At 45.2% G+C, this 144,179-nt stretch overlaps 1 protein-coding gene across 1 annotated transcript; it reads left to right on the plus strand.

The window, feature by feature from the left end:
- Positions 1-23,279: 23,279 nt before the first annotated feature.
- On the plus strand, positions 23,280-96,173 carry SLC39A8 (solute carrier family 39 member 8). Its single transcript, XM_063934954.1, has 9 exons — positions 23,280-23,364; positions 23,532-24,092; positions 49,788-49,938; positions 69,958-70,127; positions 70,511-70,633; positions 70,734-70,904; positions 78,677-78,884; positions 92,243-92,427; positions 94,669-96,173. Exons 2-9 carry the CDS (start codon positions 23,859-23,861, stop codon positions 94,813-94,815), a joined length of 1,389 nt encoding a protein of 462 aa, XP_063791024.1. The 5' UTR covers positions 23,280-23,364; positions 23,532-23,858; the 3' UTR covers positions 94,816-96,173.
- Positions 96,174-144,179: the final 48,006 nt, after the last annotated feature.

Raw genomic sequence — 144,179 nt, forward strand, 5'->3', positions numbered from 1 at the left:
TCCCTACGTTTTGCTGTCACCCGACTCCCTGTTGCCGGACGTCATCCTAGGCCTGGGAGCACTCCTGTTGTCAGCAGGCGTGAGAGCACGCCGCGTTCCCGCCGGGCCGCGGCATGGGCGCCGCCATGACAGTCTCCATCAGTCTGAGTACGGCGGCCAATCCGGAGCTTGGCCGCACCTCCTTGTTCCACTCCAGCCAATGTCTGCACACCAGGGGGTATATCAGGAGCTGCAGGATGAGCCTGTGGTTGTCCTGAACTTTGTGTCACTCCTGCGACCCATGTGCCTGGATCCTCCGTGTTCCTGGTTACCTTCCTGGATCCTCCGTGTTCCTGGTTACCTTCCTGTTCCTCCGTGTTCCTGGTTACCTTCCTGCATCTCCGTGGAACTACAAGCATCAGCAATCCCTGTGTTTACTATCTGGCTCCACACCTATCTACAGCTACAGTGTGCTTCAGCCTCAGCAGTAGAGACTCTCTCGCTCCAGGTGCATTCCATCACCTCACCTGTGAAGCAGCTTGCTAGCTGCCTGTGCTTCATCAACTGCACTGTGAACTGTTACCAAGTCTCCTGCATCTGCTACCAGGTTTGCTACCCATATATTACCATCTTTGCTGGCTCCACGTTTTAAACAACTCTGGTTCCCATACCAGTGAACTCATTCATCATATTGTCATATTGCATTTGCCATAGACTCTCAGCTTTTACGCTGAACCATTATCACTGCATTCCTTACTGTTTATTTCTGCTGCCTTATTGTGTGAACTTTTCAGTTAATAAAACATCATTTGCGCCCATGCGCAGAAACCCAATCCAGCCTCCTCACTTCTTCCCTCCAACCTCCACTGACCCACTAGCGCCCCCTCCGGGGACACAAACAAAACCGAACCTGACACCAGTCGGACAATGTAACAGCAGTCGCGTACATAAACCGTCAGGGTGGAACGAAAAGCAGAGCGGCGATGGCAGGGGTAACAAAGATCCTCCTCTGGGCAGAAAGACATGCAAGAGTTCTGTCGGCAATTTTCATTCCAGGAGTGGACAACTGGGAAGCAGACTTCCTCAGCAGACACAATCTCCATCCAGGAGAATGGGGCATCCACCAAGAAGTCTTCGCAGAGGTGACAGGTCTTTGGGGAGTTCCTCAAGTAGACATGATGGCATCTCGTCTCAATAAGAAGCTTCAGAGATATTGTTCCAGGTCGAGAGACCCTCAAGCAATAGCAGTGGATGCACTAGTGACCCAGTGGGTGTTTCGGTCGGTGTATCTCTTCCCTCCACTTCCACTAATACCAAAAGTTATCAAGATCATGAGAAGAACAAGGGTTCGAGCGATCCTCGTTGTCCCGGACTGGCCAAGGAGGTCTTGGTATCCAGATCTTCAGGAGTTACTCATAGAAGATCCTCGGCCTCTTCCTCTTCACGAGAACCTGCTGCAGCAGGGGCCATGCGTGTATCAAGACTTACCATGGCTGCATTTGACGGCATGGCTGTTGAGCGCCGGATCCTAGCCCGGAAGGGTATTCCCAAAGAAGTCATTCCCACTCTGATTCAGGCCAGGAAAGGGGTAACGTCTAAACATTACCACCGTATTTGGAGAAAATATGTGACTTGGTGTGAATCCAAGAGGGCTCCAACGGAAGAGTTTCAGTTAGGACGTTTTCTCCATTTTCTTCAGGCGGGTGTGGATGCGGGCCTACGATTGGGTTCAATCAAAGTCCAGATTTTGGCCTTGTCCGTTTTCTTTCAAAAACAATTGGCCTCCCTTCCAGAAGTTCAGACCTTCGTGAAAGGGGTTCTGCACATCCAACCTCCATTTGTGCCTCCTATGGCACCATGGGATCTTAACGTGGTTTTGCAGTTCCTTCAATTGGATTGGTTTGAACCTCTCCAGGAGATAGAATTGAAGTTTCTTGCTTGGAAAGAGGTCATGCTGTTGGCCTTGGCATCCGCAAGAAGGGTGTCTGAGTTAGGGGCCTTGTCTCACAAGAGCCCGTACTTGATTTTCCATGAAGATAGGGCTGAGTTAAGAACTTGTCAGCAATTTCTTCCTAAGGTGGTTTCTTCTTTCCATATAAACCAACCTATTGTGGTGCCAGTGGCTGCTGACACCTTAGCTGGTTCAAAGTCTCTGGATGTGGTCAGAGCTTTGAAAATTTATGTTGCAAGAACAGCTCGAATAAGGAAATCAGAGGCTCTGTTTGTCCTGTATGCTCCCAACAAGATTGGGTGTCCTGCTTCTAAGCAGACTATTGCGCGCTGGATCAGAGGTACGATTCAGCACGCTCATTCTACGGCTGGATTGCCGGTACCGAATTCGGTGACTGCCCATTCTACTAGGAAGGTGGGCTCATCCTGGGTGGCTGCCCGGGGAGTCTCGTGTTACAGCTTTGCCGAGCAGCTACTTGGTCAGGGGCAAGCATGTTTGCTAAGTTTTACAAGTTTGACACCTTGGCCGATGAGGACCTACAGTTTGGTCAATCGGTGCTGCAGGGTCATCCGCACTCTCCCGCCCGTACTGGAGCTTTGGTATAACCCCATGGTACTGAAGTGGACCACAGCATCATGAGAAAACAGGATTTTAATACCTACCGGTAAATCCTTTTCTCCTAGTCCGTAGAGGATGCTGGGCACCCAGCCCAGTGCGTACTTTACCTGCAGTTTGTTATTTTGTTGAAAATGTTTTCAGCACGGTTGCTGAAATGTTCATGCCCCGTTGGCATGTATTTTGTTGAATGCCATGTGTGCGGCATGGTTGAAGTGTGAGCTGGTATGAATCTCACCGTTAAATTAAAAGTAAATCCTTTCTTCGAAATGTCCGTCTCCCTGGGCACAGTTCCTATACTGAGGTCTGGAGGAGGGGCATAGAAGGAGGAGCCAGTTCACACTCTAGAAAAGTCTTAAAGTGCACATGGCTCCTGCGGAACCGTCTATACCCCATGGTACTGAAGTGGACCCCAGCATCCTCTACGGACTAGGAGAAAAGGATTTACCGGTAGGTATTAAAATCCTGTTTTTGTTCTTGTACGACAAATGCATTCGCTATTAGGCGTCAATTAAACTACAAAAACCTCTCTATAACAGCAGAAAAAACTCACTCTGGCATATTCAATCAGCCGTGGGGTTAATCAGTGGGGATTACCACACATGTTAATCGCCGATAGTGAACTGAACCTCGCAATTTCATGAGCTGCAAGGAATCCAAATCGGGGGTTAATGTGCGGGAAAAACCCATTCATTTTGCGTGGAATCAGTGGGTTTCCTCACTGTAATCCCTGATTTTAGTCACGGGAAAATGGCTATTCAAATGAATAGCCTTTCCCTGTGTCATGGGTATTTTAGCTGCCAACAGCGGCGCCAACAGTTGTGCCAAGCCCATGTAATGGTAGGGGCGTGGCCAATGCAGGGAGGATGTGAAAAATATGTGGGCGCATGGTGTACAGTGGGGGGAGGCGGCACCGGTGGGCGGACCTATGGGCACCGACAGGTGGCGATTGAGTACAATCGCTCACCCCCCACCCCTGCACACATCGAACAGGGAGAGAAAGCAGTGAACACTTCTGCAGGTGCCTCTCTCCCCAGCGCAACACACAGCAGCGTGTGTGCTGGATTGGGGAGAGAGCCTGCTGCAGCAGGTCCCAAGTGCCAGCTGTGTCTACAAAGTGGGAAGGGGGAGCAGCAGGACCCGGCCCCATCCAATAGACCCGGTCCCAGGTAAAGAGTACCCGCTCCCCCCGCCTCAGCGCCATAATTATCCGATTGCTTTTAGGGCTGCTAGATCAAATTTAGAAAAAGGGGAATTTGTGATGCAAAGAGAGCATTTTCTGTTAAATTTGAAACAAAATTTAAAAATGATAGAGATGCGAGAAGCATGTGGAAGGGAATCCAGGATATTACTGGCCGTAAGGCTAACAGGGGTCATTTGAAACAACCCACAGATCCCACGTTTGGTGAAACGTTGAATATTTTTTACTCACATTTTGATAAGGTGATTGATTTCCTCTCATGTGGGGAGCAAATGAGGGTGATGGTGAGCCCTTGGTGTTGGACAAGTTGTCCGTCAGGTAGTGCTTCACTACCACTAAATCTACTAAGGCCACGGTCCAGACAGAATTCCAGGGAGCTTAATTAAGGACTGCTCTGAACAGGTAACGGGATTTTTTACTATAATTTTTAATCTTTCCTTAGTGCAATGCGGCGTTCCCAAGAGTTTTAAATCAACGGTGTGGCCGGAGAAACCCACCAGCCACACGTGTAATGGCGGCCGCGGCACTGAAGGGGTTAATCCTCAGCTGCCAGGCACCATTTGGACAATAGGCGCTTGGCATCACTGTTAAACGTACTTACGGCGCTGGGCGCGGACTGTTTAAAAATATGTTTAATGATGTGTTTTAACATGTCATATGTAGTGCTGTGTGCACAGTTGTAGGATTGCATGTTTAAATGTATTTATATTTAAGATGTGCTCACCTGTATTTTAAAGGGAAAAATGCACTTACTATATCTGTCTGAATAAGCATCGCCAATCTTCTGTGACTAGGAAATGGGATGCTAATTGCCGTCTGCTAGCAGATGTGTGAATTACAAAACCTTTTGATGTTGGGCAGTGCCCAGCAGGTAAAGTCTAGGTGTGAGTTCCTTAGAGAAAGATGTTAATCACAGGGAATTTCCTTATCCCATATGTAAAGTGGTATGGGGATGGAAACCTGTATTTATTTATGTAGCTGGTTTAATTGATATACGAATCCTGAATGGTAGATTCAGGAAGGAAGAACATTTGTTTGGGAAATCAAATACAAACCGTATTTTGAAGCTATGTGATAAATAGGGACTGTTAAACTGCCAGGTGGTAAGGATGGAGTTTAAGATGACACCAAACGTTGTGTGTGACAGGAAGGAGGAAATTGCTTCATGCACTTATATCCTTTTAAAATGTAATTTATTTATACTTTGTAAGATATCCTGATTGGATGGAAAGGACTGGGGTTTGTGATTTTACTGTATGAAAAGAGGAGGCCTGTGAGCTTAAGAGTGTATTATAACAGTTTCATTCTGCTGTAACATCTGCTGTATTGTGGAGTTCTTTTCAGAACTATTTGTTGGCATTAAACATCATCTGCCTCAAGAAGACTGCTTCATCTTGTGACCTGCAGGGCTAGGCGAAACCTAGCTCCGTTCACCGGCTGTCCAGGGTGAACCAGCGTCTCCAAGCTCCTTCGGCCAGCAACCGTGCTGTGCTTAGGCAAGTATCGTTTGGGGATTCGTCAACACCACACAGGTGTGGTAAGGTGGCGTGTGGACGCATACAGAGTAGAACCGTGGTTCCAAACGCCACGTCCAAACCCGCCCACTGCAAAGTGGGTGGAGTCAGTAACAGGCGGTTACTGACGGTAAGCGGGAATCCACTATGTGGCCAGGTCCCGTGTGACCTAAACATTCATTCTGTGTACAGTGGACGGGACGCGAAAGCGGTGAGGGCTTTTGTACGGCACCGTCCGGTCACAGACGGTAATACCACTTTCAGACAGAAAAGTCTGAAAGTCCCGGCAATTACCCGGCATTTCAGTGCAGGGTAGTTTTGCTGGGATCTGCCTGACCCCCCCTGTCACACAGACATGCAAATTACCGGGTCGAAAATTTCGACCCGTTAATTTGCAGATCAACACGGTTATTTTGTCAGTGTGAAAGGGTCAACCCGTGTCATAATTCCCATGTCTCCGACCCTGGTAAATTCCTGGGTTGAAGTTCCAGGAATTGCAACAGGGGTTGACCCTTTCACACAGAAAAAGGACCCGCGTGTTTCATGAAATTACCAGGTGGAACTGCTTCACCCGGTAACTTCATTTTCTGTCTGAAAGGGGTATCATTATTCCCATTCCAAAAAATGATAAAATTAATGCTAGTGAGCCAAATGGCTTTAGGCCAATTGCTCTTACCTCACTTATTATGAAGTCATGTGAGAAATTATTTATGAGACATACAGTATAAAGGGCTTTATACCGGCCACTTTTGATCCTTTTTCTATTTGCATACAGGGCAAAAGATCAACTGACGATGCTGCCCTTACTTTAAGCCATCATGTGCTCACTAATTTGGAAAATAGAAATCCCTCTGTAAGAATTTTATTTGTAGATTATAGTTCGGCTTTTAACACTGTTATTTACACTTCCCTAGTTAATAAATTGATTCAGTTAGGTTTGGACAGCTTCGCCTGCAGATGGATCTTTGATTTTTTAATAGTGATGTGCACCGGAAATTTTTCGGGTTTTGTGTTTTGGTTTTGGATTCGGTTCCGCGGACGTGTTTTGGATTCGGACGCGTTTTGGCAAAACCTCGCTGAAAATTTTTTGTCGGATTCGGGTGTGTTTTGGATTCGGGTGGTTTTTTTACAAAAACCCCTCAAAAACAGCTTAAATCATAGAATTTGGGGGTAATTTTGATCCCATAGTATTATTAACCTCGATAACCATAATTTCCACTAATTTTCAGTCTATTCTGAACACCTCACAATATTATTTTTAGTCCTAAAATTTGCACCGAGGTCGCTGGATGACTAAGCTAAGCGACCCAAGAGGTCGACACAAACACCTGACCCATCTAGGAGTGGCACTGCAGTGTCAGACAGGATGGCACTTCAAAAAAATAGTCCCCAAACAGCAAATGATGCAAAGAAAAAAAGAGGCGCAATGAGGTAGCTGTGTGACTAAGCTAAGCGACCCAAGTGGCTGACACAAACACCTGGCCCATCTAGGAGTGGCACTGCAGTGTCAGACAGGATGGCACTTCAAAAAAATAGTCCCCAAACAGCACATGATGCAAAGAAAAAAAGAGGTGCACCAAGGTCACTGGATGGCTAAGCTAAGCGACACAAGTGGCCGACAAAAACACCTGGCCCATCTAGGAGTGGCACTGCAGTGTCAGACAGGATGGCACTTCAAAAAAATAGTCCCCAAACAGCACATGATGCAAAGAGAAAAAGAGGTGCAATGAGGTAGCTGTGTGACTAAGCTAAGCGACCCAAGTGGCCGACACAAACACCTGGCCCATCTAGGAGTGGCACTGCAGTGTCGGACAGGATGGCACTTCAAAAAAATAGTCCCCAAACAGCACATGATGCAAAGAAAAAAAGAGGTGCACCAAGGTCGCTGGATGGCTAATCTAAGCGACACAAGTGGCCGACACAAACACCTGGCCCATCTAGGAGTGGCACTGCAGTGTCAGACAGGATGGCACTTGATAAAACTAAATATTTATCTTATAACATTCACTATAAAATGGGTAAGAGACTCAGTACGCAATTGGCGTATGGGGTACCGTAAGGGTATGCACTTAGCGTAGCAGATGCTTATCCGTGGTCGAGACGCACATGCGACACGCTCGCTCACGGCTTAACGCTTGGTGACGAGCACGCTATAGGCGGCCGACTACCGTAATGCTACGCTACTAGCGTAGCGTATGCTCGTGACCATGAGGGGAACACGAGCGGCGCAGACGCTCACAGGATGACACTCAGTAAACCTTGTATGCAACACAGTGAAAGATTGAGTTTGTACTGTAAACCTTACTACTGAAATACTGTAGCGATATAACGCTGCTTAACCTTGTTAATACTAAAGCTGCTTGAGCGATTGAGACGCTCCGATTACCCTTTGCAATGTAATAAACACGCAATACCTTGCTAAGGTTCCAACACCTTTACTAACATATCTAGCTATGTAAAAAAGGAATAAACAGTTAACAGTTCATACACTACAGGCTAACATCAATATCTAAGCAGAATAACTACACATAAATATACAATAGCGGCACAATCGCAAACAATAACATACAATGAGAGAGAGAGAGATCGTGGCAGAATACAGTCAGAGATTTAGAATGGTCACAGAGAATAACTTACACACACTGGGGAATGATCGCTGCGCAGTCCTGGTACCAGCTCCGAGTTAGTCAAGATGAAAACCGTTTGTGGAGAGAAGACTGAGCTGGCCAGGCTGGCTGTCCTTTTATACATTGCGTACAGTATACTACAAAGGGACCTACAATCTCATTGTTCATTAGACACAGGAATGTCTCCTCGCATCATAACAAAAGGTCATAGGTTAGTTTGAACAGGTGGGCTGTGACTATATCAAACTGCTCAGGTGGGAGGGAATCTGAGAATTCCCGCCGCATGGATAATGAACCGCAAATATAGTAAATGTCCAGAAACTACTAATAGACATAACTATACGCAGGAGCGATTAATCTTTACCTAACCAGCACCGGATTGTTTCTAATAAAATGTTCTTTAGTTAGGTACCAGACACCACTGCTCAAACCCTGTCTGACCCTTCGTATCATGCAAAGGGGAATTTCTCTGTCCAGCGACCAGTTACATTAAACAAACTTACAGTCATTATTAAGGGGAACATTATCTATAAAACATACTATTTGGTTTTATTATTTAACGTTTGAGTCGCCCGCTAGACGCACACAAACTCTACCGTAAATGCACATACCACGCGCTCGAGCGCATGGCCGAGGAGGCGCCATCACGCAGCTGCGAGTATCCGCACGCACGGGAGGGAATGTGCACGTGCAGCAGGCACGCGCATGGGGTGGATATATGGCAACGTGTAGCATGATATTTTTCCGACTTTGACAGTCCACCCTTTGGCAGTCATCAATAACTGCCACTTCCTAAAACAGTTCAAAAAAGAAAAATATGTCATAATGTAAATACAATTTTATGATTGGGTAAAGGGAGGAGAGGAGCAGGTGGGAAAAAGGTATGACCTAGTGAGATAGTAGAAGCATGTGTGTATGAATCCATGTTTGAGGGGTCATGTATCATCGTGCCGTACGTGTTTTAAATCAAGCTTCGAGGTATTGCGAAGTATACATTTGAATCCTTCTTATCCCGTATTACGGGTCTGTGGATGGGCTGTCAAACTTTACCGAGCTCTTTTCGGCTTTTGGTTGCAACAAATGGGGGAGCACATTTAGTTGATGATACATGAATGGGGGGATATGTAAGTGCTGATATCTGTATCTATATTCCCTATCGACTATGTGTGTCATTACCTGGAGGTTGTAGAGGTGAAGATAAGAAGCAATTATTATACATGCAGTCGTAAACTATGTGAGTTTAATATGCATTTGATGATTGAGGTCTTGTCTGAAGTCTTGTCTTGATGTACATGTTGTCTGATGTCTCTCGGTGCTTTTGCTATAAATAACGAGCAAAAGTTGTTCCATTGTCCATAAAGTTACAGTCTCTAAAGTGTTGGGCTATCGTAAAAGTTAAAGTCACTAGGGAAATTGGGGGCTTGTAGCATAGTTCATCAATGGTCTGTATAAAAGAGGTTGTCAAATTCTTCTTCCAAGCGGATGTCTTTGTACCTTGGAGGAAAACAAAGGAGAAACGGGTGAAAGAAACGGACCGTGGAATCACATTTTCATCACAACATTGTCTCTATCGTTGGGTCATAAATCAAATTAGTTGTTGTTAGTACAGTGTCCTCGCTCCCTAGACTCATCACCCTGGTATTACTTTTACTCTTCGTTAAAACCCGAACGCATCTAAATATCAGGCCAACCAATATGACGACTCCCAGAATACACAAAAGAAATTTCCCTACATCCATAATAATACTTTGGGCCCATTCTCCTAAGCCCGAGAACCAATTTCGTGGGTTCAACCATGACACCCAACTGGTCAGCTCATTACCCACAGCAGCGAGTGTGAGATTGTGTTTCCTTCGAAACTCCCACTTTAATTGTAGAATGTCATCCATCTTTTGATCTATGACCTCGGCTGGGTCCTCCGTGCTGTTTGTAATGTACGTGCAGCATTTTATTCCATATTGAGTTGCTAGGGTAACACAATACCCGCCTGTCACAGCTGTGAGGTAATTGAGAATCATCCTATGCTGAACCAGTTCTGTTTTGTAGGCTTGTAACTCTTTCCCAGTGTACCTGAATGTGTCGTCATACATTTCAGTGATATTGTCTAATAAATTTGCAAGCGCAGATATATATTTATAATTTATCACTCCTCTGGCGGTACGAGTGATATCTAACGCGAGTAGGAATTGAATCCCGGTGGATTCATGGATCAGATCAGAGGCTGAATGCTCTGTCCTCTCTATCAGGTGCCGTTTAACGACGTGCTCGTAATGAGTGTGAGTATAAGGAGCTTGGGCACTGCGGTGAATATCTTTCATTTTGTTATGGATTACAGTCATTACTTCAGGCAGTACTTTTCCAATATAACACAGTCCCTCTGAGTTTGGGGCAAGCCACTTATACGCCTTCCTCCCGCATATGAAATATGCATCATCGGGGAGAACATATGGGACGGAGTATGACATTATCATGTTACAAATTTTCCATGTGAAATCTCCTAACCCTAATTCTGCCATCTGTTTAGTACACGTATCAGGTTGTATGATATGTGCACAGTATCCTGGTGATACTTCTCCAACTCGCATGGTCTTACTTCCTAGAGTGTACCTATACCGGAAAAATCTTCCATGGTCGGCTATCTGGCGTATAAGTTCTGTGTCTATGGGCATTCTGTCGGGTCTGTATGAAAAGGTCATGGTTTGATTACTCCATGACACTTCCCAATTTCCCGGCTTTCGGGGATTGGAAATGTTAAAGCACACTAAGGACCTATCCACATGATATTGGTGGAGCTTCAAACTAGGAGGACTAGAGATATTAAACCTCTTGTCCACCGGCCTCCCACCACTTAGCTCAAGTACCTCTCCTACAGTTAAAGGGAATTGTACTAGTCCTGATTTGCTATGACCTTGAGGTACTTGAGAGCATACCCAACAGTCTGTCTAATTTAACACTTTACCCACTAAGGAGTGATAGTCACTCAATGGATGCCGGTCCATGTGGACATTAAAACTGGACTGACATTTCTTTATGCACCCATCCTCAACTATATTGTCACAATGCCTACAGATGCAGTTCTCTTCAGCTAACAATCCTTCACAATTCCTTCTATTGTCAATGCTACCAGATTGTTTTATGATACTCGCCTTTACTCAGAGATTATGTTGCTCTTGGAAAACTACGCCTCCATCCTGGTCATCAGAACCCATTCCCGATCCTTTCTCGACCTCCATGGTACTCTCACCGAAACAGACTGCTCTGGTCAACAACAGGGTCAACAGGAAAATCCGGATCACAGTCTCTTGGGGCAAGTCCATCTTAGAGGAGTAAAAAGGAGAAAAATAAGAAAGGGGAAAGGAAATAGGAGGGAGGTGGGAACTGGAGAAAATAACAAATGGGAAAAAGAAATCTGGCTCGACAAGCTTCCGGTCTTATTATTCTCAGCGCTCAGGTGTCGTCTCAATCCTCCCTGAACAGACACTCTAGTGATACAACCTCTACCGTCTGTTCTTTATCACGGGACCTCTCTGGGTCAGAGACCTTTTTACAATGAGACGAATGGACCCAAGTCTCTCTCTCGGCAACCTTCAATGCTGTTGTGCTGGTCAATAAGACTTGATATGGTCCTTCCCATCTGTCAATAAGGCAACCTGAGCGTAGAAAATTCCGTATCATTACATAATCCCCAGGTTCAATGTCATGACAATTACTGTCTGGCAGATCAGGAATCACCAACTTTAGATTATCATTCTGATTCCTCAATTGCTTACTCATCTTAACCAAGTACTTTACGGTTACTTCATTGTTACATTTCAAATCATCCTGGGGGTTAATCATAACATGAGGTTGTCGACCAAACAGAATTTCAAAAGGAGACAGATTAAGAGGGGACCTGGGAGTGGTTCTGATGCTGTATAATACAATTGGCAAAGCTTCAGGCCATAACAGTCCTGTTTCAGTCATTACCTTGCTCAATTTATTTTGAATAGTGCTGTTTACTCTTTCCACCTTCGCACTCGCCTGGTGGCGGTACGGAGTGTGCAGCTTACTATTAATTCCCATCAACTTACACATTGTTTGAAAGACTTCACCTGTAAAATGGGTACCCCTATCACTTTCAATGATTCTAGGGATACCATACCTACACACAAATTCCTGCACAATTTTCTTTGCAGTAAATACAGCGGTATTTGTGGCCGCGGGAAATGCTTCAACCCAATTTGAGAACACATCAATACAGACCAATACATATTTTAAATTTCTACAAGGTGGCAATTGTATGAAATCAATTTGTATTACCTGAAAAGGGCCATCTGTCGGAGGGATATGGGATGGCTCTGTCGGTATTGCCTTTCCGATATTCTTCCTCAAGCAGGTGAGACATGTCATCGCTCTTTTACCCGCATGGGAAGAAAATCCTGGGGCGCACCAATAAGCTCTTACCAACTTACACATTCCTTCTTTGCCTACATGAGTCAGCCCATGTGCCGCTTCCGCTAGACTTGGAAGATATGCTCTGGGTGCCACTGGCTTACCCTGTCCGTCTGTCCAGAGTCCTGAGGACTCCTGGCCATATCCTTTTGACCTCCAAACTGCCTTTTCTTGTGGTGAACACAAATTTTGCATTTCATATAATTTCTGTGTATTTACAGTATTAAATACCATCAGTCGTGTACTATCTGTTTGTATGGGGTTACCTGCTGCTGATTTAGCAGCTTCGTCTGCTCGGCTTTTACCAAGTGATACCGGGTCTTGGCTATACGTATGAGCTTTACACTTGATAACAGCCACTCTGTCGGGTTCCTGTATCGCTGTTAGAAGTCTTTTGATGTGGGCTGCATGCGCTACGGGTGTGCCAGCTGCCGTCATGAAATTTCTGAGGCGCCATAGGGCCCCGAAATCATGGACTACTCCGAAGGCGTACCTAGAATCTGTGTAGATATTGGCTGACTTGCCCTTAGCCAATTCGCATGCTCTGGTTAGGGCAACCAGTTCAGCAACTTGTGCTGAGTGTGGTGGGCCTAGCGGTTCCGCTTCTATGGTACCTTGGTCATCTACGACTGCGTATCCAGTACACAAGTCTCCCGAGTCCGTCTGTCTGTGACAACTACCGTCAGTGTAGAAAGTAAAATCTACATCTTCCAGTGGGTTGTCACTGATGTCAGGCCTTGACGTGAAATTTTGGGTCAAATATTCCATACAATCATGCGTGTCATCCCCTGTATTAAATCCTCCTTCACCATCACTCTCATCCTCCACCCTTTGTGCCTGTCCAGGCACACCTGGGAGATACGTTGCAGGATTTAATGCGCTGCATCTCCTTATGGTGATGTTTACGGGGGCCATCAATGCCAATTCCCATCTTGTAAACCGTGCTGATGAGACGAGTCTGGTTTGGGCCGAATTCAGTAAGGCTGACACTGCATGTGGTGTATGAATTGTGAGGTTGTGTCCTAGCACTACATCTTCGCTTTTTGTGACTAGCAATGCTATTGCTGCAACACTTCGCAAGCATGTGGGGAGGGATCGCGCTACCGTATCTAGCTGAGCACTATAGTAGGCTACCGGCCTGCTGGCATCACCATGTTTCTGGGTTAAGACACCTGCTGCGCACCCAGCACTCTCTGTTCCGTACAGCTCAAAGGGTTTCCCATAGTCAGGCATACCTAATGCCGGTGCCTGTGTTAGGCACTGTTTAAGTCTCTCAAATGCCATCTCAGACTCGTCTGTGTGCGAAATCCGATCAGGTTTGTTTGAGGAGACCACCTCCTGCAAAGGTAGGGCTAGTATGGAAAAACCTGGGATCCAGTTACGGCAATACCCACACATTCCTAAAAATGTTCTTATCTGTTGCTGGGTTTGTGGCAGGGTCATGTCACGAATTGCTTGAATTCTATCAGCGGTAAGGTGTCTCAGTCCTTGTGTTAGACAGTGTCCCAAATACTTCACACGGGTTTGGCATAATTGTAACTTGTCCTTGGAAACCTTGTGTCCTGTGTCTGAAAGATGAAACAGGAGTTGTTTCGTATCTCTCAGGGACGCTTCCAGTGAATCTGAACACAGCAGTAAATCATCCACATACTGTATCAATATTGATCCACTCTCTGGTTGGAAAGACTGTAAACAATCATGCAGGGCCTGTGAGAAAATACTTGGACTGTCTATGAAACCTTGTGGTAATCGAGTCCAAGTGTACTGAACTCCTCTGTATGTAAATGCGAATAAGTATTGACTGTCAGGGTGCAGAGGTACCGAGAAGAAAGCGGAGCAGAGGTCAATCACAGTGAAAAATTTGGCAGTGGGAGGGATTTGCATAAGGATGACAGCTGGATTTTGCACTACGGGGAATTGACTCTCAACTATTTTGTTGATCCCTCTTAGATCCTGCACTAATCTGTAACCCCTCCCCCCACTCTTTTTAACAGGGAAGATGGGACTATTGGCAGTGCTGGACGTTCTTACCAGAATGCCCTGTTGTAGCAAGCGCTCTATTACAGGGTAAACTCCTAACTCCACCTCTGGCTTCAGAGGGTATTGTGGGATTTTTGGAGCTATCCTACCATCTTTTACTTGTACAACTACTGGGGCTACGTTTGCCATCAATCCAGTGTCTTGTCCATCCTTGGTCCAAAGTGATTCCGGTATCTGAGAAATCATTTCCTCTACCTTGGACGGACACCTATTTACAATAACAGTGTGTGACATTAATCTTGTTGGGGAGTCTAGCATATCCTGCGCTTCCTGAGCGTGGTTTTCGGGTATGTCCAAGAACACACCTTCAGGAGTACAGTATATGACGCATCCCATTTTGCACAGTAAATCTCTCCCTAGGAGATTAGTCGGAGCCGATGCAGCCAGCAGAAAAGAATGCTTGGTATGCAAAGGCCCTATCGTAATCTCTGCAGGTTTGCTTAAAGGGTAGTGCTGTACTACTCCTGTTACTCCCATGGCTGGAATTGTTTTACCAGTGGTTCTCATGCCCACGGTCGAATTTATCACTGACTTGGCCACCCCCATATCTACAAGGAAATTTAGAGATTTACCAGCTACATCAATTGTGACCTCGGGTTCACTTCCAAGGCTCGCAATTAATTTCACTGGCTGCAGACTACAGGTGTGGCCCCACCCCTATGGTGCGTGGTGACCTCCCTGCATTGCGCTGGCAGCTATTACCTGTGAATGGGGTAAATGGGAACTATCAGTGACTTGCCAGTCTCTTTTTGGGGGATACCTTTTTGTTTCCCCTGCGTGTGGCTCATAACTCCGTCTCTGCGGTCCTTGATCCCAATTTCGTGTGTCATGTCGTTGTCTAGGGGGTTGATATGATTTTTGTGCATTTTTCGATCTACAGTTGCGTGCAAAATGTCCCTCTTTATGACAGTAATAACAAGTTACCACATTTGACTTACCCACAGGGGTCGGAGATTTATACTGAGGTGGCCTTGTGGTCAGGGCCTGTATACTTACGGCCATTAACTTATCACTTTGTGACTCCCTGTGTCTGGTGATATTCCGATCATGATCAATAGCGGCCTCTCTCAAAGTAGCCACCGACAGACCTCGCCAACATGGTTGGGTGGTCTGTACCCTCGTCCTCAATACTTCCTTTAAATCATCCATTAACACAGATACTGCTACTTCTCTATGATTCACATTTGTCTTAATGTCTTCTATGCCTGTATACTTAGCCATTTCCTGTAGTGCCCGATGAAAATAATCAGCAGCTGTTTCTCCCTCTTTTTGTTTGATGGAGAAAATTTTGTTCCATTTGGCAACAGCTGGAAAATACTCTTTTAACTGTAAATTTATTCTCTTTACATTATCTTGGTTGTACACATCTGTAAGGGGTACCTCTTCATCTAATTTACAGTCAGCTATAAATCTCGCTGAGTCGACATTGGAGGGTAAACATGCCCTCAGCAATATCTGCCAGTCTTTGTTATTGGGCTCCACAGTATTTCCTAGCTCTCTAATGTATTTCTGGCTTGCAACTAGATCTTTCCTAGGATCAGGGAATTCAGACACCATTGATCTTAATTCCATTCGGGAAAAGGGGCAGTGCATGGCGATGTGTCTGACAGGAGTGAGTCCTGAAGTGTCAGTTTTCCCATTTGGCACTGCAATTACCCTAACGGGATTAAGTTCAATAACATCATTCTGAGTAGATTCTACAACATGTGGTGTAATGGTTTCAGCATAGTGTATGGTGCCGTACTTACCGGTTGATACGACCTCACCTGTCCCTCCACTAGGGGCCTTTGATACTGCTCTTACTGGTTGGGACGTGCCCACTGTTGTTTCTGCTATGGTGGCTGCTAGAGAGAGTGCCGATATTGTTGTTGGCTCATCCTCTTGGTCACAATCCTGGGGAAAGTTTAAAACAGGGTACAGCTTGCACGGGTTAATATTAGCATCAACAATCTTGGTTACATTATTCTTAACATTTATACAGTTACTAAGTGCATGTTTATCATACACCAGTGTGCCATTCTCTGTAACCACCTTCTCTCCCGTTATGTATGGTGGTGGGGGAGCGGTGGCTATCAGTTTTCTGATAGGGTTAGATCCAGCCGCTTGAGCCAATCCTCTCTGTATTTCACCTTCCTGTTGCCATAACTGTAAATAATCATAATGTTTGATCCGTCTCTTTGCAGATTTAATGAGACATATCCTTCTCCTTAGATTTTGTAACACCTCGGGACTAAAACTGCCTACCCGTGGGAACTTTTCCCCATCATGCACAGTCATTCTTTCCCATTCATCGCACAAAACCTCTGTGTGTGAACCGTATTTCTCACACATGACATACCTTGCCGACCCGATTGGTCGGTTTACTAAGTCAACCCGAACTGAGGTTGATCGCCCCCTACCTGAACAACTGGACCCCATCTTTGCAGGTGTTGCTTTCACTACCTCTGACCTTCAAATCAGGGTCTTCAGCGAACCCTTACAAAAACCAAGATGTCCGGGGTAGGCCGGCGGCGGAAGTTTACCGAGTACCTCCACTCACTCGCCCACGTCGACCAATATGCCCACACACTGCCTAAGCGCTGGCATACTCAACCTAGGGCCCCTGCGACCTGAACCTCTATTTACTGGAACATGTGGGTGTGATCCGAAGAGCACTTAACCCTTCCCAGTAACTATTGATTGTTAGAGAATTCCCGAGTGACCAGCGAATCTCCCTTAAAATAAAAAAAAATTACACAAATCACGTTAGAATGTACAAATAGCGTTTATGACCCCTCTAGCGTACGCAAATGGTACTGGGTCAAGTTACTAACTAATGCACACAATTACGTGCGGTACAATAGTTCTGCACATAAGCAACTAATCTTATGTGCGGAGCGACCAGTGGAATCGAAATAAGTGGCTGCGAATTCCTTCAGCCAGCGCTTAATGGCCTATATGGGTACCGCACCAACCCTTTCTGGTGTTGTGCTCCTTTATCTCTTTATCTATAGCGGACTTCCTAGTCTGCTGTACCTAGACCTCCTGGTCTGTCTGGACCTCCTGGTCTGTGCTACAGTAGACCTCCTGGTCTGCTATACTCTAATGCTCTTATTTTAAATGTTTAACAAGGGATGCCTCCCAAGCCACCGTGCCGTCACTTACACGTATGTACCTCACGAGAACTCGATGATTTCCTGTGGTTCCACCCCAAAATTTAGAAACTTATATATATATACACACTCTTTCACCTCATATACTCTTTACTTTCGTTTCTGCGCAGAAATCCCTTTCATTCAGTATCGCAGGCTAATCCCGAGGAGTTGCAACTAGAGAAGGATCTATTAGCTTAAAATTTTGGACACTGAGATTGATTTGCGCTATTATCGCGTTGCCTCCTTATTGCCTAACTAAAACAATACTATCGTGTGATTTGTATTATGTGGGCGTACCCAGACGCTCCGTTGCGTAATATACGCTCCGTGCGTCGGCCCTTGCGTTGCGTACGCTAGTCCCGCCCTTTGTTAGAGACACATGTACGCAAGCCAGGTATATCCACAGAAATACAATTAACACGTTTATATCAATGTAGATGATCTTTAACTGTAATCATTTACTGAACACCACACAGAACTTCCTTGTATCTTAGGCAAGCCGTGCGTGTATTTTACAAATTACTCCTTAACGTATTAATTTTACTTTTAACTACCAATAGCAACAAATCTTTCTCAGCACGTTATCAATTGTGAAATGGCAAACAGGAAAGTGAAGTGTGAAAATACACAAATGAAAAAAGAAATACAGGTGTGTGCGTGCGTGCGTGTGTGCGTACGCAAAACAGAAATAAACAGTTTTAAAAGACAATAGCGTACTGTTCTTACCTTCCGGTTCCGGATTCCACCAGCACTCCTACAACGTAGCGAAACAGACGCTTATCTAGCCAGCACTACTGTATCCCGATACGAAGGGATACTGCCTTCCCGCCCTTGCTGACAGATAAAGTCTGTGTTCGCTAGTGCGGATATGTGGAGGACGGACGAGCGGCCAATTGATAAAACTAAATATTTATCTTATAACATTCACTATAAAATGGGTAAGAGACTCAGTACGCAATTGGCGTATGGGGTACTGTAAGGGTACGCACTTAGCGTAGCAAACGCTTATCTGTGGTCGAGACGCACATGCGACACGCTCGCTCACGGCTTAACGCTTGGTGACGAGCACGCTATAGGCGGCCAACTACCGTAATGCTACGCTACTAGCGGAGCGTACGCTCGTGACCACGAGGGGAACACGAGCGGTGCAGACGCTCACGGGATGACACTCAGTAAACCTTGTATGCAACACAGTGAAAGATTGAGTTTGTACTGTAAACCTTACTACTGAAATACTGTAGCGATATAACGCTGCTTAACCTTGTTAATACTAAAGCTGCTTGAGCGATTGAGACGCTCCGATTACCCTCTGCAATGTAATAAACACGCAATACCTTGCTAAGGTTCCAACACCTTTACTAACATATCTAGCTATGTAAAAAAGGAATAAACAGTTAACAGTTCATACACTACAGGCTAACATCAATATCTAAGCAGAATAACTACACATAAATATACAATAGCGGCACAATCGCAAACAATAACATACAATGAGAGAGAGAGAGATCGTGGCAGAATACAGTCAGAGATTTAGAATGGTCACAGAGAATAACTTACACACACTGGGGAATGATCGCTGCGCAGTCCTGGTACCAGCTCCGAGTTAGTCAAGATGAAAACCGTTTGTGGAGAGAAGACTGAGCTGGCCAGGCTGGCTGTCCTTTTATACATTGCGTACAGTATACTACAAAGGGACCTACAATCTCATTGTTCATTGGACACAGGAATGTCTCCTCTCATCATAACAAAAGGTCATAGGTTAGTTTGAACAGGTGGGCTGTGACTATATCAAATTGCTCAGGTGGGAGGGAATCTGAGAATTCCCGCCGCATGGATAATGAACCGCAAATATAGTAAATGTCCAGAAACTACTAATAGACATAACTATACGCAGGAGCGATTAATCTTTACCTAACCAGCACCGGATTGTTTCTAATAAAATGTTCTTTAGTTAGGTACCAGACACCACTGCTCAAACCCTGTCTGACCCTTCGTATCATGCAAAGGGGAATTTCTCTGTCCAGCGACCAGTTACATTAAACAAACTTACAGTCATTATTAAGGGGAACATTATCTATAAAACATACTATTTGGTTTTATTATTTAACGTTTGAGTCGCCCGCTAGACGCACACAAACTCTACCGTAAATGCACATACCACGCGCTCGAGCGCATGGCCGAGGAGGCGCCATCACGCAGCTGCGAGTATCCGCACGCACGGGAGGGAATGTGCACGTGCAGCAGGCACGCGCATGGGGTGGATATATGGCAACGTGTAGCATGATATTTTTCCGACTTTGACACACTTCAAAACAATAGTCCCCAAACAGCACATGATGCAAAGAAAAAAAGAGGCGCAATGAGGTAGCTGTGTGACTAAGCTAAGCGACCCAAGTGGCCGACACAAACACCTGGCCCATCTAGGAGTGGCACTGCAGTGTCAGGCAGGATGGCACTTCAAAAAAATAGTCCCCAAACAGCACATGATGCAAAGAAAAATGAAAGAAAAAAGAGGTGCAAGATGGAATTGTCCTTCCCACCCACCCTTATGTTGTATAAACAGGACATGCACACTTTAACAAACCCATCATTTCAGCGACAGGGTCTGCCACACAACTGTGACTGAAATGACTGGTTGGTTTGGGCCCCCACCAAAAAAGAAGCAATCAATCTCTCCTTGCACAAACTGGCTCTACAGAGGCAAGATGTCCACCTCCTCCTCATCATTATAACTCAACTATATATTGTTTAGATTTACTGTAATTCTTCAATAATACACTATACTAATGGGCAGATGTACTAAATGTACTACGTATTATCCCCTTCCAGTTTTAATTGTTAGAAATGATTGATGGTAGATTATACAAGGAAATAAGAAGATAAATATAGCCCAGGAAATAAAAAACTGGACTTCTTGTTAACACCTGTCCTGATTGCATGGAATGAGGTCTGTGGTTATAATTTAACTAAAAGACAAAGGCAGAGTAATTCTGCTCAAGAATTTGCTGATACAAAGATACTGTGCGTATTCTAGCAGGTCTTAGACTAGTAATCTTTATACAATGAAAAAATAGGTGGAGTTGTTTAAAATATATGACATGTACTGTACAATGTCAGCGGTAATTTACATATCCTTGCAGTTTTGTTTTTACAAGACTCATTGTGTTAACTAAGGAAAACAAAGGCTAAACCATGTGACCTCTCCTACCTTTATTAACTAAGCACAACCACAGACAGGTCAGCACAGACAAAGGAGGAGGTAAGACAGCACACACACATATACAGACACTATGCAGCATGGGAACATCTAGCCATTACTAACAGCTTCCACATAGTAATACAGGAACTGGTAGCATACAGTAGTTATAGATTCACAATGTCACAACTGTGAGGAGAAGACAATAATTCATACCTCCCAACATGACCCTCTCCAGGAGACACACAATGCTCTGCTTCTGGACTTTTCTCATAATGTATGATTGCCAGCACCTGTTTTGAACAGGTTAATGGATAAGAAAGGTGTCTGACCACAGATGCCGCCAATCATAAATTAAGAGGGAAGTCCAGGAGCAGAGCATGCTGTCTCTCCTGGAGAGGGTCATGTTGGGAGGTACCTGATTTTATGTAACATTTGTGCTAAATTTAGGCTTTTTAAATAAGTCTAAAGCTGGACATACAGTACACTAGACAATTATCTGTCAGATAATCTGCCAGATCTGGTTGGTTGGAATGAAAATCTGGTAATGGATGCGAGCAAATGACAATCGACCATTTGCTCCCAAATATTGGAAGATGAACAAAACCTGTCATTTGGTTAAATCCGTGAAATAACAAATTTGTCTGAATGACTGTCTTTGTCCATTTTTCAGTGTTTGGCAGCGAATGGTCGATTTGTCATTTGCTTTCATCTGTTACCAGATTTTCATTCCAACCAGCCAGGTCTGGCAGATAATCTGCCAGATAATTGTATGGTGTATGCCCATCTTAAGGACCATATACAATAGTTTTTGGATTCCTGAAAGAATCAGTCTATTAACTGCAAAATTTAACGCAGCCTTTTTTAAAAAAAAATCAGCTTGAGGGAAATGACATTTGGCCCTATGAATGTATATGGGCTGACAGAGCGTTGCATGCAAGTTTATTTTCAGAGCATATTTTGTGTGTGTTCACTCTGTGCATTCTCCAGAGCTGAGCGTAAGCAACTATGGGTCATTCACAGTCATACACAAATCAAATGCATCTCCACATGCAAGGGCTTATCTAGACTGCAATATTGTGCTCTCTCATGTAGGGGAATCCGATCGGGATCCCGGCAGTCTGAATACCGACACAGGATTCCTGACACTGCTTTGAATGGGAGGTGGGAGGGGTGATAGGTTTAGGCTGCAGGGATAGGGTTAAGCTGCAGGGTGGGAGGGTTAGGTTTAGGCTGTGGGGAGGAGGGCAGGTTTAGGGTCAGGCTGTGGGGAGGAGGGGAGGTTTAGGTTTAGGCTGTGTGGTGGAGGGGAGGTTTAGGGTCAGGCTGTGGGTAAAGAGTGTAATGGGCCCTACACATTGGCCGATCCGACGCGGAGCTGCCTGACGGCGGATACGGCCGACGGGCGACCCGGCGGCGGGGGGGGGCAGTGACGGGGGGAGTGAAGTTACTTCACTCCCCCTGTCACACGGCTCCATAGAACTGCAGGCAAATATGGACAAGATCGTCCATATTGGCCTGCATGCACAGCAGACGGGGCACCAGCGATGAACGAGCGTGGGGCCGCGCATCGTTCATCGCTGGTGCTTCCACACTGCACGATATGAACGTTACCTCGTTCATTAATGAACGAGATCGTTCATATCGTGCAGTGATGTTGGCCAGTGTGTAGGGCCTATTAGGGTTAGGGTTTAGGTTTAGCATACTTGCCTGCTAGGTGTCAGGATCCTGAGTGCCGGGATGCAGCTGTCGATATTTTGACTGTCGCCATCCCAAGCGCCGGGATCCTGATACGATCCATGTAGGTGATATTGCAGGCTATGCAGAGTGTGCACACATTTGGCTGTTTTCTGAAGCGTATTTTGCATCTAGTATAGCTATAGGGCTGGTGCAAGTGCCCACTGACAATGATAGCGAAGAAACCCAGCTAACAGATAGGGGCAGGCCAGCCATAGAGGTGCATACAGTAGTACATATGGGCATATGTATATGCATTTAGCTCCATGAACACAATGTAGAACAATTACAGAAGACTTGCGTTCAAGTCTGAATCAGACCCATATTGTGGATGACTGAATATTGACTCAATGTACAGTAGATGTCGGAAATAAATACATTAAAATAAATACACCGTAGATTGGGCAAGAGTAAACAATATAGATCAATTTACAGTCTTAAAACTTGCTTTTGTTTAGTCGTTTTAGCAGTGTGCTAGTATTTCACAGTGAATGCTTCTGTCTATTACACTGTACTGTACATACTGTAGTTATAGAGCTTCCAATATTTCCTTTCACACCTGCAAACCTTATACCAGATGCTACAGACCTGTTGTAATACATTAAGCCTTCACTATTATTCCAAAGAAATGAGAATATGTATACTAGAAAACAACAACCAGCCAAACCTATTATTCACTACAGTTTTAAAAAAGATAAAAAGGAAACATTGTACTTCCAGTGCTGGGTTCTACAATAACACATTTAAAGAGTTCAGGTCTGGCAGAACTTGGCGTTCTTCTATTTACCGGTTACATGATGCCAGGCAATATCTAAAGTAGTCAAAGGAAAGAAAATCCTCATTGGACATGGAGGAATAGAACAAACAGTACACAGAGTTCTTTGAAGGAAAAAAGCCTGTTGCTCTGAGTTCAGATGAACTGCTATGTTGTCTGCAATTGTAGGTAGTAGTCTATTTGGACTTGTGCTGCTATATCATTATTATGCTATTCAACTCTGAAATATTATTATATAGTCTTGAAAATGCTGTTTTATTTTTAATATGCAGATTAGGTAGGTTTAAAAAGACATGGCGAAACCACCCCACAAGTTTCTTATCTCTTGCAGGCTCAGAAGAGAACTTGTATCACTGACAGGAGTGAACCTCAGACCTAAGAAACTAGCTGAGCTAGTTAAAGAAAGTACTGACAGACACCACGTGGAGGAAGACAGATACTAACAGGCACTGAGTTGTCATCAGGGAGCCAAAGATCTGTGTGCAGGGAGAGTGGAGCACAGATCCCAATGCTAGCAGCTATTACACTGTATTGGTGTATATATCCTTTGTTTATGTTCAGTAGACAGTCCAGCCTGCTTTGTCTTTTTAGGCACCAACTTATCTGTGACTACTGTTCTTTCAGCTTCGTTTGAGTAATTCGGCACACGTTAGTAAATATGAGTAACTGGGGAAACTCTGGAGGTCTGTGGGTTTCCTTAGTCCTGGCTGCAGGTGTGTGGCTAGGGATGGCTCATTCCCAGGGAGCACAGAACATTTCAGCCATGAAGCAGGAATTCATCCAGGCTGTACTGCACACCTATGGAGTGAATGGACACCTCAGTGCCAGCAATGTCACCATGATGCGGGACAGATGTGAAAATCCTCTGGAGTTGCAGACAAATTTAAACAAGGTAAGAACTTAATTATGATGGTTTGGCTGTAGTTGTGGAACTACAACTTCAGGAATGCTGTCAGCCGGTAGATTCTTAGGGGTTTATTTACTAAAGGTAAATTTTCAGCAAATTTTTTTTTTTTTATTGATTTCATGGCCAGAGATAAAGTACTAGCCAGTCAGCTTCTGAAGGCCCCTACACACATGCCGACATGACTGCACGATATGAATGATCTCATTCATTAATGAACGAGATAACGTTCATATCATGCAGTGTGGAGGCTCCAGCGATGAACGATGCGCAGCCCCGCGCTCGTTCATCGCTGGTCCCCCGTCGGCTGTACATGCAGGCCAATATGGACGATCTCGTCCATATTTGCCTGCACTTCAATGCAGCCGGGGAGAGTGAAGAAACTTCACTCCCCCCGTCACTGCCCCCCCCCCCCCCCCCCGCCGCGGGTCGCCCGTCGGCCGTATCCGCCGACGGGCAGCTTGGCGGCGGATCGGCCAGTGTGTAGGGCCTATAACTCTCATTTTACAGACTGTGTTTGAAAAATTACCGCTAGGAGTTGATTGGTTAGTGCTTTACCTCTCTTCACTTTATCGCGCCGTGCTTTGATAAATACCCTCTTTAGTAACAGATAATTTTTATAATAATTTTTAAATGCTGGTAAATGTGTGTTTTAGCCCCGGAAGGACAACATTGATTTAGATTGAATTCTGTCGATGTTAAATATATATTGAAATTGACCTTTAGTAAATATCAGGGCCGGTTCGAGCCCTTTTTGCGCCCCGGGCAGGACATAGGGGTGTGGCTTCATACAGGGGGCGTGGTAAGTTACGCCCCCTGTACAGTAGTAGCGCCGCTGAAATGCTGAGCGGTGCATGATGACGTCATCGCGCACAGCAGAGGTCCTCTCCACAAAGGGAAACTAGACGCGTAGCGTCTAGTTCCCTTCGTGGAGAGGACCTTTGCTGTGCGGTGCGCGATGACGTCATCGCGCACCGCACAGCAAAGGTCCTCTCCACGAAGGGAAACTAGAAGCATAGCATCTAGTTCCCTTCACAGGGGGACACAGCCGGGGGACACAGCGGGCAGCGGAGGGCACAGCAGTAGCGGATATTGCCCCGGCGGCGCCCCTGGCAAAAGTCCTGCTTGCCCGTGGCAAGATCCGCTACTGGTAAATATAACCCCTACAGTATAGTCCAACAATAGCTGTAGATAGTGTCAGGTTGCTTGTTGTCTTAATAGTCCAAATATCAGTTATTATATTTATACTTTAGTTATTTTACAAATACGTACTAATCATTATTTAGATACAGACTAACTCTTTATTAGTAGTTATTTGGCATTAATGGCTAATTGTAATAACACTGACATTTGCCTTACATTTTATGGTCTAATTTGGCTAAACTGTCATTTTTTTCATATCTGTATATGACTATTCTCCTATGTTCTAATACTTCCATGAGGTTATAATTTAAGGAACAGTAAACCTAAACCTGAAGTTGCTATGCTCAAAAATCACGCCTATATAAGGAGAAATTTATAGAGGTTCGGTCAAATGGAGGGAGACTTCCCTACTATGCAGGGCCGTCTTAACAGCACTGTAGGCCCCTACCCACTCATTTATGGGAACCAATCAAATGATCTTCCTGCAGTCCTGCGCCATCTCTCTACATGCTTCCATACAGTAAATGGCTGTCAGCAATCTGATTGAGGAATAGCTCCAGCCATCCACCAATCAGCACGATGACAGCCTTTCACTGTCTGTGTGCAGGCTGGAAGGCAGGCACAGAATGCTGCCTGGCTGCTCTGATTGTGTGCCCACTCAACCCCTGCTCAAAGTCCCCTAGAAATGTGGGTCCCTGGGCAGGTGCCATGGTGCTGATACTTTAAGATGGCATTGCTACTATGCACAGCAGGAGTTAGGATAATGCAGGTTCCATTTTTTTTAAAATCTGATATTGCTTAAAAAAGAGCTTAAACTCAGTGCCAAACATCTCATATTCTGTGCTAGTCTCTGAGCTTTCTAATAGTGATTAGTGGGCCTAATTCAGATCTGATCGCAGCAGCAAATTTGTTAGCTAATGGCCAAAACCATGTGCAGTGCAGGTGGGGCAGATATAACATGTGCAGAGAGAGTTAGATTTGGGTGTGGTGTGTTCAATCTGCAATCTAATTTGCAGTGTAAAAATAAAGCAGCCAGTATTTACCCTGTACAGAAATAATATAACCCACCCAAATCTAACTCTTTCTTCACATGTTATATCTGCCCCCCCCTGCAGTGCACATGGTTTTGCCCAACTGCTAACAAAAAGGAGTTTTATGGTAAGCACTTACCCTTGTTAAAACTCTTTCTGCGAGGTACACTGGGCTCCACAAGTCTGGACAATGGGGTGTAGAGTAGGATCTTGATCCGAGGCACCAACAGGCTCAAAGCTTTGACTGTTCCCGGAATGCACAGCGTCGCCTCCTCTATAACCCCGCCTCCCAGCACAGGAGCTCAGTTTAGTTAACCAGCCCAATGCAGTAGCAGGAAAAGAGACGACAACGGTTAGTAGCCACATACACCACACTCTCACGACAAGAGAAGTGTCAGCGGCTAATGCCATATCAACCCAAAGAAGCTTAGTGCGTCAGGGTGGGCGCCTTGTGGAGCCCAGTGTTCCTTGCAGAAAGAGTTTTAACAAGGGTAAGTTCTTACCATAAAACTCGTTTTCTGCTGCGGGGTACACTGGGCTCCACAAGTCTGGACAATGGGGATGTCCTAAAGCAGTTCCTTATGGGAGGGGACGCACTGTAGCGGGCACAAGAACCCGGCGTCCAAAGGAAGCATCCTGGGAAGCGGCAGTATCGGACGCATAGAACCTTATGAACGTGTTCCCGGAGGACCACGTAGCCGCCTTGCACAATTGGTCAAGGGTCGCACCACGTTGTGCCGCCCAAGGAGGTCCAACAGACAGAGTAGAATGGGCTGTAATGTGAACAGGAGCTGACAGACCAGCCTTCACATAAGCATGCACAATCACCATTCTAATCCACCTGGCCAGGGTCTGCTTGTGAGCAGGCCAGCCACGTTTGTGAAATCCAAACAAAACAAAGAGAGAATCAGACTTTCGAATAGAAGCAGTTCTCTTCACATAGATACTCTCCGTATCTATGTGAAGAGAACTGCTTCTGTATACCACATCCAAAGACCGCTCTTTGGGAGACAAATCAGGAGAAACAAAAGCTGGAACCACAATCTCCTGATTAAGGTGGAACGAAGAAATCACCTTAAATAAATATCCGGGACGAGTCCTAAGAACCGCCCGGTCGCTGTGAAAAATCAGATATGGGGAACTACAAGACAAGGCACCCAAATCCGACACTCTTCTAGCAGAGGCAATAGCCAGCAAGAACCAAGAGGTTAAAATGGAGGCTCCTGCCACGCCTCCAAAACCACCGACGAGTCCCAAGGAGCCACAGGCGGGACATAGGGAGGTTGGATACGCAACACACCCTGAGTGAAAGTATGAACATCAGGTAAAGTCGCAATTTTTCTCTGAAACCACACTGACAAGGCAGAAATATGAACCTTGAGGGAGGCCAGACGCAGGCCTAAATCTAGGCCCTGCTGTAGAAAAGCCAAAAGTTTGGCTGTACTAAACTTGGAAGCGTCATAATGGTTAGATGCGCACCAAACAAAGTAGGAATGCCAGACCCGATGGTAAATCAGAGCAGAGGCCGGTTTCCGGGCCCGCAACATAGTTTTAATGACCTCTTCAGAAAAACCCTAAGCTCTTAAGACAGAAGCTTCAAGAGTCACGCCGTCAAAGACAGCCGGGTTAGGTCCTGGTAGACACAGGGGCCCTGAAGGAGGAGGTCTGGGCATTGTGGAAGTAGAAGTGGACGTTCTGACGATAGGCCTTGCAGGTCTGAGAACCAGTGCCGTCTGGGCCACGCCGGAGCTATGAGAAGCAGATTTCCTTTTTCTTGCTTGAACTTCCGAATTACCCTGGGCAGGAGTGACACCGGAGGGAACACGTACGGCAGCCGAAACCTTCACGGCACTGCCAGCGCATCCATGAATGCTGCTTGAGGATCCCTTGTCCTTGCTCCGAAGACCGGAACCTTGTGATTGTGTCGAGACGCCATCAAATCCACATCTGGAAGACCCCACCTTTCCACGAGGAGTTGAAACACTTCTGGATGGAGGCCCCACTCGCCGGCATGCACGTCCTGACGACTGAGAAAATCTGCTTCCCAATTCAGGACTCCCGGAATGAATATTGCTGATATTGCCAGTAGATGGCATTCTGCCCAACGTAGAATCCGTGAGGCTTCCTTCATTGCCAAACGGTTTCGAGTGCCGCCTTGATGATTTATGTAAGCCACTGTGGTGGCGTTGTCCAACTGTACTTGAACAGGACGGTACTGAATCAAATGCTGGGCAAGGTTCAATGCATTGAAGACCGCCCGCAATTCCAGAATGTTGATCGAGAGGAGAGATTCCTCCTTGGTCCACCGACCCTGCAAGGAGTGCTGCTCCAGCACCACGCCCCAGCCTCTTAGACTGGCATCTGTCGTCAACAGGACCCAGTTGGATATCCAGAAGGGACGGCCTCTGCACAATTGTCGGTCCAGGAGCCACCAGAGCAGCGACAGACGGACCTCCGGAGTCAAAGAGATCATGTGAGACCTGATCCGGTGAGGCAGGCCGTCCCACTTGGCTAGAATCAGCTTCTGGAGGGGGCGAGAATGGAATTGAGCATACTCCACCATGTCGAATGCTGACACCATGAGGCCCAGCACCTGCATCGCCGAATGTATCGACACTTGCGGACGAGAAAGGAAGCAACGAATCCTGTCCTGAAGTTTCAGGACTTTCTCCTGAGACAAGAACAACCTCTGGTTGTGAGTGTCCAACAGCGCTCCCAGATGCACCATGCTCTGAGCAGGGACCATGGAGGATTTCTTCCAGTTGATGAGCCACCCGTGGGCTTGTAGAAACCGGACCGTCATATCCAGATGATGCAGGAGAAGATCTGGGGAATTTGCCAGGATTAACAAGTCATCCAGATACAACAGTATCCTGACCCCGTGACGGCGGAGTACCACCGTCATCACCGCCATAACTTTGGTGAAGACTCGCGGAGCCGTTGTTAAACCAAAAGGTAACGCCCGAAACTGGTAATGGAGGTTGCCAATAGCGAACTTCAGGTATTGTTGATGTGACACTGCTATAGGAATATGCAGGTAAGCATCCTGTATGTCCAGGGAGACCATGTAGTCCCCAGGTTCCAAGGCCAGAACTATAGAGCGAAGGGTTTCCATACGGAACTTGGAAACCTTCACAAATTTGTTCAGTGCCTTGAGGTTGAGAATGGGCCGGGAGGACCCATTCGGTTTCGTGACTAGAAACAGCGGAGAATAGTACCCCCGGCCCCTCTGAGCAAGAGGCACCTGTACTATGACTCCTGTATCCAAGAGGGTCTGTACCACCGAATGCAGAGTGTTTGCCTTTGTCTGGTCCGACGGGACGTCTGTCTGGCAAAATCGATGAGGGGGTCGGTTTTTGAAGGCTATGGTGTAACCTCGAGTGTCGACTTCCCGTACCCAGGCATCTGAAGTGGTCTTCAACCATTCCTGGGTATACCCTAGAAGCCGGCCCCCCACCCTGGGATCCCCCCACCCTGGGATCCCCCAGGGGGAGGCCCGCCCTGTCATGCGGTAGGCTTATCGGTCTTAGCTGCTGGCTGACAGGCAGCCCAGGCTCTTTTGGGCTTCGGCTTACCAGGTTTGGAAGTGCGGGCCTGCTTATGGTACGCCTGACCTTTTGCTTTACCTGAAGGACGAAAGGGGCGAAAGGACGTGCCTTTGACTTTCGACACAGAAGGAGCTGTATTAGGCAGACAGGCAGTTTTGGCAGCAGCCAAGTCAGTCACTGTCTTATTTAAGTCCTCCCCAAACAGAATATCCCCCTTGAAAGGGAGTACCTCCAGGGTTTTTCTAGAGTCCAGATCCACAGACCAGGATCTCAGCCACAATATCCTGCGAGCCAGGACTGACGTAGTAGAGCCCTTGGCTGCTAGGATACCGGCATCAGAAGCCGCCTCTTTAATATAGCAAGAAGCTGTGACAATATATGACAAGCATTGTCTAGCATGGTCAGAGGAGATTTCAGCCTCTAACTCCAAGGCCCATGCTTCAGTAGCCTCTGCTTCGCCCATGAAGCTGCAATAGTGGGCCTTTGTGCAGCACCCGTGAGGGTGTAAATCGCTTTTAGACAACCCTCGACACGTTTATCCTTAGACTCTTTTAGAGACGTGACGGTAGTGACAGGTAGAGCTGAGGAAACCACCATCCTAGCCACATGTGAGTCTACTGAAGGAGGTGTTTCACAATTCTTAGACAGCTCTGGCGCGAGGGGATAGCGAGCCAGCATCTTCTTTTGAGGCACAAACTTCGTACCCGGGCTTTGCGTGACAGGTAGAGCTGAGGAAACCACCATCCTAGCCACATGTGAGTCTACTGAAGGAGGCGTTTCACAATTCTTAGACAGCTCTGGCGCGAGGGGATAGCGAGCCAGCATCTTCTTTTGAGGCACAAACTTCGTACCCGGGCTTTGCCAGGGTTCCTGACGTATATCCACTAGGTGGTCAGAGTGAGGTAAAACTTGTTTAATCGCCTTCTGACGCTTGAACCTATCTGGTTTTTTAGGAGGAACGGATGGCTCGGGATCATCCGTAATCTGCAGAATTAACTTAATAGCCTCCAAAAGATCAGGAACATCCACATGTGAACTACCCTCCCCATCAGCCGTATCTGAGTCAGAACCTGTGGGGTCAGTGTAAGTGCCGTCTTTATCCGACGAGGTGTCAATGACAGCAGTGGATTGTGAGGAGACGAGCGCTCGCTTAGAGGACCTCTTGGACTTAGGCGAGCGTTGGTCAGACTTTTTAGTAGTCAGGGACTGGTTCAACTTCTTTAATTGAGCAGATAAATCGTCCACCCATGGCGGGTTAGCTGCAGGGATCACATACGGTTGTACCGGCATTGGGGGTTCCATAGGGGGTGTTAGTTTATGAACTAGCGTATGCAGAAGCGTGGAAAAAGCAGCCCACGGAGGGTCAGTATGTGCCTACGTTGCCACAGTCCTACTGGGGGGCAAGGAGCCCCCAGAACCAGAGCCCACAGCTGCTATATTCTCCCCATATGTGCCTGTGGCTTCAGAAACACCAGCAGTGTGTTCCGCCCCAGAACCGTTACCCTCAGAAGCAGACATGATATAACTTGCAGTATGAGGTAACACAGTACAATTATTAGCAGCACTATATCCCTAAACCCAAACCCCTGCGCAGTGTAGTCAGCACCAGCAGAGATAAAGGAGAGATATGGTGACTAAATCACAGAGAAAAATACGTAATACAGTATATCTTTGTGAAAATCCTATATTAGATAAAACCTGACGCACCAAGCCCCCTCAGGTTATAGAATATAGGGATAGCAAGTTGAGTGAAAGACACGAAATGGACACCACTCAGCTATCAAATGCACACACAAATAGTCACAGTTTGTACAATGCAGAGGTTATTACAGACAATAATACTGCACTGGACTAGCTTACACAGATATATAACAATAGATATAACAGTACACAGTAAGAACTGGATGTATATCACAGGGTAATTGTAATAGGAAACCCTGACTAAGTGCACTCTTTCTTACTAACACTGACTAAAAAAGCAGGTAGAATACTTAAGTGTCATGTAAAGGCACAGCGCTGACAACCAGGCGGCTTTACATAGGAGGATTTGCCCAAGCAGTCCCAGAAACAGTGAGCTGAGGTATAATGGCGCCACAGACACTGACAGGGAGTGAGGAAAAGACAGAGATGCAGCTCCAGGGCGGGAACACTTGCTGGAAATGGCGCTCTGGGGCTGGGGCTTCAGGTCTAAGCCTTATCCCCCTTGCTGGCAAAACCACCGGGTACTGTGGGCGATATTAAAATCGGTTTTAAGAGAAAACCTGACCTGCGCCCATGCCCTGGTGATCTAGTGGGATCGCCTGTATCCAAGGTGTCCACCGCCAGCGCGCGCGGCCCGCCTCCCACTGACTGCGCCGGATCGCGATAAAGACCGGATCCCGCGAGCGGGACCCACTTACCACCTCCCGAAGCGCGGCCACGCGATCCTGGAGAGCCCCAGCCGTGTGTGTCTAACATGAAGAAAACCGGAGCATCCTCTGTAGGTACCCGGCAACCAGGGCTCGGGAGTGTACAGCGCCGCTGGGGAGAGCTGGAGCTGCAGCAGAGAATGTCAGAAGACATTTACCCCTGCTGCTGTCCTTGAAGTCTTCACTTTTTACCTCATAAAAAGCTTTTCTAAGGGCTGCTTGGAGCAGCCCCTCTGTTAAGTGCCTGCTTACTGCAGCACAAACTGACAAACTGAGCTCCTGTGCTGGGAGGCGGGGTGATATAGGAGGTGGCGCTGTGCATTCCGGGAACAGTCAAAGCTTTGAGTCTGTTGGTGCCTCGGATGAAGATCCTACTCTACACCCCATTGTCCAGACTTGTGGAGCCCAGTGTACCCCGCAGCAGAAATTCCTGCTGCGATCAACTTGGAATTACCCCCCCATGTGCAGTGCAGGTGGGGCAGATATAACATGTGCAGAGAGAGTTAGATTTGGGTGGGGTGTATTCAAACTGAAATCTAAATTGCAATGTAAAAATAAAACAGCCAGTATTTACCCTGCACAGAAAGACTATAACCCACCCAAATCTAACTCTCTCTGCACATGTTATATCTGCCCCCCCTGCAGTGCACATGGGCTTGCCCATTAGCTAACAAATTTGCTGCTGCGATCAGATCTGCATTAGGCCCATTGATTAATTAGTTATCTTCCAATAATCTTTTATTCCTCTTGCATTCCATTAAATGAATGCAATTGGAAACAGGACCAGTATGCTTAATGTATTGGACTCCCGTATTCCTTCCTGGTAGATGTATGGGGTTGGGTTCGCAATGCCGGCGGTCAGGATGCTGGCTGTCAGAATACCGACTGTGGCATCACGATAGTGTGAATCCCGACAGATGGAAGGTAAGTATACTTACCTTCCCCTAACACTAACCCTCCTTTCCCGCAGCCTAAACCTAAACTCCCCCTATAGCCTAACTCTCTAACTATCCCCAGAGATGCCTAACCCCAACCCCCCTACCCGCTGCCCAAAACTAACTCTTGCCGGGGGTGCCTAAACCAAACTCTCCCCTTCCCGCAGCCTAACCATAACCCTTCCCCCTCAGCCTAAGCCTTACCCCCCCCCCCTCCCCACGGCTTACCTCTCGTGCGGTCCAGAAGTGGGACGTTCGGTGCTGGGATTGTGATCCCTTACAGGATTCCGGCACCGGCATTCTCAGATGTTTTGAGATTCCGGCATCGGTATTTTGACAGCCAGGATCCCAATTGTCGGAATCCAGACCGGATCCCGCTGTATAACACCAATTCTGTATCATCAAGTATAAGACACTGTAATACTGTAGGTTAAAAATTGATATGACCTCTCCTCTCTCTATTTCCTCTGTGTCCCCTCTCTCTGTCATCCGTGTCTCCTTTCTCCAGGGGTGCGGGATTTTAGAAGTGGAGATGTTGCCCATTGCAACCAGTTAGATTCTACTTATCATTTATCAAGCACCTTTTAGAAGATAATTGCTGGAAACTGATTGGTTGCCTCAGCGGTGTAGAGAACCACTCAGGGCATCGGTAATAATAATACTATAATGTAAAAAATGAATGCTTGCTCTGCACGCTCTCCACAGGGCGCACCATTCTAATGCAGAGGGGGCACTGGGGAGGTCATCCGCTTCCTACGTTGCTTGCAGGAAGCGGGTCCCTCCTCCTTGGCTGGGCGCCATCTTCCCAGTGATAATTTGGAAGATGGCGCATTTGCACTAGAGAGCAAAGACTCTGACACAGTGCCAGATTCTTTGCTTTTAATGTGCGGATGCCATCTTCCCAAATATATCACTGGTAAGATGGCCCCAGCCTTAAGTGTATGTATACTCTGGAGGAAGGAAGGGGGGCAGCAGACCCAGGCCCCTCCCAGGCCGCTTCCAGCAGCCCAGGCCTGGGTAATTAGTACCTGCTCCCCCGCCTCTCAACGCCACAACCTCTCTCATTACCTCTCACAGTCCTACCTGTCTCCTCTCATATCACCTCTTCCTATTCTCTGTGTCCCCTCTCACATAACCTCTCATTGTCTTATGTGTCCCCTATCACTGTCCTTCATGAACCATCTCCTTGTCCTCCGTGTCCACTTCTCACTTATTAGTTTCCCTTCGATAGTGGAATATATGTACTGCTCTGTGCAGCAGCTGGACAATTTTGATGATGCCGGGCTACACCCACATATCTGCTGTAGCAAACTGCTTGCGCATAGGTGGGAATGCCTGAGGGATTCATTGGGGAAGCATGGTATTGCTGCATTGATAAAGCAAAAATACCAGCGCTATGAGTCGTTTAACCAAAGTATTGATAAGAAACAATTGGTTCAGTTAATTAGTATCTTTATTCTTATTTTTTAATATACAGTAAAGTATATATGTATTAAAACAATTCTAGAACCATAATAAAGACTGAATAGTCGGTAATAGCATAAAAATAAAATTATAAAATACGGAAAACATTAGTTAATCCTGAATGGCTCTGAAATAGTCAGAATAATAGATTTTGCTGATAGGAACTATACCATTAATTTAAAAGATCCCGGACTTAAATGGAATTCCGCTCCTCCTTGAATAGCAGTATAAAGCACAGTCAGCTGGTAATACCCTAAATATACCTCATTCACAGTTCCACGAAAAGATGACTCTTAGTATTCGTCTGTGTAGGTGATTGAAGGGGTTTCCATGAATTGCTGGAAGTATTCAACACAGGAGGTATCTGGCTATCTGCGGTTTAATTTGTATTCCAATAGGGAAACAAAAGTCCTTATCCAGATCAGTCTTAAATGGTAAAAAGTGCAAAAGTTCCTCAGCATAGGCCTTAACGCGTTTCCCTTCGTGGAACTGTGAATGAGGTATATTTAGGATATTACCAGCGGACTGTGCTTTATACTGCTATTCAAGGAGGAGCGTATTTCCATTTAAGTCCGGGATCTTTTAAATTAATGGTATAGGGGGTCATTCCGAGTTGTTCGCTCGTTATTTTTTTCTCGCCACGGAGCGATTAGTCGCTAATGCGCATGTGCAATGTCCGCAGTGCGACTGCGCCAAGTAAATTTGCTATGCAGTTAGGTATTTTACTCACGGCATTACGAGGTTTTTTCTTCGTTCTGGTGATCGTAATGTGATTGACAGGAAGAGGGTGTTTCTGGGCGGAAACTGGCCGTTTTATGGGTGTGTGTGAAAAAACGCTACCGTTTCTGGGAAAAACGCGGGAATGGCTGGAGAAACGGAGGAGTGTCTGGCCGAACGCTGGGTGTGTTTGTGACGTCAAACCAGGAACGACGAGCACTGAACTGATCGCACTGGCAGAGTTAGTCTCGAGCTACTCAGAAACTGCACAGAGAAGTCTTTTCGCAATATTGCGAATCTTTCGTTCGCAATTTTGATAAGCTAAGATTCACTCCCAGTAGGCGGCGGCTTAGCGTGTGCAATGCTGCTAAAAGCAGCTTGCGAGCGAACAACTCTGAATGACCCCCATAGTTCAAAATCTATTATTCTGACTATTTCAGAGCCATTCAGGATTAACTAATGTTTTCCGTATTTTATAATTTTATTTTTATGCTATTACCGACTATTCAGTCTTTATTATGGTTCTAGAATTGTTTTAATATATATACTTTACTGTATATTAAAAAATAAGAATAAAGATACTAATTAACTGATCCAATTGTTTCTTATCAATACTTTGGTTAAACGACTCATAGCGATGGTACTTTTGCTTTATTTATACTTAATCCCCTGGGTTCTGACAAACCCCTTCCAGCAGCTGTGACTATCCAGTGGGTCTATATATTTTACCTATTGCTGCATTGAGCCTTGTGCATGTGCGTACTGATGATTCCCCCCCGACTACTACACTATGGAGGTAACTGTGGGCTGGGGGTTAGTGAAGTTCATTCTAATTGCTGCGCCAGGCTGGCACATATTTCATGTCCCGGTCTCTATCGACAGGTAAGGCCCCCCTCAATGGTTGGAGCCCCTCAGCACACAGGGCCTGGTACAGCTGTCCCCCTTGTACACCCCTCTCGCTAGTCCTGATTGGAATCTAATCGAATGTTCAGGGCCCTATGTATACCATGTTGGCACAATGGATACCTGTGCTGCCACACCGTCTTGGGGTCATGGGTTTGATCCTGACAGATATAGGGGGTGAATCTGAGTTGGACACTGCGATTTGCCTGAGATGCCCTGCACATACGTCCTGATGTTTACCGCAGGGAGACGCAGGTGGGCATTTGTAGATGGTAACTGGGGGGGGGGGGGGTGTTTAACAGACTGAGCATGATGCGGACATATATACGTGTCAGTCCCTGCATCTAAAGACACAGTTTTGCTTACAGAGGCGGCCATAGTCACTTGGTCTTTCTGTGCCTGCCATTGAAAGGTGAAATGTCCAATGATGCAGCCAATGGCCCTCTGATAGTGTGCCTTTGTAAGCACATAGGCGGTCTTGCACCGCAGCTGGTGGGCATCTCATTAGGATGCCCAACATCTGTGGGATTAACAGAAAGATGCAGTAGTGGCTGCAACAAAAGAAGCAAGCACTGCCAGAGCCAGATTAAGAGCCACATGGACCTGGGCCTGAAAATAATCAGGGGCCTATTATGAGAAGAAGAGCAGAGCAGACGTGGTCAGTGCTGTGTGATTTTGGTCTATTTATAATTAAATATTTGTAGTATATTTCCTGAAAACAGTGGTTTTATGGGGGTACCAGTAAATCTATAATATCCCCCAGATGTGCTATGAGAGAATAACAGCAGATACCTTCGAAATCTGCTGTGCTCCCTCCATCTCCAACTGCTTTCACAGCCTCCAGTTTGCAAAGCTGCCGGATCTACCAAGCTCCGGAATGCGAAATAGGGACCCGTATGGTGTCAAGGTTGTGTTGATGTAAGAATAGTCGATGTAGAGTTGTACATGAAGATATGCCTGTTTTTAGCCAGGGGTAGGGCTGGTGCAAGTGCAAAGTAATAATGAGGATAGCTATTAACCAAAGTGTATGGATAAAGTCATCGTGGTTGAATAGATGAGTACAACACCATGCATGCGCACAATGGGGCTAATTCAGACCTGATCGTAGCCGTGCAGCTACGATCAGTCACCCTGACATGGGGGGATGCCCAGCACAAGGCTAGTTCGCCCCACATGTCTAGCCCTCCCCCCGCCGCATGGGTGTGAGAGCATCACACGGCTGCATGCTATTGCACCTGGCGAGTAAGTATCTACCTGCGCAGCATTGCTACGCGTTTTTTTGCCGCGTCCTGGGTCGCAGCGGCTACATGTGATGTTGCCCGGACCACGCCCCCAAAACGGCGGCCAAACGCCGCTGGCCCGCCCTCTCCCGCTCAGCAAACGCCTCTGTCTGTCAATCAGGCAGAGGCGATCGCTGGTCTGAGATGAAGATCGCATCTCTGGGTGCATGCACAGTTCAGACCTGATCGCCCGCTCTGCTAAAATGCACAGCAGCGATCAGGTCTGAATTAGCCCCAATGTGTGTAATTCCATCCATCTAGTGCCGGATTATGTTTCAGCTCCATTATATGGAAACAAAGTATTCCCGGAAAAATGTACAAAATGTTGCACTCAAATGTGGAATTAGATGATTAGTCCATAGAATTTTGCCATTTATGTTAGTACATATAATATAGAGTTGATCGCAGTAGCAAATTTATTAGCAGTTGGGCAAAACCATGGGGGTCATTCCGAGTTGAGCGCTCGCTAGCAACTTTTTGCAGCGCTGCGGGCAGGTTAAAGTTCGGCAAAACAGTGCATGCGTATGCACCGCAATGCGCAGGCACGTCTTACGGGTACAAAGAGGATCGGTGCTGGGCGATGGATTTAACGAAGGATCCATTCGCATAGCCGATCGCAAGGTGATTGACAGAAAGAGGGCGTTTGTGGGTGTCAACTGTCCGTTTTCTGGGAGTGTTTGGAAAAACGCAGGCGTGTCCAAGCGTTTGCGGGGCGGGTGTCTGACGTCAATTCCAGGACCAAAAAGACTGAAGCGATCGCAGTGGCTGAATAAGTCCAGAGCTACTCAGAAACTGCAAAAAACCTTTTTGTGCCGTTGGCTGCAAAAGCGTTCGCACACTTGCAAAGCTAAAATACACTCCCCCATAAACTATCTGATCGCAGCGCTGCAAAAAGTTGCACTGCAGGTGTGGCAGATATAACATTTTCAGAGAGAGTTAGATTTGGGTGGGTTATTTTGTTTCTGTGCAGGGTAACTAACTACTGGCTGCTCTATTTTTACACTGCAATTTAGATTTCAGTTTGAACACACCCCACCCAAATCTAACTCTCTCTGCACATGTTATATCTGCCTCCCCTCCTGGAGTGCACATGGGGGGTCATTCCGAGTTGATTGCTCGCTAGCTATTTTCAGCAGCCGTGCAAACGCACAGTCGCTGCCCACGGTGGAGGGTATTTTCACTTTGCAAGTGTGCGAAAGCTTTTGCAGCCGAGCGCAGTAAAAACATTTTGTGCTGTTTCTGAGTAGATCTGGACTTACTCAGCCCTTGCGATCATTTCAGTCTTTTTGGTGCCGGAATTGACGTCAGACACCCGCCCTGCAAACGCCTGGACACGCTTGCGTTTTCCCAAACACTCCCAGAAAACGGTCAGTTGACACCCACAAACCCCTCTTTCTGTCAATCACCTTGCGTTCGGCTGTGCGAATGGAATCTTCGCTCAAACCATCGCCTAGCACCGATCTTCTTTGTACCCGTACAACGTGCCTGCGCATTGCAGTGCATGCACAGTTTTGCCATTTTTTTTACCAGATCGCTGCTCTGCGAAAATCAGCAGCGAGCGATCAACTCCGAATGACCCCCATGGTTTTGCCCAACTGCTAACAAATTTGCTACTGCAATCAACTCTGATTTAGGCCCATAGGGCCTAATTCAGACCTGATCGCAGCAGCAAATTTGTTAGCAAATGGGCAAAACCATGGGGGTCATTCCGAGTTGTTCACTCGTTATTTTTTTTCCGCAACGGCATGCGCAATGTCCGCAGTGCGACTGCGCCAAGTAAATTTGCTATGCAGTTAGGTATTTTACTCATGGCATTACGAGGTTTTTTTCTTCGTTCTGGTGATCGTAATGTGATTGACAGGAAGTGGGTGTTTCTGGGCGGAAACTGGCCGTTTTATGGGTGTGTGTGAAAAAACGCTACCGTTTCTGGGAAAAACGCGGGAGTGGCTGGAGAAACGGAGGAGTGTCTGGGCGAACGCTGGGTGTGTTTGTGACGTCAAACGAGGAACGAAACTGACTGAACTGATCGCAGATGCCGAGTAAGTGTGGAGCTACTCAGAAACTGCTAAGAAGTGTCTATTCGCAATTCTGCTAATCTTTCGTTCGCAATTTTGATAAGCTAAGATTCACTCCCAGTAGGCGGTGGCTTAGCGTGTGCAAAGCTGCTAAAAGCAGCTTGCGAGCGAACAACTCGGAATGACCCCCCATGTGCACTCCAGGAGGGAGGCAGCTATAACATGTGCAGAGAGAGTTAGATTTGAGTGGGATATTTTGCTTCTGTGAAGGGTAATTACTGGCTGCTTTATTTTTACAGTGCAATTTAGATTTTAGTTAGGACACACCCCACCCAAATCTAATCTCTCTGCACATGTTATCATGTTATATCTGCCCCCCCCCCCCCCCTGCAGTGCACATGGGGGTTCAGTCCGAGTTGATCACACGTAGCAGCTTTTTGCTGCAAGTGCGATCAACTAGACATCGCCTATGGGGGAGTGTATATCTGCATAACAGGGCTGCGAACGCTTGTGCCACCCTGCTATGCAAAAAAAGATTCCTGTAAAAGAAGACCAGGGTAACAATTACTTACCCTGTGTGACCGATCCAGCGATGCAGGTCCCGGAATTGACGTCGGACATCCTCCCCAAAAAAAACGCCTGGACACGCCTGCGTTGGACTCGCCACTCCCCGAAAATGGTGATTTGCCGGCCGGATCAGTCTTCCCCCTGTCAATCTTCTTGTGGTCGCCGCTGCGACGGCTTTCTTTGCTAGTGACATTGCTGCCTGGCGACGACGTTCACCGGGCAACGATGCGCCTGCACAATGCCGCCGCGCATGTGCAGTACCTTCCCGATCGCACGGCTGCGAAGCGCAGCGTGCGATCGGGTCAGAATGACCCCCATGGTTTTGCCTATTTGCTAACAAATTTTTCTGCTGTGATCAAGTCTGAATTAGGCCCATAGAGTCTGAAAATGTTGGTAATTCTGGAGACCTTTCGGGGTTTTATGTATCTGTTTGGTTCCACCTAGTTCAAAAAATACAAAAAGGAGAAAAAAATGTAATAATACGTGAAGAAAAGAATCATATTCCGGCACTATTATTGTGTAATTGCCTATGAAAGGTATTATGGGGGTAATTCAGACCTGTTCGCTAGCAAGCGATTTTTGCACTGCTGCGATCAGATAGTCGCCGCCCACAGGGGAGTGTATTTGAGCTGTGCAAGTGTGCGAACGCATGTGTAGCAGAGCTGTGCAAACAGATTTTGTGCAGGCTCTGCACAGCCCAGGGCTTACTCAGCCACTGCGATCACATCAGCCTGTCCGGAACCCTCTCTGCAAACGCTTGAACACGCTTGCGTTTTTCCAAACACTCCCAAAAAACGGTCAGTTGACACCCACAAACGCCTTCATCCTGTCAATCTCCTTGTGAACGCCTGTACGAATGGATCCTTCGCACAAACCCATCACTGAGCGGTGATCCGCTTTGTACCAGTGCGATGCTCCCGCGCATTGCGGTGTATGAGCAGTTTAGACCTGATCGTCCACTGTACGAAAACGCAGCCTAGCGATCAGGTCTGAATTACCCCCTATGTACTAACTCCAAGTCATAACTAGACTTTTTGGTGACCTGTGCCAGAGAGAGAATTGGTGCCAGTACCCCCCCGTTTTTCCAGTAGGGACACAGGAGGCATGAAAAGATTGCTCCGAGAAAAGGCCCATGCTATGATACTCTTCCCACATTATATATACAGTATATACATAGCTCATTGTTATTCAGTTACAATACCCTTTATTAAATAACACACTTCAATATACTTCCATACCCATAATTCAAACCTATAACCTGTTGAATTCTAATCAAACACTCTACTCATTGAACTATTTGATCCTGCACAAAAACTATGAACACTATTATTATTTTTTTTTAGTACCAGTAGCTTCATATAATCAGCATTGTAAGTGAGCAGATCTATGTAGTGTGCAGCGACACACCCAATCCCTTGTAGCCACACACTACATAGATCTGCTTAGCCACAATGCTGATCATTTTTTTTCCACAAAGTACAAGGTAAGCTTCAAATAGTTAGAATTCTCTAGCTTAGAATTATCTACCTTTCTATGCAAGGGCAGATAGCTCAATGAATAGATTGTCTGACTGCAATGCCACAGGCAATGGGTTAGAATCCTGGATATGCAAGTACAAGGAAAATGATTCCGCACCAATCAAAAAAATATCAGGAAAATATCAACAATAAATATCTGGTGGTGCACCCGAAGTCAAACAGTAGAACTATTGAGCAAAATTGGAGAAGAAGAAAGACTTCTTTGTGGGTGCACTCTTATGGTAGTATAAACAATCTAAATATTATAAGGATTTAAAACATACATTTTATTAATTATCGTCTAAAATGCACAGTGTATCCAATCATAGGGGACAAACAACATATAAGAATAAAAGAAGCATACTGTACATCCAAAGATTTGTGGTCATGTGAAGTCACCTTTAATACGTTCATATATTGAATTATAGACCACACCGCTCCACCTGCTAACACTTATAACTAATAATAAAAACCACCTGGTCGATAGAGGGGGTTCACAGAAAGGATGCTTATGTTGTAACTTGTAACCAAACAAAGTACCTTTTACTTTATGCAAACTTTAAGCAAATATTATGCAAGATTGAAGGAAGAATTGAGTTTAGTAGATTATGAATCTGGTTTCACTCCCTGCCTAACACTGACAGCAGAATCACTTTTCAATTCTTCCTTGCATAATATTTGCTTAATGTTTGCATAAAGTTTGCATAATATCCTTATAATATTTAGATTGTCTTTCTTCTTCTCCAATTTTGCTCAATAGAATCCTGGATATGTCGGCATCTTTAAATGTAATAAAGGACAGTGTGACTGAATAACAAAGAAATCTCAAGTTGAGTTCATGAATGTTGTATAGGTATTAGTGACAGAAGGGGTGAGGGTAGGAGACAGGGGCGGTCAGGAGATGCTGGCCTTCAAAAAGGGGTGAAGCTGCAAGTGAAAGTAATTAAAACATATAATTGAGAAGTGCCATCAACAGTGCCCCCTACCCTGCAGCGCTAGGTGTGGAGCCCCCTCCGCACACCTAGTTACTGCCCTGTACTAACTCAAGGGACTTATGGGGTAGATTAATGCTTGCTTATTGTATTGAATGTACATAGTGGAAATAATTAAACTTTCCCTTTTCAGAACTGTCTGTAGCTTGATCTAACAACCAGAATGTCACTAAATCTGACAGGGAGACTACTTACAGTGCATTGGGTATTTATTTATTAACAGTTTCTTATATATTCCGTTGCGCTTTACAACAACTGTAAGAGAACAAAACTGGGCAAAAACAGACAGACTTAAGGGTAGGAAGGCCCTGCTGGCAATCTTACAATCTATGCGTGACCATCCACCAGAATGCTGGCAGGGTGGTGCAACAAAACGCCTTGCGGGCTCTCAGCACTCGCCACGCTGTGGGCTCAGTGGCTCACAGCACTCAACACAGGTTTTAGTCTCCACTCTACGGGTGGGAATAGTCCTGGGCCCCCTGCCAGCATTCTGGCAGCTGGGATCCCGGCATCGGTATGCTGATCGCCGGGATCACGACCGCCAGGATGGTGACTAAGTCCCCCTCAGGAATGTATCTAGGGTGTGGGCCCCCTCCTCTCCCATCCTGTAGCTGGCAGCAGCGCTGTAAGTGCTCTGTCTAAGCGCTGGAGACTTTGGCACAGTGCCAGAATCTACAGCGCATACGCAAGTCTCCGAAAAAATGGCGCAGCAAATTTTTTTCGGAGACCTGCGCATGTGCTGTAGACTCTGGCACTGTGCCAGAGTCTCTAGTGCTCAGACAGAGCACTAACAGCGCTGCTACGGCTGCCGGCAATGGGACTCCGGAGAAGAAGGGACCCACACACGGACACCAGAAAGGTAAGTATATAGAAGAAATGGGTGCAGTGTGCGCGGTGTGGGCCCCCTATGGACCCAGGGGCCTGTGTGCACCGCACCCACTGTAGATACGCCAGTGGTCCCCCTACAGTAGTTTATGGGACACTGTTCTATAGGAAAAAACAAAAAATTTGCAAAATGTTGTGACAGGAAGTATAAGGCAATGCACAATGTGTAAACAGTGTATAAATGGACAGACCAATGAATAACAAGACTAAACTGTAATGAACAATTAACTATTTTGTGTTTATAGTAGTGATAACACAGCAATAAAATATTTAGGGCCCCATTAAACAATGAGACATAGGGGGTCATTCCGAGTTGATCGCTCGCTGCCGTTTTTCGCAGCGCAGAGAACAGGTTACTACTGTGCATGCGTATGTACTGCAATGCGCAGGAGCATTGTACGGCTACAAAGTGGATCGCTGCTGGCCGATGGATTTAACAAAGAATCCATTCGCACAGCCGATCGCAAGGAGATTGACAGGAAGAGGGTGTTTGTGGGTGTCAACTGCCGTTTTCTGGGAGTGGTGCGGCCAACGCAGGCGTGTCCAGGCGTTTGGAGGGTGGATGTCTGGCGTAATTCCGGGACCTGCAACGCTGGATTCATCGCACAGGGTAAGTAACTCTTACCCTGGTCTTGTTCTACACAACTTTTTTTGCATAGCAGTGCAGCACAAGCGGCTGCAGCCTTGCTATGCAAAAATACACTCCCCCATAGGCAGCGTCTAGTTGATCGCACGGGCTGCAAAAAGTTTCAGCGTGCGATCAACTTAGAATGACCCCCATAACCCCTTTAGCCATATGCAGATGTCCTCATACAGTTAACCTCAATACGCCATGCAGCGGGAGATCCCTGGAGTGAGTGAGCTGCCAGGTCCAGCGAAGCTCTGCTAGCATTGGGCGTCTTTCTTGCCAAAAATGCATCTTACTCACAACGTGATGCGACTAGGACGCACCAGGAGACTGTGCTAATTAATTCAATATATGCCACTTCTACGGCTGCTACATTGTAGCACTTTGTATACAGATGCAGAGACTCAGTCGCACACAGATATACTGTACAAGTGTCGCAAATCAAAGTAATCAGCACAGTCTCCTGGTGTGTCTTACTCATACTGCAACTATGATGCATCTTGGCAAAAAAAGACTCATAAAATACACGCAAGACTTTCAGAGTCTCAAGCGACCTGGCCTGCCAAGAAGCGCTGATTGGCGCAACTACGGCAAAGATGTATGAGGACACATCTGTAGATGGAAAAAGTGATACAGTCCCCGCCGAGTGAAAGACCAGGTCCTTTCATTATTACCATAACAGCATAAATTCGTCTGGTATATCAGTAATTGTATTCAAACCAGGAAGGTAACTCTCATACCGGGATATTGATGGGAGGAGGCCTTTGCTCATTGGCCCTCATTCCGAGTTGTTCGCTCGCTAGCTGCTTTTAGCAGCATTGCACACGCTAAGCCGCCGCCCTCTGGGAGTGTATCTTAGCATAGCAGAATTGCGAACGAAAGATTAGCAGAATTGCGAATAGAAATTTCTTAGCAGTTTCTGAGTAGCTCCAGACTTACTCAGCCATTGCGATCAGTTCAGTCAGTTTCGTTCCAGGTTTGACGTCACAAACACACCCAGCGTTCGCCCAGACACTCCCCCGTTTCTTCAGACACTCACGCGTTTTCCCAGAAACGCCAGCGTTTTTTCGCACATGCCCAGAAAACGGCCAGTGTCCACCCAGAAACACCCACTTCCTGTCAATCACAGTACGATCACCAGAACGATGAAAAATCCTGGTTATGCCGTGAGTAAAATACCTAACTTTTGTGTAAAATAACTAAGCGCATGCGCTCTGCGAACCTTGCGCATGCGCAGTAAGCGACTAATCGCAATATAGTGAAAATAGGCAACGAGCGTACAACTCGGAATGACCACCATTGTACAGTATTCAGTCCAACTGCATTTTTGATATGTGAGTAATAGTTGCACAAGTACATAAGCCCAGCAGCAAGTGTTTCTTCTAGGTGTACGTTTAATAGTTGTCAAAGCTTTATAGAGGACAGGTGGAGGCGTTGCCCTAGCAACCAATTTTGTAGAATGTACTTTTACTATAAAGCGTTAGCACCATGGGCAAAAAAAATCTCACCTCATTTAAAATAAAACAAATAAATCTTAATTCAAAAGTAATCACTGCTAACTCATTTATTGATGTTATTTCCCACAGTTTTCCTTATTGGCATCATCATTCTGAACTTTTTGTGTTTGGAGACAAGATGTCTATAAGGTAACAAAACATTCCTTTATATGAGGATGTCTCTCATCTGGAACTGTTATTGTTCAGTTACAGATTTGGTGTATTTGCACAATGCCTGTTTGTTTTGTCCATGTTGAAACAGGATCAAGAAGCATGATCCAAAATAAACATGGTCACGCTAAAGTTATCTATAAGAGACATCCAAGCAATGTGATTCATATAAGAAGAATCTGCTCAAAGTGCTTTCAAATGGCATAAGACCAATGAATAATAAGGCGGAAGTTTACTATCTAAACAAAATATAGGCATCAGACTTTACACATATTCAGTTTATTTTTAGCAACAATTGGGAATTATAATGAATACATAAACATGCAGTATGCACATAACAGTGATTTAGATGTGTGTTGGTTTTGGTTTGCTATCCTATTTTATATTATACTTGATATTTACTAACACTGGGGGTCATTCCGAGTTGTTCGCTCGGTATAAATCTTCGCATCGCAGCGATTTTCCGCTTAATGCGCATGCGCAATGTCCGCACTGCGACTGCGCCAAGTAAATTTGCTATGCAGTTAGGATTTTTACTCGCGGCTTTTTCTTCGTTCTGGCGATCGTAATGTGATTGACAGGAAATGGGTGTTACTGGGCGGAAACAGGCCGTTTTATGGGCGTGTGGGAAAAAACGCTACCGTTTCCGGAAAAAACGCAGGAGTGGCCGGAGAAACGGGGGAGTGTCTGGGCGAACGCTGGGTGTGTTTGTGACGTCAAACCAGGAACGACAAGCACTGAAATGATCGCAGATGCCGAGTAAGTCTGGAGCTACTCAGAAACTGCTACGAGGTGTGTAATCGCAATATTGCGAATACATCGTTCGCAATTTTAAGATGCTAAGATTCACTCCCTGTAGGCGGCGGCTTAGCATGAGCAAATCTGCTAAAATCCGCTTGCGAGCGAACAACTCGGAATGACCCCCACTGGACAAACCTAGGCAGTCACCTGTATACAAATGTATTTCTTGTCATCTTTCTAGTGTATTCTTTCTAGTGTACACGCAGATGTTGTCTCTCGCAGAGCTGGGGGGATGACGAGGCTCTGTTTTGTGATTGGTAATTAGTAATTACAGGATTCAGATGCAACGAGCAAAGTGATCTTCTATTCTTCTGTAACCTAGTATGCTGAAAGCAGAAAATCCTTTCCCACTGCGAGATCCAGCTCCTGTCATGTGACAGTCAGCTAAAAGCATATATACAGCTGTAAATACAGGATCTATAGCCTCTTACTGCAAGCTTGAGAATGCAGAATTACATTGGTCTGAAGAGTTTGAGCTTTGCTATTATTATTCAGAACTGTAGTCATATGAACGCATATCGTATGAACAGCAGTGATTATCAAATGCCTACTAATATGCTCAGTAATACCATAGTGAATATGCAATATTCCCAACAGAGCCAGTAATATACCGCCATTAGTAATATGGCCAGAAGTAGTAATGTGGGCAGACACATGCCCAGCTATAGTAGTGCTATCGCCAGTAACACGTCCTGCAGCAGAAATACCAACAATATAAACCGGAGATATGAAGCTTCCACCAGTGTGTCATTGCTAACCTTCATTGTGTCCCTGTATAATTTTCAGAGCAATCATTTTCTGTGTTAGTGTACTGTACTTTAGTAGCGTACTGTAGCACAATTACCTACAGTATCCCCTGTATCCCTATTGCAATCACTATTACCTGTTTTATTATCACTATTAACATTATTACTATGAATGTTACTACTAATGTGTATTATTACCACTATTTCCTGTATGATGTGTGAAACTACAGTACACATACAAGGATGCATATTGCTTTGAAAGCAAAAAGCTTGCAAAGAGAGAACATGCCCTCAGTGGGATGCTTTCCTTATCTATATAACATTCTGTCAGACAGTGAAAAAACTACTATCGGCAAAAGTATATCAGTCATCACTTTATGCAATTTCTAAAGTCACTCCCTTTGTACTGTATCTAATGTGACTGGTCTGTTATCTCATCCCAAACACAATTCAACTATGTGTAAGCTGGTCTACATGAGAGTTCAACTGACAGATGTTACTTCCTAAGTTCCTATATGTGTATATATATATATATATATATATATATATATATATATATAATTTATTATACTGTAGCATGGTCCAGCTCTCCCAGTATAATTAGCAATGGCGCCGGGTATCCGCAAAAAATATTCAATATACAGTCCACTTGTGCGGCATACCTGGCGACTAAATAAACCTCTTTAACAAGGCACAAGTGCAGCAATGTTTCAGTGTCCTTTATTGTGTGGCACTTTCATCAGGTCAAATTCATAAATGAAACCTCTTACCTTTATATCAGTGTCATTCCGGAAGCGGAACAGGAAACCCGGCCGGACAGCGCATACAGATGACGTCATCCATAGTAGACGCATCTCTGTGCTCCTCGTTACCATAGTAACGTTGCATTATCGTATGACTGATCAGGCGCCCCATGTAATTTCGGGGTGGGGGGTGGGGAGTGTTCAAAGTGAAATCTAAATTGCAGTGTAAAAATAAAGCAGCCAGTATTTACACTGCACAGAAACAATATAACCCACCCAAATCTAACTCTCTCTGCACATGTTATATCTGCCCCACCTGCAGTGCACATGGGGGGTCATTCCGACCCGTTCGCACACAGCGGTTCTTCGCTGCGGTGCGAACATGTCTGGCGTGCACATTGCGCAGGCGCGACGTTGCCCGGTGACAGATGTCGCCGGGCAACAATGCTTACAGAGAAGAAAGCGGTCGCATTGGCGACCGCAAAGAAGATGGACAGCAAGAGGGCGTTCTGGGGCGTCAACCTACCGTTTGCTGCCGTTTTCGGGAAGTGGTAAGCAAAACGCAGGCGTGTCCAGGCAAATGGAGGGCGGTGGAGTGACGTCAAAGCCGGGCCCATCATCGCTGGATCCATCGCACAGGGTAAGTATGTCCAGGGCTACTCTTGTTTTGTGTGAAACTTTTTTAGCATAGCAGGGCCGCACAAGCGATCGCAGCTCTGCTATGCTAAAATACACTCCCCCCCCATAGGCGGAGATTAGTTGATCGCACCAGCAGCAAAAAGTTGCTTGCTGTGATCAACTCGGAATGAGGGCCATGGTTTTGTCCATTAGAGAAAGATTTTGTTTTTGCATCCAACCCTGAATTAGGCCCTAAATTACTTAAAACAGCAGCTTTTGGAGTTCAGTTGTTAGTTGTTGTTCCTATGCCATAGCCATATATCATACCTGCCAACTGTCCCAAATCTAGCGAGACAGTCCCACTATTTGGACACTGTCCCACCGTGTCCCGTGGGTGGATGTGTAGGTTGGGTTTGCATTTGATTACCCTGAATAGACACCTTGTGCATGCGCACAGCATGTAAACAGTGCAGCAAGGTGAGCCGGGGGCAGCCCTGCTGCTTGGGGAGCACAGGGCACACATGGTTGCCACACCCTCCCATCTGAGGCCACTCCCACTTTTCCGGAGTGCACACCATAGGCGTTCATTGAGGCAAATTTGGGAGGTTTGATTTATCCATAATACTAAGGGCCCAGTTAATAATGAGTGATATTCTTGTTATCACTCGTTTCTCATCTTAAATGATGCTCCAGCTAATTGGCTCCTAACTGTTATTTTTCAAACACAGCATGTAACATGGCAGTTAGGAGCCTATTGTCTAGTATTTTATTCCTCTCCACTCTCACTCTCCAAGTAAATATACCCCACAGAGTTAGGAGCTGATTAGTTGGAGTACAAGCAATTATTAGCAATTATGAATTAGTTGGATAACAAGCATTTTACGCATTATTAAATTGGACCCTTTATACTATATAAATACATCTTCACTACGTCTCCTGTATTGTCCACTACATTCTATATATTATCAATAAAATCAATGAAGTGTATCTAGCTCTATAAATATGGCAGTATATTTTGTTTGTGTTTGTAAGCTTTATATCACAAAAATAATATTTTACCCCCTCTTTCATTTAGTGCCTTTCCAGTGAAGAAATCTTGGCTAATTATGAAAACGAAATTACAGATACAAACTTTGGTGACGCTTGCCCTGCTCTCTTATATGTAACTGTTGGTCACCCATGTACACATGAAGCTGAATCTATCATGAAGCCCAGTCCATCACAAGGTACAAACAGGTTTTGTTTTCATCTTTTCTTACACATTTGACTAAGGGCAGATATAGGGGTCAGACACCATATTATCTGGCGTATGCTCCCCTCCCCCCAAGGATTCTGGTGACACTCCACCCCTCCAGCTACCTGTTTTTAAATGCTCATTATTTGGGCATCTATTATGGGCTTTCCTCTTCTGCACATGCGTATGCTCCGGATAAAACCTTGGGTCTAATTCAGACCAGATCGTATCAGCAAATTTGTTCTCTACCATGGCCCTCATTCCGAGTTGTTCGCTCGCTAGCTGCTTTTAGCAGCATTGCACATGCTAAGCCGCCGCCCTCTGGGAGTGTATCTTAGCATAGCAGAATTGCGAACGAAAGATTAGCAGAATTGCGAATAGAAATTTCTTAGCAGTTTCTGAGTAGCTCCAGACTTACTCCTACATTGCGATCAGTTCAGTCAGTTTCGTTCCTGGTTTGACGTCACAAACACACCCAGCATTCGCCCAGACACTCCCCCGTTTCTTCAGACACTCCCGCGTTTTTCCCCACAAATGCCAGCGTTTTTTCGCACACTCCCAGAAAACGGCCAGTTTCCGCCCAGAAACACCCACTTCCTGTCAATCACACTACGATCACCAGAACGATGAAAAAGCTTTGTTATACCGTGAGTAAAATACCTAACTTTTGTGTAAAATAACTAAGCGCATGCGCTCTGCGAACCTTGCGCATGCGCAGTAAGCGACTAATCGCAGTATAGCGAAAATCGGCAACGAGCGAACAACTCGGAATGACCCCCCATGTGCACTGCAGGGGAGGCAGATATAACATGTGCAGAGAGAATTAGATTTGGGTGGGTTATTTTGTTTCTGTGCAGGGTAAATACTGGCTGCTTTATTTTTACACTGCAATTTAGATTTCAGTTTGAACACACCCCACCCAAAACGAACTCTCTCTGCACATATTATATCTGACCCCTCCATGCAGTGTACATGGTTTTGCCCATTAGAGAACAAATTTGCTCCTGCAATCAGGTCTGAATTGGGCTTCTAATCTTCCCAATGTCCTGGACTGCACATATGCCTGCTCCTGACACTCCCCGGATAAAACTGGGGCACTGGAAAGCTCTCCTCTTATACAGAGGAATTGCTATGCCGTCCCCATCAATTGGCACCCCTAGGCACCTGCCTCCAGTGCCTAGTGGGGAATCCAACACTGCATTTGACATAATATATAAAACACTCACACAAGATCAAACACTGAAAGCAAATAAAACAAAAATCTGTAAAGTCCACCCCCTCACCCCTGGAGAGGATCTGGTGAGGGGGACCTGCTCAAAATATACTTTCTAATGAATAGTCCACCTACAGTAGGTACATAAATGTAATCCTAAAGCATAAAAACGGTCACGGCTATGCCATTCAGGAGGCATTAGTATTTATAATTATGAACCTTTCTGTGACCATGAACAAACTGATTGTAGCTACGCTGAGCAGCGATTGTGCATTGGTTAAGTTTAAGAGCTGGGCAAGGTGTTAAATTCGCATTGATGAACATTTAAAACATTTCCATTGATGGCGTAACAATGAGTTATGTAAAAGAATTGTGTGAATCCTATCTCCCCATATTACTCCACCTGTTGCAGGGTAGCCTAATCTGTCATCTCTGCTTGCTTAATGTATGTAATACAGTATATAGCCCATTTGCTGTTACCTTGTCTGGTTATCTGACCCCAAGAAAGCTAGGATAAAAATTAAGTGAAAATGTGTCGAACGGAAATGTGTTTGATATAAATATTTACTACCATTTCTACTTGCATTAAGAAATTAATCTGAAAAGCCATTCGCCATAGGGTATGCAGCCTTAGTGTGACCAATAATCCATATGATCACCTTTGAGATCGGTAACTATAATAATTCCGAAAGAATAGTATTGACATCCAAAGACCCAGGGCCATCTTAACAGCAGTGTAGAGCCCTTTGGCAAAGTAATACACTGAGGCTCCTACCCACTATCAGAGGTAGTGGTGGGGGTGCTATCAGCGGCAGCTGTGATATCCTGCGGATGGTAGGGGTGTTCTATCTTCCGCTCGGCATGTAGGACCTGGAGCAGTAATTTCTGCACAGATATTTGGAGATGGGATGCTAAACTGTAGAAGGGGGCATTGGGCTGAATGAAGGGGCCCCTCAGAGTACAGGAACCAGAGCAATCCACCAACAAAAATATAAAACTGCATACCAGACGTGTGGAGTTGGAGCAGGGACCAGTTGCTGGAATCCTGATATCTATGGTTCTAGATATAGTAGAGACAAGTAGCCAGTGTTAACCAAAAGAGGAGAGTCCCAGTTTTTAGAGTATACCCTCAGAAAAACTCTAAGTCAGACAGAACCCAAGATATCTGGCTGGGAAGAGCAGTTAACAGGCTTGGATGGGGTCCACTGCCTTGAAATCAGATTTCTCTGGTTCCCCGGGGACGATTTTCAAAAATCTGATACCCCTGGAAAAAGTAGAGATGAGCGGGCTCGGTTCCTCGGAATCCGAACCCCCCCGAACTTCAGCCTTTTTACACGGGTCCGAGGCAGACTCGGATCTTCCCGCCTTGCTCGGTTAACCCGAGCGCGCCCGAACGTCATCATCCCGCTGTCGGATTCTCGCGAGGCTCGGATTCTATCGCGAGACTCGGATTCTATATAAGGAGCCGCGCGTCGCCGCCATTTTCACACGTGCATTGAGATTGATAGGGAGAGGACGTGGCTGGCGTCCTCTCCGTTAGAATAGATAGAGACACTTGAGTTGATTTACTACTAACTTAGTAATTTTGGGGAGCATTAGGAGTACTCAGAGTGCAGAGTTTTGCTGATAGTTACTAGTGACCACCACCAGTTTTATTTATTATTTAATATAATCCGTTCTCTGCCTGAAAAAAAACGATACACAGTCACATACCATATCTGTGCTCAGCCTCAGTGTGCTGCATGATAATATCATCTATGTATATCTGACTGTGCTGAGTGCTCACTGCTCACACAGCTGAATTGTGGGGGAGACTGGGGTGCAGTTATAGCAGGAGTACAGTGCACACTTTTGCTGCCAGTGTGACTGACCAGTGACCACCAGTATATTGTCTGCCTGAAAAAGTTAAACACTCCTGTGGTGTTTTTTTTTTTTATTCTATAAACGCATTCTGCTGACAGTGTCCAGCAGGTCCGTCATTCATTATATTATATAAATATTTGTGATTGCAAGAGAATGCCGCGCCACTTGTGATAACACAAACTCTCAATTAGAAAAACTCCCAGTTATTTGGGCGTCAGCTGCCCCCTAAGGAAACGGCAATGGTGTGTTGCCGCAAAACAAAGGATAGGGATACCGGATAGGGGTATGAGCGACCTAAGGTGTTTATATGTTGCCAAATATAGTAAATATAATAAAAAGATGTATGAGATTTATAAAAATATATTATTCATTTATTTCACAACATTAGGAATGAATTTAAAGTGCAATGTAAATAAAAGACAAAAAATTATTAATTAAAAGTTAAAAAAAGGAGAGAGAGTCTCTTACATAAAATATGGTTCTAAAAAGACAGTTCTTTTAAAAAAGAGAATGGACATATGTTAGATCCTCAATTAAAGTGCAAATTGTCTGTGCAAATAAGCTCATTTAAAAAGTGGAGTAATAGCATATATAATCTTAACTGATATGGCAGGAGGTCTCTGGGTGAAGGCCCAACGCGTTTCGTCTCCAAGACTTCTTCATTGGGTAAGTGAAGAAGTCTTGGAGACGAAACGCGTTGGTCCTTCACCCAGAGACCTCCTGCCATATCAGTTAAGATTATATATGCTATTACTCCACTTTTTAAATGAGCTTATTTGCACAGACAATTTGCACTTTAATTGAGGATCTAACATATGTCCATTCTCTTTTTTAAAAGAACTGTCTTTTTAGAACCATATTTTATGTAAGAGACTCTCTCTCCTTTTTTTAACTTTTAATTAATAATTTTTTGTCTCTTTTATTTACATTGCACTTTAAATTCATTCCTAATGTTGTGAAATAAATGAATAATATATTTTTATAAATCTCATACATCTTTTTATTATATTTACTATATTTGGCAACATATAAACACCTTAGGTCGCTCATACCCCTATCCGGTATCCCTATCCTTATATAAATATTTACCTGCAGTAGTGTTATATTTTTTTTGTTCATCTCTATCATCTTTATCATCTCTATATTAGCAGACGCAGTACGGTAGTCCACGGCTGTGGCTACCTCTGTGTCGTCAGTGCTCGTCCATAATTGTATACCTACCTGTGGTGGGGTTTTTTTTTCTATCTTCTTCATACTAGTAGTTTAGGAGTCTGCTGACAGTGTCCAGCAGGTCCGTCATTATATTATATATACCTGCAGTAGTGATATATATATATTTTTTATATCATTATCATCTCTAAACTAGCAGACGCAGTACGGTAGTCCACGGCTGTAGCTACCTTTGTGTCGTCAGTGCTCGTCCATAATTGTATACCTACCTGTGGTGGGTTTTTTTTTTCTATCTTCTTCATACTAGTAGTAGGAGTCTGCTGACAGTGTCCAGCAGGTCCGTCATTATATTATATATACCTGCAGTAGTGATATATATATATTTTTTATATCATTATCATCTCTATACTAGCAGACGCAGTACGGTAGTCCACGGCTGTAGCTACCTCTGTGTCGTCAGTCACTCGTCATCCATAAGTATACTAGTATCCATCCATCTCCATTGTTTACCTGAGGTGCCTTTTAGTTGTGCCTATTAAAATATGGAGAACAAAAATGTTGAGGTTCCAAAAATAGGGAAAGATCAAGATCCACTTCCACCTCGTGCTGAAGCTGCTGCCACTAGTCATGGCCGAGACGATGAAATTCCATCAACGTCGTCTGCCAAGGCCGATGCCCAATGTCATAGTACAGAGCATGTAAAATCCAAAACACAAAATATCAGTAAAAAAAGGACTCAAAAATCTAAAATAAAATCGTCGGAGGAGAAGCGTAAACTTGCCAATATGCCATTTACCACACGGAGTGGCAAGGAACGGCTGAGGCCCTGGCCTATGTTCATGGCTAGTGGTTCAGCTTCACATGAGGATGGAAGCACTCAGCCTCTCGCTAGAAAAATGAAAAGACTTAAGCTGGCAAAAGCACAGCAAAGAACTGTGCGTTCTTCGAAATCACAAATCCACAAGGAGAGTCCAATTGTGTCGGTTGCGATGCCTGACCTTCCCAACACTGGACGTGAAGAGCATGCGCCTTCCACCATTTGCACGCCCCCTGCAAGTGCTGGAAGGAGCACCCGCAGTCCAGTTCCTGATAGTCAGATTGAAGATGTCAGTGTTGAAGTACACCAGGATGAGGAGGATATGGGTGTTGCTGGCGCTGGGGAGGAAATTGACAAGGAGGATTCTGATGGTGAGGTGGTTTGTTTAAGTCAGGCACCCGGGGAGACACCTGTTGTCCGTGGGAGGAATATGGCCATTGACATGCCTGGTGAAAATACCAAAAAAATCAGCTCTTCGGTGTGGAAGTATTTCAACAGAAATGCGGACAACAGGTGTCAAGCCGTGTGTTGCCTTTGTCAAGCTGTAATAAGTAGGGGTAAGGACGTTAACCACCTCGGAACATCCTCCCTTATACGTCACCTGCAGCGCATTCATCATAAGTCAGTGACAAGTTCAAAAACTTTGGGCGACAGCGGAAGCAGTCCACTGACCAGTAAATCCCTTCCTCTTGTAACCAAGCTCACGCAAACCACCCCACCAACTCCCTCAGTGTCAATTTCCTCCTTCCCCAGGAATGCCAATAGTCCTGAAGGCCATGTCACTGGCAAATCTGACGAGTCCTCTCCTGCCTGGGATTCCTCCGATGCATCCTTGAGTGTAACGCCTACTGCTGCTGGCGCTGCTGTTGTTGCTGCTGGGAGTCGATGGTCATCCCAGAGGGGAAGTCGTAAGACCACTTTTACTACTTCCACCAAGCAATTGACTGTCCAACAGTCCTTTGCGAGGAAGATGAAATATCACAGCAGTCATCCTGCTGCAAAGCGGATAACTGAGGCCTTGGCATCCTGGGCGGTGAGAAACGTGGTTCCGGTATCCATCATTACTGCAGAGCCAACTATAGACTTGTTTGAGGTACTGTGTCCCCGGTACCAAATACCATCTAGGTTCCATTTCTCTAGGCAGGCGATACCGAAAATGTACACAGACCTCAGAAAAAGACTCACCAGTGTCCTAAAAAATGCAGTTGTACCCAATGTCCACTTAACCACGGACATGTGGACAAGTGGAGCAGGGGAGACTCAGGACTATATGACTGTGACAGCCCACTGGGTAGATGTATTGACTCCCGCCGCAAGAACAGCAGCGGCGGCACCAGTAGCAGCATCTCGCAAACGCCAACTCTTTCCTAGGCAGGCTACGCTTTGTATCACCGCTTTCCAGAATACGCACACAGCTGAACCTCTTACGGCAACTGAGGAAGATCATCGCAGAATGGCTTACCCCAATTGGACTCTCCTGTGGATTTGTGGCATCGGACAACGCCAGCAATATTGTGTGTGCATTAAATCTGGGCAAATTCCAGCACGTCCCATGTTTTGCACATACCTTGAATTTGGTGGTGCAGAATTATTTAAAAAACGACAGGGGCGTGCAAGAGATGCTGTCGGTGGCCAGAAGAATTGCGGGACACTTTCGGCGTACAGGCACCACGTACAGAAGACTGGAGCAACACCAAAAACGCCTGAACCTGCCCTGCCATCATCTGAAGCAAGAAGTGGTAACGAGGTGGAATTCAACCCTCTATATGCTTCAGAGGTTGGAGGAGCAGCAAAAGGCCATTCAAGCCTATACAACTGACCACGATATAGGAGGTGGAATGCACCTGTCTCAAGCGCAGTGGAGAATGATTTCAACGTTGTGCAAGGTTCTGCAACCTTTTGAATTTGCCACACGTGAAGTCAGTTCAGACACTGCCAGCCTGAGTCAGGTCATTCCCCTCATCAGGCTTTTGCAGAAGAAGCTGGAGACATTGAAGGAGGAGCTAACACAGAGCGATTCCGCTAGGCATGTGGGACTTGTGGATGGAGCCCTTAATTCGCTTAACAAGGATTCACGGGTGGTCAATCTGTTGAAATCAGAGCACTACATTATGGCCACCGTGCTCGATCCTAGATTTAAAACCTACGTTGTATCTCTCTTTCCGGCAGACACAAGTCTGCAGGGGTTCAAAGAACTGCTGGTGAGAAAATTGTCAAGTCAAGCGGAACGCGACCTGTCAACATCTCCTCCTTCACATTCTCCCGCAACTGGGGGTGCGAGGAAAAGGCTCAGAATTCCGAGCCCACCCGCTGGCGGTGATGCAGGGCAGTCTGGAACGACTGCTGATGCTGACATCTGGTCCGGACCAAAGGACCTGCCAACGTTTACTGACATGTCGTCTACTGTCACTGCATATGATTCTCTCACCATTGAAAGAATGGTGGAGGATTATATGAGTGACCGCATCCGAGTAGGCACGTCAGACAGTCCGTACGTATACTGGCAGGAAAAAGAGGCAATTTGGAGGCCCTTGAACAAACTGGCTTTATTCTACCTAAGTTGCCCTCCCACAAGTGTGTACTCCGAAAGAGTGTTTAGTGCCGCCGCTCACCTTGTCAGCAATCGGCGTACGAGGTTGCTTCCAGAAAATGTGGAGAAGATGATGTTCATTAAAATGAATTATAATCAATTCCTCCGTGGAGACATTTACCAGCAGCAATTGCCTCCACAAAGTACACAGGGAGCTGTGATGGTGGATTCCAGTGGGGACGAATTGATAATCTGTGAGGAGGGGGATGTACACGGTGATGAATCGGAGGATGATGATGAGGTGGACATCTTGCCTCTGTAGAGCCAGTTTGTGCAAGGAGAGATTAATTGCTTCTTTTTTGGTGGGGGTCCAAACCAACCCGTCATTTCAGTCACAGTCGTGTGGCAGACCCTGTCACTGAAATGATGGGTTGGTTAAAGTGTGCATGTCCTGTTTATACAACATAAGGGTGGGTGGGAGGGCCCAAGGACAATTCCATCTTGCACCTCTTTTTTCTTTCATTTTTCTTTGCGTCATGTGCTGTTTGGGGAGTGTTTTTTGGAAGGGCCATCCTGCGTGACACTGCAGTGCCACTCCTAGATGGGCCAGGTGTTTGTGTCGGCCACTAGGGTCGCTTATCTTAGTCACACAGCTACCTCATTGCGCCTCTTTTTTTTCTTCTTTGCGTCATGTGCTGTTTGGGGAGTATTTTTTGGAAGGGCCATCCGGCCTGACACTGCAGTGCCACTCCTAGATGGGCCAGGTGTTTGTGTCGGCCACTAGGGTCGCTTAGCTTACTCACACAGCTACCTCATTGCGCCTCTTTTTTTCTTTGCGTCATGTGCTGTTTGGGGGGTGTTTTTTGGAAGGGCCATCCTGCGTGACACTGCAGTGCCACTCCTAGATGGGCCAGGTGTTTGTGTCGGCCACTTGGGTCGCTGAGCTTAGTCATCCAGCGACCTCGGTGCAAATTTTAGGACTAAAAATAATATTGTGAGGTGTGAGGTGTTCAGAATAGACTGAAAATGAGTGGAAATTATGGTTATTGAGGTTAATAATACTTTGGGATCAAAATGACCCCCAAATTCTATGATTTAAGCTGTTTTTTAGGGTTTTTTTAAAAAAACACTCGAATCCAAAACACACCCGAATCCGACAAAAAAAATTCGGTGAGGTTTTGCCAAAACGCGCTCGAACCCAAAATACGGCCATGGAACCGAACCCAAAACCAAAACACAAAACCCGAAAAATTTCCGGTGCACATCTCTAGGAAAAAAGGGACCCTCAGCTATCAACTTAGAACCCTTATACTCCTGGGGCCCTTGGACAACTGCCCATTGAGTCCATATGAAAAGATGGACATGCAAAGAGCGTCATGGTAGACCGCTGGCCCCATTACTTTACTGGGTACAGTCATAATGGTTCAGCAACTGTTTCTTTCTGCAGTATGTAACTACAGTATAACCAATCCTGAAACAACCCTCTTTTGACTCTGCTAAATAAAAAGCGATGCTCTGATAAACTGATTTCATGAGAAATAAATACACACGTGAAAACAGCCTAATGGCTCCCAGACTCTTTTACAAGTGTTTGGAAGAATAACAACCCACAATGGAATACATATGTATTCCTGGTGGACGGGATGCCGGCTGTCAGTATCCTGTCAGCGGCATCCCATCAGACAGAATGCTGGCAGTGGGGCGAGTACTACGATGTATTCCCACTCTGTGGGTGTCATGGACACCCACGAGTGGGAATAGCCCCTTGAGCTGTCTGGATTCCGACATCTGTATCCTGACCGCCGGGATCCCAACAGCCGGAAATTGATTGCCTCCCCCCACAACACAAACTGCTCTTAGTTCCCCCTCCTTAGTTGGGATGTAGTTATGATCCCGGTGGTCAGCATACCGACGCCGGGATCCCGGCCTCCAAGATGCCGGCAGGGGGCCTGAACTATTCCCACTCGTGGGTGTTCACGACACCCATAGAGTGGGAATAGAACCTGTGGCAAGTGCAGCGAGCCAGGGAGCCCGCAAGGGGCTTCGTTGGACCTGCCCTCCCGCCTGCATTCTGGCAGCCGGGATCCCCTTAGTTTCCCCTCCCTGTCTATGGCTTTAAAATGTCAAATATTTAGAGGGAGCAAATAGGAAATCTAGTAGATGTGCGAAGGAACGTGTACACACGGAGCAGTGTTTCCGTATAAAAGATAATTTTATCTCTAAAGAAAAAAAGTATTTAAAGCCAACCTTTGTATCTATAAAAACATGCTGACAATGATGAACTGTTTCCATTATATGTTATAAATGTGCTACAGTATATTGAACATAGCTGTGACATGACAATTTCATGTTTACAGGGAAAAGCATTCTGGAAGCTTAATTACTGTAATTACATGTAACCATCATATAAAATACCAGTGCTAAGCCAGCTACCTTTTATTGTGTAATAAACTGACACAAACACAGATAAACCTGGTTAAACACATTGCTATTATCTAAAGAATCACATTGTATTTAAGACCTAGCCTAGGACATCATTGTTTTCCTGAGCTAGAAGAATATTAATGTAAATAAATAAATTACCAGTACCCATTGTCACACAATGTTAAACATTAACATATCTCTCTAAAGGGGAGATGTATTATAGTACCACGGATCGTGCCGCTATAGCACTTCCTGCTTTGCCTCATTACGGAGGTGGAGCAGGAAGGAACATTGACATGATGTATTAGCATCTTGTGTGCCGGAGTGGGGAAGGGAAAAACCCCGCCTGACCACACAGTGCCTCAGCCTAGTGCTGATGCGCTGTGTTTCTCCCCCGGGTTGGCTCCTCTGGGCATGCACTGAATCTCGCTATTATCGCAAGATTTCACAGGCAGCCCGGAGCCAGCACATGCCACAGCCAGGGACAACGCTGTTATAATCGATAGCTGCAGGTGCAGTAATCGGTGCCACTGACCGTTCATACATTGCCCTGCATATCGGCCAGTTATTGTTTCGATAGCAGCACCGATAAAGACTGGGGTGCATAGTGCCCCTGTCATTCAGCATGAACCTCCGCTGTAATACATGGGGAGCAGTGGTATCAATGCATATAATGGTGGTCATTCCGAGTTGATCGCTAGCTGCTTTCGGTTGCTGCGCAGCGATCAGGCAAAAAATCGGCACTTCTGCGCATGCGTATGCGGCGCAATGCGCACACGCAAAGTACTTTTACAACGGCTGATGTAGTTTCACACAGGGTCTAGCGAAGCATTTCAGTCGCACTGCTGGCCGCAGAGTGATTGACATGATGTGGGCGTTTCTGGGTGGCAGCTGACCGTTTTCAGGGAGTGATCGAAAAAACGCAGGTGTGCCAGGAAAAACGCAGGCGTGGCTGTCCGAAAGCAGAGCGTGTTCGTGACGTCAAAACAGGAACTGAATGGTCTGAAGTGATCGCAAGCGCTGAGTAGGTCCGAAGCTACTCTGAAACTGCACAAAATGATTTTGTAGCCGCTCTGCGATCCTTTTGTTCACACTTCTGCTAAGCTAAAATACACTCCCAGATGGCGGCGGCATAGCGTTTGCACGGCTGCTACAAACTGCTAGCGAGCGAGCAACTTGGAATGACCACCCATGTGCGCTGACATCTCCCCCCCCCCCCCCCATATCGATCTTTCATATATCTACCCCTAAAGTATCCCTGTGATGAAGAAACATGACATGGGGTCAGTCAGTCAGCATACCGACACTGGGATCCCGATAGCAGAATGCCACGCAGCAGGCTCGGTGGCTCAGGTTCCACAGGTTCTATTCCCACTCTATGGATGTCGGGGACACTCACAAGTGGAAACTGACCCTGTGTATCAGTATTCCGACTGCCAGCATTTTTAGCGTTTGGGATCCCGGTGTCTGCATGCTGACCGCCGGGATTCCGAGAGCCGGTAACATAACCACATCCCATTACTAGCTATTCCATCCTTCCTTGTGTATAACATGCATATACAGGGTGAGATTATGTTCCAAAATGTTGAATAGCATTTACCATGCCTTTTTCGTTAACCTTTAAATCTGGGAGTTTTTTTTGCCTCACACTGTATACTCCCATTACTACTTCCTTCACACAATGCTGTTCCCATAATCCCCTACTGTACATGTTATGTGCATCTTACCCAACGTGATTTCTTTTATAGTTCTGCATGTAATATTTGCATTATGATCTTCTGAAATCTCATGCATCCTTGTATACAATTGCTGTCTTGTGTATGTTTTTGTTGACCTTTTCAATATAATTTTTACTATTCATTATAATGCAAAAGCTTTATCTAAGGCCACCTGGGGATACAACAACTTTATACAGCCATATTGAAATTGCAAGTTTATGGCAGGTAAAGCCTGAAATCACAATAAGTCATCTCAGACCTGATTCTGAGTCCGACACAGTCACGTCCATGTCTGCATTTATTACCGGTCACATATGTGCAAAGCCCTTCCCTGGTGTACATCCGTGCATCCGAATGTGCAAGGGCTGAAATGCCCACTGTCAGCTGACATTCCAGTTGGTGCATCCTTAGCCGCAGCATTGGTCTTACCATGGAAATTTGCACCAGGTCTATCTGGTCTCCATCTGCGTATGGCGTCCAATGTGAGCAATTAAAGGTCTGTTGGCCTAATTCAGCATGGTTCGCTTTTCAGAGAATTCACAAATTGAGTGATTATCGAACGTCTGTGCATGCGCGAAGGGTAATAGCGACAGAAAATGTGTACAGATCTTAATCGCAATGTAGCCGCAGTTTGACTGACAGATAGCCGGCATTTCTGGGCAGAAACCTGCCATTTTCTGGGTGTGTCAGAAAAAAGCAGGCATGCCCAGGCGTTTTTGGGGAGGGTGTCTGACGTCCGCACAGACCACTTCCAGGCCGTTTCAGCTGCAGACAGCAAAAAATCTTCAGTGTTCCAGGATTTGCGTATGCATCTGCAAATGTATAGCCATCTGCGATGCATTCACAAACTTGCAAGGGGCATTTTTTCTTCCTGTCGGGCGGAGCCATTCTACTCGCAGATAACTGCAATTTCTCAGATTAACGATACATGCTGAATTAGGCCCTGTGTACGCAAACACTCCGCAACATGCCTGAGACACTCCCAATAAACACCCATGACACAGACTATCTCTGTACATCTGAGCAGCCCCTTCCCACTCACTGACCAGGAATGCCCAATACATCTTCAATATATATCTGTATGCAAGCATCTGAAATCACAACTATCAATCTGTATGAACACAACTGGGACACATGCACAGTAAAAAAAAAAATAGATGCACATATACATTCCACATTGACATAGCGTGCAACTCACAATCAGGCTCTTACTGTGTCCTTGCAAGTAATAAAATGAAATTGAAAAACAAGTACAACACAGCTACAGCCAGGGCCAGATTATGATAACAATGGGGCGGATGGCGCTACACAGAGCCGGCCCTTACCAATATGATGCCCTAGGCAAGATTTTGTCTGGTGCCCCCTAGCACCGCTGCTAGTTCCACCTCTGACCCTGCGCCCCTTTCCCAGCACCATCACCCCTCACATATAGCAGTCCTCATTTTGGTGCTCCTATATTTTAAATAGGAACAGTGCAAACATTTAGCGCACAGCCCAAATAGTGGTGTGTACATGCTGGGAAGGGGCATGGCCACACAATAGTACCCCCAATTCAAATTACACCACACATTAGTGCAACTGTACTCACATTTTATCATGCTATAGTGTCCCTTATTCACATTACATCACACAGTAGTACCACTTTACCTTATATACGTTACTCCTCACATTAATGCCCCTTATTCACATTACATAACACTGAATTGCTCCTTATTCACATTAAAGCACAACATATTTCTCTTTATTCATATTAGACCACACAGTAGTGCCCTTTCTATACATTACGCTACACAGTAGAGCTCCTTATACACATAATGCCACACATTAGTAATGCATTTATACACATCCTCCAACACAGTAATGCCCCTTACTCTTATGACACACATTATTAATGTCCTTATAAAATATAAACATAATGCACCTTACATATTATGCCAACCTTTTTTAATGCCGTAGTACTACAGGTACCAGCGGGCCCGTTTTTCTCCCGCATGCTGGTACTTGTTGTTCTCCAAGTACCAGCTTGCGGGGGAGGCTTGCTGGGACTTGTAGTACTACTGGAAAAAAACAATATTCTTTCAATTTTGACAAGGCTATCAGCCCCCCATCCGCAGCCCTTGGATGGGGGGGACAGCCTCGGGCTTCACCCCTGGCCCTTGGGTGGCTGGGGGGGACCCCTTGATTGAAGGGGTCCCCACTCCCCCAGGGTACCCCGGCCAGGGGTGACTAGTTGTATATTTAATGCCACGGCCGCAGGGCACTGTATAAAAGTGACCCCCGGCTGTGGCATTATCTGTCCAGCTAGCGGAGCCCGATGCTGGTGTAAAAAATACGGGGGACCCCTACTCTTTTTGTCCCCTGTATTTTTTGCACCAGCACCAGGCGCAGAGCCCGGTGCTGGTTTTAAAAATACGGGGGATCCCCTGTCCATTTTCCCCCCGGATTTTTAGAACCAGGACCGGCTCGAAGAGCCCGAGGCTGGTTATGCTTTGGAGGGGGGACCCCACGTCATTTTTTTCTGGGATTTTACCATTCCATCTAAAAAAAATAAAAAAAATAAAAAATATTATTTTTAAAAATATATAAAAAATACTTGTGCCTCCAAAAAAGACAAACCAAGTACCTAATCCCTTCTAATATAAATAGAAATGCTATTACCAAGAAAAAAAAAACACAAAAAAAACTTGTTTTAATTTTTTTTTATTAGTTTCACCCATCAAAGTGTGGCGGATTGAAAATGACGAATTTACTGTCTAAAAGCACTGTTGTCGAATTTCCAAACTTCAATTGAATATACTTTTGTCGAATTGCAGCACTTGTATCATTGCAGAAAAGTCGAATTTGACAAAAGTCGAATTTCAAAAAGTCGAATTTTGAAAGTCCGTTTTTTTGACGGAAAATACTGAATTGCATTGTCGATAAAAAATTTTTGGCGAAATTTTTTTGGGCGAATTCGACCGCAATTGCATATACCCCATAATGTCCCTTACACATATGCCGCACATTATTAATGCCCTTATACACATAATGACACACATAATGTCCCTTTCATATATGCCGCACATTATTAGTGCACTTATACACATAGTGACACACAGTGCCCCTTACACATTTGCCGCACATTATTAATGCATTTATTCACATGACACACATAATGCCCCTTACACATGTGCCGAACACTACTGTACAACCAACCCACTCACATGGCCACTAACACTGTGACCTCTGCCTCTGCTTGGATACACGTGTCCACATACATCTTGCCTCAATACGGCATGCAGCAGGAGATGCCTGGTGTGTGTCAGCTGGCAGCTCTGCTAACGTCAGGCACATTTTTTGATGAAAATGCATCTTATTTGCATTACTATGTGGCTAGGGTGCACAAGCAGCTTCTGCTGATTAAAATGATAATTAGCATACCTATATTCTGTGTGTGGCTGTGACTGTATCTGCATACGAAATGTTACATTACAGTGATTTCCAGAAAAAACCTGTAATGTAGCATTTCGTATGCAGATACAGCCGTAGTCACAGACAGAATATAGGCATGCCACATATCATTTTAATCAGCAAAAGCTGCTTGTGCCCCTAGGTATACCAAATGCCCTAGGCATTTGCCTAGTTTGCCTATAACTAGGGCCGGCTCTGGAGCTCCAGCTCCAGGCCTCCAGATAAAAATAGGCCCATTGTCATGACAGCATGATGATCACCAGCCACCAGCTGGCCACACGGTCGGCCATAAATCGTAGGCATTAAGTTGTATTTCTATTTTCCACACAAAATGATGCAATTTTTATACTTTAACATATTTAGGGAGACATTGGGGCTCACAGTGTACATAGCACTGGCCACACCCACACAACATTGGTCACACCCCCTCTACTTCTCATAATAGGCCCTTGAACATTGTTAGACCCAGGACCATGAGACCCTTAATCCAGCCCTGGCTGCAGTCCCATTAGGAAAGGGTGCACACATATCTGGAACCAGTGTATAGTAGGGTTTGTGATTTTGCCATATTTTTTACAAAAAATTGTTTTGTTTCATTTGCATTTTGTTGGGTGTAACGTCAGATTAAATGTGGAAGAAGGTCCGACATGATTCACCTGATTTCAGACATTACATAACATTAACCTGCAAACTCAGGGTGTGTAGACTCCTTATGTCAACTTCAGATTGCCAAACTAAATAGATAACATTTAAATTAACATGTTGCATATACTTTCACTAAATTCACCTGTTTAAATATCTGCAAAACATTAATCATCTTCTATGCAAGTATGGAACACTCTTTGGTATGGGTATTGAACGTGTGCACAACTTGTGCCCAGATGGTGCAGGTGTCTTTTGTATTGGTAATGAGACTCAGTGCCCCGTCCTGCAGAGGATGTGTTGATAGTGTTATATTAACCAAGCCCAGTATTGCTACACGTTTAGTGATGGGTGGCGGAATAAATGTGTTACTACTTGTCTAAAACAAAGGAGCTGTATCTGTATTGATGAGAAGGATCACAGTGCTTCTTAAACACTTTTTGTAACATTCGCAACTGTACAAATTGCCTCTGATTTATCACAAGTTATTAGTCACAATGGACAGTCTACACATAGTATACAGCTAACTTAATGGGATGCAGTTAATATACTGGCTCTCAGGATTCTTGTGTTCAGGATAACGACGCTGGAATCCCGGCAGCCGGTAATATGCAGGCTGCCGGAATACTGACCGCAGCCTGGTATTCCCACTCAGGTAGTGGGTCTACGCCCGCCATTCCAACGCACCGCCAAAAAATAGCTGTGGGGTAAACCCAGCGGTTATTAGAATATGCCCATGGGATTGCCATTTTCCATATTTTACGCTGCATCTATCTCTTACCATGGTGCACTGTTAAGGCCCATACACACTAGCCGATTTTGAGCTCAAAGTATCTCACTTTTGGCGTATTGAGCTACTTTGAGCTCAAACTCGGCCAGTGCGTATGGCTGAGCGGTGAGTGCTGATGCGCGCTCCCGTATCATCCCCAGCCACCGCCGTCCGTCGGGCTGTTTGAACAGCCGAGTGAACCACTTTCCACAGACTCCTACTGTGGGAAGTGGTTCACGCCCCTGTGAAGATCGCTGGGACAGGTAAAAATTGTTCAGTGTGTATGTACTGAGCGTTTTTCCTGCCAGCGATGTTCACATAATCGCTGTGCATACACGCTGGGCAAAAACGCCCCGTGTGCTGTGTATGCACCTTAACTGTCACAGCCCTTTTTTTTGAAGCAGTCAAATACCCAAGAAACCATCTGTAATGCGCTAAAACATTTTGTTATTAATGTCCTATGTAATAGCTTACAGTATAAATTAAAATGTTAAAGGGACATATTTATCCCTCTTCATAAAAATGTGCTAATTAGTAGCCCATAGCACACCGGCATATTTATAATGGGTGCAGTGTCTGCAGTACACACAGGTCCCCGGTGTCCAGGGGGGCCCACAACGCACACCCTGCTCCCATTTTATTCAATACTTACCTTCCGGAGTCTGGCGTCGGGAGCAGCATCCCTTCAAAAATCACCAGGGAGGCCCGTGTGCAGTGGCCATTTTCCTGGTGTTTCGCGCATGCACAGCAAGGAAGCCACTGGCCACCATGCCATTTTTCCAGAGACCTGCGCATGGGTTCTAGACTCTAGGACAGTGCTAGGGTCCACTAGTGACAAGAGTCTACAACGCTGCCGGCTAGAGAGTAGGGAGCCCTTTTGTACTCTGCACACGGGCCTCCCCCTCGATAGATGCACCCCTGCAATAGTGTACTATAGCATAACGGCATCTAGAGATGGCAAGCCCCAGAATGCATAGTATTTGTGAAGCTTGGTAAATCTGACAGCATCGCAGCCACCATGCTAACTTTTTTAAACAAATCAAAATTACTGTTAATCATATAAATGGAACATATGTCCGACTCCACTCTAATCCACAAAGCAGTAGTTTTATTTTTGTGATTTCCATTGATTTAAAAAATGTGAGTTTATTGCCCATATTTAAACATCTGGCAGCTTGTTCCATTTGTTTTCAGTGTTCCCATTTATGTTTATGATAATAGCATTTCATGTCAGTGAGTATCATTACCACAATAGCAGTGTGAGGTTTGGAAACACTACTAGAGCTGTAGGTGAATTCAAAAAGTGCTAACAAATAAATTTACTCCTTACAGACATCAAGGGGCAGATTTACTGAAGCTTCTAAAAAAGACAAGTGGTGTTGCCCATAGCAACCAGATTCAATCTATAATTTTGTAGAATGCAATAGAGAACTGATAGCTACAATCTGATTGGTTTCTATAGCCAACCACAACTTTTCTGGTTTAAAAGCTTTATTAAATGTACCCCCAAATCTCAATTGATATCAAAAATAAAACAGGAGTGCCAGGATCCTGGCGGTCGAAATACAGACGCTGGAATCCCGACACCCTATTGAAATGCCGGTGGTCGGAATCCTGACCGTCGCCCGGAGTCCCCACATGGGTGGAAGTCAACTCACCCACCCGAGGGGGAATAGATTAGTGTGGAGGTCGCCACCAGCCCCGAAGCGTGGCGAGCGCAGGGAGCCCGCGAGGGGACATGCTGCACTCAGGGTCTGGATTCCGACTGTCGGCATTTGGTATTTCGACCACCGGGATCCTGACAGTCAGGATTTCATACTGAATCCACTTTTGATGCAATATACCATTATACTCTATACATTTAATTAGTACATGTAATTACTCTGTAAACAAGTCACTTCATGATAGTAAATGCATTTTATAGTAATTTAGCTACAGTTTGCCATGCAGTGAAAACACATTGCTGACAATAAAATGATCATAACCTTCGCCGTCTCATTTATGTACATTGCAGTAAAGTGTAAGAACACAATAATGATTATAGCAAGGTAAAAGCTGGATTTATGTTCCAAGACATGTGTAATCTTCAGTGTGCCTAAGGTCTCTCAGATGTGGCGAGTGCTGACAGGTGCAGTAGTTGGGACTTGCCAAGACAGCACCACTTAGGCAGAGTATGCCCATTGCTTTCTCTTTTTATTTAGCTTTTCATTCTAAGAGTTGCCCATATCACATTCTCTGCTAGTGCAGTGTTCAATGTACAGAAGTCTCTTTTCTTGCGGTCACGGTTACTTATTTTCACTTAATTATGGCACACTTTTAATGTGTGTTGTCCAAGCTATATGGATTCCCGTTACAATGTTATTTTACCCCCTTACAGCAGTAAATCATGTGTATTGTTACACTGTACTCAGTATTTGGCATCATAGTGAATCGTTTCCATTTAGATTCTCTGTTGCAGTGTAAAGTTACCGTACTGCATGCCAACTAAGCAGATGCCAGTATGTACCATGTGTGATAGGGCTTGCATTGATTGTGTGACTTTCTTCAAACAAACTCTCACAATTGATTGTGACCTATGTAGAATTAAATAACACGTTCCTGTAGGCACACATCTATCTCTTACTATTGTCTTATTCTCAGTCCATGTATTTCCTAGGGGTGGCCATCTACCATCGATAATTCATAATCATTGATGGTTTATGGCCGATGTCAAATGCTTTTGCCATTGTTGGTAGAGAACCAGAGGTTTCCCTCCATCGAGGGCACAACATAACCGTTTTTTGGGGGGTTTTCTTTTGAAAGTGCAGGGACACAGAGCATAGCTATGCCCCTAATACTCGTGGGGCCACGCCCCCCAGGTTCTGATTGGCCCACGTCAGTCAAAGAACAGGGATGACCATCAGTTGGTGAAACCATTGATGGTCATCCATTGCATAGCTGGCAACCATCGATGGCCATCCCTAATATTTCCGCTTCTCCCCTCTATGGAAGATCTAGACCAGTAATTTAACAATATTTTACATTTAAATAGATATTAGTTCCCACATCTGTCTTGCAGTGAAGAATAAAATGAATTGGCAAGCATACTATCCATGCACAGTGTTTGCCGTGCATGCATCAGTGGAAGCCAACTAGGAGGGACCCGGAGGATCTCTCTGCGACACTGACAACCCCCCCCCCCCCCCTCTCCCCCGATATAGAGTAACCATAGGCAATAGCACATTTACATCAAGGAGATACTTAGTTTTTGTAATTACAGCTGCTTGGCAAGTATGCCTCTAAATATAATATATATGTATAACTTTTATTGTGATAACAATTTGTTATGCATTGTGTTGATATAGCTGTTTTATGCTGCTCTCATACGTTGTAATACTTTTAGTTGAATTACCTGTTCTTGTTTTTTGTTTTGCAGTATGGGGATTTGGCTTCCTGACAGTAACAATTATTAATCTGACGTCCCTGGTTGGTTTATTTATAACTCCTTTTGTAAAGAAGCCTTACTTTCCAAAAGTTTTAACTTATTTTGTGGGTCTCGCCATTGGAAGCTTGTTTTCCAACGCTATATTTCAACTTATTCCAGAGGTATGCGAATCTCGGGTTTATTAAATTATATAAATATGAAAAATGTCAACTCCCTTGTCCTGCTTTCCTTTTATGCAGACCCAAAGAGGCACATAGAAATCGGGTAGGGTTTCTCTGGAGATGGTATATAACGGGAAATATAACTATCCAGTGCATATTGCTTCATCAAAAGGAATAAGATGAAATGAAAAGTTAAATAAAATGTTGTCTTTTCAAATGATATTTGGTTTAACATATAAAGTAAATGACAAGGCCTCACTGTGGAATTTGGTGGTGTTTATTACACAATGAAAATGCGGCCAGGACAGACTGCCTTTGTTGTAGTTTGAAAGCCTCTACAGTAAAGTAAGAGACTAAACTAACACCTGTGTATCTTGTTGCAGGCATTTGGATTTGATCCTAGACATGATAATTACATTACAAAAGCAGTGGCCATATTTGGTGGATTCTACATGCTAATGTTTATTGAGAGAATACTGAAAATGTCTCTGAACATCTATGGTGAAGTAAGATAATTTATTAATGATGTTACCGTTTATGGAAGATCATCTTAGGTTGTCTTGGAAGCAAAAATTCAACTTCTTGTGTATTTTCTTATTACCTTAGGGTGTCCACACCCACTTAGAAATTGACAAGCATCATCATCATCATCAAGAAATTCACTCAGAACATCAGAAATGCAACACCATAAATGGAGCCACCATGTTTGTGAATTCGGCAGTCACAGAAGTAAATGGCGCTGTCAGTCTAGATCAAGTCAGTGTGGTTTCATCAAAGGTATTTAAAATAGCTAATAAATACTTTCTATTCTTGTACAGTATATGGAACTTGTAACAGATAATCCTTTAATATTAGATTTTTGGAAGCTCCACACTGGGTTGGGCCTAGCATGACAGAATTGGGAAAATGCATAATCCCCCTAATTTTCTCATTATTAAGATTTATTACTTCAGCCAGCCAAAATAAAACAGTAAAGTAATGCTACAATTTGTTTATTTTAGCCATGGTCTATGGCAGTGGTTCTCAACCGCGGTCCTCAAGTACCCCCAACAGTTAATGTTTTCCAGGTCTCCTCACAGGATTGCAAGTGAAATAATTTGCTCCACCTGTGGGTCTTTTATAATGTGTCAGTGAGTAATGAATACACCTGTTCAACTGCTAGTTGACCTGGAAAACATGAACTGTTGGGGGTACTTGAGGACCGAAGTTGAGAACCACTGGGCTATGAGATGTGGCGCAATCAAGCAATTGAAGAGTGAAGACAGAGGATATGGGCAGCGCAAGTATAGAATATTGGAGTAAAACCATACTTACCTACTTTTATGGTCTCCTATCCAGGAGAGACACTGGTGAGAGAGGACACTTTGGGGTGTGTGGCCGGGCTGTCTTGTCACGGGTCTGGGACTCCAGGTCGACAACAAAAAGGTTGACACACCTTAAGTCGATGCCAATTGGTCGACACACCTTAGTTCAACATGGACAAAAGGTCGACAGGAAGAAGGTCAACATGGAAAAAGGTCGACATGAGTTTTTTATGTTTTTTTTGGTGTCGTTTTCTTCGTAGAGTGACCGGGAACCCCAATTAGTGCACAGCGTCCCCTCGCATGGCTCGCTATGCTTCGGGCATGGTGCCTTCACTCCGCTACTGCTTCGCTCGGCACAGATTACCATTCCAATCGTAGTCCACGTGGATCGTTAAGTATGAAAAGGTTCCAAAAAAGAAAAAAAATCGTGATAAACTCATGTCGACCTTTTGTCCATGTCGACCGAAGGTGTGTCGACCAATTGGCATCGACCTAAGGTGTGTCGACCTGGAGTCCGGATACCCTTGTCACTGACATTAAGTGATGCGTGGCTCCATGGGAGGGGGCGGGTTACATTATGCAAATTTGCATTGTTTAGCCCCACCCCTCTTTATGGAGGTGTGAATCCATAGTATAATCTCATCCCGCCTGCTTCACTAGACGCGGGCAGGATGTGGCAATTCAGACACTCTTCCATGGGTGCTGAGGACTGCCCAAAAAAGTATGAGCAAAACGTTTAAATCCAAACTTGTATCATTTTATTCTGGTTTATATATTATGAAGATGTTGATATTTTGTATATTGTATGTATTATAAATGCAGATTAGATTGATCTACTGAATTGCAACAAAAGTGAGGTCATAGCGCTTAATAGGGAAGACGGATCAATCCTTTCATAGAGATACAGTGGAGAAGTTGCTGATTGAAACCAATAAGCTTTGCTCATTTATTAGTTATTGGCAACTTCTCCACTTTAGCTCTCTTGAAGGTTTGTAATATTGCTCATAGGGGGTGATATTATCATTTTGGGCAATAATATAAACCAGTGGGTACGAGCTGTGGCTCTGGGCTAACAACATTTTGCTTATGGTACAGAAACACTGCTCCAGTTTTACAATAACAGACAAATACTGTGGGAAGCAATGTAGAGTTACCCGGAGCAAGATATAGCTACGGTTCTCCTCATAATCATAGACAATATCCTTAGGAAACATAGAAATGGCTGCTATAAGCCTGGTGAGAGCAAGTAAATAACTACAAAGTACTACAAGTGATAAATGGTTTAAAGAGGCACTCACCAGACTTTATAAGAATATGACACCTAAGCTTTGGAGAGATCTATAGTGGACGGTGATAAATCACCAGCCAATCAGCTCCTATCTGTCATTTTAAAGGCTGTGTTTGAAAAATTACAATAAGGAGCTGGTTGGCAGGTGCTTTATCTTCATCCACTTTATATCTCTCCAAGGCTTAGTACATAGACCCCTAACCTTTAATCCAGAGTTTCCCAAACTCCGCTATTACAGTCCTTGTTTTAAGGCTATCCATGCTTGAGCACAGGGGACTTAGGGGGGCATGTACTAAGCAGTGATAAAAGTGGAGAAGTGAGCCAGAGGAGAAGTTGCCCATGGCAACTGACGTAAAGAGGTAAAGAGTACCCGCACCCCCCTCTAAGCGTCACTGCTAACAATACCAGAAGGTACATATATTGCAATAATATATGTTATATTATGTGTGTATATCTATCTATCTATCTATCTATCTATCTATCTATCTATCTATCTATCTATCTATATATAAATAAAATCAGATATTTATATGGTTTCTGAGCAACCTATAAAAAATATGCATTCAATATAAATATAGGCCCTACACACAAATTTTACATGTACCAGTAAACTAGTAAACATATACACTACATAAATAAATTAGCAGCCTTACACATAATGCCCACAGTGGTGCTCCTTAAACATAATGCCCCCAGTATAGTGTCAGATAAACATAATGTATGAATGCTCATTCAGGCGACCATTCTTTAAGACTCCCATGGCAAAGAATTGAATTTAGTCATTATAGTTACAGATTTACTGTAGCGTTATGACTAAAAAGTTACCTGTCATAAACTGCTGAGATCGATGTCATGATTCTTTTTATTGCTTCTATAATTTTGAGAGTCTGGCACATGTGTTGCAAAATTTGTACGGTCAGCAGCTTAGTTATACCATCAGAATCTGCTGGTGCAGCTAAAGTGTTATGCAATTCATACAAAGAAAATGTCACGAATCTCACATACACACAAACCCATGGAAAGGTTCAAATCTACTGAGCTTGGCAGTTCCTTGGATTTCTAGTAAACATGTCTCCTATAAAATTTACAGCTCTCATTCACTTTGTCTTGTATTAGACTCCATCATGAGTTTTTATACTTTTTGTGTATCTGTTCCTCTGAAGTCTTTTTACGTCTATGGGGTATCCTATTAGCTGCAATAATTTTTCTTGAAGAAAAAACAGGCTTTTTTTTTTTGGCGATTTTTGCCCAATGGTCATTGTCAGGCTAACCAAGTATAGCCAGTTTTTCTCACGAGAAAATTACTCATTTTCATATGAAAATACATAGGATCTGCACAAAGCCGTGGACCTATATATTTATCGCGTACAAAATTCTTAGTTTACTGGAATTTGGTTTTACCTGAGGCAGGTGAAACAAAATCTCTGATAAGCATCGGCATCAGGAGTAATAGGAAAACCCCTGGTGAGTACCATTGGATATCCCTATATGACCTCATGATATGGAGCTGATCATGCAGTTTACTTCTCCATTTTGATTCTTTATATATCAATAAAGTGCCATTTTGACCTCTTCTCACATTTCTTCCTACATACTTTTATTATTATTATTATTATTATTATTATTTTTATTATTTTATTACTTATATTTTAGCAAATAGTTTGAAGGTACAGTTGTACTTTTTTATTGCTACAGATCATATATAAACCTTATTTATTGAACCAAACACAACTTTTTACTTTAGAAGGTTTAGATATTTTTAAAACCTATTTAGGGTGAACATACTTTACATGTGTCTAACATTTCTCCAGTTTGAATAGATTAAGTGTAAACAGGATAACAGGATATATAATGGTGGCTGGAAGCCTGGAATTCTTAACCCAATTTAATAGCTAGTAATATCGCTACCATGTAGGTGTAGATATTTGATCATTGTCAACCACGCACTGCTCGAGATGTCTCTGGTGGAGTCACAGGATCTCCCTTATGAAATAAGGAAGCTCATCACTGTGCACTTGTCAAGGCGCTAAAACAGTGGCGGAACTTGTGAGTGGCGAGCCCTGGTGCATGATATAATTTGGGCCCCCCTCCTCCACCCCAACCTAAATTCACAATATGCCACAAGGCAGTGGGTGACAGGGAGAGGCAGAGGGTGACGGCATAAGGCAGGGGGAGTCAGTGGATGATAGGATCACAAGCAAAATGCCTTACTAAGGTAAAAGGCAGGTCCCTCAGGCAGTGGTGCCTATCCCGCTCTCTGCTGTGGGTCATTCATCTGACATTGCTCATATGGTCTGCAGGGGTCTTTGGTGGAGAGTGGGGCAGAGGATATCTCATTTTTGGTCTGGACAGCAGTGGCAATGGGCCTCTTAGTTATCAGGGGCCCCGGTGCAATGCACCTGCTGCACCAATGGTAGTTCCGCTAAAATCTATGTCCCACAGGCCATAAAACTGAACCCCTTAGCTTCTGTTAGTAACCAGATTCCCAACAAGATAGCACAAATGGGCAGTGTGGCCATCACTTTCTGCAGTGGACCTCAAGACTGTTGTGACTATAGTAGTTAGACCACTGCTTTCACTTACCTGCCAGAATGTTATGTCTTATACCAAAAAAGAGTAAAGTGTGTAGTTTACATTTTATGTTATATACATAATATAGTGTTAAAAAGCAATATTTTTAATGCAAAGACTTCATTATAAAGGGCTGCGCTGAACAGCATCATATTTTCAAATCAGCCTGATTTTATTAACAGATGAAAGCAAAAACTATTCCATAAAATAATCACCTTTCATAGTTCTGTGGATGAACTTGACCCTATGGTTCCCGGTTCATCTTCATCTCCGCCCTGGTCATAAATGTAAGATGCATATTTGCAAATACAATGCAGAATGTCCACGTAGCACGGTAAAAGCTGTGCATTTGTGAAATGGCCTTTTCCACCCAGTGGCGGAACTAGCGAGCGGTGGGCCCAGGTGCGACAAAATGCTTTGCCCCCCCCCCCCCCCACATCCCATCCAAGTCCACCCCCTCACCCCTGGAGAGGATCTAGTGAGGGGGACCTGCTCAGGGCCAGAGAAATGGATACCTAGCAACAGTGCCGTAACTAGACATTTTAGCACTGTGTGCAAGAAACGGCATCGGAGCCCCACCCCTGCATGCAAAACAGGGGCAGTGCGCGCCGTAGGCGCGCGCAAAAATACATAGTGGCGTGGCTTCGTGGGGAAGGGGTGTGGCCACAAAATAATACCAATTCATAAAACGGTGCACAGTAGTCTCTATTCTTCAAATTACGCCGCACAGTAGCACCACTACACCAGGTAGAGACCCTTTTACACCTTACAGCGGACAGATTCCTCTTTTTACACATTACGGCAGACAGCGTCCCCTTTTTACACATTACGGCAGACAGCGTCCCCCTTTTTACACATTACGGCAGACAGCGTCCCCCTTTTTACACATTACGGCAGACAGCGTCCCCCTTTTTACACATTACGGCAGACAGAGCGTGCACTTTTTACACATAACGGCAGACAGCGTCCCCTTTTTACACATAACGGCAGACAGCGTGCCCTTGTTACACATAGTGGCAGACAGCGTACACTTTTTACACATAACGGCAGACAGCGTGCCCTTGTTAAACATAGCGGCAGACAGCGTACACTTTTTACACATAACGGCAGACAGCGTGCCCTTTTTACACATAACGGCAGACAGCGTGCCCATTTTTACACATTGCGGCAGGCAGTCCCCCGTTTTTACACATTGCGGCAGGCAGTCCCCCATTTTTACACATTGCGGCAGGCAGATTCCCCATTTTTACACATTGCGGCAGGCAGTCCCCCGTTTTTACACATTGCGGCAGGCAGTCCCCCATTTTTACACATTGCGGCAGGCAGATTCCCCCTTTTTACACATTGCGGCAGGCAGATTCCCCATTTTTACACATTGCGGCAGGCAGATTCCCCATTTTTACACATAGCGGCAGCTAGTCCCCCATTTTTACACATAGCGGCAGGCAGTCCCAACAAAGAAAGAAAGAGACAGAAAGAAAGAATGAATTATACTTACCCTCTCCGCTGGCTCAGGCTCCTCGGTGCAGCGTTAGACGATTCCCGGGCAGGAGAGAAGGAGGAGGAGGGAGGTGGAGGAGGGAGCCGCAGCAGCGCTGTGTTATTGGTGGAGGCGCTGCTGCTGCTGCCCCTCTGCTTCACTATAGGCTGTTCTCGGAAGACAGCCTATAGTGAAGCAGAGGGGCAGCAGCAGCAGCGCCTCCACCAGTAACAAAGCGCTGCTGCGGCTCCCTCCTTCACCTCCCTCCTCCTCCTTCCCCCGTACCGCTGCTCCTCTCCTCTCTCCGGGCGGCTGTGCACTGCGGGCAGCGGTTGCCCGCAGCACACAGCGGCATGTAATGAGTCAGTTTGACTCATTACATGCTTTGGGCCCCTGGACAGAGGCGGGCCCCAGTGCATCGCACTGGTTGCACTGGCGGTAGTTCCGCCTCTGTTTCCACCTGAATCCCACCAGCTTCGCTTATATTACTGTCAATCTTCAGTAAGGGGCATATTTAACACAATGGGCATTTTTGATGTTGATGTCATATATATTTTTTATCTAAATTTGCGAAGTTAGAAATTTATATTTAAAATTTGATATAAAATTAATATATACACGCAAATTTAATAAAACTCTTGCCCGTAGAGCATGCGTGAGTGGGAGTCGATGGAGAGGTATTTGAAGGTTCCCTCTCCGGAATAATCTGCAGGAATTAGCTCGTAGGCTACTATAAAGTAACACCATCTGCATCCTGGAGCTTAGTAAATCTGGCTGCGTAGCAGCTTCCATGGAAAACTATGAGGGCTGATTCCTCTGTCAGAAATGGAAGGACCACGTCACAGATTTTGGCGATATCTGCTCCAGGCCCTTTCATGGTAATTCTAGGGGATATTTAATATTTGTAAATACCCCACAAAAATGGGTGTTTGGTGGGGGGGGGGGGGGATATCATACCGAATATATTGTTTAAAATATATGCCCTTAAATATTAATCCTTGTGACTGCTGAAGGTAACATTGACACAAGGTAGAGCAAAGTGGCTTCAACGAAAGTATGTATTCAGGTTTGTTTGCTTACAATATATTTTGGACTATAAGTGGTAACTTAGTTGGACACATATCTAAAACATTTGAGGTGGAATGTACTAACCTTAAAAATGATGTCAAACCTCCAAAAACGGTGAAATGTTCCAGAGGCTTGTTCCAGATAAGCAACACAATCTATAGATGGCGTTGCCTATAGAAGCCTTTTGGTTTCTTTACGCAGAGTTCCCCTGATAGGGATTCCTTTCTGACCTCACCGTGGCTTGTACACACACAGGCCAACAGCTGTGCATGCCCAGTAGGACTACCGGATCATAGAAATTAACTTTTGTCACCAGGGGCGTCTCTAGATAGGAGGGGCCCGTATGCAGACTCCGTGTGTGGGCCCCCTCCTCTCCTGTAGCCGTCGCGCCGCTGCTAGCGTTCTGAGCGCTGTAGACTCTGGCACAGGTGGCTACGGGAGAGGAGGGGGCCCACACACGGTCAGCGATGGACTCCAGAAAGGTGAGTATAGGAGAAATGGGTGCAGTGTGTGCGGTGTGGGCCCCCTCTGGACTCAGGGGCCCGTGTGCACTGCACACACTGCACCCATTATAGAAACGCCAATGTTTGGCACACATTATTATACATATAGAGATAGCACATGATAGAGGTGATGCAGCTCTTACAAATGTGGGTTTTTCAAGCTGGAAATTAATCTAATGCATACTGTAAATGGTCTATACGAACAGGAATTCCTACACCACCACCACCACCATCACCATTTTCATGGCACTGCTGCAATGGAAACATTTCTGCTGTCATTTTGCTGAGCATCGGAAATATTAAATGTCATTGACGTGTGTTATTATATGTTATAGGACTCAAATGAAGGGGTCCTCTGCTGCAAAATGAGAAAGTGGACACCACTGAGGGATATTGGGACATTAGCGTGGATGATTACAATCAGTGATGCCATGCATAACCTTATCGATGGACTTGCTATTGGGGCCTCCTTTACCCTTTCTCCTTTGCAAGGACTGAGTACATCTATTGCAATTCTGTGTGAAGAGTTTCCCCATGAATTTGGTAAGTAGTATCATTTTTTTTAAATCACTGTATATTTTTTAATCAATATTTTGTTTGACAAATCAATATACAACATTATAATGGAGCATCTTTTTTCATATCTTTTACACAAAAACTGGAATTTACTAATCTCAAAATCTGAATGCAAATTGTACTAAAGTTATCAATGTAACGTAAACATTATCCAGACACATAAAGAACAAACTAAAATAAGATTTGTCCCATATATGATTTTACATCTAGAGATGAACTGAACATCGCATGATATCTATTAGGGACTATAATGGTGAAGAGGAGAGAACAGTGCCGTAACTAGGCATTTTAGCGCTGTGTGCAAGAAACGACAGTGGCGCCCCCCCCCATGTAAGATAGGGGCAGAGCGCGCCGTAGGCGCGCAAAAAAATTCTAGGGGCGTGGCTTCACGGGGAAGGGGCGTGGTCACAAAATAATAGCAATTCATACTACGGTGCACAGTAGTCTACATTATTCAAATTACGCTGCACAGTAGCGCCACTACATCAGGTAGAGCCCCTTTTATACATTACAGCAGACAGTGTCCCCCTTTTTACATATTGCGGCAGCCAGTCCCCCTTTTTACACATTGCGGCAGATAGACCCTTTTTACACATTGCGGCAGCCAGTCCCCCTTTTTACACATTACAGCAGCCAGTCTCCCTTTTAACACATTGCGGCAGCCGGTCCTTCTTTTTACACATTGCGGCAGACAGCGTCCCTTTTTTACAATTACAGCAGACAGCGTCCCCGTTTTTACACATTACGGCAGACGGTGTCCCCCTTTATACACATTGCGGCAGCCAGGACCCCTTTTTACACATTGCGGCAGCCAGTCCCATTTTACACATTGCGGCAGCCAGGACCCCTTTTTACACATTGCGGCAGCCAGTCCCATTTTACACATTGCGGCAGCCAGTCCCCATTTTTTACACATTGCGGCAGCCAGTCCCATTTTACACATTGCGGCAGCCAGTCCCATTTTTTACACATTGCGGCAGCCATCCCCATTTTTTACACATTGCGGCAGCCAGTCCCATTTTTTACACATTGCGGCAGCCATCCCCATTTTTTACACATTGCGGCAGCCAGTCCCATTTTACACATTGAGGCAGCCAGTCCCATTTTTTACACATTGCGGCAGCCATCCCCATTTTTTACACATTGCGGCAGCCAGTCCCATTTTTTACACATTGCGGCAGCCAGTCCCATTTTTTACACATTGCGGCAGCCAGTCCCATTTTTTACACATTGCGGCAGCCATCCCCATTTTTTACACATTGCGGCAGCCAGTCCCATTTTTTACACATTGCGGCAGCCATCCCCATTTTTTACACATTGCGGCAGCCAGTCCCATTTTTTACACATTGCGGCAGCCAGTCCCATTTTTTACACATTGCGGCAGGCGGTGTCCGAGAGAGAGACAGAGAGAGAGAGACAGAGAGAGAGAGAGAGAGAGAGAGAGAGAGGGGAGGGGGGGGGGATATACTTACCTTCTCCCCGCTGACAGGCTCCTCGTGCTGCTCCCTCGGTGGCGGCAGTGAGATGAGAAGGAGGAGGAGGGAGGGGGAGCAGGGAGCCGCAGCAGCGCTATGTTATTGGTAGTAAGCGCCGCCGCAGCATCCCCCTCTCCTTCTGTATTGGCTGCCGGGCAGCCAATACAGAAGGAGAGGGGGATGCTGCAGCGGCGCTTACTACCAATAACATAGCGCTGCTGCGGCTCCCTGCTCCCCCTCCCTCCTCCTCCTTGTCCGCTGCCTCCGGCGATGGTCTCTCTCCTCCAGCGCGGCGCACGGCGCACACAGAGGCGGCATGTAATGAGTCAATTTGACTCATTACATGCCGCTGGCCGTGCGCCCCCAGGGCAACTGCGCTGTGTGCCAAGCCCCCTTGGCACACACGTAGTTACGGCTCTGGGAGAGAACTATATATTGCAAATACATAATGAATACTGGCACTTTCTAACACCTTATGGAAATGAGTAAGAACTTATATTGTGGACAGCATACATATTTTAGAATTAGTGATCATTAACTCTATAAGCATTAACAATACTTATTTCCTATATACTGTGTGTGTGTGTGTGTGTGTGTGTGTGTGTGTGTGTATATATATATATATATATTTTAGAGAGGAGCGAGTTCGGATTTACGCGGTTCTTAAAGCCAGAATTAACGCAGGTTCAGATATTCTGGATTTTCTTATTGGCTAACCAAAACATGTGACATCCGAGAGCCAATAAGGAGATTCGGGTAAAACCGAACCCGTTCATCTCAAATATATATATATATATACACTGTACATACTAACATTCATGATACAAAAAATGGATTGCATTTAACTGGGATAATTTGCACAATAAAGCCACATAACTGACTTTATTGGTGGGTATTATACAGTGTGATCAACTGCATCCTTACACCTCATGCTAAAAAGTATGTGTATGCTGCATGTGTACACTTACTTTCATGTAAGCCATAACTTTACTCACTTACAGTACATTTTATAAACTTCAGCATGGCATGTAGCATTATAGTAGGCAACATTAAAATAATAGGATTTTAATACCTACCGGTAAATCCTTTTCTCCTAGTCTGTAGAGGATGCTGGGGTCCACTTCAGTACCATGGGGTATAGACGGTTCCGCAGGAGCCATGGGCACATTAAGACTTTTCAAGGGTCCCTCTATGCCCCTCCTCCAGACCTCAGTTCTAGGAACTGTGCCCAGGGAGATGGACATTTCGAGGAAAGGATTTACCTTTATACTAATGGTGAGATTTATACCAGCTCACACCTCAACCATGCCGCACAACATGGCATTCAACATGACACACGCCAACAGGCATGAACCATTTACAGCAACATGCTGAAAACAAATGAAACACAACTTGTGTAACTATAAAGAACAAACTGCAGGTAAAGTACGCACTGGGTCGGGTGCCCAACATCCTCTACAGACTAGGAGAAAAGGATTTACTGGTAGGTATTAAAATCCTATTTTCTTATACGTCCTAGAGGATGCTGGGGTCCACTTCAGTACCATGGGGTTATACCAAAGCTCCAATATGGGCGGGAGAGTGCGAATGACCCTGCAGTACCGATTGACCGGGCTTGAGGTCCTCATTGGCCAAGGTGTCAATCTTATAAAATTTAGCAAATGTGTTTGACCCTGACCAAGTAGCTGCTCGGCAAAGTTGTAAAGCCGAGACGCCCCAGGCAGCCGCCTAGGATGAGCCCACTTTCCCAGTAGAATGGGCCTTCACCAACTTCGGTACCGGCAAGCCTGCCATAGAATGAGCGTGCTGAACTGTCCCTGTGATCCAGCGCGCAATAGTCTGCTTAGACGCAGGACACCCAATCTTGTTGGGAGCATACAGGACAAACAGAGCCTCTGTTTTCCGTAATCGAGCTGTTCTTGCGACATAAATCTTCAAAGCTCTAACCACATCTAGAGACTGTGACTCAGTGAAAGTGTCAGTAGCTACTGACACCACAATAGGTTGGTTTATGTGGAAGGACGAAACCACCTTTGGAAGAAATTGTTGACGAGTTCTTAACTCAGCCCTATCTTCATGGAAGATCAGATAAGGGCTCTTGTGAGACAAGGCCCCCAACTCAGACACCCGCCTTGCGGATGCCAAGGCTAAAAGCATCACCACTTTCCAAGTGAGAAACTTCAATTCTATCTCCTGCAGAGGTTCAAACCAATCTGATTGAAGGAACTGCAACATCTTCTACACTCCTGCGGAACATTGCACTCAAATAACTGCTGGTAATTCCATCTTCTACACTCCTGCAGAACATTGCACTCAAATAACTGCTGGTAATTCCATCTTCTACACTCCTGCAGAACATTGCACTCAAATAACTGCTGGTAATTCCATCTTCTACACTCCTGCAGAACATTGCACTCAAATAACTGCTGCTGAATATATACTTGTCTAGGTTTATTGTAAATGAGAGCTGCAGATTATCACTACTGATTGCACTGAAATAGTAATTAGCAAATTGGGTGTTAAGAATTATAGCATTGCTATAGGCATAAGGCATCTGCTTTTATATTAGATTGCTTATGCACATGATGGGTTGCTATTGATAAATTGGAATGTTATCTCCTGAGTATAGGCATGAGGGCATGACTGTGATAAATCTCGGTTGGTTTGTTCACTTGTTTTCTTAAAACTTTTATTACTAGTCATTGCTGGGGGAGGGGTCATTGGAGTTTGGGTGTAATCAGTGTATTCACATGCTTGGTCCATTACTAAAAGAGCATGAGGAAGGCTTAGGCCGTAGGCTTGTGGGCCATTACTTCAAAGGACATTATTCAAAGGATAACTACAAATGTAAAAATAATTTCGACGTTACACCGACGTTAAACCGAAGGAAAACAGAAGGACAACAATCAATCCACAATCTGGACCACTGAAGGACAGCTTTCAAACAAATGTGAGTCCAGTTCCTCTACACATCAAACTACTCCAGCCTGAGTAACCCATACTTATAACTTAAATCTGTGTTAGGAACGCTGCTAGACCTTTCCACTTCATCCGCAACTACTCAAATTTATGGCTATAGCTTACCAAAACCATCTGAATTCTCACCTGTACCAATGTTATCTGTCTTTTTACACTATGAAAAGACATCCCCAATCTGCTCACTACAGCTCTCTCTTATGCAAACTCATGTATGTTTTTTGATGTAATGATTGGCTTGTAATTGGCATTGCATGTGTGGGGAAGTTGCACAGTGAAACATAGTTTATTATTGCATGCTCTCTGGTGTTTACCTCCTTTGATCATTTGGTCATTGTGGTCAGGTGTACTTTATCTTTACATTTAGGGAGGTGTATTCATGGTGTAAAGGACACAGTGTGATTCCTGATTAGTAAAAAGAATATATATATATCAAACACTGAGCAACATCCCCAAACAGGTAATTTCAACTTTAAACTTGTCATTTATTTTGTACAGTCTGGACATGGCTACTAATAACAAATGCACAGACAAAATTCTTAAAGCTTGTAATACAGAAAGCAAGTGCAAATCACGTATAGGCGCTACTACAGTGGCAATCGGAGTCTTCAAAAGTCACAACCTCATAAAAATTGATACTATCATAATTACGTTCCTGTAATAAACTTGTCAACTTGCGTGTAATAGTATCTTTCCTCTATTCTTCTCCTCGCAATGATTCTCTCTCAATGTCCAATAGTGGTTTCCATGCAAAACAAAGGATTGCCAATATCTCATGCAATACGTCTTTAATTTTTATATATTAAAATTCCAATTTAAAAGTCATATGAAACATACATAAAATTCCAGCTTTATAACTAACACACTTTGGGCAGAGAGAAATCCAGACTTAGTGTGAATGGAATAATTACCAGCTCATTCGAGAACATTCGTTTTCAAATAGATGTTTATGCAGTCAGATGGCCACCCGGGAGGCACAGCCCTGCTGAAGGTAATCAGGTCACTCACACGCCGCACCGGAAATCTCTGTACCAGACCAACGCGTTTCAAACCTCTTCCAGGTTCTTTTTCAAAGTAAGTGTGTTAGTTATAAAGCTGGAATTTTATGTATGTTTCATATGACTTTTAAATTGGAATTTTAATATATAAAAATTAAAGACGTATTGCATGAGATATTGGCAATCGAGGAAAAAATAGAATAGAGGAAAGATACTATTACACGCAAGTTGACAAGTTTATTACAGGAACGTAATTATGATAGTATCATTTTTTATGAGGTTGTGACTTTTGAAGACTCCGATTGCCACTGTAGTAGCGCCTATACGTGATTTGCACTTGCTTTCTGTATTACATGTTTTATTGTGGTTGTGGGGACACCCTTTTATTGTACAGATCTGTGTAGGCAGCTGTGGTATTAATTGCGCATTTGGAACGAACCCTAAATTTTCTTGTAAAATTCTTAAAGCTATGTGTGCAAATCCTAGGAGCTTAGGAGACAAAATTCCAGAGCTAATTGCGATAATGACAAGGGATAACCTGGATTTTGTGGCAATTACAGAGTCATGGTGCAGTGATAATCATGACTGGGACATAGCTATACCAGGATACAATTTATTTAGGAAGGATAGAATAGGAAGAATAAGAGGAGGGGTAGCAATGTATGTGAAAAAAGCATAAATGCTATTTTAATACAAAATATTGAAGACAAAACTGAGGCCCTTTGGGTCACCATAGAAACCGGGGAGAAGGATGTTATTCGCATTGGGGTGATCTATAGACCACCAGGCCAGGGGCAGGATTTGGACAGGAACCTATTGTTGGACATCACTAAAATGGCTTTAAAGGGAGAAGTCATAATCATGGGAGACTTTAATTTACTTGATGTAAATTGGGAGGGGTCTTTTGCAAGTTCAGCTACAAGTGGCAAATTTCTACATTCCTTACAGGGAGCATCTCTCAAGCAATTGGTGATGGAGCCCACTTGCAAAGATTCAATATTAGATTTAATTCTTACAAATGGTGATAGGATATCCGACATATATGTGGGTGAGCACCTGGGATCCAGTGATCATCAAGCAGTATGGTTTAGTATAAAGACAGGATCCAACTCCTGTCACACAAAAACAAAGGTGTTGGATTTTAGAAATGCTGATTTTGCAAAAATGGGGAGATGTTTAAGTGATTCATTGGCGGACTGGTTGAACTTGGGAAGAGTGCAGGAGAGGTGGGAAAAACTGAAAAGTGCAATACTAAGTGCAACTGATCTTTGTATCAAAAGGGTTAGGAAAAGCACCAAGAAAAGGAAGCCAGTGTGGTTCACAAAAGAAGTATCAACTAGTGTGAAAGCAAAAAAGATGGCTTTTAGGAAATACAAACAGACTCAAAATAATAATGACAAAGAGGTGTATCTTGACAGACGGAAGGATGCTAAGAAAGTGATCAGATGTGCAAAGGCAGAAGCTGAGGAAAAAATGGCCCAGTCAGTAGATAAAGGGGGCAAAACTTTTTTTAAGTATATAAGTGAAAGGAGAAAATCAAATGGAGGAATAATAAGACTTAAGACAGAGAGTGAGCATTTGGTGGAGGGTGACAAGGCAATAGCAGATCACCTAAATAATTATTTTTGCTCAGTATTTACTACAGAAGAAGGGATGGGGCCACAGTTAAGTTGCAAGGACATTCATAAAAATAAGGTAGTTGAAAGTACATTTACAGAGGAGAAGGTCCTAACAGAACTTTCACAACTAAAAGTGGATAAATCAATGGGACCAGATGGGATACACCCAAGGATACTCAAAGAGCTAAAAGATGTGCTGGTTACACCGTTAACAGAATTATTTAACCAGTCACTAAATACAGGTGCTATTCCAGAGGACTGGAAAAGAGCAAATGTAGTTCCACTGCACAAAAGTGGAAGCAAGGAAGAAGCAAGTAACTACAGACCAGTAAGCCTTACATCAGCAGTGGGGAAAGTAATGGAAAAACTATTAAAAGAAAGAGTTGTGGAATATCTTAAATCAAACCACTTACAGGATCCAAAGCAACATGGATTTACTGGTGGTAGATCATGCCAAACAAATCTTATTTACTTTTTTGACTCTGTGACAAAAATAACAGATCAAGGGGGAGCTGTAGATGTAGCATATCTAGACTTTAGTAAGGCATTTGACACTGTCCCACATCGCAGACTGCTAAATAAACTTGAAAGCGTGGGGGTGGATTATAAAACAGTTAAATGGATAAGAGCCTGGTTGCAGGATAGGAAACAGACAGTTGTAGTTAATGGAGTGCAATCTATGGAGGGAAATGTTACCAGTGGAGTACCCCAGGGATCTGTACTTGGTCCAGTTCTCTTTAATATCTTTGTTGGTGACATTGCAGATGGTATTGAAGGGAAGGTATGCCTTTTTGCAGATGATACCAAGATATGCAACAGGGTAGACACACCGGGAGGGGTAAAACAAATGATTGATGACCTAGGTAGGCTTGAGAAATGGTCAAGAACGTGGCAACTACAGTTTAATGCTAAAAAATGCAAAATCATGCACTTGGGTATCAAAAACCCAAAGGCTAAATATAGTATCAAGGGTACTATAATGGAAACTACTGAGGAGGAAAGGGATTTAGGAGTCACTATTTCAAGTGACTTGAAGGCAGGAAAGCAATGCAACAAAGCAATGAGAAAGGCAAGTCAGATGCTTGGTTGCATAGGGAGAGGAATCAGTAGTAGGAAAAAAGAAGTGATAATGCCACTGTATAGGTCATTGGTGCTGTCCCATCTGGAATACTGTGTCCAGTTCTGGAGACCATATCTCCAGAAGGATATACATACATTAGAGAGTGTACAAAGACGGGCAACTAAAATGGTGCATGGCCTACATCACAAAACGTACCCGGAAAGGCTAAAATATCTTAACATGTATAGTTTGGAGGAGAGAAGGGAAAGGGGGGACATGATAGAAACTTTCAAATATATCAAGGTCTTAACAAAGTTTAGGAGGGAAACATTCTTCAAAGGAAGAGAAATATTAGAACTCGAGGACATACACTGAAACTGGAGGGGGGGAGGTTCAGGGGAAATTTAAGGAAAAATTACTTCACAGAAAGGGTAGTGGATAAGTAGAATAGTCTCCCATCAGAGGTGGTAGAGGCTAAGACTGTAGAGCAATTTAAACATGCTTGGGATAGGCATATGAATATCCTTACAAAGAATTAAGGTTCAAAAAGGGTTGAGATTACCTAAAGGATAAAAAAAAAGGGGCAACTAGATGGGCCAAGTGGTTCTTATCTGCCGTCAAATTCTATGTTTCTATGTAACACCACATAAAGGTCCCATGGTGCCACTGGAGGCACAAATGGAGGCTGGATGTGCAGAACCCCTTTCACGAACATCTGAACTTCTGGAAAGGAGGCCAATTGTTTTTGAAAGAAAACTGATAAGGCCGAAATCTGGACCTTGATTGACCCCAATCTAAGGCCCGCATCCACACCAGCCTGCAGAAAATGGAGAAAACGTCCCAACTCAAACTCTTCCATAGGAGCCTTCTTGGATTCACACCAAGACACATATTTTCTCCAAATACGGTGGTAATGTTTAGACGTTACTCCTTTCCTGGCCTGAATAAGAGTGGGGATGACTTCCTTGGGAATACCCTTTCGGGCTAGGATCCGACGCTCAACAGCCATGCCGTCAAACGTAGCTGCGGTAAGTCTTGATACACACACGACCCCTGCTGTAGTAGGTCCTCTCAAGGAGGATGAGGCCTAGGTTCTTCTATGAGCAACTCCTGAAGATCTGGATACCAAGCCCTCCTTGGCCAGTCTGGGGCAATGAAGATTGCTCAAACTCTTGTTCTTCTTATTATTTTGAGAACTTTTGGAATCAGTGGAAGTGGAGGGAAAACATATACCAACCGAAACACCCACTAGGTCACCAGTGCATCCACAGCTATTGCTTGAGTGTCTCTCGACCTGGAACAATATCTCTGAAGCTTCTTGTTTAGACGAGATGCCATCATGTCTACTTGAGGAACTCACCAAAGACTTGTCACCTCTGCAAAGACTTCTTGGTGGAGGCCCCACTCTCCTGGATGAAGATCGTGTCTGCTGAGGAAGTCTGCTTCAAAGTTGTCAACTCCCGGAATGAAAATTGCTGACAGAGCTCTAACATGTCTTTCTGCCCAGAGGAGAATCCTTGTCACCTCTGCCATTGCCGCTCTGCTTTTCGTTCTGCCTTGCCTGTTTATGTATGCGACTGCTGTTACATTGTCCGACTGGATCTGCACGGGATCTTGAAGAAGATGTACCGCTTGTAGAAGGCCGTTGTAAATGGCTCTCAATTCCAGAACATTTATGTGAAGGCAGGCTTCCTGACTTGACCATCTTCCTTGGAAGCTTTCCCCCTGTGTGACATTTCCCCAGCCTCGGAGACTTGCATCCGTGGTTATTAGGACCCAGTCGTGAATCCCAAACCTGCGTCCCTCTAGTAGGTGAGAACTCTGTAGCCACCACAGAAGCCAAATCCTGGCTTTGGGGGACAGGATTATTTTCCGGTGCATGTGTAGGTGGGATCCGGACCACTTGTCCAACAGGTCCCACTGGAATACTCTGGCATGAAATCGGCCAAACTGTATGGCCTCGTAGGCCGCTACCATTTTCCCCAACAACCGAATGCATTGATGGATCGACACTCTTGTTGGTTTCAATATTTGTTACACCATTTTCTGGATTTCCAGAGCCTTTTCCACTGGAAGAAATACTCTCCATACTTCTGTGTCCAGAATCATCCCTAAAAAGGACAATCTTGTCATCGGTTCCAACTGCGACTTTGGAAAATTCATGATCCAACCGTGTTGTTGGAGTATTGACAGGGAGAGTGCGATGTTCTGCACCAACTGTTCCCTGGATCTCGCTTTTATCAGGAGATCGTCCAGATAAGGAATTATATTGACTCCTTTTTAACGAAGGAGGATCATCATCTCCACCATCACCTTGGTGAATACCCTCGGTGCCGTGGAGAGTCCGAACGGCAACGTCTGGAACTGGTAATGGCAATCCTGTACTGCGAATCTCAGATAAGCTTGGTGAGGAGGATAAATGGGAACATGCAAGTAAGCATCTTTAATGTCTACTGACACCATGAAGTTCCCCTCTTCCAGACTGGAAATCACTACCCTCAGGGATTCCATCTTGAACTTGAACCTTTTCAGGTAGAGATTCAGATTTTTCAGGTTTAAAATCGGTCTGACTGAGCCGTCCGGCTTCGGAACTACGAAGAGGCTTTAATAAAAAACCTTCTCCTTACTGTGCCAAGGGTACCAGGACAATGACCTGATCCTGACATAATTTTTGAATTGCCGTTGTTACTGCCTCTCTTCCCGGAAGAGATGCTGGCAAGGTCGATTTAAAAAATTGGCATGGGGGGACGTCTTGAAACTCTAGTTTGTACCCATGGGACACTATTTGTAAGACCCGTTGGCCAGGCCAGATTGAATCCAGATTTGGCTGAAAAGTTTCAGACGTGCTCCCACCCGAGCGGACTCCCGCAAGGGAGCCCCAGCTTTATGCTGCAGATTTGGCAGAAGCAGGGGTGGACTTCTGCTCCTGCGATCCGGGAGACGCTGCGGATTTCTTTCCTTTTTCCCTACCTGCAAAGAAGGGGGAACCTTTAGCCTTTTTGTATTAGTTGGGCTGAAAGGACTGTATGTGAGAGTGATGTGTCTTTTTCGCCGGTGTAGGAGCATAAGGCAAGAATGTCGAATTACCTGCAGTAGCCGCCGAGACTAACGCATCCAGCCCATCACCAAACAAGGCCTCACCTTTATACAGGAGAGCCTCCATATTTCTTTTGGAATCTGCATCAGCATTCCACTGGTGAATCCACAACGCCCTCCGAGCCGATACTGCCATGGTAGCGGTTCTTGATCCCAAGAGACCAATATATTTCATGGTTTCTAGTACGTACACAGCAGCGTCTTTGATATGACCTAACGTTAGGAGTATCTCGTCTCGATCTATTGTGTCAATGTCTAATGACAAGTTTTCTGACCACTTTTCAATAGCACTACTCACCCACGCACAGACAATGGTAGGCCTGAGTAGTGTCCCATTGGCCACATCAATAGATCACCTCACTCACTTGCGGTCTGTCGGCTCCTTAAGTGAAGCCATTCCAGGTGCAGGGAGAAACACCTTTTCTCTTTTATGACAGGGCCCTGTCTAAAATGCGGGGTGACTCCCACCTTTTGGAAATAGGTAAGCTGCCTGAATTCCTTTTGGGAATCTGAAATTTCTTTTCAGGTTAAATCAGACTCCCTCCAAGAGACTGTTCAACTCCTGAGGTGGAGGGAAAATTACATTACTTCTTTACTAAAGTAAACCCTCTCCTTGTGGTAAAAGAGGGGGCTTTGTAACTTCTAACACCTCCTTTACAGCTAAAACATGTTTTGAATGCTTTTTGCTAACTTAGGACCTATTCCCCTGGAATCACTAGTGTCGACACAGGAATCAGAGTCCGTGTCGGTATCAGTTTGTACTACTTGTGCAAATTTGTATATGACCCAGAGGGGTCCCTGTGGATGAAAGGCAGAACTATTAAAAATCACATCTTCAACAGATTATATTCAGTTTTCTCTATGAGATTCAGTCCAACCTCTTACTGATATGATTCACACTATCATGTAACCTTTCACCCAGTCAGGCTCTTGTTGTCATATTACACCTCTGTGTCTCTAACATGTCTCCCACAGAGGAAGAAGTCCCTGCCACAGGCATGTCACACACGTGCACAACCACACCACAGACACTCCGGGATTTATAGGGGACAGACCCACAGTAAAATCTGTCAGAGGGACACAGATAGGATTAGCCACTCCCCTCCATCCCTTTCTCCTACTGACCCTAGACCTAATTTTTACTCAGGTGGATTACTCTTCTTACAGACCTAAAATATTAAACCACCCTACATATATATAATATATATATATGTACCCTGGCCTGCACCTCTTAGGTGGATTGAATGGATGCCACAGCAGACAAGAGAAGAACGGGGAAGGACAGGTGGACAATGACATAGGGGTGTTATTCAGATCTGATCGCATGCAGGCAGTTTTTTGCAGTGCTGTGATCAGGTAGTTGCTGCCTATAGGGGGAGGGGGTAAACGCTTTGCAGGGGTGCGATTGCTTGTGCAGAGAGCTGCACAAACAAAAGTTTGTGCAGTCTCTGCACAGCTCAGGCCTTACTCAGCCGCTGCGATTATCCGGCCAGGAGCTGACGTCAGGAACCCTCCCTTGAAACGGCTGGACATGCCTGCGTTTGCCCGGACACTCCTTCAAAACGGTCAGTTGACACCCACAAACAGCCTCTTCCTGTCAATCTTCTTGCGATCACCAGTGCGATCGCTTTCCATCGCTGTCCGGCGATCACTGTCGCCAGCGGCCGTCATGCCTGCGCATTGCAGTGCATACGCATGTGCAGTTCAGACACGATCGCACCGCTGCAAAAAAAGCTAGCGTGCGATCGGGTCTGAATGACCCCCATAGTGTTGTGTGTCGCGTCATGTTGTCACACATATACAGTATGGGGACCAGACCATGGGGTTACCGGAGGAAGGGTGTGTGACTTATTAATTTTGTTGTTTTTGTTTGCCTACCTCAGCACCTGTGCTGTGTCGCGCCAGGTGTGCATTTATAGTGCTGCAGCCATGTTTGGTAATAGTGCATTCAGAAACTTGGGGCCTCTCGGGGCCCGGTACTGGTGTCCCCTTTGTCACCCCCTGACGCGGGTCTAGTAGGAAAAATATAAGTTGTAGAAAAATTTATACTTTTTAAGCAATCTAAATAATATAATAATATATTTTATATCTTTTGTTTCAGGTGATTTTGCCATCTTACTCAGTTCTGGAATGAGTATTCCCCAGGCTTTGTTCTTCAATTTTGTTTCAGCTTGCTCATGTTACATCGGCCTGATCATTGGGATTGTAGTCGGCAGCAACTTTGAACCCAGTTTTATATTTGGAATAGCTGGAGGCATGTTTCTATATATAGGACTGGCAGATATGGTAAGATACTTTAATGTCAATTCTCAGTTGCTTTGTGAACCTTTTGACATTTTTTCTAAAATCAGTGTTCCGCATCTACCTAGATTTAGCCATTTTAAAATGATACGAGGTATACAGGTTGAGTATCCCTTATCCAAAATGCTTGGGGCCAGAAGTATTTTGGATATCGGAGTTTTCCATATTTTGGAATAATTGCATACCATTATAAAACATCATGGTGATGGGACCTAAGACTAAGTACAGAATGCATTTCTGTTTCATATACACCTTATACACACAGCCTGGAGGTCATTTAATACAATATTTTTAATACCTTTGTGTATTAAACAAAGTTTGTGTACATTGAGCCATCAGAAAACAAAGGTTTCACTATCTCACTCTCACTCAAAATTCCGTATTTCGGAATATTCCGTATTTCGTAATATTTGGATATGGTATACTCAACCTGTACTTGTTTGTTATTAAAATGAAATCGGAGGGCTACTATAAATGGTGTATGGTTTACAAAGACAAATACAATACCTTTATCTTTATATAAAACCTAACTTTAGTTTTGGTGGTGTAGAACAAGTTCTGATAAAATTGAGTTTTGCTCTGCTTGAGTTGCTCTGATCTTACAAGTCCACACGCAAGACTTCAATGGTCCATTGTTGCTCATATATTTGCTGCTGCCATTTTCCTGTCAAATAGACAGTAGGTTTGTTGATACCATTGCCCTGTGAATTTGCCTTTAGCATGGACAGGTTTCAACCACTTTGCTTTGTGTTTCAAACAAGTCTGCTTAGTTGCAGAAAGGAACTCGGGACTGGATGCATTGGACGCCACATAATTTAAAACCAACCACAGAGACATTGTTTTTTCTTCTGAGTCCAATAGTTTTTTTCCCACACAGACCAGGAGATAACACAGATAACAAACAAAGATCCATGGGGGTACAAGAGACTATACTGATGCCAAAATGCAGGACTATATGGTAGCCGATGTGAAGCTTGAAGCCGTGGTGCCAAGAGCAAATGTATTTTACAGAAGCCCCCACCCTCCTCAATATTAAAATGGGTCAGGGGAGGGAGTGTAGCCATCACATAGGGGGAAGATGAAGTGAACAAAAAAAAAGCACGGGTATGTGATGGGCACAATAAAAATACTGTGAAAACTGGAATGCAAAAGTAAAGCTGCAGCACCCCACTCAAGGAGCATGTCCAGTCTCCAGTGGTGGTGTGGCCACCACCACCACCACCACCACCACCACCACCACCACTGTCTAGAGTAACCCCAGGGAGGGGTTACTCTAGACAAGAATAAACAAACAAATGGGATAGTCCTTGGAAATTAGGAAATATTTTGCAACTATGGGCCTAATTCAGAGTTGATCGCAGCAGCAAATTTGTTAGCAGTTGGGCAAAACCATGTGCACTGTAGGGGAAAGGGGGGGGGGGGGGCGTAGATGTAACATGTGCAGAGAGAGTTAGATTTGGGTGGGGTGTGATCAAACTGAAATCTAAAATGCAGTGTAAAAATAAAGCAGCCAGTATTTACCCTGCACAGAAACAAAATAACCCACCTAAATCTAACTCTCTCTGCACATGTTATATCTGACACACCTGCAGTGCACATGGGGGGTAATTCCAAGTTGATCGCAGCAGGAATTTTGTTAGCAGTTGGGCAAAACCATGTGCGCTGCAGGGGGGGGGGGGGCAGATATAACATGTGCAGAGAGAGTTAGATTTGGGTGTGGTGTGTTCAATCTGCAATCTAAATTGCAGTGTAAAAATAAAGCAGCCAGTATTTACCCTGCACAGAAACAAAATAACCCACCTAAATCTAACTCTCTCTGCACATGTTATATCTGCCTCCCCTGCAGTGCACATGGTTTTGCCCAACTGCTAACAAAATTCCTGCTGCGATCAACTTGGAATTACCCCCATGGTTTTGCCCAACTGCTAACAAATTTGCTGCTGCAATCAACTCTGAATTACCCCCTACATACAGACCCCAGCAACACTTATGTTTAAATATAAATGTATCCGATGCCCCCCAGTACCCAGTAGAGCGTGATAGTCGGCACACAGGTTAATAACGACATAAAACAGTGGCTAAATGATTGATGCTTCAATGTATTAAATATATTTTCATCAGATATGTGTATAATCATGTGGTATGAAAACATGTTTTTTTATTAACGTATTGTTTTGCTCACGGTGAAAAATATGATCCTGGTGGAACACATTTATTTTCTCTCAGTTCCCAGAAATGAATGAAATGCTCAAAGACAAAATAAAAGGAAGGAAAACAGACATGATCTATTTCGCGATTCAGAATGCTGGTTTACTCTCCGGATTTACTATCATTCTTCTAATAACCGTGTATGCAGAGGAAATCAAACTGTAATAATATGGATTCCTGTTATAACCACAATGATCCAGGATGCTACAATACAAAGACATCTTAAATATTACATAGGCCCTAACATTTTGGGCTAAATGTAATAGCCTGCGAGTTGTTGGAGGTGCGGGACTTTGAGAGTCTGCCTGATTATTATTATTATTATTATTATTATTATTTTTATTATTTTTTTTTTAAAGCGCCAATCATTTATAAAGCAAAACCAGGTTGATTTTGCTTTGGAAATGATTGGTTCTTTAAGAAAGTGGACAGACTTGTACAAAGTCCCACACCTCTGGCAACTTGCAGGCTATTACATTTCTATCTTTATTTCTTAAAAACTCATGTATTGAATGATTCTATTTGTATAATGAAAAAGACTTTGAAATCAGATTCAAGGCATGAATAACTAACTGCTGCTATTTTAAGAATAGAAATATTTATATGTTTTTCTATTGAATGCCCCAGGCATTACCTGTACAGTGTTATAGTGAGCCAAAGGTGTTGTAATATGTTATACATATATACTACTGCCAGCTACTGCCTCATCATTCCATATAATTCCATATCAAATAATGAGCTCACATCCAAATCACAATGATATATATATATAATATATAGTCTATAGATCTACACTGAAGAGGTCTATAGTCAATAGGTCGACCTAATGCATGTCGATCATTCATGATCGACCTATTGACTGTAGACTTTTTAATCTAGCTCTAATAATCCACACACATATTTTATATATATATATATATATATATATATATATATAAATGTATTTTTAAAAAATGCTGTTTGTAGCTAGGATCTTTTGATGAATGCTTTTATTTTTGTATCTTTTATTACATGTTTTGTTTGTCCAATACTATTTTTGCTGGTTGCACTTGAATGAGACAAAAATAGTGAAGGAAACAAAAAAATACCACTGGGCCTGATTCAGTGGTGGACCCAGTGCCGATATTTGCGCATTTTAGAATTTTTTTTCGTACTGTGCATTCCTCGCTATTAATTACTGCTGGTTGGTTCAGTGAGAATTTGAAGGCAGAGTGATTGACAGTCAGTGTATTAATTATGGGAGTTAACGGTGGGGGAAGTAGGGGGGTGTCAAACACATGCGTGTCGCAAACGTTTGGCTAGTGACGGACATTCTGAGCAACCACAGCTGTGGATTAGAAACGATGCTGGTGGGATTCTCTGTACAAATTCCAGCGCATGTGGCATTACCGTATTTTCACAGTACCATATAGACGCAGTTGTGATGGGATTTACGTCCTCTGAATCAGGCCCACTGTCTCTATGCATAATAATGAAAAGCTGATTCTGTATTAAGAGCATATTTTCGAAATATGAAAAACCCAGCAAACAAATTAAACTTTTTTTTAAATATATGATTTATTCAAAGGATTTTTTTTATATTTGAAATTGTAGAGAATGGCAGCCAGTGTCTATTGTTGGGATCAGGGGTGTATCTAGGGGTCTGAGTGCCCCTGGCAAAGTAAGGAACTGGCACCCCCTCCTCCCCCACCCAGGGACACAGAGGGGGGAGTTACAGATAGGCTGAGGTCAGGGACACTGAGGGAGAATTACAGGGATGATGCGGGTAGGGACAATGAGGTGGAGGGCTTACAAGGAGGCTGAGATCAGGGACACTTAGGGGCAATTACAGGGAGGGTGTGGACAGGGACACTGAGGGGGAATTACAGGAGTGGACGGGCAGGGACACTGAGGGGGGAGTCACAGGGAGGCTGAGGTCAGAAACACAGGGAGAATTACAGGGAGGGTGCAGACAGGGACACTGAGGAGGAATTACGAGGAGGGTGCGGGCAGGGACACTGAGATGGAATTACGGGGAGGGTGCAGGCAGGGAGACTGAAGGGGAATTACGAGGAGTGTGCAGGCAGGGACACTGAGGGGGAATTACGGTTAGGGTGCGGGTAGAGACACTGAGAGGGAATTACAGGAGTGTATGGGCAGGGTCACTGAGGGGGCAGTTACAGGGATGGTGCGGGCAGGGACACTGAGGGGGAATTACAAGGAGGGTGCGGACAGGGACACCGAGTGGATATATGCACACATACATACAGTTAAAAACCCCTCTCTAGGTGTGATGGCACTACATGTCCCAGCAAATCCAGTTGACAAGGTATGCTGGGTCTCAACACAGCTGGACAGGCAGTCACTGGTCTAGATACCTCTCCATACAGATCTCTTTGTAACCTGTGATCCAGACTGCCAGGATAGACCATGCAGTGCAGCTACAGTACCACAGAAAATGTACAGGTCTGCTCATGCTGCACTGCTGACTGGTGCTGATTGTAGTGGCTGGTGACAGATCGTGTGGGACCAATGAGAAGGGGAGCGGACGAGGAAGAGGAGGTGCCTCACCCCTCCCCATACCTGGAAGTGCCCCGCTCCCCGGCTATATTCACTATCATTGTGACTGTAGTCACAGAGAGTGTCAGAGTGCAATACGCTTCTGAGAGTCCGGCAGTGGATAAGCACTGCTAAGGTATGTACTCAGTGAGAACTACTATGTCATTCTACCCCCTGGCATGGGTGGCACTGCTGAGCGGCGCGACCCCCCCCCTCCACCCCTTGGCCGGCGCCTCTGGCGAGTGCCATCCTGGTCAATAGGAAGATACACCCCTGGTTGGGATCCCCTTGTATTAGATTGGACACCTAGACAAGTATTCTTAAACAAGCAACCAGGGGCTAGATGTAATAGGGAAAAAAGGACTGGTATTACAGCGCATACAAATTGGAAATAAAGAATTTATTAAAACACATAATAAATATATATATATATATATATATATATATATATATATATATATATTTATTTATTCTAGCAATTCATAACCACCGGACGGTTATTTTTAAACTCAATGGTACATTTAAAAAAAAATATAATACACAATGTAACTTATCTCTGTTTAGCAACATTTAATCTAGCAACAGATGTTACTGGGCTCACTTGATTATATCCTTTTAGAGGCTAGTAAAACAAAGTAGCACACTGAGATCTTCTTAGTGTATCCAATAACAGTCACTTTTATCCACAATGCACAATGGCAATGAATAGTTGATAGTCCAATTATCAAATACAGTCCATTTTTAGGGTAAATAAATTGTTTTGATATGTAATAGGGTGCAAGTTTATAGTGCTAGTCAAACTCGCACCGTCTTACACATTTTGAAGGTACCAGTTTGCCCCACAACTCGCAAATGTAATAGGATACGAGTTTTTAGGCTCAAACGTAACATGCATGCAACTTCTCTCAAGTTTTTGACCAACTGGAATGCGAGTTTAGAAAATAGGATTTTGGTTACCTACCGGTAAATCCTTTTCTCGTAGTCTGTAGAGGATGCTGGGGTCCACATTAGTACCATGGGGTATAGACTGGTCCACCAGGCGCCATTGGCACTTTAAGAGTTTGAGAGTGTGGGCTGGCTCCTCCCTCTATGACCCTCCTACCAGACTCAGTCTAGAAACTGTGCCCGAGGAGACTGACATCTTCGAGAGAAGGATTATACACAGATAGTGGTGAGATTCATACCAGCTCACACATACAAGGCACGTCAAGCTAACGTAGCTTGAACACTCAACAACCGCTGAAACATTACTTACCAAGTAACAATGCAGTACACAACTAAAACTAAGTTGTACTGAACCAAATAACATTTGCAGGAAAACGAAGCGCTGGGCGAGTGCCCAGCATCCTCTACGGACTACGAGAAAAGGATTTACCGGTAGGTAACCAAAATCCGATTTTATCTTACATCCTAGAGGATGCTGGGGTCCACATTAGTACCATGGGGATGTACCAAAGCTCCCAGAACGGGAGGGAGAGCGTGGAGGCTCCTGCAGAACTGACTGACTGAACTTCAGATCATCAGAGGCCAAAGTATCGAACTTGTAAAACTTTGCAAACGTGTTTGACCCAGACCACGTTGCAGCTCGACAAAGTTGCACTGCCGAGACACCCCGGGCAGCCGCCCAGGTAGACCCCACCTTACGAGTAGAGTGGGCCTTAACAGATTTTGGACACGGCAGCCCTGCCGTAGAATAAGCGTGCTGGATAGTGAACCAAGTCCTGTGAGAAATAGTCTGCTTAGAAGCAGGACACTCAATTTTCTTGGGATCATATAGGACAAACAGAGAGTCCGACTTTCTGTGACTAGAAGTTCTCTTCACATATATCTTCAGAGCCCTCACAACATCCAAGGACTTTTAAGTAATTAAGGAGTCAGTAGCCACTGGCACTACAATAGGTTGGTTGATATGAAATGCCGACACAACCTTCGGAAGAAACTGCTGACATGTCCGGAGCTCAGCTCTATCTTCGTGGAAGATCAAGTAAGGGCTTTTACAGGATAAAGCCCCCAATTCGTACACGTGTCTAGCAGAAGCTAAGGCCAACAACGTGACCGCCTTTCATGTAAGAAATTTGACCTCAACCTCCTGTAGAGGCTCAAACCTATCCGACTGGAGGAACTGCAACACCACGTTAAGGTCCCAAGGTGCCGTAGGCGGTACAAAGGGAGGTTGGATGTGCAGAACTCCCTTCAAAAAAGTCTGAACCTCAGGGAAGGCAGACAATTGTTTCTGAAAGAAAATGGATAGGGCCGAAATTTGGACCTTCACAGATCCTAACCTCAGGCCCATATCCACACCTGCTTGCAGGAAGAGGAGAAAACGTCCGAGTTGAAACTCCACCGTAGGAAACTTCTTGGATTCACACCAAGGGAAATATTTCTTCCAAATACGATGGTAATGTTTAGACGGTACCCCTTTCCTAGCTTGGATGAGGGTAGGAATGACATTCTTCGGAATGCCCTTCCGAGCAAGTATCAGACGCTCAACTTTCATGCCGTTAAACGTAGCCGCGGTAAGCCTTGATAGGCAAACGGCCCCTGCTGCAGCAGGTTCTCCCGAAGAGGACGAGGCCTCGGTTCTTCTTGCAGTAGATTCAGAAGGTCCGCGTACCAACCCCTTCTTGGCCAATCTGGGGCAATGAGGATCGCTTGAACCCCTGTTCTCCTTATGAGCTTTAGGATTCTTGGGATGAGTGGTAGTGGTGGAAGCACATACACCGACTGGAAACCCACGGAGACACCAGGGCGTCCACTTCCTGTGGGTCCCTCGACCTGGAACAATAACGCCAAAGCTTCTTGTTGAGAAGAGAGGCCGTCATGTCTATTTGGGGTAATCCCTAAAGGTCTGTTAAGTCCTTGAACACCTCCGGATGGAGACCCCACTCCCCTGGATGGAGATCGTGTCTGCTGAGGAAGTCTGCTTCCCAGTTGTCTACTCCCGGAATGAAGATGGCTGACAGCGCCAACGCGTGCTTTTCTGTCCAGAGGAGTATTCTTGCCACCTCTGACATTGCCGCTCTGCTCTTCGTTCTGCCCTGTCGGTTTATGTAAGCCAATGTTGTTACATTGTCCGACTGCACTTGAATGGCCCGATTTTTTAGAGGAGGGGCCGCCTGAAGCAGGCCGTTGTAGACGGCTCTTAGTTCCAGGATGTTGATGGACAGGCCGGATTCCAGGCTACACCACTGTCCTTGGAAGGTTACTCCTTGAGTGAGTGCTCCCCAGCCCGCAGAAGGCTCGCATCCGTGGTTAGAAGGACCCATTCCTGAATCCCGAACCTGCGGCCCTCCAGAAGGTGAGGTAATTGCAACCACCAGAGGAGTGAAATCCTGGCCCTCGGTGACAGACGAATTCTTTGGTGCATGTGGAGATGAGAGCTCGACCACTTGTCCAGGAGATCCAGTTGGAAGGTCCGAGCGTAGAACCTCCCGTACTGGAGAGCCTCGTAAGAGGCCACCATCTTTCCCAACAGGCGAATGCATTGATGAACCGACACCCGGGCTGGAATCAGGACATCCCGGACCATAGTTTGTATCATCAACGCCTTTTCCTGCGGAAGAAACACCTTCTGCACTTCTGTGTCCAGGATCATTCCCAGAAAGGACAACCTCTGGGTTGTTTCCAAATGTGACTTTGGAAGGTTCAGAATCCAACCATGACTCTTGAGGAGGCGTGTTGTGAGAACAATGGACTGCAGCAGCTTCTCCTTGGACGATGCCTTTATCAGCAGATCGTCCAGATATGGAATGATGTTCACCCCTTGTTTGCGGAGAAGAACCATAATTTCTGCCATCACCTTGGTAAACACCCTCAGCGCTGAGGAAAGGCCGAATGGCAGGGCCTGGAACTGGAAATGACAGTCCAGCAATGCGAAATGGAGATGAGCCTGATGCGGCAGCCAGATCGGAATGTGGAGGTACGCATCCTTGATATCCAGGGATACCAGGAATTCCCCCTCTTCCAGACCTGATATCACCGCCCTGAGGGACTCCATCTTGAACTTGAACTCCTTTAGAAAGGGGTTCAGTGATTTTAGGTTCAGAATGGGCCTGACCGAACATCCGGTTTCGATACCACGAAAAGGTTCGAATAGTAACCTGTGGTTTGTAAATGAGGAGGGACTGGTACAATGACCTGTGCCTCCACCAACTTCTGGACAGCTTCCTGTAGTACAGTTCTGTATGCCAGTAGAACTGGCAACCCTGATTTGAAAAATCGGTGAGGAGGGAGATTTTGAAATTTCAGCCTGTATCCCTGGGACACAATATCTTTCACCTAGGGCTCCAGGCCAGACGTGACTGAACTGTCAGAGTCTTGCTCCCACCGACTCGCCTCCAGGCCGTGCTGTCCACCGTCATGCGGAGGACTTTGGCGTACCTGAAGCAGGCTTTTGTTCCTGAGAACCTGCAGCAGCAGGTTTCTTGGGCTCAACTTGACCTCCCCTAAAAAAGGTATTGGACGGTCTGGCCTTTCTAGGCTTGTTAGGCCGAAAGGACTGCGTTGCAGATGAAGAGAAGGATTTCTTCGGAGCAGGTGCTGCTGAGGGAAGAAACTGAGACTTACCCGCTGTAGCTGTGGATATCCATGTGTTTAGAGCTTCCCCAAAGAGAGCCTGACCTGTATAGGGTAGGGACTCCACACTTTTCCTGGATTCCGCGTCGGCCAACCACTGGCGCAGCCACAGTCCCCGACGAGCTGAAACAGACATGGAAGAGATTCCCACAGCCATGGAACCCAGGTTTTTCATGGATTCTACCATAAAACCTGCTGAATCATGTATGTTGCATAAATATAATGCAACATCATCCCTATCCATCGTATCCAAATCCTCAAGTAAGGTAGCCGACCACTTTACTATTGCTTTTGCAATCCATGCAGTAGCAATAGTGGGACGTAATATGGCCCCTGAAGCAGTGTACATTGGGGGTAATTCCAAGTTGATCGCAGCAGGAATTTTTTTTTTTTAATAAAGTAATTTTTATTCAATAGAATGGAGATAAAGTTACAGAAATTGCATAGCAATGGCATATCACATATATCAAACACATCACATCTTCACCCATATTGTAATTTCATAGCAGTGGATTAGCAGGCTGTGCCCATGATGAGATGAGTAGAGACATACATTTGTTCAAAACATTTGGGCCCTCATTCAGAGTCGTTCGCTCGGTATTTTTCATCGCATCGCAATGAAAATCCGCTTAGTACGCATGCGCAATATTCGCACTGCGACTGCGCCAAGTAATTTAACAATGAAGATAGTATTTTTACTCACGGCTTTTTCATCGCTCCGGCGATCGTAATGTGATTGACAGGAAATGGGTGTTACTGGGCGGAAACACGGCGTTTTATGGGCGTGTGGATGAAAACGCTACCGTTTCCGGAAAAAACGCAGGAGTGGCTGGAGAAACGGGGGAGTGTCTGAGCGAACGCTGGGTGTGTTTGTGACGTCAAACCAGGAACGACAAGCACTGAACTGATCGCACAGGCAGAGTAAGGTTGAAGTTACTCAGAAACTGCAAAGTAGTTTGTAATCGCAATATTGCGAATACATCGGTCGCAATTTTAAGAAGCTAAGATACACTCCCAGTAGGCGTAGGCTTAGCGTGTGTAACTCTGCTAAATTCGCCTTGCGACCGATCAACTCGGAATGAGGGCCTTGGTCTTGCAAGATCCGCAACTACTATATAAATCTCCAATAATCTTTTTTTTGTTTTTCACCCTTAACTAACCCATAAAATAAAAAGAAAAAAAAAACATAGAAAGAAGCACAGTAGGGAGGAATCAGCTAGTTCAGGATCTCTTCAGTCGTGCATGTATTTAGGCGAACACGCAGAGCTCTGCAGCCAAACATCTGAGCATATATCATTAAACATTAATTCAGTGACACAATAGCACTTCAGTGCCCACTATGATTGAGGGACTAGGTGGGAGTGGGGAGATTACAGCCATGGAGACCAAACTCTTTCAAATTTGGCTGATGCGTTTTGTTTCATATATATATTAGAGATGAGCGCCTGAAATTTTTCGGGTTTTGTGTTTTGGTTTTGGGTTCGGTTCCGCGGCCGTGTTTTGGGTTCGAACGCGTTTTGGCAAAACCTCACCGAATTTTTTTTGTCGGATTCGGGTGTGTTTTGGATTCGGGTGTTTTTTTCAAAAAACACTAAAAAACAGCTTAAATCATAGAATTTGGGGGTCATTTTGATCCCAAAGTATTATTAACCTCAAAAACCATAATTTACACTCATTTTCAGTCTATTCTGAATACCTCACACCTCACAATATTATTTTTAGTCCTAAAATTTGCACCGAGGTCGCTGTGTGAGTAAGATAAGCGACCCTAGTGGCCGACACAAACACCGGGCCCATCTAGGAGTGGCACTGCAGTGTCACGCAGGATGTCCCTTCCAAAAAACCCTCCCCAAACAGCACATGATGCAAAGAAAAAAAGAGGCGCAATGAGGTAGCTGTGTGAGTAAGATTAGCGACCCTAGTGGCCGACACAAACACCGGGCCCATCTAGGAGTGGCACTGCAGTGTCACGCAGGATGGCCCTTCCAAAAAACCCTCCCCAAACAGCACATGACGCAAAGAAAAAAAGAGGCGCAATGAGGTAGCTGTGTGAGTAAGATTAGCGACCCTAGTGGCCGACACAAACACCGGGCCCATCTAGGAGTGGCACTGCAGTGTCACGCAGGATGGCCCTTCCAAAAAACCCTCCCCAAACAGCACATGACGCAAAGAAAAAAAGAGGCGCAATGAGGTAGCTGTGTGAGTAAGATTAGCGACCCTAGTGGCCGACACAAACACCGGGCCCATCTAGGAGTGGCACTGCAGTGTCACGCAGGATGTCCCTTCCAAAAAACCCTCCCCAAACAGCACATGACGCAAAGAAAAAAAGAGGCGCAATGAGGTAGCTGTGTGAGTAAGATTAGCGACCCTAGTGGCCGACACAAACACCGGGCCCATCTAGGAGTGGCACTGCAGTGTCACGCAGGATGTCCCTTCCAAAAAACCCTCCCCAAACAGCACATGACGCAAAGAAAAAAAGAGGCGCAATGAGGTAGCTGACTGTGTGAGTAAGATTAGCGACCCTAGTGGCCGACACAAACACCGGGCCCATCTAGGAGTGGCACTGCAGTGTCACGCAGGATGTCCCTTCCAAAAAACCCTCCCCAATCAGCACATGATGCAAAGAAAAAGAAAAGAAAAAAGAGGTGCAAGATGGAATTGTCCTTGGGCCCTCCCACCCACCCTTATGTTGTATAAACAAAACAGGACATGCACACTTTAACCAACCCATCATTTCAGTGACAGGGTCTGCCACACGACTGTGACTGATATGACGGGTTGGTTTGGACCCCCCCCAAAAAAGAAGCAATTAATCTCTCCTTGCACAAACTGGCTCTACAGAGGCAAGATGTCCACCTCATCTTCACCCTCCGATATATCACCGTGTACATCCCCCTCCTCACAGATTATCAATTCGTCCCCACTGGAATCCACCATCTCAGCTCCCTGTGTACTTTGTGGAGGCAATTGCTGCTGGTCAATGTCTCCGCGGAGGAATTGATTATAATTCATTTTAATGAACATCATCTTCTCCACATTTTCTGGATGTAACCTCGTACGCCGATTGCTGACAAGGTGAGCGGCGGCACTAAACACTCTTTCGGAGTACACACTTGTGGGAGGGCAATTTAGGTAGAATAAAGCCAGTTTGTGCAAGGGCCTCCAAATTGCCTCTTTTTCCTGCCAGTATAAGTACGGACTGTGTGACGTGCCTACTTGGATGCGGTCACTCATATAATCCTCCACCATTCTATCAATGTTGAGAGAATCATATGCAGTGACAGTAGACGACATGTCCGTAATCGTTGTCAGGTCCTTCAGTCCGGACCAGATGTCAGCATCAGCAGTCGCTCCAGACTGCCCTGCATCACCGCCAGCGGGTGGGCTCGGAATTCTGAGCCTTTTCCTCGCATCCCCAGTTGCGGGAGAATGTGAAGGAGGAGATGTTGACAGGTCGCGTTCCGCTTGACTTGACAATTTTGTCACCAGCAGGTCTTTCAACCCCAGCAGACTTGTGTCTGCCGGAAAGAGAGATCCAAGGTAGGCTTTAAATCTAGGATCGAGCACGGTGGCCAAAATGTAGTGCTCTGATTTCAACAGATTGACCACCCGTGAATCCTTGTTAAGCGAATTAAGGGCTGCATCCACAAGTCCCACATGCCTAGCGGAATCGCTCCCTTTTAGCTCCTTCTTCAATGCCTCCAGCTTCTTCTGCAAAAGCCTGATGAGGGGAATGACCTGACTCAGGCTGGCAGTGTCTGAACTGACTTCACGTGTGGCAAGTTCAAAGGGCATCAGAACCTTGCACAACGTTGAAATCATTCTCCACTGCACTTGAGACAGGTGCATTCCACCTCCTATATCGTGCTCAATTGTATAGGCTTGAATGGCCTTTTGCTGCTCCTCCAACCTCTGAAGCATATAGAGGGTTGAATTCCACCTCGTTACCACTTCTTGCTTCAGATGATGGCAGGGCAGGTTCAGTAGTTTTTGGTGGTGCTCCAGTCTTCTGTACGTGGTGCCTGTACGCCGAAAGTGTCCCGCAATTCTTCTGGCCACCGACAGCATCTCTTGCACGCCCCTGTCGTTTTTTAAAAAATTCTGCACCACCAAATTCAAGGTATGTGCAAAACATGGGACGTGCTGGAATTTGCCCATATTTAATGCACACACAATATTGCTGGCGTTGTCCGATGCCACAAATCCACAGGAGAGTCCAATTGGGGTAAGCCATTCCGCGATGATCTTCCTCAGTTGCCGTAAGAGGTTTTCAGCTGTGTGCGTATTCTGGAAAGCGGTGATACAAAGCGTAGCCTGCCTAGGAAAGAGTTGGCGTTTGCGAGATGCTGCTACTGGTGCCGCCGCTGCTGTTCTTGCGGCGGGAGTCCATACATCTACCCAGTGGGCTGTCACAGTCATATAGTCCTGACCCTGCCCTGCTCCACTTGTCCACATGTCCGTGGTTAAGTGGACATTGGGTACAACTGCATTTTTTAGGACACTGGTGAGTCTTTTTCTGACGTCCGTGTACATTCTCGGTATCGCCTGCCTAGAGAAGTGGAACCTAGATGGTATTTGGTAACGGGGGCACACTGCCTCAATAAATTGTCTAGTTCCCTGTGAACTAACGGCGGATACCGGACGCACGTCTAACACCAACATAGTTGTCAAGGCCTCAGTTATCCGCTTTGCAGTAGGATGACTGCTGTGATATTTCATCTTCCTCGCAAAGGACTGTTGAACAGTCAATTGCTTACTGGAAGTAGTACAAGTGGGCTTACGACTTCCCCTCTGGGATGACCATCGACTCCCAGCGGCAACAACAGCAGCGCCAGCAGCAGTAGGCGTTACACGCAAGGATGCATCGGAGGAATCCCAGGCAGGAGAGGACTCGTCAGAATTGCCAGTGACATGGCCTGCAGGACTATTGGCATTCCTGGGGAAGGAGGAAATTGACACTGAGGGAGTTGGTGGGGTGGTTTGCGTGAGCTTGGTTACAAGAGGAAGGGATTTACTGGTCAGTGGACTGCTTCCGCTGTCACCCAAAGTTTTTGAACTTGTCACTGACTTATTATGAATGCGCTGCAGGTGACGTATAAGGGAGGATGTTCCGAGGTGGTTAACGTCCTTACCCCTACTTATTACAGCTTGACAAAGGGAACACACGGCTTGACACCTGTTGTCCGCATTTCTGGTGAAATACCTCCACACCGAAGAGCTGATTTTTTTGGTATTTTCACCTGGCATGTCAACGGCCATATTCCTCCCACGGACAACAGGTGTCTCCCCGGGTGCCTGACTTAAACAAACCACCTCACCATCAGAATCCTCCTGGTCAATTTCCTCCCCAGCGCCAGCAACACCCATATCCTCCTCATCCTGGTGTACTTCAACACTGACATCTTCAATCTGACTATCAGGAACTGGACTGCGGGTGCTCCTTCCAGCACTTGCAGGGGGCGTGCAAATGGTGGAAGGCGCATGCTCTTCACGTCCAGTGTTGGGAAGGTCAGGCATCGCAACCGACACAATTGGACTCTCCTTGTGGATTTGGGATTTCGAAGAATGCACAGTTCTTTGCTGTGCTGCTTTTGCCAGCTTGAGTCTTTTCATTTTTCTAGCGAGAGGCTGAGTGCTTCCATCCTCATGTGAAGCTGAACCACTAGCCATGAACATAGGCCAGGGCCTCAGCCGTTCCTTGCCACTCCGTGTGGTAAATGGCATATTGGCAAGTTTACGCTTCTCCTCCGACAATTTTATTTTAGGTTTTGGAGTCCTTTTTTTTCTGATATTTGGTGTTTTGGATTTGACATGCTCTGTACTATGACATTGGGCATCGGCCTTGGCAGACGACGTTGCTGGCATTTCATCGTCTCGGCCATGACTAGTGGCAGCAGCTTCAGCACGAGGTGGAAGTGGATCTTGATCTTTCCCTAATTTTGGAACCTCAACATTTTTGTTCTCCATATTTTAATAGGCACAACTAAAAGGCACCTCAGGTAAACAATGGAGATGGATACTAGTATACAATTATGGACTGCCTGCCGACTGCAGACACAGAGGTAGCCACAGCCGTGAACTACCGTACTGTACTGTGTCTGCAGCTAATATAGACTGGTTGATAAAGAGAAGATGTCTATGTAACTATGTATGTATAAAGAAGACTGAAAAAAATCCACGGTTAGGTGGTATACAATTATGGACGGACTGCCTGCCGAGTGCAGACACAGAGGTAGCCACAGCCGTGAACTACCGTACTGTGTCTGCTGCGACTGGATGATAAATGATATAAAAAATATATATATATCACTACTGCAGCCGGACAGGTATATATTATATATTATATAATGACGGACCTGCTGGACACTGTCTGTCAGCAGAATGAGTTTTATTTTTATAGAATAAAAAAAAAAAAAACACACAAGTGAAGTCACACGACGAGTGTTTAACTTTTTCAGGCAATCACAATATAAGTATACTACTAACTATACTGGTGGTCAGTGTGGTCAGGTCACTGGTCAGTCACACTGGCAGTGGCACTCCTGCAGCAAAAGTGTGCACTGTTTAATTTTAATATAATATGTACTCCTGGCTCCTGCTATAACCTATAACTGGCACTGCAGTAGTGCTCCCCAGTCTCCCCCACAATTATAAGCTGTGTGAGCTGAGCAGTCAGACAGATATATAATATATATAGATGATGCAGCACACTGGCCTGAGCCTGAGCAGTGCACACAGATATGGTATGTGACTGACTGAGTCACTGTGTGTATCGCTTTTTTCAGGCAGAGAACGGATATATTAAATAAACTGCACTGTGTGTCTGGTGGTCACTCACTATATAATATATTATGTACTCCTGGCTCCTGCTATAACCTATAACTGGCACTGCAGTAGTGCTCCCCAGTCTCCCCCACAATTATAAGCTGTGTGAGCTGAGCAGTCAGACAGATATATATAATATTATATATAGATAATAGATGATGCAGCACACTGGCCTGAGCCTGAGCAGTGCACACAGATATGGTATGTGACTGACTGAGTCACTGTGTGTATCGCTTTTTTCAGGCAGAGAACGGATATATTAAATAAACTGCACTGTGTGTCTGGTGGTCACTCACTATATAATATATTATGTACTCCTGGCTCCTGCTATAACCTATAACTGGCACTGCAGTAGTGCTCCCCAGTCTCCCCCACAATTATAAGCTGTGTGAGCTGAGCAGTCAGACAGATATATATAATATTATATATAGATAATAGATGATGCAGCACACTGGCCTGAGCCTGAGCAGTGCACACAGATATGGTATGTGACTGACTGAGTCACTGTGTGTATCGCTTTTTTCAGGCAGAGAACGGATATATTAAATAAACTGCACTGTGTGTCTGGTGGTCACTCACTATATAATATATTATGTACTCCTGGCTCCTGCTATAACCTATAACTGGCACTGCAGTAGTGCTCCCCAGTCTCCCCCACAATTATAAGCTGTGTGAGCTGAGCAGTCAGACAGATATATATAATATTATATATAGATAATAGATGATGCAGCACACTGGCCTGAGCCTGAGCAGTGCACACAGATATGGTATGTGACTGACTGAGTCACTGTGTGTATCGCTTTTTTCAGGCAGAGAACGGATATATTAAATAAACTGCACTGTGTGTCTGGTGGTCACTCACTATATAATATATTATGTACTCCTGGCTCCTGCTATAACCTATAACTGGCACTGCAGTAGTGCTCCCCAGTCTCCCCCACAATTATAAGCTGTGTGAGCTGAGCAGTCAGACAGATATATATAATATTATATATAGATAATAGATGATGCAGCACACTGGCCTGAGCCTGAGCAGTGCACACAGATATGGTATGTGACTGAGTCACTGTGTGCTGTGTATCGCTTTTTTCAGGCAGAGAACGGATTATAAAGTAAACTGCACTGTCCTCACTAGTAAACTCTCTCCACTCAGTCTCTACACTTCTACAGTAACAGTACTCCTCCTAGTCAGCTCCAGTAAATCTCTCTCAGTCTCTTATAATCTAAATGGAGAGGACGCCAGCCACGTCCTCTCCCTATCAATCTCAATGCACGTGTGAAAATGGCGGCGACGCGCGGCTCCTTATATAGAATCCGAGTCTCGCGATAGAATCCGAGCCTCGCGAGAATCCGACAGCGTCATGATGACGTTCGGGCGCGCTCGGGTTAACCGAGCAAGGCGGGAAGATCCGAGTCGCTCGGACCCGTGAAAAAAAACATGAAGTTCTGGCGGGTTCGGATTCAGAGAAACCGAACCCGCTCATCTCTAATATATATATATATATATATATATCGTTCCTTGGATATTGTATCATTAACTAGGGTCTTGAGCACAGAAACTAAAGGGCCACTAGGGGCCATCCAGAGCCTTGCAATGCAAACCTTAGCCAAGGCACATACATTGCGAGCATATAGACCCGCCGGATCAGACACTGAAGTAGAGCATCCCATTCCCAAAATACAGAATTGTGGGGTAAGCAAGCCGCCAGTCACTCCTGTACTCTCCAGAATCGACCTGACCCCCAACCAGAACACCCGCAGCCTCGGGCAGTCCCACACTAGATGCCAAAATGTTCCCACATCCCCCCCGCACTTAGGGCAGAGGCTAGACCCGCCAGTCCCAAAAGTGGCCAGTCTAGCTGGAGTCAGATATGTTCTATGTAGAATGAAGAATTGAATTTGTTGATATCTGAGAGACTTGGTAACTGTAGCAGGATATTCCAGAGCAAGGGCCCAGTCCTCCTCAGGGCCGTAACTAGGGAGGGGCTAGGGGGGCACGTGACCTGGGTGCAGAATTCTGGGGGGCGCAGAGAGACCAAGAGAACAGGTGGCAGACCCGGCAGAAGCAGCAGCAGTATATAAAACTTGGAGCTCGCGGCTGTGAGAGGCGGACCCGTAGTGGAGCTGTGACACAGACGCTGGCTTCTCCTTGGAGCAGTAGTGAAGCCGCGCCTCCCAAGTCTGCCTCTCACAGCCGCGGATGTCACTCACCGGTCCAAGCACGCGGCGATGTCCCAGCTCTCAGCAGCATGCTGACGTCACTAGCAGGCAGCCCGGCCAGAGGAGAGGAGGCGGCCAGCAGAGTCAGTGTGTGCATGCAATCTCTGCTGCGCCCTACCTCCTCTGCAAGTGACCCTTTGTGTATAGTGGCTGGTCCCTGCTCCAGGACCAGCCACCTGTGTGCTGCTGCTGCTGTTGTGAACCAGGTGGCCTGCCCCCCTTCATCCACCGAGCCCACTCCATGCTGCCCTAGTTTAAATCTAACTGGAGCTCCATAGTAGCACAGAGGTGCTAAGAATGAAAGACACATCTTACTCAAGGTAAGATGTTCTGATGTTATTGTGGGGAATGGGCGCTGTAGTGTAGTTATGTAGTGTAGTATATAGGGTATGTAGTGCAGTGCAGAGGAACATGTAGTGTAGTAATGTAGTGCAGCGTATAGGGGGTTATAGTGTAGTAATGTAGTGCAGCGTATAGGGGTTTTTAGTGTAGTAATGTAGTGCAGCGTATAGGAGGTTATAGTGTAGTAATGTAGTTCAGCGTATAGGGGGTTATAGTGTAGTAATGTAGTGCAGCGTTTAGGGGGTTATAGTGTAGTAATGTAGTGCAGTGTATAGGGGTATGTAGTGTAGTGATGTAGCGCAGTGTGGCGTATAGGCGGATGTTTAGTGATGTAATGCAGCGTACAGGGGAATGTAGTGTAGTGATGTAGTGTAATGATGCAGTGCAGCGACGTTGTGCAATGTATGGGGAAGATGCTGTTGGGGAGGCCATGTGACAGAAGTTAAGCACATCTGGGGCAAACGGGACATGTGGGGAACACGCTGCTGTGTGCCATATGACAGATGCTTAGGGCATTTGGGGCACACAGGGGGGTAATATTGTCTATTGGTATCCATTTTATTCTAAATATATGGTAATTTAGTGTGATAGTGTGTCTGTGTGTACGTGTGTGTTGAGGTGGGGGGTGCCAAATTGCAGCCTTGCCCCGGGTGCTGAAAATCCTAGTTTCGGCCCTGTCCTCCTCATTTATTAGACCCATATCCTCCTCCCATTTTCCACGGAGACGTGTCAAAGGGTCCGTATGGAGTTTGGTAAGAAGATATCCATACGCAAGGGAGACCATCTTAACTCGACCCAACGTATTCACAAAGGTCCTGATGGGAAACGGGAGGATTCGTGGGGGGGACTCAGCAAATTGGGACTGGAGGGCATGACGAAGTTGAAGGTATCTGAAAAAGTAGGAGTTGGGTAAATCAAACTCATCCTTCAGTTGCTGAAAGGACTTGAGTACACTATCTAGGTAAAGTTGGGAAATAGAAACCACAGATCTAGGGGCCCATACCTCCCGTCCCTCAATCGCATGCAATTCAGGAAGCCAGTCAGAGTACCAAAGGGGGGTATCTTGGTCCAGGTCGTCGTACCCCAAGAGGTCTCTCAGGGCCCGCCATATCTTTAAGGCCTGGAAAATAACAGGGGGAAGAAACCTAGCCATGCTCCCACTCAGCAGCACCTGCATAGGAGAGAGGTGAGGAAAGTAGCAGCGAATGAACTCACAATGTAAAGAGTCAACGCCAGAATCCTGTGCCCATACACTAATATGAGTCAGCTGAGCAGCGTAGTAATACATCTGGAAGTTAGGCATAGCCAGGCCGCCATCAGAGCGTTGCCTGGTGAGGGTATTTAACTGTATCCTAGGTCGTTTGTTAGCCCAAATCAGTGAGGATAAAACACTGTTCAGTTTCCTAAAGAATAAAGGGTAGATATACACAGGGGACTGGAGAATAATATATAAAAGTTTGGGCAGTATGATCATTTTAATGAGATTAACCCTGCCAGACACCGTCAGTGGAAACTTACACCAAGTTTTGGATTTGCACATGACCTGTTGCATGGTCGGGTCCAGGTTCAGAGGGATAAAATCAGAAGGGTCGTTAGTTATTTGGATTCCGAGATATTTAAATTGTATTGTCCAACATAATGGCAAGGAGATTTTGGGAACAGTAGGAGGGGGGCCTATGACTGGCATAATGTATGATTTAGACCAGTTGATTTGAAGACCCGAGTGAGCACCACAGTTCTCAATCACACGCAGCAGAATGGGCATTGACCTGGTGTAATCTTGCAAAAACAACAACATGTCGTCGGCATAAAGAGCTATCCTATCCTCACGTGGGCCCGTACGGATTCCCACGATATCTGGGTGCGATCTTATCAGACAGGCCAAGGGCTCGATGGCCAAGGCAAACAGTGTGGGGGATAGGGGGCAGCCCTGCCTAGTACCACGGGACAATTGAAAGGAGGGGGATACATAGCCATTTACCAAGATCCTGGCACTCGGATGTTGATACAGTAATTTAGTCCATCTGACAAAGTTGTGCCCAAAGCCCATACAAGCCATCACCTCCCATAAATAAGCCCATTCAATGCTGTCAAAGGCCTTGGCCGCGTCCAGCAAGACCACAGCCGAGTCAGAAGGGGAGTCATGGGGAAGTTGTAAAATGGTATACAATCTTCGTAGGTTAATAGACGTGGACTTCCCTGGCATGAAGCCAGTCTGGTCCGGGTGAATGAGGGAGGTGATCACTGTGTTAAGCCGTACTGCCAAAATCTTTGCCAGGATCTTAGCATCGGTGGGAATCAGGGATATCGGCCTATAGGAGTCTGGAGACCTAGGGTCTTTACCGGGCTTTGGGATCACTATTATAACTGCCTCTGACATAGAGGGGGGGAGTTCGTTATTGGCAAATATATCTAAGTATAAGGCATGGAGCCTGGGCCCGAAAAAATCAATATGAGTTTTGTATACTTCGGAGGGAATTCCGTCACACCCCGGAGCCTTGCCATTAGGGGACACCCCAATAGCCGCAGTCACCTCCGCGAGCGTCAAAGGCGCCTCCAGTACCTCATGGGCTTCAGAGGAGAGTGCGGGCAGTGGAATACCCCCCAGATAATGTGAGAGATCTAGAGTAGAGCATGTCAACTGTGAGCTATAAACCTTAGTGTAATAGGATCGGAATAGCTGCGCAATGTCCGGCGTGGTGTCAACAAAGGAGCCATCACTGTCGGACATTTGGGTGACCGCAGTCCCAGGACGATCATGATGTATCAGACGGGCAAGGAGGCTACCTGTCCTATCAGCCTGCATATAGATATTAGTAGCCCTAAAGAGGAGGGACCGTGAGTTTTTATCAGACAAGTGGGCCAGCCAAGCCGACTGAACCACCAGCCAGCGTGCTTTCGTCGTGGGGGTACCATCTAGCAAATATTGGGATTCCAGATCTCTGGCGTCACTCTCAAGGGCCTTTTCCCTTTCCCTAGAGGATATTTTATGAGCTGCTATACGTCCTATATATGAACCCCTCAAAAAAGCCTTAAATGAGTCCCAAACCATCGCCCCCGGGGCAGACCCTATATTGTCATTAAAGTAACTCCCTAACTGAGTCTCCAGGTCACTGCAGTCACCCAGCTGAGTCAGCCAGCTTCCAATAAGAATGCCCCCTCTGACTTTCCACAGCAAGAGTCATCAACAAAGGGGAGTGGTCAGAGACCCCTCGGGCCTCGTAGTGGACGTCAGTGGCTGCAGGAAATTTTTTAGCAGTTGGGCAAAACCATGTGCAGTGCAGGTGAGGCAGATATAACATGTGCAGAGAGAGTTAGATTTGGGTGGGGTGTGTTCAATCTGCAATCTAAATTGCAGTGTAAAAATAAAGCAGCCAGTATTTACCCTGCACAGAAACAAAATAACCCACCCAAATCTAACTCTCTCTGCACATGTTATATCTGTCTTCCCTGCAGTGCACATGGTTTTGCCCAATTGCTAACAAACTTGCTGCTGCGATCAACTCAGAATTACCCCCATTGATTTAAGAGTGTTATCAATTTTTCTATCAGCCGGCTCCTTTAAGGCGGTAGATCCTGGAACAGGCAAAACCACCTTCTTTGAGAGTCTGGACACAGATGCGTCAACAATCGGTGGGTTTTCCCATTTTTTCCTATCCTCCTCAGGGAAAGGAAACACCACCTGGACCCTTTTAGGGACCTGGAATTTATTCTCAGGGTTTTCCCATGCTTTTTCAAATATAGCATTCAATTCCTTTGATGCAGGGAAGGTTAGCAAGGCTTTTTTATTTTCAGAGAAAAAGGCCTCATCAACCTGCTCAGGTGTGGCATCATTAACATTCAACACATCCCTGATAGCCTCTATCAACAATTGCACCCCCTTAGCAAGAGATGCGAACCCCCGCAACACATCCCAATCACCGTCTGTGGTGTCAGAATCGGTATCCGTGTCGTCTTGTGTGACATGCACAAGCACGCACTTATGGGGTTATATAGGGGAGCATCCTGAGGTACCAGAAAGCGGCCATACTGCCATAGAGCTCTGGGTTGCAGATTCAGTACTTGCAACCCTGTCAGAAATCTGAGAAATCCAAGATTTGATAGAGGAAAACCACTCAGGCTCCCTTGCTGGTGTCTGTGCTAAACCAGTGCTATCCTGATTACATGGAATGGGATCATCCTGGGAGGATAAATCCTCTGCAGCATATGACACAGTGTCCCTGGACATAGCTAAAGGAGACCACCAAACACTCTACACACATACAGGTGAGGGCAGAAAGAGTTTCCCCCCCAGGAATGGCAAGAGAGACAGAGATTGGAGCCAACCCACACACAGCGCTTTTACCAAAGGGAGACCCATTGACAGCGCTGACTGTGCACCTTAATATGACACACAGTTGAATTACAGCCTCCCCCCCCCCCCTTCTACAACCCCCTGGTACCGTGTACAGATAGCTGGAGTTGCTGTGGGGGGACCTGTTCTAATTCTCAGCGCTGTGCAGGCAGGAAAATGGCGCTGGAATGCTGCTGGGTCCACTCTGAGGAGAAGCTCCTCCCCCGTAATGGCGCTGTCTTCCCGCTCTTCATGGATTATACTGGCCTGAGGAATTAGTGCTGGCTGAGATCCGAGGAACCCGACAGGCTTCTGGGCCAGTGTAGGGGGTAAGCGCTGGCCCAGGGCGCCCCTCACAGCACCGCACCATGTACCGCTGAGCCTTCCCAGGAGAGCAATTAATACTGCGCTCCCTCCCCACTGCCACCATCTTCACAACGGCCCCCCACTTGCTAGGGGGGGGGGGGGGGTCGGCGTCTCACTCGCCACATCTTCAGCTCTGTAAGGGGTTGGCGGCATGCTGCTGGGGCGAGCATCCCCTGTGGCGGGGAGCGATCCAACCCCTCTGGTGCTCAGTGTCCAGTCAGCGGAGACAGTGGCTCAGATCCCGCAGGGCGGACACTGCTCCCCAACCTTAGTCCCTCGCTGCAGGGAGGCTGGCAGCCTCCCTGTAAATAAAATTAAACTTTCCTAGAAAAGCTCTTTAGAGCTCCCCTAGCTGTGACCGGCTCCTCCGGGCACATTTTCTAAACTGAGTCTGGTAGGAGGGACATAGAGGGAGGAGCCAGCCCACACTCTCAAACTCTTAAAGTGCCAATGGCTCCTGGTGGACCCGTCTATACCCCGTGGTACTAAAGTGGACCCCAGCATCCTCTAGGACGTAAGAGAAATGACAGTTGGACAGTTTAAGAGAAAGTCACCCATTGGCAGCTAAAGAACACCTGATATGTACCTCACAGCCCCTATATAAATCCCACCTCAGCATTTTGTCCTTTGATTTGTATGAGAGGTGTTTGGGAAGGAGAGAAGAGTATTAATGTATGAGAGAGAGAAGTTTGTGATATTGTGCAGCATTATGGCTGTCAGGACAGTTTGTGGTCAGCATAGGATGGACGAGGAAGAGGTGGTGATGATGCAGCAGTCTGAGAGTGAGGAAGAGGGAGGAGGAGGAGACGCAGGAGGAGGAGTGTGTGGAGGAGGAGGAGCAGAATGAGGAGCCAGCTGGACCTGTACCCAGGTAGACGGGCACTGGCAGTAATGTCAGATTCACTTATTAATAAGGAGAACGATATTGTATCTGCACACACACAATTACTTTAAATAAAGGCTTGGAACCTAAGTTCCATAGAAACCACTATCAAATTTTTGGTATTTACCATTCATTGTGGGGGTGCTACCAACTACAGCTATAATAAGTTCAGTAGAGAAAAAGAAAAAAGGGCTGTATTGTTGATGCACATAAGGGAGAGTGACCCAATAGTCACATCCACCTGTGTATTTATAAAATTTAACTTTTATTTGATGTTTATTTAAAATGGTGTGAATATAACTAACACACAAACTACAAGTATAGGCGAAACATAGAGGTTAAAATTCTGACATATACAAAATATACAGAGAGTGCAATAAGAATAATAAATGTGATTAAAGATTATAATATGTGTCCGCGTGTGTTTATTCTAATGCCCAAATAATAAGATTTTACTCACCGGTAAATCTATTTCTCGTAGTCCGTAGTGGATGCTGGGAACTCCGTAAGGACCATGGGGAATAGCGTGCTCCGAAGGAGGCTGGGCACTCTAGAAAGATTTATGACTACCTGGTGTGCACTGGCTCCTCCCACTATGACCCTCCTCCAAGCCTCAGTTAGGACACTGTGCCCGGACGAGCTGACATAATAAGGAAGGATTTTGAATCCCGGGTAAAACTCATACCAGCCACACCAATCACACCGTACACCTCGTGATACTATATCCAGTTTGACAGTATGAAAACAACTGAGCCTCTCAACAGATGGCTCAACAATAACCCTTTAGTTAGCAATAACTATTTACAAGTATTGCAGACAATCCGCACTTGGGATGGGCGCCCAGCATCCACTACGGACTACGAGAAATAGATTTACCGGTGAGTAAAATCTTATTTTCTCTGACGTCCTAGTGGATGCTGGGAACTCCGTAAGGACCATGGGGATTATACCAAAGCTCCCAAACGGGCGGGAGAGTGCGGATGACTCTGCAGCACCGAATGAGAGAACTCAAGGTCCTCCTCAGCCAGGGTATCAATTTTGTAGAATTTTGCAAACGTGTTTGCCCCTGACCAAGTAACAGCTCGGCAAAGTTGTAAAGCCGAGACCCCTCGGGCAGCCGCCCAAGATGAGCCCCCCTTCCCTGTGGAATGGGCTTTCACTGATTTAGGATGCGGCAGTCCAGCCGCAGAATGCTCCTGCTGAATCGTGTGACAGATCCAGCGAGCGATAGTCTGCTTAGAAGCAGGAGCACCCAGCCTGTTGGGTGCATACAGGATAAATAGCGAGTCAATTTTCCTGACTCTAGCCGTCCTGGAAACATAATTTTTCAAGGCCCTGACTACGTCCAGTAACTTGGAATCCTCCAAGTCCCTAGCAGCCGCAGGCACCACAATAGGTTGGTTCAAGTGAAAAACTGATACCACCTTAAGGAGAAACTGGGGACGAATCCTCAATTCTGCCCTATCCATATGGAAAATCAGATAAGGACTTTTATATGACAAAGCCGCCAATTCTGATACACGCCTGGCCGAAACCAAGGCCAATAACATGACCACTTTCAACGTGAGATATTTTAGATCCACGGTTTTTAGTGGTTCAAACCAATGTGATTTTAAGAAAACTCAACACCACGTTGAGATCCCAAGGTGCCACTGGAGGCACAACTGGGGGCTGAATATGCAGCACTCCTTTTACAATGTCTGAACTTCAGGTACTGAAGCTAATTTTTTCTGGAAGAAAATCGACAGAGCCGAGATCTGTATCTTAATGGAGCCTAATTTTAGGCCCATAGACACTCCTGCTTGTAGGAAATGCAGAAATCGACCTAGTTGAAATTCCTCTGTTGGGGCCTTTTTGGCCTCACACCAAGCAACATATTTCCGCCATATGCGGTGATAATGTTTTGCAGTAACATCTTTCCTGGCTTGAATCAGCGTAGGAATGACTTCCTCCGGAATGCCCTTTTCCTTTAGGATCCGGCCTTCAACCGCCATGCCATCAAAACGTAGCCGCGGTAAGTCTTGGAACAGACAGGGCCCCTGCTGCAGCAGGTCCTGTCTGAGCGGCAGAGGCCATGGGTCCTCTGATATATAGTTTCTTGAAGTTCTGGGTACCAGGCTCTTCTTGGCCAATCCGGAACCACGAGTATCGTTCTTACTCCTCGCCTTCTTATTATTCTCAGTACCTTTGGTATGAGAGGCAGAGGGGGGAACACATAAACCGACTGGTACACCCACAATGTTACCAGAGCGTCCACAGCTATCGCCTGAAGGTCCCTTGACCTGGCGCAATATCTTTTATAGCTTTTTGTTGAGGCGGGACGCCTTCATGTCCACCTGTGGCCTTTCCCAATGGTGTACAATCCTTTGGAAGACTTCTGGATGAAGTCCCCACACTCTCGGGTGGAAGTCGTGTCTGCTGAGAAGATCTGCTTCCCAGTTGTCCACTCCGGGAATGAACACTGCTGACAGTGTTAACACATGATTTTCCACCCATCGGAGAATCCTTGTGGCTTCTGTCATCGCCATCCTGCTTCTTGTGCCGCCCTGTTGGTTTACAAGGGCGACTGCCGTGATGTTGCCTGATTGGATCAGGACCGGCTGGTTTTGAAGCAGAGGCCTTGCCTGACTCAGGGCATTGTAAATGTCCCTCTGTTCCAGAATATTTATGTAGGGAAGTCACCTGACTTGACCAAAGTCCCTGGAAGGTTCTTCCCTGTGTGACTGCCCCCCAGCCTCAAAGGCTGGCATCCATGGTCACTAGGACCTAGTCCTGTATGTCGAACCTGCGGCCCTCTTAAAGATGGGCCCTCTGCAGCCACTACAGTAGAGATACCCTGGTCCTTGGAGACAGGGTTATCAGCCTAATGCATCTGAAGATGCGACCCGGACCACTTGTCTAACAGGTCCCCCTGAAAAGTTCTTGCATGGAACCTGCCGAATGGGATTGCTTCGTAGGAAGCTATCATTTTTCCCAGGACTCGCGTGCAATGATGCACCGATAACTGTTTTGGCTTCAGGAGGTCTCTGACTAGAGATGACAGCTCCTTGGCTTTCTCCTCCTGGAGAAACACTTATTTCTGGTCTGTGTCCAGAACCATCCCCAGGAACAGTAGACGTGTCGTAGGAACCAGCTGTGACTCTGGACTGTTTAGAATCCAACCGTGCTGTTGTAGCACTTTCCAAAATAGTGCTACCCCGACTAGCAACTGCTCCTTGGACCTCGCCCTTATAAGGAGATTGTCCAAATACGGGATAATTAAAAACTCCCCTTTTCGAAGGAGTATCCTCATTCCGGCCATTACCATGGTCACACCCTCGGTGCCCTGTACAGTCCAAACGGCAGAGTCTGGACTTGGTAATGGTAATCCTGTACCACAATCTGAGGTACTCCTGGCGAGGATAGTAAATAGGGACATGCAGGTAAGCATCCTTGATGTCCCGGGATACCATGTAATCCCCCTCGTCCAGGCTTGCAATAACCGCCCTGAGCGATTCCATCTTGAACTTGAATTTTTTATGTATGTGTTCAAGGATTTTAAATATAAAAAAGGGTCACACCGAACCATGTGGTTTCAGTACCCCAAAACCGTGTGGAATAGTAACCCCGTCCTTGTTGGAGTAGGGGCACCTTAAGTATTACCTGCTGGGAATACAGCTTATTAATTGCCTCTAGCACAGCCTCTCTGCCTGAGGGAGTTGTCGGCAAGGCATATTTGAGGAAACGGCGGGGAGAAGACATATCGAATTCCAGCATGTACCCCTGAAATACTACTTGAATGAAACAGGGATCCACCTGTGAGCGAGCCCACTGATCGCTGAAATTTTTGAGACGGCCCCCCACCGTACCTGGCTACACCTGTGGAGCCCCCGCGTCATGCTGTGGACTCAGAGGAAGCGAGAGAAGAATTATGATTCTGGGAACAGGCTGACTGGTGCAGCTTTTTCCCTCTTCCCTTGTCTCTGTATAGAAAGGAAGCGCCATTGACCCGCTTGCTTTTCTGAAGCCGAAAGGACTGTACCAGATAATACAGTGCTTTCTTAGTCTGTGAGGAAAGTTGAGGTAAAAATATTTCTTCCCAGCTGTTGCTGCGGATACGAGGTCCCAGAGACCATCCCCAAATAATTCCTCACCCTTATAAGGCAGAATCTCTATGCGCCTTTTAAGGGCAGCATCACCTGTCCAGTGACAGGTCTCTAATACCCTCCTGACAGAATGGACATTACATTCATTTTGGATGCCAGCCGGCAAAATATCCCTCTGTGCATCCCTCATATATAAGACGACGTCTTTAATATGTTCTCATGTTAGCAAACTAGTATGTTTGACAGGGTCACCGACCACGCTGCAGCAGCACGCTCTGCAGGTTTCAGTCTAGTACCTGAGTGTGTAAATACAGACTTCAGGATAGCCTCCTGCTTTTTATCAACAGGTACCTTCAAAGTGGCCGTGCCTAAAACGGCAGTGCCAAACCTATTTTGACAACCGTGTGAGCGCCTTATCCACCCTAGGGGATATCTCCCAGCGTACCTTATCCCCTGGCGGGAAAAGGTACGCCATCAGTAACTTTTTAGAAATTACCAGTTTCTTATCAGGGGGAACCCACGCTTTTCACACCCTTCATTCATTCATCTGATGGGGGAACAAAACACTGCCTGCTTTTTCTCCCCAAACATAAAAACCCATTTTTTAGAGGTTAATGTCATAAATGTGTAACACATTTTTTATTGCCGGGATCAAGTCACGGATGTTCCTAGTGGATTGTGTATATGTCTCAACCTAGTCGACACTGGAGTCAGACTCCGTGTCGACATCTGTGTCTGCCATCTGAATGAGCGGGCGTTTTTGAGCCCCTGATGGCCTTTGAGACGCCTGGGCAGGCACGGGCTGAGAAGCCGGCTGTCCCACAGCTGTTACGTCATCCACCCTTTTATGTAAGGAGTTGACACTGTCGGTTAATACCTTTACCTAACCATCCACTCTGGTGTCGGCCCCACAGGGGGCTACATCACACTTATCGGCATCTGCTCCGTCACTATATAAGCCTCCTCCTCAAACCTGTCGACACAGCTGTACCGACACACCGCACACACACAGGGAATGCTCTGACTGAGGACAGGACCCACAAAGCCCTTTGGGGAGACAGAGAGAGAGTATGCCAGCACACACCAGAGCGCTATATAATGTGGGGATTAACACTATAACTGAGTGAATTTTCCCCCATAGCTGCTTGTATATACAATATTGCGCCTAAATTTTGTGCCCCCCCTCTCTTTTTAACCCTTTGAGCCTGTAAACTACAGGGGAGAGCCTGGGGAGCTTTCTTCCAGTTGCACTGTGAAGAGAAAATGGCGCCAGTGTGTCTGAGGGAGATAGCTCCGCCCCTTTTCCGCGGCCTATTCTCCCGCTTTTTCCTGGATTCTGGCAGGGGTATTTACCACATATATAGCCTCTGGGGCTATATATTGTGGTATTTTTGCCAGCCAAGGTGTTTTTATTGCTGCTCAGGGCGCCCCCCCCCCAGCGCCCTGCACCCTCAGTGACCGGAGTGTGAAGTGTGCATGAGGAGCAATGGCGCACAGCTGCAGTGCTGTGCGCTACCTTGGTGAAGACTGATGTCTTCTGCCGCCGATTTTCCGGACCTCTTCTTGCTTCTGGCTCTGTAAGGGGGACGGCGGCGCGGCTCCGGGACCGAACACCAAGGACTGGGCCTGCGGTCGATCCCTCTGGAGCTAATGGTGTCCAGTAGCCTAAGAAGCCCAATCCGGCTGCAAGCAGGCGAGTTCGCTTCTTCTCCCCTTAGTCCCTCGCTGCAGTGAGCCTGTTGCCAGCAGGTCTCACTGAAAATAAAAAACCTAATTTTATACTTTGTTTCTAGAGGCTCAGGAGAGCCCCTAGTGTGCATCCAACCTCGGCCGGGCACAAGATCTAACTGAGGCTTGGAGGAGGGTCATAGTGGGAGGAGCCAGTGCACACCAGGTAGTCATAAATCTTTCTAGAGTGCCCAGCCTCCTTCGGAGCCCGCTATTCCCCATGGTCCTTACGGAGTTCCCAGCATCCACTAGGACATCAGAGAAAAATATAATATTGTTCTTGTTTTTAGCCAGTATCATGTTTGATCTAATTGTCAGCAATTTGTCTCCAATATCTATCTTCTTAGCCACTATTAGTATGTCAAGTGCCGTAATTACACCACTGTTATGTTGGTGCTGGTGGCTGACAGTACAATACCGCTTATCGCCTCAATGTGCGGAAACTCCTCTCCTCTAACCTAAGACAGAGAGACCACGTGTCCTCTGTGCTGATCTTATAGAAAACAGGTTTCTCCCAAGTTCTGTGTATTGACCCCTTATATATTTGTAGATGTTGATCATGTCCTCTCTTAGTCTCCTCTTTTCCAATGTAAACATGCCTAGCCTTGCAAGCCTTTCCTCGTATTCCAGCGTCTCCATGCCCTTGATTAGTTTGGTCGCCCGCCTCTGAACCTTTTCTAGCTCCAGGATATCCTTTTTGTAATATGGTGCCCAAAATTGCACACAGTATTCAAGATGTGGCCTCACTAGTGATTTATATAATGGGAGTATAATACTCTCGTCCCTTGCATCAATTCCCCGTTTTATGCATGCTAATATCTTATTAGCCTTCTTTGCTGCATTCCTACTTTGGGTACTGCTGCTTAGTTTGTTAAATATGTGACCCCTAGGTCTTTTTCCAGTACAGAATCCCCTAATATTACCCCATTTAGTATGTAGGTGTTATTTTTGGTCTTGCCCCCACAATGCGTTACCTTACACTTGTCTGTGTTGAACCTCATTCTCCATTTTGCTGCCCATGCTTCCAGTTTAGCTAAGTCGTTCTGAAGAGACTCAGCATCCCCCTCCGTATTTATAACCTTACACAATTTGGTATCATCTGCGAAAATTTACACCATGCTCTCTAGACCTACTGTTAGGTCGTTGATGAAAATGTTGAACAAAAGTGGTCCGAGTACAGACCCTTGTGGCACACCACTTACTACTTTAGTCCAATTTGAAAATGATCCATTGACCACAACGCGCTGCTCCCTATTATCTAACCAATTACTGACCCAAGTGCACATTGTGCTCCCTAGCCCTATTTCTTGTAGCTTATAGATAAAACGCATGTGTGATACAGTGTCGAAAGCTTTGGCAAAGTCTAAAAAGATTACATCCACCTCCTTACCCTGATCAAGGTTCGCACTTACTGTTTCATAAAAGCCAAGTAAGTTGGTCTGACATGATCTGTCCTTCACAAAACCATGTTGATTCCTTTTTAATGACCTTATTTGCTTCAAGGAACTTTTGAATACTATCCCTTAGAATACCTTCCAATACTTTCCCCACTATAGATGTAAGATTAACTGGTCTATAATTACCTTGTTCAGCTTTGCTCCCCTTTTTGAATATTGGCACTACCTCTGCTATACGCCAGTCTTTGGGAACCATACCCGATTTAACCGAATCCTTGAAGATCAAAAATAGAGGTCTTGCTAGTTCAGCGTGCAGCTCCATAAGAACCCTCGGGTGAATTCCATCGAGACCAGGTGACTTATTAATCTTTAACTTTTTTAATTGGTCACAGACTACCTCCTCACATAAATAAGCATTTAGCAGTGGGACATTATCTTTGTTGAGATTTTGTGTTAGACCCAGCATTTGGTTCTCTCTGGTGAATACCGTTGAAAAAAACTTGTTTAGTTTGTTTGCTATGTCATTATCATTTTTGATTAAGACTCCCCTCTTGTCCTTTAAAGGGCCTATACTCTCCTTCTTTAGTCTCTTGCTGTTGATGTACTTAAAAAAAAATTTGGGATTCGCTTTGCTTTCCTTTGCTACTAGTTTTTCAGTTTCTACTTTAGCCGCTCTTATTCCTTTTTTGCATATTTTGTTACAGTCCTTATAGTGCTGAAATGACTCAGCATCCCCCTCAGATTTGTATTTTTTAAATGCTCGTCTTTTTTTGTCCATTAATTCCTTTATATTTTTGTTAAGCCACATTGGTTTGGGATTTTTATTCCTTTTTTTGCTGCTGGTGGGAATACATTTACGAGTATTATTAATTAGTAGTGATTTTAATACATCCCATTTCTCTGTACTATTGTTTCCATGAAACAGAATTTCCCATCCAATGTCCCTTAACGCTTCCTTCATCATTCAAAGTTGGCTTTGCTAAAGTTTAGAGTCCTAGTTGAGCCAGTATAGGACTGCTTAAGAAAACTGATATTGAATGTGACCATATTGTGGTCGCTGTTACCTATGTGTCCGTGGGTTGGCACAGGTTAATGAGAGTACAGGGGAGAGGTACCTACTAGAAATGGGTATTTCTATTTAAATAGTGTCCAACGAAAAATAATGTCTTAAACAGTCTATTATGAAATCATTTGTGAAATGCTAGTATTCATTGCTTACAGTAGCAATAAGGAGAGGAGAAATTTTTAGCCTAAAAATAGGTCATACATGCAAGTTACCCCTTTCTGGTGGTGATACAAGAAGGAAGTTTCACATGGAAGTAGCATCAGTGGTTTCTACTGTCCACAATCATATCAAAGGGCATCGAATTGCTGATGAGAGGACCAAAAAATGCTTATCCAAGGAATCTGACGTGCTTCTACTGTAGGTATCCTGGTATCCAGGTAACCGATGAGAGGGCACAGAAACAAAAGATAGTGAGATTTTATATACAAGGGCATATGGATCTTATAGTGTCCTCTTCCACACCATATATTGTGGATCCTGAGGGCATTGGATTTTAGTAAATGCTAATACTAGCTGATGCACCTGTACATAGGTGTGATATACAATCTACTCAACATTTGTGTGCATAGTCCATGTGTGAATTATAAATCATGTGGATATTTCAGTCCCAAACTGAATCAGATCAAAACGTCCAATATTCATGTATCCACCTCGTTTAGAGGTAATTAACCAGCACAAACCTAGGCGTAAAAACTTCATGCGCCAATATATCCAACATATAAACAAAGATCTAATATGGTTAGATATTCATGAAACAATAATCACATGAAAAGTGCCTATAATCCTTTAGATATATAGAATTCGGTCTAGCAATTTCACCTCTAATCCATGCAGTTAATAACGTGGATGGACCTGTATAAAAAAACAGATAATTGGAGAAATACAAACCTAAATTGGCCACCAGATATATTCCTAGCTAATATTCAGTCCTTCATCTGGTATACAGATTAAATTAGATGTTTATGCACCAATACAATTGCACTTACATTGAATGCACAGTTTGTGTGTCACAATGCACAACATTTAAATGCCACTTCATCCAATATCCAAAATGTTTAAATTCTAGGTACCAATTCATATACTGTATATGAATTGGTACCTAGAATTTAAACATTTTGGACATGGTCTTTGGGGCCTATACGTGTGCCAAGCATGGTCCTCTCTATGCAAATTCTGTGCTAATTAGCAGATTTTCAAAAGCAGAAACCTGGTACATGATATATACCCCTCTTCCTTGTGACTGTATATCACTAATCACTATATATGTGATAATCCTAAAGAGATATATACACATCAGAACTATGTGATATTTCTCAGCAATTATTTACTAAAAGGCCATGGATGGTACCAGTTTGCTTAGCAACAAATGTTTCTGATTTGAAAATGTTACATTGGTAAACATGATTGTATTCAATGATTGAGCAAGTTGCATTCTGATAAACTGTTGCTAGTTCATGGACATATAATAATACATTTTGAGATGTGTTTTCACGAGCTCTAATGTCAGAAATCTCCATTTGTCTCAATAGACCCCTTGGTTGTCACATAATTATCTTAAAATAGATATAAAAGTCATGATCTAATAACAAAATCATACTTACTATCTAAACAGGAGAGAGTCTACACACGGTTTCTTCTGTGTGTCTTATTACTAAATGTTATATGTTGTTATGTCTGTGTAAATCATTTGGAAGTTTTATTAAAAGATAAGTTTTAATTTATTCTCAAGAGTGCCCCAACAAAATAGAGTTGTCAGCCATATTGAAGACACAGACCATCTACCGGCCCCAAGATGTCCTAGTAAGTAAAATAACAAGTGTCTCTCTTAACTGTCCCAACTTAAATCAACTTTCAACTGTTTTTTAAGCCTTTTCAGGGACAAATTAATATGTTACACATATACATAATTTGTTTTTAAGTTTCAATTTATTTTTTCCAAAATATTTTTATTGTTGGTTCTGAGGCAGAATACATAAGAAATACAAACAACTTTTGTTGAGTCAAGTTTACAATGACAAAACAATGTTGAAAGTATCACTTTAACATTTCACATGCTGCGTTTGTAAACATTTGGCATATCACTGAGTACCCAGTAACTTTAATTCCGGGGAAAAATACATAAGAAATACAATTAACCTTTGAGTACAGTATATAGTGACAAAACAATGTTAAAAGTATTACTTTTAAGTTTCACATGCTGCGTTTGTAAACAATCAGCGTATAATTGAGTACCCAGTAACATTAAAACGACTTTATAAATGAGACATGCTGCGCGATACTCCACCATGTAGCCCTATTAAACTGGCGAATTATTGTCCACCAACCTTGTTAAATACCATGACGTTGTTGAGAAACATTTAGTAAGTAAGTGTTTAGTTTGGACAGGGAGTATTGAAATTTAATTTTCCCAGAGTTAAAAAAAAAAAATTTTTCCCTCTAGATTCTTTAACTAAGGACGCTTCAATACAATCCATTCTAAATAAGTAAAATAACTTTTCTTTAAATAATGAAAAAGGGGGTGTTACTGTCTGATTCCACACTTGAAGAATAGTCTTTTTGGCTGCCGAGCTCAGTATTAATAATAATTTGCGACAGCCTCGGGATACCCCTTGACCCTGAGGCAGGATACCTAGAATGGCCCATTCCAGAGTAAAAGGTAAATAGTTGACTAAATTATCAAGTGCATATTTGTAAACTCGAAGCCAAAAGGGTCTAAATCTTGGACACGACCACAGGCAGTGGTAAAGATCTGCATTATCTTCCAGGCATAGTGGACATTTATGAGTTGTAGATGATCCCATCAAGTAACCCCTATGAGGACTAATATATATTCTGTGGAAGATGCTCAAGAACAATTCCCTATATGAACTAGCGATAGGAGTTAAACAGATTTTTCAATAGCATATCTACTGTAATATCGGGAAAGTGTTGTAGCCACTGGGGCAAACCAGACCTAATAATATTATAATCAATAAGATGACGTAGAGCATTATAATGCCTAAAAATAGCTTTATATTCTTTTGGGGGGAGAGGATAAGATTGCGTCAGGTATATTATTTCAATCGTGTTCAGAAAAGTTACGAATGACCTGGTTCACATAATGCTGTGTTTGAAAATATGCAAAAGGAAACGGGGACAAAAATTTATATTTCTCAACTGCCTGGTGGAATGTGAGAGGCCTCCTGGACACTTTATCCACAAAACATTCAATAGAGTTTACCCCCCTAGATGACCATAATAAGAATGGGTTCATTGCTAATCCATGCTGGATTTCTGGATTCCACAGAAGAGGTAAAAAGAGAGTTGTGTGTCTGTTTAGACCCTTTTATTATGTAAAATGTGCTATAATTTATGAGTGGTCCACAACAAGGAGTTATCTCTTAACATAGTAGGTATCTCCTGATCGTGGGCATGCAGAAAAAAAACTAAGTTGTAGTCTTTGAAAAAACTTTCCAGTGTAAATAGAGGTATAGTGTGACCAATCCCTAAAGTGGCAAAATAGAGCTGGAATGTGTTAGATTAGGAAAATTAATTCCTCCATTAGATTTAGGTTGTTGAAGTCTATTCAATCCTATTCTGTCTTTCGATTCCAGATACATTTTTACAAAAGATGAATTTATCCTTTTTGTGTCTTTGTTGTGAGCAGCAAAGGAAGTGACTGAAGTAAATACATAAGTCGAGGGAAAGCTATAATTTTAAGCAAACTTGCTCTGACGAGATAGGAGAGCTGGAGACGACCTCACCCCTCCAATTCTCTAACGATAGACGTAATAGCTTAGTTATATTAGTTCGGTATAAAGAAACAGGATTCTTAGGGACCAGTACCCCAAGTATGTAAAGTGTTTGTTCGCCCATGTGAATGCCATTCTAGCGTGCCAACAGGGACAAGTAAAACCAGGCCTTAAGTACAATGCTACTGATTTCTCTGAATTAACCTCGAGACCTGAAATTTTTCCAAAATCCTGTAGTAAGAAAAACCGGTGTAGTATTGAGGTTTTTGATTGAGACAGATATAGCAATATGTCATCTGCGAAAGCTGTGACTTTAATTTCTCTAGACCCTTATACCCTCAATATTGGGGTTTAGTTGTATTATCCTAAGAAGTGGGTCCAATGACAAATTAAACAACAAGGGGGATAAAGGGCATCCCTGTCTGGTGCCTCTGTGCATTTTTATCCCATCTCCCCACTGTCCATTCAAAAGGAAGGTTGTCTCTGGAGAGTCATAAAAATATTGAATTAAGCTTAAGAAGTTTTGACCAAACGCCCTGCTTGTAAGAATTTCATAAAGGTGTGGCCATTGTACAGTATCAAATTCCTTGTGAGTGTTTAAACTTAAAAGACAATTATATGAATTGACATCCTGTGAAGAGGCCATCATGGCAGCTATAGCCGTACGAATGCCCTTGACAGAATGCGTGCCCTTCATGAAACCAAGTTAATGTGGAGCCAATAAGTCTGGGAGAATAGATTGCAATGTATTAGCCATAATTTTGGCTAAAATTTTAAAGTCTAAATTTAATAACGAGATTGGGTGGTAGGATGATACTAGTTGAGGGTCCTTATCTGGTTTGGCCCAAAACATTGTATGAGAAGAGTTAAAGGTAGGATAATGGGGGGATTTTTTTATGTATTAGACGGTAAGGATCTAGTAAAATTTGAGAAATGTCCTGTTGGAGCATTTTAAAGTTTTTACTAGTGTAGCCATCCGGGCCTGGAGCTTTATGAAGGCCCAAAATAGTAGTCTGTAGCTCTTCCATTGCAATGTTGCATTCCAACAAACTTATCTGTTCAGAAAACAATTTAGGGAGACGTGCCTTATGTAAAAGGCTGTCTTGTAAGGCGCCATCTATGGTCTTAGAACTATACAAATGTTCATAATATGACTGGAATTGCGTTATAATGTCAGAGGTTCGATTAAATACTTTGTCATTTAAAGGTTTTTTTATGATATGTATAAAATTCCTTTTACGCCGTTTGGACATATTAGCTAGTAGATTGCACGTTTTGTTGCCCCATCTAAAGTATTTGTTTTTTTCATAAGGTCGAATTTATATTTAGATTGGGATAGCAAGTATGATTCCAGCAGACGACGTTTGTAAGCTGTTTGTAAGCTGTAAAGGTGTCGTCATTAGGGCAAGTGACAAAGTGTTGGAAGGCCACATTCATACCTTCCTGTAGCTCTTTAAATCTGGCATTTTCTTCTTTGCGTTTTGCGGACACATAATTAATTATATGACCCCTCATGACTACTTTTGAGGTTTCCCAAAGCAGAATTGGGTCATCTATATGTAAAATGTTATCATCAAGGAATTCATTCCATTTAAGATTTAGGAAATTCTTGAAGTCCTCTGATTGAGCTAAACATGCGGGTAATTGCCACATATGAAAGTGTGAAGTTGGCAAGGGATATACAATCGATAAACTAACTGGGACATGGATTGATATTATAATGTCTCCCATGGACGCTTCCTGAATGTGAGTAAACAGAGAATCAGAAATCAAGATATAGTCGATTCTCGAGAGAGTTCGGTGAACAGCTGAGATATGAGTGTAAAGGTGGGTACACACTGGAAAGATATATCTGCAGATCAATTGATCTGCAGATATATCTAGGACGGATCGGGCAGTGTGTTGAGCATACACACTGCCCGATCCGTCGGGGACTGACATCATGAACTGGGTGCCCGCCCAGTTCAGCTGTCAATCACCGCCGGCCACCGCAGCATGTGTACGGGCAGTTGGCTGACCGCCGTACACACACAGCGACGCGCCAATATATCGTTAGATATATTGGCCATTGGCTGTGCTGCAGGGCCGACGTGATACGTCTGTGAACGACGGAGTTCACAGACGTATCGGCCGTACACACTGGCCGACGGACCCGCGATATATCGGCCGTTCAAGAGAATGGCCGATATGTTGGCCAGTGTGTACAGGCCTTAAGATCTGTCAGTAGGATTAGGCAAATGCCAAGTTGTTCCGGTCCCAGTGAGAGAGTCCGACGATCTGGGAACTGCTGACAGGGACCGGGTACTAGAATATACAGGTACAATAATATTCTGCTATCACCGGATCTGGATGCAGGGCAATCTGGGTAATAAAGGAATCATGCCCCAAACAGGATGGCTGGAAGCCAGGCACAAGGTAATGGCCTAATTACTGGCAGGTGAGGCTACACATACAAAAGACAAACTGCAGTACACAGTCTCACCACATAATGACCTAATTACCTGACAAGTTAGGCTGAACACATAGGAAACAGGCTGCAGTTACACAGACTCACCACAGGTGGCCAACAACAGTACTCTAAACAAGTACATGAGAAATCCTGGCATGCAAACAGAAATATAACATAAAATACATAAACAGATTGCAAACAGGAATGAGCCACCTTAGCGGCTCATAACACTAGCAAAATAAAATGCCCTTCGGGATCTATATATTGCAATGGTATTGTTATGGTATATTGCAAATTACGTCTCAAAATTATGGCCACCCCTATAGATTTAGAGCGATAAGGAGCCGATATACATTCCTGGATCCAATTATCCCTCAAAGTACAGTCGTCTCCAGCCCTCCAGTGAGTCTCCTGTAAGAATGCTATTTGCGCCCCAGTTCTTTTCAAGTAAGAGGACACTCTGCATCTCTTAATAGGCAAGTTAAGGCCACCCACATTCCACGAAGTTATCTTAAAACAAGGACTATAGGCCGATGGACTAAGTGTAAATGGTGAATGAGAAGACATCAACCAATACCTTGTGTGGATGAGTACAAACATCAAAGTTAAAAGAAAAGAAGGCAATTCCCCACCCCAGCCTGCAGGGAATTCTAGCCCAGTGATAGGTGTCGCGCAGCATGCCTCTACCACACTTAACAAACAAAGTGCAATCCAAAACATTGGACTAACAAAGCCAGAGACTAAGACCATTTCAATAAAGAGTGGCCTATGAATAAAACAATGAGAGGTACCATTCTCAACCAAGTCTATTTGAAGTGATGCATCAGAATCTTCCTTTATCTTAATTTTCCTACCAAACGCGAGGGAGGCATCATGCAAACTCTGGAGGTCAAAATCTAAAATCTAAAAAGCATGCAATAACAGGTCGAGGTTGATCTCCGCTATCTCTCTCTGGGCCTATTCTGTGAGCTCTTTCAATTTGTGGTGGAGATGCCTCCGTAGAAAGATTCAGTGAGGTACAAGTATACATGAGGTACAACAGATACAGTATATAATATGAAGGAGAGGACTATTTGTAACTGTGTTAGCTACTATAATAACAGAGCTTAGTATCTGTAGGGTAATCTATTCCACACTTCAGTATGGAAATTTGCAAATTGCGTCCTTTGCTACGCAGACTAATTGTAGCGGCCACACGGATTAAGCTACAATTGAGTGCAAAACAATAAAAGTAGCAATAAGGAATTACCAAGCAGATTTTCCAAACCAGCTGTATCCTAAGCAGCCACTAGATGGTGCTGACAGACCAGGAATAAATATATAAACCTAGGGCCAAATGTCATCGAGTGAGAGTTTGAGAAAGTGAGAGATTTGGGGGTATATGCAATTGCGGTAGATTTTCGGCTGGAATTCGACCGTTTTTTAATTCGACACAATTCGACAGTCACAAACCCTCCCGCCGGGACCCGAATTCGACATATTCAATAAAAAACGGATTTGACAGTCCCGCTGTCGAAAAACTGACCAATTGACGATAGTGTGCGTCCTGGATTCGACTTCATGGACGGCACAAAAGTGTTCAATAATCTTGAACAAAAATGCGTGGGGTCCCCCCTCCTAAGCATAACCAGCCTCGGGCTCTTTGAGCCGGTCCTGGTTGTAAAAATACGGGGCGGAAAATGACAGGGGATCCCCGGTATTTTAACAACCAGCACCAGGCTCTGCGCCTGGTCCTGGTGCCAAAAATACGGGGGACAAAACACGTAGGGGTCCCCTGTATTTTTCACACCAGCACCGGGCTCCACTAGTCGGAGAGATAATGCCACAGCCGGGGGACACTTTTATATAGGTCCCTGCGGCCCTGGCATTAAATCACTAACTAGTCATCCTTGGCCGGGGTACCTTGGAGGAGTGGGGACCCCTTAAATCAAGGGGTCCCCCCCTCTAGCCACCCAAGGGCCAGGGGTGAAGCCCGAGGCTGTGCCCCCCATCCAAGGGCGGCGGATGAGGAGCTCATAACCAAGTGTAAAAAAAAAATATTGTTTTTTGTAGCAGAAATACAAGTCCCAGCAAGCCTCCCCCGCAAGCTGGTACTTGGAGAACCACAAGTACCAGCATGCGGGGGGGGGGGGGGGCGCTGGTACCTGTAGTTCTACTACAAAAAAAATACCCAAATAAAAATAGTACACACACACCGTGACAGTATAACTTTATTACAAACATGCACACCAACATACACACATACTTACCTATGTTGACACGAAGTGTCGGCCCCCTTACATGTAGAATCCACGGGGTACCTGTAAATAAAATGATACTCACAACAATCCAGTGTAGATCGGTTCTCTTCTTTGTTTGTGATCCACGTACTTGGCAAAATAAAAAAACAACAAACACGATCCACGCACTGAATGGGGTCCCATGTTTACACATGGGACCCCTTTGCCCGACTGCCGGGACCCCCCGTGACTGCTGTCAAAGAGGGTCCCTTCAGCCAATCAGGGAGTGCCACGTCGTGTCACTCTCCTGATTGGCTGTGCGCGTCTGAGCTGTCAGGCGGCGCACTCGAGATACACTGTAGCGCATAGGCGCTCCATTGTATCCAATGGTGGGAACTTTGCGGTCAGCGGTTGACCACGAGGGTGACCCCACATAACCTCGCGGTCAACCGCTGACCGCAAAGTTCCCACCATTGGATACAATAGAGCGCCTATGCGCTACAGTGTATCTCGAGTGCGACGCCTGACAGCTCAGACGCGCACAGCCAATCAGGAGAGTGCCACGACGTGGCGCTCCCTGATTGGCTGAAGGGACTCTCTTTGACAGCAGTCATGGGGGTTCCCGGCAGTTGGGGAAAGGGGTCCCATGTGTAAACATGGGACCCCTTTCAGTGTGTTAGGCGCCGGGGTCCGCTCGTCGGTGCGGCCCGGCGCCTAGCAACCAGGGACGCTGTACGCGTACAGCCGCCGGCTCCCTGGCAACGCTAGACGCCGGGCGCACTGAGCCGCACGGACCCTAGCAACGGGGACGCCACTGGCGGACCGCGTTCCCCGTTGCTGGGTCCAGTTAAAATGATTGTGCACCTGTTTCCTGGCCGTGCAGCAAGGCAGCTGCACGGCATTTATGTAATCAGCCCTGTCAGCAGCTGATTGGAGGACTCCTGTTTATATGCACTCTCAGGGCTTCTCACAGACGCCGGTAATAGCTTCCTGCATGCTGTCCTTGTTTGCTGAGAGTCTGTTTCCAGTCTTGCTGTATCCGGTCGTTCCAGTCTTCAGTAGTCCTGTACTCGGAAGTTGTCATCTTGTTCCTGGAGTCCTGACTGATCACCGTTTAACATCTAGTGGTGTTCGTGAGTCGCGGCTTTGCCGTGTGTTGTGGCTTGGCCGCTTTACCATTTATTATTTGTGTTTTGGAGCATTTTGCGGAGGGCTCCGCTTCCACAGGTCCACTCTGGTATCCGGCGGTGCTGGGTAGGAGTATTGGACAAGTGGATTTTTGGTTGTCCTTTTCCCTGGCGGTTTTTCCGCACATACTTCAGGTCTTTGCTAGTTAGCTTGTTGCCCCTGGCCTGTTGTCAGTCAGAGGTCCTCTTGTTATCATCCTGCCTCGGATTTCCCTTTGTCTCTCATTAAGACCGGGGGGCACCGGAGTTGGGCAGACATAATCCGCCCTTCAAACGTGGCTGCCATGGGCTCAAGAAACCATAGTCTCGCAAGGGATCTCCGATAGCACGGGTGAGACAATAGAGTTAGGGCGCCAGGGGCAACTAGTCTTTCCTGCTCCCGTTACCAGCATTCCATTCCAGCGCTCTGGTCATTGTCATAAGATCTCCTCTGGTCAGGAGTGCTGGAATCATAACATTATTACCGGCCACACCAAAACTTAAAATTAAACGGGGTTTAATTTTTTTCTCATTCAGTTTTGTAAGAGTTTATCGGCCTCATGAATCCAACAGGTTTAGGGCCAAATCCTGGTCAGCTCTTAGTCAGCCAGATTCAAGAACTTACTCAGATGGTTCAGGATCTTTCCCTTCGGGTGAAGTCGCAGGAAGATCTTTTGCGAACTTCCCAGAGGGTAGTCCCTGAACCAAAGATGCATTTGCCTGACCGTTTTTCTGGTGATAGGAAAGAGTTTTTTAATTTTAAAGAATCCTGTAAACTTTATTTTCGTTTAAGACCGATCTCCTCGGGTACTGAATCTCAGCGGGTTGGGATTATTATTTCTTTGCTCCAGGGGGATCCTCAGACCTGGGCATTTGGTTTGAAAGCAGAGGATCCGGCCTTGTTGTCAGTAGACGCCTTTTTTGGGTCTTTAGGGCTATTGTATGATGACCCTGATAGAGAGGCATCCGCTGAAAGTCAGTTGCGCGCTCTCAGACAGGGTAGGAATCTTGCAGAGGTTTATTGTATGGAGTTTCGCCGTTGGTCGAACGACTGTGGCTGGAATGACCCAGCCCTGCGCAGTCAGTTTCGCCTCGGCTTATCAGAGTCTATAAAAGACAGTCTCCTTCAGTATCCCGCTCCTGAGACTCTCGATAAACTCATGGAGCTTTCTATTAAGATTGATCGTCGTCTCAGAGAGCGGAGGGCTGAAAAAGGAGCTCCTGTCAGGTCAACTCCATGTGTATATTCCATTCCTGAGGACGTAGAGGAGCCCATGCAGATGGGTCTCTCCCGGCTGTCACCTGAAGAAAGAGCCAGAAGGCAAAACTCTGGTCTTTGTTTGTACTGTGGGGGTAAGGGACATTTTGCTCGTAATTGTCCGAACAAGTCGGGAAACGCCTCGACCAGGTGAATTGTGAGGGGGTTCACCTAGGTCTGCAGCTTATCTCCTCAAATAACTCCCTTTTAGTCCCAGCTAAAGTTTCTTTTGGCAGCCTCAGTTCTTCGGTGTCGGCTTTTGTTGACAGTGGAGCTGCAGGAAACTTTATGGATTTAACTTGGGCTAAGGCCTTAGGCATTCCTCAGTTATCTTTGGGTAGGTGTGTCACCATGCATGGCTTAGATGGGAGTCCACTGTCCAATGGGGTTATTTCCCTCTGTACACCCCCTGTACTACTTACGGTAGGAGCTCTTCATTCTGAAAAAATCGAGTTCTTCCTTACCCATTGCCCAGCAGTTCCAGTGGTTCTGGGTCACCCTTGGCTGGCCTTTCATAATCCCACCATTGATTGGCGGTCGGGGGAGATTTCACAATGGGGTACCTTCTGTGATAAGGAATGTATTACGTTTCCAGTCAGAATAGCAGCTGCCATTCCTGAACTCATTCCCGTGGAATACCAAGAGTTTGCTGATGTGTTCTCCAAGGGCAATGCAGACATTCTGCCTCCACATCGGCCTTATGATTGTGCTATTGAGCTAATTCCTGGTGCCGCATTGCCAAAGGGAAGGTTATATGCTTTATCTGGGCCAGAAACTGCGGCCATGAATGATTATGTTAAAGAGAGCCTAGGGAAAGGATTTATTAGGCCATCAAAATCTCCTTTAAGTGCAGGCTTCTTCTTTGTGGAGAAAAAGGATGGCTCGCTTAGGCCTTGCATTGACTTTAGAGCCCTGAATAAAATCTCAGTTAAAAATACTTATCCTCTGCCGCTGATTTCTGTCCTCTTTGATCAGCTGCGTTCGGCTGTGATTTTTTCTAAAATTGACCTAAGAGGAGCGTATAACCTCATCCGAATCAAGTCTGGAGATGAGTGGAAGACGGCCTTCAGTACTCAGTCGGGTCACTACGAGTACCTGGTGATGCCGTTCGGCTTGTCTAATGCTCCAGCAGTTTTCCAGGACCTCATTAACGATGTGCTCCGTGACTTCCTAGGGAAATTCGTGGTCGTTTACTTAGACGACATCCTGATTTATTCTGACTCAATTGAACAACATGTTACCCAGGTGCGTCAGGTTCTTCAAAAGTTACGTGAGAATCATCTATATGCCAAGCTGGAGAAATGTGAGTTTCATGTCACGGAGGTATCTTTTTTAGGGTACATTATTTCCCCTCGGGGATTTTTCATGGAACCTAAGAAGCTCCAGGCCATCCTTAGTTGGGCGAAACCCACCAATTTAAAAGCAATTCAGCGCTTTTTAGGGTTTGCGAATTATTATAGGAGGTTCATTCATTCTTTTTCCGACCTGGTTGCTCCCATTGTGGCTCTTACAAAGAAAGGAGCGGATCCTACCAACTGGTCGCCTGAAGCTGAGTTGTCCTTTCGGGCCCTGAAACAAGCTTTTGTCTCGGCTCCAGTCCTCAGACATCCCAATCCAGAATTGCCCTTCGTTGTGGAGGTTGATGCCTCGGAGGTTGGAGTGGGGGCTATCCTATCTCAAAAGGATCCGGAGTCTCTGGAACTACATCCTTGTGCCTTTATGTCCAGGAAATTCTCCTCCGCTGAATCCAACTATGACGTTGGTAACCGGGAGTTACTGGCAATAAAATGGGCTTTCGAGGAGTGGAGGCATTGGCTGGAGGGAGCAACACATACTATTTCAGTATTGACTGACCATAAAAACCTGCAATACATCGAATCAGCTAAGCGGCTGAATGCCCGGCAGGCTCGTTGGGCTTTATTCTTTACTCGTTTCAAATTTATTATCACTTTCAGGCCAGGTTCCAAGAATACCAAGGCGGATGCCCTGTCACGCAGTTTTCTTCCGGTTCACAATAACAGTCCTGTTACTCCCATACTTCCATCTTCAGTCATTTGGGCAGGCCTCACACAAGATTTATTTACCCAGTTAAAACAGCTTCAACACCAAGCTCCTGGAAATACTCCTGCTGGTCGTCTTTACGTCCCTGAGTTTTTGAGAGCTACTGTTTTGACTGAGTTCCATGATAACAAAGTTTCCGGGCATCCGGGGATCTCTAAGACTTTGGAGTTAGTCTCCCGCTCAGTATGGTGGCCTGGTCTTTCTAAAGACGTTAAGGAGTTTGTTTTTTCATGTCAGGTTTGTGCACAGCATAAGGTTCCCCATTCCTTGCCTATCGGGCAACTTATGCCCTTAAATGTCCCCCTCAGGCCATGGTGTCATATTTCCATGGATTTTGTGGTAGACCTTCCCCTTTCAGCCGGATTCCGAGTCATATGGGTGGTAGTGGACCGTTTTAGCAAGATGGCTCATTTCATTGCTCTTCCCCGACTGCCATCTGCCCAAGGATTGGCAGTTTTGTTTCTCCGCCATGTTTTCAGACTTCATGGGTTGCCCACTGATATTGTTTCTGATCGGGGTCCACAATTCATTGCACAATTCTGGAAGTGTTTTTGTGCTTCATTAAAGATGAAATTGTCATTAACATCCGGTTACCACCCCCAATCCAACGGGCAAACCGAGCGAGTTAACCAATCATTGAAACAGTATTTGCGTTTGTACTCAGCCAAACTCCAGAATGATTGGTCCGAGTTTCTTCCATTGGCGGAGTTTGCTTACAATAATTCTTGTCATTCCTCCACTAATGTGTCTCCATTCTTTTCAGTTTTTGGTTTTCACCCCAGAGCTAATTCTTTTTTTCAACATTCCTCAGTTTCCTCGCTAACCTTAACCTCCCATCTCAGAGCCATTTGGAAAAAAGTGCACCTTGCTCTCAGAAAAGCGGCCTTTCGAGAGAAATTTTTTTCTGACAGGCTCCGACGTCCTTGCACTTTTAAGGTGGGAGATAGGGTATGGTTGTCGACTCGTAACATTAGACTTCGACAATCCTCGGCTAGATTGGAACCCAAATTTATTGGACCATTTCATATTATTAAAAAAGTCAACCCAGTTGCTTTCCGGTTACGTTTACCAAGATCTCTCCGGATTGGGAATACGTTTCATTGCTCCCTGTTGAAACCATACGTTTCTTCCAGTAGATTTCCTCGGAAGATCTCTCAGGGAAGATCTCCAGTGGATGTACAGGGACAACAGGAGTTCCTGGTGGAGAAGGTTCTCGATTCCAAATTGTCCCGGGGCAGGCTTTATTTTCTGGTTCACTGGAGAGGCTATGGTCCAGAGGAAAGGTCTTGGGTCCTGGATAAGGATCTTCATGCCCCGAGGCTCAAGAGGGCATTTTTTCGGGAATTTCCTCGGAAGCCGGGCTTTAGGGGTTCCTTGACCCCTCCTCAAGGGGGGGGGTACTGTTAGGCGCCGGGGTCCGCTCGTCGGTGCGGCCCGGTGCCTAGCAACCAGGGACGCCGTACGCGTACAGCCGCCGGCTCCCTGGCAACGCTAGACGCCGGGCGCACTGAGCCGCACGGACCCTAGCAACGGGGACGCCACTGGCGGACCGCGTTCCCCATTGCTGGGTCCAGTTAAAATGATTGTGCACCTGTTTCATGGCCGTGCAGCAAGGCAGCTGCACGGCATTTATGTAATCAGCCCTGTCAGCAGCTGATTGGAGGACTCCTGTTTATATGCACTCTCAGGGCTTCTCACAGATGCCGGTAATAGCTTCCTGCATGCTGTCCTTGTTTGCTGAGAGTCTGTTTCCAGTCTTGCTGTATCCGGTCGTTCCAGTCTTCAGTAGTCCTGTACTCGGAAGTTGTCATCTTGTTCCTGGAGTCCTGACTGATCACCGTTTAACATCTAGTGGTGTTCGTGAGTCGCGGCTTTGCCGTGTGTTGTGGCTTGGCCGCTTTACCATTTATTATTTGTGTTTTGGAGCATTTTGCGGAGGGCTCCGCTTCCACAGGTCCACTCTGGTATCCGGCGGTGCTGGGTAGGAGTATTGGACAAGTGGATTTTTGGTTGTCCTTTTCCCTGGCGGTTTTTCCGCACATACTTCAGGTCTTTGCTAGTTAGCTTGTTGCCCCTGGCCTGTTGTCAGTCAGAGGTCCTCTTGTTATCATCCTGCCTCGGATTTCCCTTTGTCTCTCATTAAGACCGGGGGGCACCGGAGTTGGGCAGACATAATCCGCCCTTCAAACGTGGCTGCCATGGGCTCAAGAAACCATAGTCTCGCAAGGGATCTCCGATAGCACGGGTGAGACAATAGAGTTAGGGCGCCAGGGGCAACTAGTCTTTCCTGCTCCCGTTACCAGCATTCCATTCCAGCGCTCTGGTCATTGTCATAAGATCTCCTCTGGTCAGGAGTGCTGGAATCATAACACAGTGCGTGGATCGTGTTTGTTGTTTTTTTATTTGCCAAGTACGTGGATTACAAACAAATAAGAGGACCGATCTACACTGGATTGTTGTGAGTATAATTTTATTTACAGGTACCCCGTGGATTCTACGTGGACAAGGGGACCGACACTTTGTGTCAACATAGGTAAGTATGTGTGTATGTTGGTGTGCATGTATGTAATAAAGTTACACTGTCATGGTGTGTGTGTACTGTTATTATTTGGGTATTTTTTGTAGTAGAACTACAGATACCAGCGGGCCTGTTTCCCCCCGTATGCTGGTACTTGTGGTTCTCCAAGTATCAGCTTGTGGGGGAGGCTTGCTGGGACTTGTAGTTCTGCTACAAAAAACAATATTCTTTTTTTTGACACTTGGCTATCAGCCCCCCATCCGCCGCCCTTGGATGGGGGGGACAGCCTCGGGCTTCACCCCTGGCCCTTGGGTGGCAGGAGGGGGGGGACCCCTTGATTTAAGGGGTCCCCACTCCTCCAGGGTACCCCGGCCAGGGGTGACTAGTTAGTGATTTAATGCCAGGGCAGCATGATCTCTCTGACTAGTGGAGCCCGGTGCTGGTGTGAAAAATACGGGGGACCCCTACGTGTTTTGTCCCTCGTATTTTTGGCACCAGGACCAGGCGCAGAGCCCGGTGCTAGTTGTTAAAATACGGGGGCTCCGCTGTCATCCCCCCCCCCCCCCCGTATTTTTACAACCAGGACCAGCTCAAAGAGCCTGAGGCTGGTTATGCTTAGGAGGGGGGACCACACGCATTTTATTCTGAAATTTTAACCCATTCCCACCCCTTCCCACTGAAAAACATGCACTAATCTCTCCATATTATTTTAGTCAGTAGAAAAAAAAATATTCTTTTAAAAAATCTATTAAATAATACTTGTGGCTCATAAATAGACAAACCAAGTAGATAATCCCTTCTAATATAAATAGATATGCTATTAGCAATCAAAAAAACACAAACAAAAATGTTTTTACATTTTTTTATTAGATCACGACAGCAAAATGAGGCGGAATGAAATTGACGAAATGACTGTCGAAAAGCACTGTTGTCGAATCGACATTCTTCTATTGAATATACTTTTGTCGAAAAACCGCATTTTTACCGTTGCAGACATGTCGAATTTGACAAATGTCGAATTGCAAAAAGTCGAATCTGAAACGGCAGGTTTTTTGTCGAAAAGTACTGTATTGCATTGTCGAATCCAATTCGACAGGTTTTTTTTGTGGCAATTCGACCGCAATTGCATATACCCCTTGGTAAGGTTTTGCAGGTTTTTTTAAAGTGGCAATCATTTACACTGCAAAACCAAGTTGATCTTGCTGTGTAAATGATTGCCACTTTAAAAAAAACTGCAAAACCTTACCAAATCTCTCACTTTCTTAAACTCTCACTCTATTACATTTGGCCCCTAGTCTCTTAATGAGTACAATTATGTAACTCTACTAAATGGAGTAATTGAAATAAAACAGTTACCTGCTAGCTGGCTATAAATCTATACCTATAGACTGTATTGCTGATAATCCTATCTGCTTTACAAGTATGCAGGAACTCTCTAACAGATCTAAATGCAAATTAGAAGGTAATTTATGTCACCACATTCAGATACCAATTGGTCACAGTTAAAATGAGTACTCTATACCCAATGGTTTGTAGATCAAAGTCAAATACAGATAGTCAAAACAATTGTATTAATATAGAATAACGAGATTTATGGTAAGAACTTACTGTTGTTAAATCTCTTTCTGCGAGGTACACTGGACTCCACAGGGAATAACATTGGGGTGTGTAGAGTAGGATCTTGATCCGAGGCACCAACAGGCTAAAAGCTTTGACTGTTCCCAGAATGCATAGCGCCGAAACCTCTATAACCCCGCCTCCATGCACAGGAGCTCAGTTTTGTTAACCAGCCCAATGCAGTAGCAGGCAAAAAGAGACGACAACCGTTAGTAGCCACATACACCACATTCTCACGAAAGGAGAAGGTGTCAGCGGCTAATGCCATACAAAACCAAAGAAGCTAAGTGCGTCAGGGTGGGTGCCCTGTGGAGCCCAGTGTACCTCGCAGAAAGAGATTTAACAATGTTAAGTTCTTACCATAAATCTCGTTTTCTGCTGCGGGGTACACTGGGCTCCACAGGGAATAACATCAGGGATGTCCTAAAGCAGTTCCTCATGGGAGGGGACGCACTGTAGCGGGCACAAGAACCCGGCATCCAAAGGAAGAATCCTGGGAGGCGGATGTATCAAAGGCATAGAACTTTAGAAACGTGTTCACGGAGGACCACGTAGCTGCCTTGCACAATTGTTCAAGGGTCGCACCACGGCGGGCCGCCCAAGAAGGTCCAACAGACCGAGTAGAATGGGCCTTGATGGTAGCACCAGCCTGTACATAAGCATGTGCTATCACCATTCTAATCCATTTGGCCAGGGTCTGCTTGTGAGCAGGCCAGCCACGTTTGTGAAAACCAAACGGTACAAAGAGAATCATACTTCCTCATAGGAGCTGTCCTCTTCACATAGATACGGAGAGCCCATACCACATCCAAAGACCGCTCTTTGGAAGACAATTCAGGAGAGACAAAGGCCGGAACAACAATCTCCTGATTTAAGTGGAAAGAAGACACCACCTTAGGTAGGTACCCGGGATGTGTTCTAAGAACCACCCGGTCATGGTGAAAAATCAGAAAAGGGGACCTACACGACAAGGCACCCAAAACCGACACCCGTCTTGCAAAGGCAATAGCCAGCATAAACAATACCTTAAGGAAAAGCCACTTAAGGTCTGCAGATTCAAGAGGCGCAGGACCACGGCCTGGATTTGGGAGGACGCGCACATGCTCATCTGTACCACCACACACTCGCGTGCTGGGAGCAGCTGGTCTCTCCTGGTGGGAGTGGAGAGGGTGACAGCAGCCTTCATGTCCTGGGAAGGTGCATGATGTTGAGGCATTGGAGATCTTTAGACACTGCCAGAGGTACTGTGTTGAGCTACTGGGCACCATCTTGCCTGCCTGCCCTGTGTATCTGTGCTACAGTTTCCACAGCCCACTCTACTATTGGGACACATTTCTCCACCCTCAGCTTGCAATATGGATCCTTAGCTTTCACCTTTCTGACTGGCACATATTGTGGGGGCAATGAATGCTGATAATTAATGTCATGACTGTTTTGTTTATATGTTTGTAAATCCAGTCATCAGGACACAGAGACATGTGAGTTCACTGCTGTGCTGTTTTATTTCATCACCAACTCCAGGCACACTGCACACTGGACCACCCACTTCCTAGCATCCCCCTGGTCCCAGGGACCATCACTGAAGATTCAGGCTTACACATATTAGTAAGGGAGTGTCTACAAATATTAAGCATTCTAATACACTAACATCACATCCTCTTTTCTTTAAAGATAAGCCCTGTACACTTCAATGCAACAATTAACAACGTCATATTAAGGACATCATCTAACATGTTTCAATGAGTCTCTCAGGTCTGCGTATTTCCCTTTTGGGTCTTTCATACACAGTCTGTGTTTCATCGAATCATGGTTTGTTCACCATTATGAGGATCATCATACATGTCAGATGAAGGGTATTCTTCAGTCATGTTGTCTTCATTATGGTTAGGTTGAGATCTTAAATCCACCCGATTTCTTCTTACTCCCGTTCCACGCTCTGTACGTATAGTATAAGATCTTGGTGCTACTTGTGCTTGCACAATACCTTTCTGCACCCAAATACCTTTCTCGTGATCTCTGAGACGTACTTGGTCACCCGATTTTAGATCAGATAAGCTTTTTGCTCGCCTGTCATGGAACAGTTTCTGTTTCGCCTGTTGACGTTCCTTACTCAGTCTGACCAACGCTGAGTTATGTGTATTAAGCAGTTCAT

Source organism: Pseudophryne corroboree, chromosome 1, assembly GCF_028390025.1.
Source record: "Pseudophryne corroboree isolate aPseCor3 chromosome 1, aPseCor3.hap2, whole genome shotgun sequence".
In the NCBI taxonomy this organism is placed as follows: domain Eukaryota; kingdom Metazoa; phylum Chordata; class Amphibia; order Anura; family Myobatrachidae; genus Pseudophryne; species Pseudophryne corroboree.

What these genes read in the sequence shown, in the direction of transcription:
- SLC39A8 (XM_063934954.1), top strand. Translation starts at nt 23,859, where the DNA reads ATGAGTAACTGGGGAAACTCTGGAGGTCTGTGGGTTTCCTTAGTCCTG. An exon ending in CTCTGAACATCTATGGTGAA is followed by an intron (nt 70,634 to 70,733) that starts GTAAGATAATTT and finishes TTATTACCTTAG; the next exon opens with GGTGTCCACACCCACTTAGA. An exon ending in ATATAGGACTGGCAGATATG is followed by an intron (nt 92,428 to 94,668) that starts GTAAGATACTTT and finishes ATTTTCTCTCAG; the next exon opens with TTCCCAGAAATGAATGAAAT.